Raw genomic sequence first — 144,179 nt, 5'->3', positions numbered from 1 at the left:
GGATGAGCCTATGATATCAAACCCAACTCTGGCCCAGTCAGAAAACTAATGAGATGGAATTGTATTAGAAAACTCAAAGGAAGAGCCACAAAGAGTGAATAATAAATACATGGCTAATCAAATAACTGGTTCGCTGTTGAGAAAACTTCGGCCCTCACACACTTTAAAAGCAGCATGGACATAGTAGAGCAAATCAACGGGCAATCATTTTTAGGAATGATTCTTAATTGCCTGCTAACCCCAAAGCCAAAACTGCTAACCCTACACAGTTCGTTCTCCCACGTTTTCACTAAACGTAGCGGCAAGGAAGCTGCACAGGAATCAGGGCATCTCCTTTCAACAACACATTTCCTACCTTTTTTTGGAATGTGATGCAATACCAGAAGAAGCAGTTGTATTTGTGCGGTGTCGATCAAGGCGGGTGTACACGATTTTTCCTTAACACGAGGTTCACTATGAACGTAACCCCACATTAGAGAACTATCCTCGAAAGAAAATCTAAGCCCACCTTGAGATATAACATTTCCAAAATGTATTTATATTAATGTCCATCTCCCCTGCTAGACTGTGAGCTTGTTGCGGGTAGGGACTGTGACTACCAACTCTGTCACATTGCACTTTCCCAGGCGCTTAGTACAACGCACAGCAAGGACTCAATAATAATAATAATAATAATAATAATGATAATATTTGTTAGGTGCTTACTATGTGCAAAGCACTGTTCTAAGTGCTGGGGTAGATACAGGGTAATCAGGTTGTCCCTCGTGAGGCTCACAGCCTTCATCCCCATTTTCCAGATGAGGTCACTGAGGTCCAGAGAAGTGAAATGACTGGCCCAAAGTCACACAGCTGACAAGTGGCGGAGCCAGGATTAGAACCCACGACCTGACTCCCAAACCCGTGCTCTTTCCACTAAGCCACGCTGCTTCTCTAAGAAATACAAATGATTATACGGTACTCTCCCCAGCGCTCAGCATAGTGCTCGGCACGCAGTAAGCACTCAATAAATTCCACCGATTGATTCCCAAGTTTTGAACACTCTTCTCACCTCTCCTAAATCCTATACTAAATCACTGGATTTTTCCACAACTCATGCTTAACCACATATTCTAGGCATTCAGACATTTAGCTAGTTATTTCTCTAAGCCTATTTGAAAAAAAAAAAAAAACCAGATACACTGTAAGAGACTGAGGCAGAACAAGATGGAGTTTAAAATCCAAACTGTCAAAAGACTTACTCGTTCCAGTGTGTTCTCTTTCTGCGCCGACACTGCCCAGAAGAGTGAAGTAACATGGAATCTGGTGTGAAAGGGTTAATATTCACTTGTGGCGTCTGTCTCATGTCAAATCCTTGCTTCTCTGATCTTCCTGAACTCATAAACAGAGAGCCACCTCGCAGTTTAACAGAGCTGGAATCTAGTCCTCGAGCTTTGGAGAGCAAACTCTAGAAAGTTACAAGAAAATCGTCAGTCACTGCCCAAGATGAGGATTAAAAAAAAAAAACACACAACACAAAACAAAAAACCACCTACAGTTCTAGCCCCATGATTCCTTCTCAGTTTGCCACTTTATAGAGGACGAGCTATTTTCTAACCTAGATCGGCTAGATAGTGGTAATTACAATAATTTCCCAAGTTGGATGTTCATTTATCTTCTGCAGCAAACAGTCAAGGTCCAAGGGGAAGCCTGAATGCGGAATCATTATCCTTTCCCTAACTGAAGGGAGGCTGCCCGCATCAGAAAGAATCCTGACGGCAGAGGGGGGTGGGGAGACAAGGAAAAACTTCTCAACCCACTCAACACCTCCAATCCCAGAAGGTGGGGTCAGGCTGCCAGAGGCCTTCCCTTTTACCCTCCTTCTGTAAATCTCCTCCGAAGAGGGAGGTGGGATGGGCCAAGTCCAGCACTAAATACACAGGAAACGTTTAGCAGCACATGCTACCTGATATTTATGGCTGAAAAACACAGCGCCATAAACTGGTTAGCTGAAAACGGCAGTTAAGAATCTGACATGTTGACTCCACAGATGAATTAGCAAAATTTAACTGTTGGAATATTTGTCCTCCGAGGAACCACACTTTCATTAAACAAACTTCTGCACCGGACTTTCCCCAAACTGCACAGTGGGCAAATCGGAGAAATCTAGGTGGAAAACAATTTCCTTGATTTGTTGGTCAAATCTTGGGGTGTAAGGGGGTTGAAATCCCCCTCGTAATTGCGGATATTAGTACCTTTCCCACCCAGGTGTTTTGCAGTGGAAACGAAATGTAATCCACTCCAGTCCAAATAGAAAAGTGCCATCCGAACAGGACTAACAAAATCGAACATGAAGCCTTTCCTCTGACTTTACGCCTGACAGTTGGGCACCTCAACATAGGGAGTTGGGTTTAGAGCCCGAAGCCCAAAACAACATCTTCAAGTCTTGGTGAAACACTGCCCAGCTGGGATGGAAAACACATGCAACAAAAAAAATGTGGCGCAAACCTACGCCTTCGGTTCAATCCTTCGAAAAGTCAAATTGGGGAGCAGAAAAGGGGGCCTTTTTACAATATCGACCATTGATCCTCCAACCCAAGATCTGTACTAGCTTCTAGGATCAAGGGGGTCCCGGTGGAGGCTTTCCAAACCCCTCAAGGCCTCTCCACTCTGTGGGCTGGGACCCACGGGGCAAACTGGAACGGTCCCATGGGCCACTTGGAAACATGAACAAGTTCCAGGCGAAGCTCATTGTTCAGTTACATAATCTTAACGGCCAATTTGGGGGCAGGGCCCGCTGGGGGCGAGTGCCAAACTGCGTGGTGCTGAGCGCAGGGCAGGGGGGCGTGGAGGCCCTGCAGTTGGGCCTTTCTGCAATCCTACTGGGGGGCTGCTATTGATGCACCCCGTTTATTAAAAGGGTCCCCCCTCTTTTTTCCTCCTCTCTCCTGGGCACGTTTGTGGCCTGGTTTCCCCCCGGATCCGAGGCTTAACAGGAGGGGGTCAGCTTGGATTTGGGGGACGGTAGCAGCCCGGCTTCTTTCCCCTCCGATCGCCCGGCCCCGGACTGACCTCCCGCCCCCTTTAAAGCCCTACTGAAGGCCCATCTCCTCCAAGAAGCCTTCCCAGACTAAGTCCCACTTTTCCTCATCTCCCACTCCCTTCCACATCACCCTGACTTGCTCCCTTTGCTCTCCCCCGTGCCCCACAACATTTATGTATATAACGGTCATTTTATGTATTTATATTGATGTCTATTTGTATCGATGCCTGTCTCCACCACCTCCAGACTGCGACTTTGTTGTGTACAGGCCTGTCACTTTTTATTGCTGCACTGTATTTTCCCAAGCGCTTACTACAATGCTTTGGACATAGTGACTGCTTACGAAATACGACTGAATGAATGCGAGCTCGTTGTGGGTAGGGACTCTACTGTCCTCTCCCAAGCGCTTAGTACAGTGCTTGGTAAATAGAAAGCGCTTAATGCCATTATTATTAATAAATATGACTGAATGTGACTTCGCTGTGGGCAGGGACTATCTCTATTGCTGTATTATACTGTCCCAAGCACTTGGTACACTGCTCTGCACACAATAACCGCTCAATAAATACGAGGGAATGAATGGGAGGTCGTTATTTGCAGGGACTGGGGTGCTCTAGTGTCCTCTCCGGAGGGCTTAGTCCAGTGCTCTGCACATAGTAAGCTTTTACTAAATACGACTGAATGTGAGCTCGTTGTTTGCAGGGACTGTGGCGTTGTAGTGTCCTCTCCCAAGGGTTTAGTCCAGTGTTCTGTACATAGTAAGCGCTTCCTAAATACGACTGAATGAACGTGAGGTCGCCGTCTGCAGGACTGTGATGTTCTAAGTGCCCTCTCCCGAGTGTTTAATCCAGTGTTTTGCACACAGTAAGCTCTTGCTAAGTACGACTGAGTGAATGGGAGCTCGTTGCGTGCAGGGACTGTGATGTTGTGGTGTCCTCTCCCGAGTGTTTAGACCAGTGCTCTGCACACAGTAAGCGCTTCCTAAATACGACTGAGTGAATGTGAGGTCGTCGTGGGCAGGGACTGTGGCGTTGTAGTGTCCTCTCCTGAGTGCGTCGTCCAGTGCAGTGCACACAGTCCGAATGAGTGAGTGTGAGGTCGTCGTGTGCAGGGACTGTGGCGTTGCAGTGTCCTCTCCCGAGTGCAGAGTCCAGTGCTCTGCACATAGTAACCGTTTACTAAATACGACCGAATGAGTGTGAGTTCGTCGTGTGCAGGGGCTGTGGCGTTGCAATGTCCTCTCCGGAGCGCTCAGCCCAGTGCTCTGCACACAGTAAGCGCTTGCCAAATACGACCGAATGAATGTGAGGTCGTCGCGTGCAGGGACTTTGGCGTTGTAGTGTCCTCTCCCGAGTGCGTAGTCCAGTGCTCTGCACACAGTAAGCGCTTGCTTACTCCGACTGAACGTGCACTCGTGGTGGGCAAGGACCGTGGCGTCGCAGTGTCCTCTCCCGAGCGCTCAGCGCAGTGTTGCGCACCCAGCCGGCGGTCAGCAGGCATCAACCGCCCCCCCGAGCGCGGGAGAGGGGAAGAGGGTCTCACCTTGGGGGTGTGCGGGGTGTCGAAGAGCCTCAGCTTTCGGAAGGTCTTGTGCGGCGGGGTCCCGGGGTAGTCGGGCACCGGGGAGGCGGAGGCGTCCGGCGGCGGGCGGGCCCGGGGGGAGGCGTCCCCGCCGAGCGGCGACAGGGAGCTGTTGAGCAGGTAGGAGGCCGAGGGGGACTTGACCGGGGACGAGGAGCCGAAGCCCTCCTCCTCCCACGAGTCTCCCTCGGCGCCGGCCCGCTCCCCGTCGGGCGGCATCTCCTCGTCGGGCGGCGGGGGCGGCGGGGGCGGCGGGCGGGGGCGGCGGCGCTGGGGCCCGGGCCCGGGGGGGCTGGGCGCGGGCGGCAGCGGGGAGTCGGGCTCCTGGAAGGCCGAGTCGTCGCCGGTGCTGTGGCCGCTGCCCTCGTCCTCCTCCTCCTCCTCCTCCTCCTCGCAGTCGCTGCCGGGGGAGAAGATGAGCTTCTGCCGCAGCGCCGCGGCGGCCCCGGCCCGGCGGGACGGGGGCGGCTGCCGCCGGCTGACGAAGCTCATCGCGGGCGGGCGGGCGGGAGGAGCTGCGGGGCCGCCACGTGCGGGCTGCCGGCCGAGGGGACGCCGCTCGTTCGTCCGTCCGTCCGTCCTTCCGTCCTGCGGCCCGTCCGCGCTGAGGCTCCGCACTCCCGCCCGGCCGCGGCCCGCGACCGTTAGTCACGTGACCCGCCCGCCCCACCAATCGCCGCCCGCCTCCCCGTTTGAAAAAAAAGGAGGGCGCCGCCACCCCCCCCGCCCGCCCTGCCCACTACGACATTTTGGCGCCAACCTGCAGGCCCCGCCCCCTCCCCCCGCCCCTTTTTTCCCGCCCCCTCCCCCCCCGGAGGAGCCTGCGGGGGCGCCCCGACCCGTTCCTTCCCTCCTATTTACTGAGCGCCGGCCGTGCTCCTTCTCACCCAATCGGATTTACTGAGCGCCTCTGTGCTTATTCGTTCACTGAACCGTACTTATTGAGCGCTTACTATGTTTGGTCATTCATTCGCTCAGTCGTATTGATTGAGCGCTGGCTAGGCTCCTTCATTCAGTCATTCACTCACTCGTATTGATTGAGCGCTTCTGTGCTTATTCGTTCACTGAACCGTACTTATTGAGCGCTTACTATGTTTGGTCATTCATTCGCTCAATCGTATTGATTGAGCGCTGGCTAGGCTCCTTCATTCAGTCATTCACTCAATCGTATTGATTGAGCGCTGGCTAGGCTCCTTCACTCATTCAATCACTCGTATTGATTGAGCATTTCTGTGCTTATTCATTCACTGAACCGTACTTATTGAGCGCTTACTATGTTTGGTCATTCATTCGCTCAATCGTATTGATTGAGCGCTGGCTAGGCTCCTTCATTCAGTCATTCACTCAATCGTATTGATTGAGCGCTGGCTAGGCTCCTTCATTCAGTCATTCACTCACTCGTATTGATTGAGCGCTTCTGTGCTTATTCGTTCACTGAACCGTACTTATTGAGCGCTTACTATGTTTGGTCATTCATTCGCTCAGTCGTATTGATTGAGCGCTGGCTAGGCTCCTTCATTCAGTCATTCACTCAATCGTATTGATTGAGCGCTGGCTAGGCTCCTTCACTCATTCAATCACTCGTATTGATTGAGCATTTCTGTGCTTATTCATTCACTGAACCGTACTTATTGAGCGCTTACTATGTTTGGTCATTCATTCGCTCAGTCGTATTGATTGAGCGCTGGCTAGGCTCCTTCATTCATTCATTCACTCAATCGTATTTATTAGGCGCTGGCTACACTCCTTCACTCATTCACTCACTCGTATTTATTGAGCGCTTCTGTGCTTATTCATTCACTGAACCGTACTTATTGAGCGCTTACTATGTTTGGTCATTCATTCGCTCAATCGTATTGATTGAGCGCTGGCTAGGCTCCTTCATTCAGTCATTCACTCAATCGTATTGATTGAGCGCTGGCTAGGCTCCTTCACTCATTCAATCACTCGTATTGATTGAGCATTTCTGTGCTTATTCATTCACTGAACCGTACTTATTGAGCGCTTACTATGTTTGGTCATTCATTCGCTCAATCGTATTGATTGAGCGCTGGCTAGGCTCCTTCGTTCAGTCATTCACTCAATCGTATTGATTGAGCGCTGGCTAGGCTCCTTCATTCATTCATTCACTCAATCGTATTTATTAGGCGCTGGCTACACTCCTTCACTCATTCACTCACTCGTATTTATTGAGCGCTTCTGTGCTTATTCATTCACTGAACCGTACTTATTGAGCGCTTACTATGTTTGGTCATTCATTCGCTCAATCGTATTGATTGAGCGCTGGCTAGGCTCCTTCGTTCAGTCATTCACTCAATCGTTTTTATTGAGGGCTGGCTATGCTCATTCATTCACTCATTCATATTTATTGAGCGCTGACTATGCTCCTTCATTCACTCAATCATATTTATTGAGCGCTGACTATGCTCCTTCATTCACTCATTCGATCTTATTTATTGAGCACTGGCTGTGCTCATTTATTCATTAATTCTGTCGTATTTATTGAGCGCTGACTATGCTCATTCATTCAGTCAGTCGTATTTATTGAGCGCTGATTATGCTCATTCATTCATTCAATCATATTAATTGAGCGCTATGCTCCTTCCTTCATTCATTAAGTTGTATTTATTGAGCGCTGACTATGCTCCTTCATTCATTCACTCAATCATATTTATTAAGCGCTTCAGTGCTTATTCATTCATTGAACAGTACTTATTGAGCGCTTCCTATGGTCATTCATTCACTCAATCGTATTGATTGAGCGCTGGCTACGCTCCTTCATTCATTCACTCAATGGTATTTATTGAGCGCTTCTATGCTTATTCATTGAACAGTACCTATTGAGCGCTTACTATGCTCATTCATTCACTCATTCATATTTATTGAGAGCTGACTATGCTCCTTCATTCATTCACTCAATCATATTTATTAAGCGCTGACTATGCTCCTTCATTCACTCATTCGATCTTATTTATTGAGCACTGGCTGTGCTCATTTATTCATTCATTCAATCGTATTTATTTAGTGCTGACTATGCTCTTTCATTCAATAGTATTTATTGAGTACTGACTTTTCATTCATTCAATAATATTTATTGAGCACTTCTATGCTTACCCATTCATTCATTGAACAGCGCTTACGATGTTCATTCATTCATTCAATCATATCTATTGAGCATTGACTATGCTCACTCATTCATTCAATCTTATTTATTGAGCGCTGACTATGCTCATTCATTCATTCAATAGCATTGCCTAATTGTACATTCCAAGTGCTTAGTACAGTGCTCTGCACATAGTAAGTGCTCAATAAATACAATTGAATGAATGAATGAATTTATTGAGCACTTACTATGTTCATTCATTCATTCAATTGTATTTATTGAGCGCTGACTATGCTCATTCATTCATTCAATAGTATTTATTGAGCCCTGACTATGCTCGTTCATTCATTCATTAGTAGAGAAGCAGCATGGCTCAGTGGAAAGAGCATGGGCTTGGGAGTCTGAGGTCATGGGTTCATATCCCACTCAGCTGCTTGTCAGCTGTGTGACTTTGGGCAAATCACTTAACTTCTCTGTGCCTCAGTTTCCTCATCTGGAAAATGGGGATTAAGATGGAGAGCGCCATGTGGGACAACCTGATCACCTTGTATCCTCTCCAGTGCTTGGAACCGTGGTTTGCACATAGTAAGCGCTTACAAATGCCATCATTATTATTACTAAGCACTTGGAATGGACAATTCGGCAACAGATATAGACAATCCCCTTCTCAATGACGGGCTCACAGTCTAAACGGATGAGACAGACAGCAAAGCAAAACAGAGGTGGTGTAGCTCTCAGTAGGGCTATGTGCAGAGCACTGTACAAAACAGAACAGAACAAAACAAAACAAGACCACATCATCACGATAAATAGAATCGAGGAGATCTACACCTCATTAACAAAATTAATAGGGTAATAAATAATATATACAAATGAGCACAGTGCTGAGGGGAGGGGAAGAGGGAAGAGCAGAGGGTGGGAGGAGGGGAGAGGGAGCAGAGGGAAAGGGGGGCTCAGTCTGGGAAGGCCTCCTGGAGGAGGTGAACTCTCAGTAGGGCTTTGAGCTCACAGTAGGACCAATGCCAAATGGCCCGCGGGAGAGAAAGGGAATGAACAGAGGGGGAAGAGGAGGAAAAGCAAAAAAAAAGAAAAAAGGAAGGGGGTAGAAAGGGGTCTCCTGTTGCATTCATTCACCCACATTTATAAATAATAATAATAATAATGTTGGTATTTGTTAAGCGCTTACTTTGGGCAGGGCACTGTTCTAAGTGCTGGGGTAGATACAGGGTAATCAGGTCGTCCCACGTGAGGCTCACAGTTAATCCCATTTTACAGATGAGGTAACTGAGGCACAGAGAAGTTAAGTGACTTGCCCACAGTCACACAGCTGACAAGTGGCAGCGCCAGGAGTCGAACCCATGACCTCTGATTCCGAAGCCCAGGCTCTTTCCACGCATTTGTTCATTCATTCATAATAGTATTTATTGAGTGCTACGTGCAGAGCACTGTACTAAGCGCTTGGAATGTACAATTCGGCAACAGATAGAGACAATTCCTGACCGACAACGGGCTCATAGTCTAAAGGGGGGAGATAGACAACAAAACAAAATTATCATTATTATTTTTAATTTTTATAATTTTGTTAAGTGCTTACTAATAAATAATAATAATGCTGGTATTTGTTAAGGGCTATGTGCCAAGCACTATCCTAAGTGCTGGGGGAAATACAAGGTAAAACAGGTTGCCCCTCGTGGGGCTCACAGTCTTAATCCCCATTTTTCAGATGAGGACACTGAGGCACAGAGAAATGTAGTGATTGGCCCAAAGTCACACAGCTGCCCAGTGGCAGAGTGGGAACTAGAACCCGCGATCTCTGACTCCCAAGCCCGGGTTCTTTCCACTAAGCCACACTGCTTCTCTACTATATGCCAAGCACTGTGCGGTAGATACAAGGTCATCAGGTGGTCCCATGTGAGGCTCACAGTCTCCATCCCCATTTTACAGATAAGGTCACTGAGGCACAGAGAAGTGAAGTGACTGATGTTTAGACCGTGAGCCCCTCGTTTAGACTGTGAGCCTGTTGTTGCTCAGAGATTGTCCCTATCTGTTGCCAAATGGTACATTCCAAGCGCTTAGTACAGTGCTCTGCACATAGTCAGCGCTCAATAAATACGATTGAATGAATGAATGAAAGTGACTTACCCAAAGCCACCCAGCTGACGTGCGGCGGGGTCGGGATTAGAACCCACGATCTGTGACTCCCAAGCCCGGGCTCTTTCCATTGAGCCACGTTTATCGAGCCCTTGCTATGTGCCGAGTACTGTACTAAGCGCTTGGGAAAGTACCATGCCGCGATAAAGACTGACAAGCCTGCTACTACTACTTATTTTGTTTTGCTGTCTGTCTCCCCCCTTCTGTCCCGCCGTCGACCCCTGGCCCACGTCCTACCATTGACCTGGAATGCCCTCCCTCCTCACCTCTGCCAAACTAACTCTCTTCCCCTTTTCAAAGCCCTACCGGAGGGATCACCTCCTCCAGGAGGCCTTCCCGAACTAAGCCCCCTTTTCCTCTGCTCCTCCCCCCCATTCCCCCTGCTCCCTCCCTCTGTTCTACCCCTTTCCCCTCCCCACAGCACTTGTGCTTAGTTACATATATTACTCTATTTATTTTATTAATGATGTGTATATAGCTATGATTCTATTTATCTTGATGGTATTGACACCCGTTTTGTTGTCTGTCTCCCCCCTTTAGATTGTGAGCCCGTTGTAGGGCGGGGATGGTCTCTTATCTATTAATGTTGGTATTTGTTGGTATTTGTTAAGCGCTTACTGTGTGCAGAGCACTGTTCTAAGCGCTGGGGTAGACACAGGGGAATCAGGTTGTCCCACGTGGGGCTCACAGACTTCATCCCCATTTTACAGATCAGGGAACTGAGGCACAGAGAAGTGAAGTGACTTGCCCACAGTCACACAGCTGACAAGTGGCAGAGCCGGGATTTGAACCCAACTGTACATTCCAAGCGCTTAGTCCAGTGCTCTGCATAGAGTAAGCTCTCCATCAATATGACTGAATGAGTGAATGAATTTATTTATCGAGCCCTTGCTATGTGCCGAGCACTGGACTAAGCACTTGGGAAAGTACCATGCAGCAATAAAAAGGGACAAGCCTGCCACTGACTTCTTGTTTTGTTGTCTGTCTCCCCACTTTTAGACTGTGAGCCCATTGTTGGGCAGGGATTGTCTCTATCTGTTGCCGAATTGTACATTCCAAGCGCTTAGTCCAGTGCTCTGCACACAGTAAGCGCTCAATCAATATGATTGAATGAATGAAGCCCTGGCCACAACGAGCTCACGGTCTAGAGGGGTTGCAGAGATCAGGGTTTCCCCCCTCCCACCTCTCCCCTCACCCCCCGAAGTTGGGTGATGCTTCAGGGGTTCAGGGGCAGCGAGTCGGGAGTGTATGCAATACCTCTGGTCCCGGATTTTCTCCATCCACATCACTGGGAAATTGGCAAAGTGGCCCGGCCTGTTTGCAGAGTCTGGCAGGGTCCCTTTCCAGCAAAACGACCTCAGCAAAGTGGACAAGGCGACCGGCTCGGCAGTCTAAGTAACCTCTCCTGTAGCGCTTTTAAAAGCCTCTAGATTGGCATTATTTATCACCCGGCGATTACGTGAACGTAATTATTCTGGCAGCGAGGATGTGGCAGAGGGGAGTGAATTGGTGGAGTGAAGACATTAAAGCCTAGGGTGAGAGCCTTAGGCGTCGGGGCGGTAATATCATCTGGGAAACCTCATTGGATCCATCGTGAGAACCCGCACTGAGTGGCCCTCTGCCTTGTGGAAAGGCAGCCTGGATGTGGCCCATGACTATGGGGGTCACAAGCAGCAGACCTTGAGCCAGGGATGGGCCCCTTCTTTGGGAGTTGGTCTCTGACTAGGCCCAGGACTCATTTTTGAAGCTTACTGTGAGGGCCAGCCAAGTAGATGAAGTGGATGAAATGAATGTTAATGATAATAATAATTTTTAAAATTATGGTATTTAAGTGCTTACTATGTGCTAAGCACTTTTCAGAGCACTGGGGTAGATACAGGGTAATCAGGTTGTCCCACGTGTCCCACTTTTAATTCCCATTTCACAGATGAGATATCTGAGGCCCAGGGAAGTTAAGTGACTTGCCCATGGTCACACAGCAGACAAGTAGCAGAAGCGGGATTAGAACCTGCATCCTCCGACTCCCGAGCCCTTGCCATTAAGCCACGCTGCCTCTCTGTTGTAGAATACTGTTCTGCTTCTACTGTGTTTTGGGGGGGAAAGACTCACAATGCGAGAAGACTGTATGTGCCTGCTTTAAATAAGTGAATTTGGGTTTCTGGATGCTGTGGAAGTTTCAGGTTTCAAACCCCGTAATTCACTGAAGGCAGGTGAACGTTCACGAGAAACAAATTTTAGCGCTGTTCTTTATATGTCCTCGAGTTTAACCTTGAACAATGCAAAATAAATATAACAATCTTGGGAGACCGTGACCAGAGATCACTCCGGCATGGAGTTCGCCTAACCCAGCGAGTCAGGTGTTTTGAAACTGCACACCTGGAGAGTCTGGAAGCGGAGAGCTGAACACCCATCCCCCGTGGAAATGCTTGCCAAATTGCAGCAAACACTGTCGGTCTTGATGGGGCATTATTAATCATAAACAAATATAAGATCGACCCCATGGAAAGAAAAATAATTCTGTCAGAGATTGCTCCTGTAATGATCTCTGAACGAGCTGGCTCAGTGGTGCAGTGGTGTGGAGACATTTAAAAGGCAGGGGGTTCCTTGACATGCAACTTTTAAAAGGATAGTCTCTTTCCCCGCCCCTTGGCTTTGTTCTAAGGCAATCTGTTGGCAGCTCAGAGAGCAGGACAGAGAAGACTGGAGGTTCATAACCACACAGCCTCAGGCTCCTAAAACTCCTAAATTCGGCAGGAAAAGTCCCCGCCCCTGCCTACTGTTGTCCACGTTGCTAGGCAATTTTTGCAAAATCTATACACTTGTGGCAAATGTCGCAATAACTGTAAAAAGCTAAAGTTCCTTGCTGCAAGTAATTGAAGAAGTAGACAATGCGTTTATCACCTTTAGGAATGGAGAGTGTGAACATCTGTTTAATTAAATGCACAAATACCTCTATTTAACAGGGTTGCCCGAGCTCTAAAATTCTGTAGCTCATGTTGGGCCATGTTCTCGGCCGTGTTAACAAAAACTAAATACGTCAGTGTCTTTTTTGCCTGAACGGGCCCCGACATTTTTGGAAGGGGGCCTTGTTGGGAGCTGGGGCTGAACATTTCTATATTTTTTAGTGGGAGTTTATTAGTTGGGGGTAAAGAAGAAGAAGGAAGATCAGGTTATTGCCTGAAATGATACATTTTCTACTTGCAATTGAGATTTTGGAAAAAAAAAACCAATAAATTTTCTCTCAAGAGAAGACTTACTGATCAACCTGCGAACCAGGGACACTACTGATTACATTTCAGTTACTCAATCTTCACACAAAACTGGGTCATTTATCCTTTGACTTCTTCACCTCTTCTGGTTCTTTCCTATCTCTTGAAGGCGCAGAGATAAAAGTAATACTAATTTTATCACACATTCCAGGAAGGTGAGTTTTTTTTTACTTGAGTTTCAGGTCCGGCCTGACTAGTAAATACCCAGTATTTTAGGCCAATGAGCAAGCGGTCTGAAATACTTTAAGGCCAAGAAGGTATAAGCCTGAGAAATAGCATGGCATAGTGGATAATTTATTCATTCATTCAGTCGTATTTATTGAGCATTTACTGTGTGTGGAGAACTGTACTAAGCACTTGGGAGAGTACAATACAATAATAAACAGATCCATTACCTGCCCACCATGAGCTTACAGTCTAGAGGGGGAGAGAAACATTAATAGAGCCTGGGAATCATTGGGTCAGGGGTTCTAATCCCAGTTCTGCCACTTGTCTGCTGTGTGACCGTGGGCAAGTCACTTCACTTATCTAGGCCTCAGTTAACTGATCTGTAAAATGGGGATTGAGACTGTGAGCCCCATGTGGGACAGGGACTGTGCCCAACCTGATAAACTTGTATCTACCCCTGTGCTTAGTACAGTGCCTGGCACATAGTGAGTGCTTAAAATACCACTATTATTATTACTACTAATGATAGTAGTAATAATAATAATAATAAGCCAAAGGTGCTTCTGCTCCCCACTCATCTGAAAAAGAGTAAAAATGACCAAAAAAAGAAAATTTCCATGTGCTCGCTATGGTAATCTCTCTACCCATTCAAAATTGTTACCATATTATACCTAATAATAATAATAATAATAATAATGTTGGTATTTGTTAAGCGCTTACTATGTGCAGAGCACTGTTCTAAGCGCTGGGGTAGATACAGGGTAATCAGGTTGTCGCACGTGAGGCTCACAATTAATCCCCATTTTACAGATGAGGTAACTGAGGCACAGAGAAGTTAATATGTACCTAATACATATCTGAAGATTTTCACTGGCAACCCAGACCTTAATGCTATCAGTGAATTGTGCTATCTAGACAGCACCCTGCTAGACTAGGAAATTTTTAAAAAACAGAATTCAGAAGACAAATGTGGTCTGTGGGAGACAGAGCATGTAACAATCTGGCTTTGAGGGACTGTAGGCCACAAATGAAACCATACTTAATGGGCAGTGTCTTATCACCCAGCGACTGTCATAAGGGGTATCATACTGAAGGGACACTTGTAGATAATGGAGTGGGGTAGGAAAAGTTAAAAATCCCACGCTGCACCACACCAGCCAGAAAACCAGGATAAGGGAAAGCCAGTACCCACATAAGTCCCTTTCTAGGGTGGACCCCTGGAAGAAAACATCCATGCTAAAAGAAATGGCTTACTATTCTTACTACCCCCCTATGCCCAGATCTGGTTGGTACATTATTATTAATATCTAATCTCCCCAGGTTCCATTTCCCCAACTGCCACTTCGGTACTTGTGTCCCACCTAATCACTGGTGTACTCATAATCGTCTGTAGCACTGAGGTACGTATCTTCCATTTCCTAATTTCTTAAATACTGACTCATTTATAGATCCCACTTTCTTTTTCCTGTCTGTCTCTAATAAATTACTTATTTATTTATATTAATGTCTGTCTCCCCCTTTAGACTGGTAAGCTCATTTTGGGCAGGGAATGTGTAACAATAAGTTATACCATACTCTTCAAGTTCTTAGTACAGTGCTCGATTGTTTTTTGTTATTTGTTAAGTGCTTACTATGTGCCAAGCACTGTTCTAAGCACTGGGGTAGATATAGAGTATTCAGCTTGTCCCACGTAGATTTGATTGAGTACTCCCTCTTGGCCTATGCCTCCAGGCTAACATGGAGTAGAATATGAAGATCCATATATTTTCATTTTAGTTATTTCTTTGCCAGTCTTTCACTAGATACACTGGCACTTTTACTCCCATAACCCTTCTAATAGTCAATTTTATCTACATTCGAAGTGAGCCTCACTAATGAATCAATAATATTTTATTAGTGCATGTGTGTGGTCCACTGTACTACTAAAAATAATAATAATTATGCTATTTGCTAAACACTTACTATGTGCCAATCAAATCCAAAATCACTTGGCTCGCTGTTCTTTTGTCCTGGTTTAATGGTATTCATTCACTTATGGTGTACAGAGCACTGTACTAAACGCTAGCGATGGTAGATAAGATCCTTGCCCACAAGAAGCTGGAGGAGCTTCCAGTCTGACTGATCCTGGGTCTAGGCTAAGAGGGGCTTCTCTTTCCTTTTGTGGAGCCAAATCCATCCCAGACCTGGTGAGAACACATTGATAGGTGTGAACACTTCTCCTTAATTGGAAGGTTTGAGATAGGAAAAGCACACATCTCCAAACACCACTTCCCTGCGCTAAACAAGTGAAAGGACATGGAGGCCAAGGAGAAACCCATGTACTTACCCTGCTTCCTGCCCTTCTGCTGCCTGGTGTTGGGTCACCAAACGATTGCAAGATTTCCACCATCAAAATGGACTGATCGAAAGCAGGGAGGGTAAAAGAAGCACTTTGGGGACAAAATGAAGTGCAGCTTCAACTGATGCAGCATGGCCTGACAAGCAGCACCTTGTCGGACAGCAGTTGGGATAGAGATGGCTCTTTTTGAATGGTGGCACTATGGTTAGACCTAGAAGACAAAATTTACATCGTCCTGCAAATAGTAATCGTATTAATTCCAGAAAGTACAGTCTTTACATTTGTCCAGTGTGGAAGGAAGGGCCTGTTGGTGAAACTAGAACTCTAAATAATAATAATAATGTGGCATTTGTTAAGTGCTTACTATGTGCTGAGAACTGTTCTAAGCGCTGGAGTAGATTACAAGGTCATCAGGTTGTCCTACGTGGTGCTCACAGTCTTCACCCCCATTTTACAGATGAGGTAACTGAGGCCCAGCAACGTGAAGTGGATCGCCCAAGGTCACCCAGCTGATCAGTGGTGGGGCCGGGATTAGAACCCATGACCTCTGACTCCCAAGCCCGTGCTCTTTCCACTATGCCACACTGCTTCTAGACTGTATGCTCACTGTGGGCAGGGAATGTGTCTATTTACTGTTATATTGTACTCTTCCAAGCGCTTAGTATAGATGATGATGATGATGATGACGGTATTTGTCTATTTGTTCAGCGCTTAATAAACAAGGTAAAGTTTGGGAAATAAAACAAAGTAGGACAAACTTTCACTAATAACAATAAGAATGTTAATAACAATAATAGTGGTATGGCCTAGTGGCACGGACCTGAGAATCAGAGGACCCAGGTTCTAATCTCAGATCTGTCAATTTTCTTTATGGTATTTGGTAAGTGTTTCGTATGTGCTAGGCATTGTACTAAGCACTGAGGAAGGCACAAGATAATCAGGTTGGACACAGTCCCTGTCCCACATAGGGCTCTCAGTCTTAATCCCCATTTTAAAGGTGAGGTTACTAAGGCTGTGAGATCTTGGACAAATCACAGTTTCTCTGAGCCTCAGTTTCCTCATCAGCAAAATGAGGATTCAGAACCTGTCCTCCCTCCTACTTAAACTGTGAGCCCCTTGTGAGACAGGGACTATGTCCAACTTGATTAGCTTGTATCCACCCCAGCACTTAGAACAGTGCTTGAGCAATGGGTGGGGCTTAACAAAACAGTACTTAACAAAAATGACAATAATAATAACAAGAAGTGAATCACTTCTATGGGTCAAGCACCGGAGAAGAGAAAAGATAAACAGGTTGGACAGAGTCCCTGTCCCTCATGGAGCTTTCCACCTGACTAGGAGGGAGAATTAGCATATTTAATACCTGTTTTACAGATGAGGAAACTGAGTCACAGAGAAGTTAAGTGATCTGTCCAAGGTCACACAGCAGGCAAATGGCAGGGCCAGGATTAGATTACTGCATCAGCCTCCTTGCTGACCTCCCACCTCTCCCCACTCCAGACCATAATTCACTCTGCTGCCTGGATCATCTTTCCGCAAAAACGTTCAGGACACATCAGCCCCCTCCTCAAAAATCTCCAGTGGTGGCCTACCCACTTCCATCTCAAACAAAAACCCCTCACCAAAGGTTTTAAAGCACTTAATCACCGAGGCCCCTCCTACCTCAACTCACTTCTCTCCTTCTAAACCCAGGCCACACACTTCACTCCTCTGGTGCTAACTTTCTCACTGTGCCTTGATCTCTCTTATCTCGCAGGCAGGCCGACCCCGGCCCATGTCTTGCCTCTGGCCTGGAACGCCCTCCCTCCTCAAATCCACCCAACAATTACCTCTCCCCCTTTCAAAGCTTTACTGAAGACACATCTCCACCAAGAGGCCTTCCCTGACTAAGCCTCACTTTTCCTCATCTCCCACTCCCTTTTATCGCCCTGACTTCCTCCCTTTGCTCTCCTCTTTACCCGCAGCCCCACAGCCCTTATGTATATATCTGTAATTTTATTTATTTGTATTGATGTCTGCCTCCCCCCATCTAGACTGTGAGCTCATTGTGGGCAGAGATTGTCACTGTTTATTGTTGTATTGATCCTTCCCAAGTACTTAGTACAGTGACTTGCACACACTAAGTGCTTAATAAATACGACTGAATGAATACAGTACTCTGCACACAGTAAGCACTCAGTAAATACCATTAATTAATTAATTAATTCATCATTCATTCGTATTTACTGAGTGCTTGCTGTATGCATAGCACTTTATTGAGTGCTTGAGAGAATAAAATATAACATCAGACACATTTCTGCCCACAACGAGCTCACAGTCTAGAGGGGGAGACAGACATTAATATAAATAAATAGTGAAATGAATAAATTAGGGATATATACAATAAATTACAGGTGTATATCAATATATACCTCTGATTGATTGAAGTATACAAATTGAGGCTTGTCAGCTGACTCCACTACATCTTAATCACCATTATCATCTTCATCTTCACAGTCTAATAGAGGAGAGAAAAATAAAGGACTTCATAAAGATGCCGAATTGTACATTCCAAGGGCTTAGTACAGTGCTCTGCATATAGTAAGCACTCAATAAATACTATTGAATGAATGAATGAATAAAGACAAACAAGAAACGTGTAGTTGCTGAGTGTGTGTCTGTGTGTTTGGGGGGTGGGGGGAGGGGGTCTTTTGTCCCCTTCCATTGCTCCAGGGTGGTTGTATTCGAGCCAGGGGTCTCAGAGGCAGGAGCTGAGACACAGGGAGGCTCAGCATTTAAAAATCAAATTATTAAACAGAAAGGTCTCTCTTTCTCTCAGTCTTTCAATCAATCATATTTACTGAGCATTTACTATATGCTTTATATTCTGAGAAGCGGCATGGCTTAGGAGAAAGAGCCCAGGCTTGGGAGTCAGAGGTCATGGGTTCTAATCCCCGCTCTGCCACTTGTCAGCTGTGTGACTTTGGGCAAGTCACTTCACTTCTCTGGGACTCAGTTATCTCATCTGTAAAATGGGGATGAAGACTGTGAACACCACGTGGGACAACCTGATTACCTTGAATCTATCCCAGCGCTCAGAACAGTGCTTGGCACATAGTAAGTACTGAACAAATACCATCCTCATCATCATCTATACTAAGTTCTTGGAAGAGAACAATATAATAATAAACAAACACAATTTCCTGCCCATCTCTGTGCCTCAGTTATCTCATCTGTAAAATGGGGATTAAAACTGTGAGTCCCACGTGGGACAACCTGATCACCTTGTATCCTCCCCAACACTTAGAACAGTGCTTTGCACATAGTAAGTGCTTAACAAATGCCATCATTATTATTTAGTCTAAAATCTAGGTGTCTGGTGCCCTATCCATACCAGACAGGGGGCAGACCCACTGATAATCAGACATTTTTAATGGTATTTGTAAAGCACTTACTGTGCCAGGCACTGTTCTGAGCATTGGTAGACTTCAGTATAAACCAAACAAATGGATACCTTATTGAACATATACATTCATTCATTCAATGGTATTTATTGAGTGCTTACTAGATGCAGAGCACTGTACTGCCACGTGGGACAACCTGATTCCCCTGTGTCTACCCCAGCGCTTAGAACAGTGCTCTGCACATAGTAAGTGCTTAACAAATACCAATATTATTATTATTATTATTACTAAGTGCTTGGAGTGTCCAATTAGGCAACAGACAATCTCTGACCAATAACGGGCTCACAGTCTAAACGGGGGAGACAGCAAAGCAAAACAGAACAAAACAAAACAAGCAGTCTAGCGCAGACACCATCAAGATAAATAGAATCATAGAGATATACACATCATTAACAAAACAAATAGGGTAATAAATAATTTACACAAATACTCATAGTGCTGAGGGGAGGGGAAGGGGGAAGAGCAGAGGGTGGGAAACATGAATATAAGCCCCAGAATGCACTAATTCCACTAAGAAAGTTACAAAACCCTTCCAATTTGCTGGATCAGTCACAGGATTCGCTGTGCATTGCCATTTTAAAAATCAGCAAATTCTATCTGGGTAAGAAGGAATGATTACTTTTAGGGCTTTTAGAGGATTTGTGCCACCCTCACAAAACTCAGTTTTTTGGCTCTAGATTACACATTGATTGATCTCTGTAGTATACACTTGGGTAGAGTTCACTCACTGTATCATCTGAACCCTAAGGACTGCAATATACGATGTGGCCATAGACCAAAAGTGGGGCTGTAATAAACATTAATATTGGATTAAGGGAATGGCAAGTTTGGGGCAGGGGACATATTTTCCAGTTAATGGTGCCATTCTTACTGGTTCTCTGCATGTTCAAAGTCCTTCTAAAATCTCACTTACTCCAACAAGCTTTCCCCATTTCATCCCCTGCATTCTAAATCATATCATCTCACCACCCACCTCTAATGCTCAGCATTTGTGTATGTTTATTCAATTGTACATTTAATTACTTATTCTAATTACTATATTTGTAAATATTTTTATCTGTTTCCCTGTAAGAATTTATCCTCCGTATGGACAGGGAATTTATCTCTTCCTGTTGTACTTTCCTAAAGGCTTAGTGAATATTATCGATTGAATCAGTTCAGTGCGTGGATATGCAAAATATTATTATTATTATGATATTTGTTAAGCGCTTACTATGTGCCAAGCACTGTTACTTCAATTACTACCGGTTACATAGCTTGTTTTATCACAACAGGCTTGAAGAATCACTCCAACCTTAATCCCAAAATTTACCCTAGAGAAAATTTCTCTCAACAAGTAACATCTAGATATTTAGATAAGGCAGGAGGAAACTGGTCAAACAAGTTTAAAACTCCAGCCTTCTGAAGCAACTGCCCTGAGGGTCAGGCATCCTATGTGACATTTTGTTGTTTTCAGAAGGGCAATAACAAAAAAGACACGGCTCTTGTCTTGTGGAATGAGCAGACGTGCCTTCTCCGTGTGTTGCTGTCTACCTTCATCTAGAAGATAGGATGTTTTCTCTCTCCCATCTTGTCCTTAAGGCTCTGATAACTCAAAGCTGATCACAGCATAAACGCAGGAGGGGACCCGGGACTGAGCAACGAAAAGTAAATACACGGTTCTCTCGGGCAAGTTTTCAGACTAAAACCTTATCTACTTTTGGTCATCCTCGCCCCGAGCCCAAGAAACGACTCGGATATGCAACCTTTTGATTTGTTTTCTGCGGGCTACGTCGTTGTCCTTTTAAAGTACGCATCTCGGGGTGCTAAAGTTTATCTAAGAGCAACAAAAAAAAGGCCCGATGATTCACTGAGACAGGCAAGAGTCCCTCCCTTCCCCCTGGAGAGGGGGTGGGGAGGGAAGTCAGACATCCCATGCTGATCTTTTGTGTAGCAACAGACTTGTGTTTGGGTATTTCTAAGTTTGGGTGACTCAGGGATGAGTCAATTTAAAAGTCGAGTCCGTTGGTTCAGGCCGGATTGAGGGATGAGCTCACGGGGGGGGGGGGGGGGGGGGGGGGGCGGAGCTCGTTGTGGGCAGGGAATGCGTCCGTTTATTTTCTTATTGTCCTTTCCCAAGCGGTTAGTACAGTGCTCTGCACATTGTATGCGCTCAATAAATACGACTGAACGAATGAAAAAAGAGAAGGCCTGTGGGGGGCCCACATTCAAGGCGCAAATCTCACCTCCCTTGGCTTTTTTTTTTTTGCATAGGAAGGGTGGGGAAAAAAAAGGTAGGAAAGGCTATGCAGCTGACGAGGGTGTGTATGTTTGTGGGAAACTGGTCTTTAAAATCTCCTCTAATTCAATTTCCTTCATCGCCCCAGAGTAGAGGCCGGGTGCCCCGACAAGGAATTGGGGTCGACGACGGCGGTGGCGAACTGAGCTCAATCGGGGCCGGGTTGGGAGGGGGGCCTGCTGAGGTGGCCCCCAAAATAAAGTTCTGGAACTTGTCCAGTGGAAAGAGCCCGGGCTTGGGAGTCAGAGGTCATGGGTTCTAATCCTGGCTCCACCACTTGTCTGCTGTGTGACTTTGGGCAAATCACTTCTCTGTGCCTCAGTGACCTTATCTGTAAAATGGGGATGAAGAATTACAATAATAGTAATGTTGGTATTTGTTAAGCGCTTAGTCTGTACTGAGCACTGTTCTAAGCGCTGGATAGCAGTGTGGGTCAGTGGAAAGAGCAGGGGCTTGGGAGTCAGAGGTTTGAAACCCGGCTCTGCCACTTGTCAGCTGTGTGACTGTGGGCAAGTCACTTCACTTCTCTGTGCCTCAGTTCCCTCATCTGTAAAATGGGGATGAAGACTGTGAGCCTCACGTGGGACAACCTGATTGCCCTGTATCCACCCCAGTGCTTAGAACAGTGGTCTGCACATAGTAAGCACTTAACAAATTCCAACATTATTATTAGATACAAGCAGCGTGGCTCAGTGGAAAGAGCCTCGAGCTTGGGAGTCAGAGGTCATGGGTTCGAATGCCGGCTCCGCCATTTGTCAGCTGTGTGACTGTGGGCAAGTCAACTTCTCTGGGCCTAAATTCCCTCATCTGTAAAATGGGGATTAACTGTGAGCCTCACGTGGGACAACTTGATTACCCTATATTATTATTATTAATAATAATACCCTGTATCTTAACAAATCTTAACAAATACCAACATTATTATTATTATTAGTGTGTCCCCTTCGCTTGGTAACCCTGGCTCCACCACTTGTCTGCTGTGTGACCTTGGGCAATTCACTTAACGTGGGGATTAAAAAATGTGAGCCCCACGTGGGACAATCTGATTACCCTGTCTCTACTCTAGTGCTTAGAACAGTGCTCTGCTCATAGTCAGCGCTTAACAAATACCACTATCAATATTATTATTGGTATGAGCGGCCTCTTCTCATCCTCACAGTGTGGAGAGGGACGGGAGGGCAGGCGCCACCCTGAGGGGGCCTTTTCCTGCCGTTGTGGGTGGGGGCCGCGTGCGCTAAGTCTTGTTCACCTTCACCCCAAGGAAAAGGATTCTGGGAGGCGGCGGGGGAGAGGCCAACCCCAGCCACCTGAGGAGATTTCCTTCAGTCCCGGCCTGCGGGGGAGTCTATTATGTGCCCAGGGAGAGGAGGCCCATTGAGGCCCAAGGGGAAACCATAGCCCCTGAGGGCCAGATGCAGGCCTGTTGATTTTCCCCGGGAAAAATGGCCGCCCTGGTCAGCATCCTTGGGGCCCGCAGAGCTCTCCTTGGCCTTCCTGGTGGCTCTCCCTCACCCTCCTCACTCCGGCTGTTTTTCTCGCCTGACCCTTGGTGAACCGAGAATTCCCCCCTTCCCTAGCGCTTGACCCCCACTAGAGAAGGCTCCTCTCAAGAGATCTCTAGGTATTTACTGACACTCAGCTGATTTAAAAGTCAGCGTCTTGCCTCTTTTCGGCCATCAGTCCTCTCCGGTTGCTCCCCAGAAGCGGAAATCTGACTAAATGCATTGATTTTGGACTGTGAGCCCATTGTTGGGTAGGGATTGTCTCCATCTGTTGCCGAATTGTTCTTTCCAAGTGCTTAGTACAGTGTTCTGCACACAGTAAGCACTCAATCAATATGAACACATGAATGTTTGGACCATGGTTCCTGTCTTACCAGGGCACAGTGGCTTCAGAGGAGAACCTTTGAAAACATTTTTTTTTAAATCGCCTTTTATTTTGCCTTTTTTAAAAAATTTATGGTATTTAAGCATTTACTATGTGTGAGGTATTGGGCATTAGGGTAGATAAAAGCTAGTGAGAGATTTTTTAATGGTATTTGTTAATAAGAATAATGTTGGTATTTGTGAAGCACTTACTCTGTGCCGGGCACTGTTCTAAGTGCTGGGGTAGATACGGGGTAATGAGGTTGCCACATGTGAAGCTCACAGTCTTAATCCCCATTTTAATAATAATAATAACGTTGGTATTTGTTAAGCACTTACTTTGTGCAGGGCACTGTTCTAAGCGCTGGGGTAGATACAGGATAATCAGGTTGTCCCACATGAGGCTCACAGTCTTAATCCCCATTTTACAGATGAGGTAACTGAGGCACAGAGAAGTGACTTGCACACAGTCACACAGCTGCCAAGTGGCAGAGCCAGGATTCGAACACATGACCTCTGACTCCCAAGCCTGTCCTCTTTCCACTGAGCCACGCTGCTTCCGAAGTAACTGAGGCACCAAGAAGTTAAGTGACTTGCCCAAAGTCACACAGCTGACAGGGGGTGGAGCCAGGATTAGAACCCATGACCTCTGACTCCTAAACCCCTGCTCTTTTCACTGAGCCATGCTGCTTCTCATGTATTCTGTGCCAGGCACTGTTCTAAGCGCCGGGGTCAATACAAGCCAATAAGGTTGGACACAGTCTAGGTTCCACATAGGGCTCACGGTCTTAATCCCCATTTTACAGATGAGATAACTGAAGCACAGAGAAGTTGAGTGACTTGCCCGAGGTCACACAGCAGACAAGTGGCAGAGCCATTAGAACCAGATCCTTCTGATTCTAGGCCCATGCTCTATCCACTGGGTTAGATCTAAGAATGCATTTTTAGTCGTATAAAACTCTGGGTGGGCAATGGGTCATTCATTCAATAGTATTTAATAAGCACTTACTGTGTGCACAGCACTGTAAGTGCTTGGGAAAGTACAATACAACAATAAAGAGTGACAGTCCTGCCCACAACGACTTCACAGTCTACATGGGGGGAGACCGACATCGGTACGAATAAACGGACATCAATATAAATACCTAAAATGACAGATACATAAGTGCTGAGGGGTGGGGAGATGGAGGAATAGCAAAAGGAGCAAGTCAAAGAAAAATATGGAACGCAGGGTCGTTAGCTTTGGCTGGTGTGTGGTGTTCCCGCTGGGCTTCTCCCTCCAGACTCCATTCCAGCAGGACAGGCCTTGTCCAGCGAGTGCCAGAGGGACAGAGCAGCTGGCTGGAAGGCAGCGACTGAGAAATCGTGTAGAAGAAGATGCTGACCGTGGGCTGGGGCCTGGCCCATTTTATCCCTTGATTCCTTCCACCAATGCATCGTCACCTTCGCCGGCCAAAGCAACCAGCGAGGAGACTGAAGAAACCCCAGAGAGACCTGGGGATGGCAGGGTCTCTCAACATCAGAGCCAGAGACCCGAGTTGGAGATTGGGAGTCTGAAACTGAAACTGAGAGGGCCGCCTCTGGGCAAGAGCAAACAGAATCTTCCTGTGCCTCTGGTGAGATGTCTGCCTGTGGTTTGGAAAAATGAATTTCAATTGCAGAATCATTTCTGAATTCCCTGTGGTTTTTCGGAGAGTAGAGTTTTTCTGCTACACATTTTTTTCTAGTGATCAACGATGCCTATCTTGATCCCTTCTTTGTGTTCTTCTGTGCATATATCCTTTTACATCTGGTGCTTCCCCTATCTAGGTGTTTTTTGAATGTCTGTCTCCATCCTTAAAAGGGCAAAGATCATGTCTGCTAATCCTACTGAACTCCTTCAAATGCTTTGTACAGTGCTCTGCACACAGTAAGCCCTGAATAAATGCCATTCATTCATTCAATAGTATTTATTGAGCACTTACTATGTGCAGAGCACTGTACTAAGCGCTTGGAATGTACAATTCGGCAACAGGTTGAGACATTGACAGGTTCACGGTCTAATCGGGGGAGAAATACCACTTGTTGATGGCAAATTAAAAAGGAGGACATAGACACAGTTCTATACCACTGAATATATTTTTAGATGTAAAATCATTTTTTTTTTGACAGGCAGATAGAGCTTTCCAAGAAATCAAAATCTGAGTCAATAGCTATCAGCTTTGGGGCAAAATTTAATTCTTTAACGCTGTACCACTCCTACCATATAGAGCTTCAGATAGAAAATCAAAAAAACACAAAAAACACCTTTTAAAGCACCAGGTCTGGTTCCCTACTTGACTGACTGCTAGGAAAAAAGGGCATTTCCCAGGCTTCTTCTGCAGGTCTATAAGCAGGCAAGAGTATTAAGATCTGAGCTACCTGTTGAGTGGATGTGCCTAAAACTATGGAAATAGCCACAAGGCAAGAACAGCAGGATGTATAGGAGAACCCGTGGGAAGGGACTATGCTCAAGCTGCATAAAATGCTATTAATAACAGGTTTGGCTCCAGAACCTCAGCTTCAGTGGTCTCAAAGTTCCTTTGCAGGTGATATCAGAACGCTGATTTCTGCATTTAGAACAGGGTAGACATATTTTGTTCCACAGGCCACATTCCAGTCATTCAATAGTAATAGTAGTAATTGAATATGCTGAGGACAGACCTATGTGGTTCGGAAAGCAGAACAGAAATATGAGACACATAACCTGCCCTCAAGAAGCTGGGGAAGATAGGCATAAAAATATTTACAAATAAAGTAATAGGAATAAGTAATTTGATAGTGTTTATTGCCTGCCTTTTGCTAGCAGAGCACTATATTAAGCCCTTGGGAGAGTTCAGTGCTTAATACAGTGCTCTGTAAACAGTAAACATTCAATAAATGACTGATTGATTCAGATGATGTAAAGGACAGGCTCTGCCCTCAAGGAGTTTACAATGCTTAAGGAGAAACAGGCAAACACAGATTATTTCCAAAAAAAGAATGCAGGAGGAGGGCCAAAAAATGCAATAGCCAGAGTATGGAAAGATAACTAAAAGACTAAATTAGTGACTAAAAATTAGTTCAGACAGGACGTGGGTTCTAATCCCGGATCCACCACTAGTCTGCTGTGTGACCTTTGGCAAACCACTCGATTTATCTGTGCCTCAGTTATCTGTAAAATGGGGATTAAGATTGTGAGCCCCATGTGGGACAAGTTGATTACCATGTATCTCCCCCAGTGCTTAGAACAGTATGTGGCACTTAGTAGGCGCTTAACAAATACCATCATTATATACACAAGTACTTAAGGCTGTTGAGATAACACAAGGAGGAATAATATTTAATTGTGGTAGGCTCTCTGGAGGAAGTGGACAAAGGTATGATCAATCAGTGGTATTTATTGAGCACTTGGGTGCAGAACACTATAGTAAGTGCTTGTGAGAGTACGGTACAACAGAGTTGGTAGATGCATTATCTGCCCTCAGTAAGCATACAGTCTAGAGGGATCTATTGTACAGATCTATGATTTACTTAATAATAATAATGTTATTTGTTAAGCACTTACTATGTGCCAAGCACTGTTCTAAGTACTGGATAGACAAAAGGCAATGGGGTTGTCCTACATGGGACTCACAGTCTTAATCCCCATTTTACAGATGAGGTAACTGAGGGACAGAGAAGTTAAGTGGCTTGCCCAAGGTCACACAGCAGGCAACTGGCGGACCTGGGATTAGAATCTACATTTCTGACTCCTAAACTGGTGCTCTTTCCACAAGCCACGCTGCTTCTCTAGTATATCTATGATCTACTTTATAGGTCTGCCAGCGGTCAGTGAAGAGAGGGGCTTTAAGGTTAAAATGACCAAGAGCAGCTGCTTTCACCTGCAGTGGCTCTCATGGGTCTTTGAGCCTGCCAGTCACAATTAAACAACCTCAGACCTCTCAACCTGAGGTCTGCTGAGTAACTCCACTCCTTAAAAAACGCCAGCTGTTGCCCATTCCCCTCTGCAACAAGCAAAAACTCGTGGCCTTATCCCTCTTATCCACTCTCTTCTTGCACTCCACTGCAGCTTGCACTCTACATTCTTCTTAGGTTACCCCAGTCATTGTACCTCGTTCTCATCTCTCCCAATGTTGACCTCTTGCTCAGCACCTTCCCCTGCTTCCTGAAACGCCCTTCTCCAAATTCTTCTGTCTACAGATTATTTTACTGTATGTTTCTTCTGCTAGATTTAAAAAGCTTGAGGAAAAGGATGTGTCTACTAAATTTATTGTAGTAATAGTATTTATTAAGTGCTTACTTTGTGCAGAACACTGCATTAAGGTTTTGGGAGAGAATGCATAAGTGGGAATACACAGTGCCCTGCACACAGTAAGCACTCAATAAATACGATTGAATGAATGAATTAGATATGGTCCCTGTCCCTCTGGGGATTCATATTCAAAGAATCTTATACCCTCCCAAGAGTTTAGTGCTGAGCTCTGCCCTTAGAAGGCTCAGTGTATGCTTTTGATTAATTGTCAGACCACCGCCCTCCCCACTTACCAAGCCTGTCTCCAATTAATTTTTAAACTCCCATATTTATATTTCCCTGACTCCCTGCTCAGCCTTTCTGTGCAATCAGTACTCACAACCTCATGAAGCACTTTCATACATCTCTTGCATACCATATTAGTAGTAGTATTGTAAATCAGTGATAATAATGGTAGTATTTGATAAGCACTTACTTCGTGCCAAGCACTTTACTAAGCACCTGGGTAGATACAAGATGATCAGGTCCCAGATGGGACTGACAGTCTATGTAGAAGGGAGAACAGGTTTTGAATCCCCATTTGGCTGTTGTGGGAACTGAGGCCCAGAGAAATTGCCTAAGTGACTTGCCCAGGGTCACACAACAGACAAGTGACAGAGCTGGGTTTAGAACCCAGGTCATCTGACTCCCAGACCTCTTTCCACTAGGCCATGCTGTTTCTCACTAACTCATGTCCATATCCCCTTACCCTTCTTCCTCCTATTTATAATTTATTTTAATGTCTGGCTCCCTGGCTAGATTATAAACTCCTTATAGTCAGGGACCATGTCTATTAATTCTGTTGCCTTCTCCCAAGCCCTCTGTACAGTATTCTGTGCACAGTAGGCGCTCCATAAATACTTTCGGTTGATTGACGGCTTGATGTGGCATGTTACTATATGTATCTTGAGCTGACTCAGAGCTAGCAGGAGCCATTGCAGCTAAAGAACTGTACATCTGGAGAGAGAGATTATCAGCATAAACCAGATAAAGTAGATTGGCAAGCCATGTTTTTACTACTCTGAGTTCCTTTCTTCTTGCCCATTCTACCACCGTGGTGCATTACCTTCTCATCCATGACTGCGCTTAGAGAAAAGGACCTTGTTTTCAGATATAGGCCATCACAGACACATCTTAGAAACAAAGCCCTGCTGTAAATTCTGCCAATGGGAGTTTGATCTAGTTTCTGTTTTTCCCTGTTCTAACTTGATGGGAGGCACATTACTGAGCAGGAAAAACCTAAGGACCACAGAACCTAACCACTCAGAAACAGTACAGGGACAAGAACTGAGCATTGCAAAGACTCCTGATCTGCAAACTCTAAGGACAGTGGGCTCCATCCTCAGCTGGAAGGTTTTTGGTAAAGCAGTTTGTGGATCCAGTGTAAACAGTGGGGCGGGGCTATGTTCCCACCTTTTAGAATTGTTACAGGTCCATTTTGGTTTTGAAGCTGGACATAAAGAATGTGCTGTTGATGACAACTGTGAAGGGAAGTGAAATGGCAACGTCGCCCCCACATCCTAAAATTTGTGCAACGTTTGGGTCTGTAACTGTACTTATTATTATTAATAATACTAAGATTTTCCTGTATGCTTACTACGTGCCAAGCACTGTGGTAGACATTAACTTAATTTGTTCAGACACAGTGCCCATCCCAAATGGGGTTTACAGACTAAAGGAAAGGGAGAACAGATATTTCTCTCCCCCCCATTTTACAGATGAGGAAACTGAGGCACAAAAAAATTAAGTGAGTTGCCCAAGGTCACACAGCAGGCAAGTAGCAAAGTCAAGATTAGAACCCAGGTCCTTTGATTCCCTGGCCCATGCTCTTTCCATTAGGCCACATTGCTTCTCCAGCAGCTGTTGTGACTGCTGGATTCTGGAGTCTGAATTCTAGATACTGGATTCTGGATAGCATTGACTGAGTAGTAAAGAGCCTGAAATGGCAATGTACTGGTGTTCTTTTCATAGTCATAACTGCCCTGGTGTTCTTATGTTGTTCTACTTCAATCAGAGAAGCAGCGTGGCTCAGTGGAAAGAGCACGGGCTTTGGAGTCAGAGGTCATATGTTCAAATCCCGGCTCGGCCACTTGTCAGCTGTGTGACTTTGGGCAAGTCGCTTAGCTTCTCAGTGCCTCAGTTACCTCATCTGTAGAATGGGGATTAAGACTGTGAGCCCCACATGGGACAACCTGATTCCCCTGTGTCTACCCCAGCGCTTAGAACAGTGCTCAGCACATAGTAAGCGCTTAACAAATACCAACATCTTATACATTTTTCCTCATGTGCCCATCTCCCAGCATCCCCATTCGCTTTTAATAATTTTAATAGCTCATAATTTTAGATAATAATAATAATGGTATTTGTTAAGCACTTACTATGCACCAAGCACTGTTCTAAGTGCTGGGGTAATTACAAGGTAATCAGGTTGTTCCATGTGGCACCCATAGTCTTAATCTCCATTTAAAAGATGAGGTAACTGAGGCACAGAGAAGTTAAGTGACTTGCCCAAGGTCACACAGCAGACAAGTGGCAAAGGAGGGATTAGTACCCATCTCCTCTAACTCTCATCCCCGTGCAGTTTCCACTAAGCCACGCTGCTTCTCTGATCTTGAGTCCGCGGACAGCCAGGGACCAGGGATAGTGACATTATTATTAGTAGTACTAATAATAAGAACAGAAATATTTGTTAACCATGTACTATGTGTCAAGCACTGTTCTAAGCCCTGGGGAAGACACAACTTAATCAGTTGTGTCCCTGAGCTCATAGGGAGCCCCATATGGGGCTCACAGACTAAATAGACGGGTCAAGAGGTATTAAAACCTCCTTTGATAGTTGAGAACACCGAGGCCCAAAGACATAAAGCAACTTGTCTAAGGTCACGCAGCAGAGTCCTGGTGAAACTGGGATTAGAACCCAGATCCTCTGACTCCCAGACCCATGCTCTTTCCACTAGACCATGCTACTTCTTTATTTATCCTCCATGGTGCTCTTCCCCTGCACTTAGAACAGACAGTGTACAGTAAGGGCTCAGTAAATACCACTGATTGACTGAATAGTGATGAGGATGGGGGAAACGAAAGATTAAAGCAGGAAGGGGCAAAGTAGACTAAAAAAGGAAATGGCAGTGAACCAGAAGTATTTACTGAGTGCTGCGTGCAGAGTGCAAACTGCTTGGGAAAGTAGAAGGGAAGTGGTAGACATGGTTCCTGCCCTAAGAAGTTTGCCATCTAAAGGGGAAGACAGATACTCAAGTCAGTTCAAAATAGAAGGAAGAAGGGAAAGGGAATTTGGTCACGAGTGAGTGCTTAAGGTATAGCATATGGAACTCTCTTCACCATGGCTGAGCAAAAATCTCCTATCTGCAGTTGCATCTCCCTTCGTGCTCTTGATGCCCCCCACTACAGCTGAATGAACTGCCTGCCCCCAGAAATACCCAGTGTGTGCCAGGCCCATATATTATTTATTACCCTGTTTATTTTGTTAATGAGGTGTACATCCCCTTGATTCTATTTATCATGATAATGTTGTCTTGTTTTTATTTTATTCTGCTTTGCTCTGCCATCTGTCTCCCCCGATTAGACGTGAGCCCATCATTGGGCAGGGATTGTCTCTACCTGTTGCCGAATTGTACATTCCAAGCGCTTAGTACAGTGCTTTGCGCATAGTAAGCTCTCAATAAATACTATTGAATGAATGAATGAAAGCCACTGCTGAGCCTTCTCCAGCCCCTCGTCACTAGTGCAGTGGAGCAAAACATCTGATTACTGCAGACTGACCTCCCGTCATGCTCTCGACCCCCACCTCCACAGCTGAGTGACCTGCCTTCCCTCCCCACAACCCAGGGGCTCTGCCCTTGTCCTATTTTATGGGCCAGCATGATACCTCCTCAGGACTGGCACCAGCTTCCATCTGTACCATCGAGGACACCCCAATCCAACCTCCTTTCCACCACTCTGGAGGGAAAGAGAACAGCACCCTCAGCGTGAGGCCTCACATTTAACCAGATAACCTCTGGAAGGCTAGTGGCTGCAGTAATAATAATAATAATAATGATAATGTTGGTATTTGTTAAGCGCTTACTATGTGCCAAGCACTAAGTGCAGAGGTAGATACCAGGTAATCAGGGTGTCCCACGTAGGGCTCACAGTCTTCATCCCCATTTTACAGGTGAGGTAACTGAGACACAGAGAAGTTAAGTGACTTGCCCCAAGGTCAAGGAGTTGTAGCTTTGGCTATAGGTATGCTGTGGTCTCCGAATTGTACTGTCCAAGCACTTAGTACAGTGTTCTGCACACCATAAGCACTCAATAAAGACGATTAAATGAATGAGTGAATCGCAAAAACCCTGAAACCCTGCTCCTCTAACCCTCTCAATTTTTTTTATTTTGTTTATTTTGTATTTGTCCCTGTTTCTTAGACCATTTAAAAATTATTATTAATAGTGATAATTGTGGTATTTGTTAAGTGCTTACTGTGTATCAAGCACTATAGTAAGCACTGGGCTAGATACAAGATAATCAGGTCCCACCTGGGGCTCAAGAAGAAGTAGGAGGGAGAATAAGTGTTGAATCCCCATTTTACAGATGAAACCGAGGCCCAAAGAAGTTAAGTGACTTGCCCAAGGTCACACAGCAGGTACATGGTGGAGCCAAGACTAAAACCCAGGTCTTCTGACTCCCAGGACCATGCTCTTTCCACTAGACCACCCTGCTTCTCTTACTACTGTATAAAATATGTTCAGTAGTGCTATAGGAGCAATCAGAAACAGTCAGCCTGAATAGGACATTTTATTCATAAATCTGCTCTCTGAGAACTCTTTGCAGAAGCACCTGCCTCTATAATTTCCAAGAAACATTAAGAGGCAGGAAACTGCAAAAATCAAGAGATAGTTAAAAGTAACCCGTCAAACAGCCTACTCAGAACTGTACTCAACAGAAATCACTGGAGTTGTGATAAGTCTTTGTGAATCATGATTTTGATTTTGTATTGCTAATCTGGTAAATTATTCTGTGGTCAGAACCCTGGCACAAACATTAGGGTTTCTGATTCACTTTCACTGCCTAGACATCTTTCTGCTAGGAGATTAACCATAGGCATAAGGGTGCATTAGAGACTCTTTTGGGTGAGGAGGTGAAAGAGAATGAGATTCAATTCCTGCAACCCCACGGTTTGTCCTTTTAATACTGATTTTACTTTTTTCCCAACCTCCCTCAACCTTGCAATGCCCGGAATTAAACTTGGTCAGAAGAAATGTAACTCTAATGTTTACATGTCCCGGGGCTTAAATAAGATTGGAAAATTAGAAATATTTTACTAATCAGAATGGTTCCCAGCAACTTCAACGGGACTATTCCAAGAGTATTGCTATCCCAGGCCACAATCAGATTCCTCCCTAGCTCTCTGAGGATACAGCAGCCTTTCCCGGTGAATGTTTGACCGGATAGCAAACACAAAATGAGGATAGATTGGGTTTAGGTTCTGTTTACTTTCTGCTCTTGGCAGTAGCATCTTAGCAAATAAGCAGCTTTGAAAATTTGAGAATTTGCACCAGCTTTTGTCCCTCTCTCGGTTAATGATCTTCCCTAGGAAAAAGTGTCACCGTTCCGTTTTGTCCTTTCATTTGCTAATCAAGGCCTCCTTGATTATCTCATTTGCAGGCCAATACCCAAAATGTTTTCCTGGCCTTGCATGTGACTGCAGAGCTGTTCCTTAGGACCATCTTGGCAGAAAAGCTTTGATAAATCACCACCCCCAAATGAGAGGGAAGGTCAAATTACTCTATCAATCACTCAATCGGCTTACTATGTTCAGAGCACTATACTAAGCATAGTCATTCAGTCAAAATGTTTCTTGAGCACTTAGAGTGTGCACAGCACCATACTAAGTTTTTGAGAGAGTACAATAGAATTAGTAATTCTGATGGCCCCAAACCAAAATTTAACAATAATAATTATGAAATTTGTTAAGCGCTTACTATGTGCCAAGCACTGTTCTAAATGCGGGGATAGATACAGGGTAAGAGGTTGTCCCATATGGAGCTCACACTTTTAATCCCCATTTTGCAGATGAGGTAACTGAGGCACAGGGAAGTTAAGTGCCTTGCCCAAGGTCACACAGTAGACAAGTGGCAGAGTCGGGGTTAGAACCCAAGTCCTCTGACTCCTAAGCCCGGGCTTTTTCTACTAAGCCAAGCTGCTTTGGGTCTAATATGGCCTGAAAGTTAGAAGACCTGAGTTGCAATGCTGACTTGGTCACTTACCTGGTGCTTGACCTTGGGCAAGTCACTTAACTTTGCATGCCCCAGTTTTCTCAGCTGTAAAATGGGATTTAAATACCTCTTATCCTTCCCCCTTAGATTCAGAGCCCCCTAGAGGAAAGGGACTATGTCTGATCTGATTGTATTTCCCCCAGAGCTTAGCACAATGTGTGGCATGAAGCAAATAATAATGTTGGTATTTATTAAGTGCTTACTATTTGCAGAGCACTGTTCTAAGCGCTGGGGCAGATACAGGGTAATCAGGTTGTCCCACATGAGGCTCACAGTCTTAATCCCCACTTTACAGATGAAGGAACTGAGGCACAGAGAAGTTAAGTGACTTGCCCACAGTCACACAGCTGACAAGTGGCAGAGCAAGGATTCGAACCCATGACCTCTGACTCCCAAGCCCGTGCTTTTTCCACTGAGCCACGCTGCTTCACAAATACCAGTTATCATTATAAACGATCCCTAGTCAATATCCCATGATGTTAGTGGTCCTTTCCTATGGAGCTGACAACTGCATCCCCCTTTTACCTGTCCAGATGAAGTAATGTATATGAGTTAGTCTTTAAGTCTGTTTATTGTTGTATGCTCCCAAGTGCTTAGTACAGTGCTTTGCACACAGTAAGCGCTCAGTAAATACAACTGAATGAAAGCAGTAATAAGGTGAATCAAAGTGTGTAGGTAAGTGTTATGGGAGGGAAATGTTATGGAAAGTGAGTAGGAGGGCACAGTTTTGAAGAGTGGGGAATGAATGTGCAGATGAACAGTCAGGACCCTCATCTCCCCTTCCCACCCAATTTTCAGTCTGCGGCTTGCCCTTACAATATAAGAGCAGTAGCAGTGATGGTTTTCCCAGCTGAATTTCCTCTGAAATTATCCACATAAACCTGTAAATTCCCTGAGGGCTGATTGTTTTGGGTTTTTTTAATGTTTTTTGTTAAGCACTCACTATGTGCCAGATGCTGTACTAAATGCTGGGATAGTTACTGAGGCCCCGAGAAGTAAAGTGACTTGCCCAAGGTCACCCAGCTGACGAGTGGCAGAGCTGGGAGTAATAATAATGATGGCATTTGTTAAGTCCTTACTATGTGTCAAGCACTGTTCTAAGCACTGGGGGGATACAAGGTCATCAGGTTGTCCCACAGGGGGCTCACAGGTTTAATCCCCATTTTCCAGATGAGGGAACTGAGGCACAGAGAAGTGACACCCAAAGTCACACAGCTGACAAGTGGCAGATCCGGGATTAGAACCCATGACCTCTGACTGCCAAGCCCGTGCTTCTTTCCACTGAACCACGCTGCTTCTGAATTGTGATGTTTTCCTCCATTGGGTACCTTGAAGCACTTACTACAGTGTTCTGCCACACACAGTAGGCCTCCAATAAATATTATGGTTTAATTGATATATATAATAGAGGGCAGAGATGCTGGCTAAGTGGAAAGAGCCAGGGCTTGGAAGTCAGAGGTCGTGGGCTCGAATCCCAGCTCTGCCACTTGGCAGCTGTGTGACTGTGGGCAAGTCACAACTTCTCTGTGCCTCAGTGACCTCATCTGTAAAATGAGGATTAACTGTGAGCCTCACGTGGGACAGCCTGATTACCCTGTATCTACCCCAGCGCTTAGAACAGTGCTCTGCACATAGTAAGCACTTAACAAATACCAACATTATTCACTTATTAATTCAGTCATATTTATTGAGCGCTTAGTGTGCAGAGCACTTTACTAAGTGCTTGGGAGAGTATATTACCCCAACTGACACTTCTCTGCCCACAACGAGTGTACAGTCTAGAGGGAGTTTACAGTAGATGTCTTGATAGAAATGCCCCTTTAAAAACAATGCACCCACCTAGATGGTTTTATTATCTCCTCAGCTACTTGTTTTGTGGGAATAATAATCATAACATTTTGTTAAGTATTTACTATATGCCAAGCACTGTTCCTAGCACTGGGATAGATACAAAGTAATCAGGTTGTCCCACATGGGGCAGAGAATACAGCACTCTGCACACAGCAGGTGCTTAGTAAATACGATTGAATGAATAACTTTTTGAATTTGAAGAGATATAGCACAAGAACCAGAACGCCATAGGGATCGGATTAATTTGTTTTGGTTATCCCCAGTATGCCCCCGCCCCACCCAGGCTCCTGCCAGCAGGAGAAGGGGCAGCACACGTTTGAAATGTTAGGAAGGTTCAGTCAATCCATGGTATTCATTGAGCACCTACTGGGTGCAACATTATTTCCCCATCCTTATTGACTCTCATGTCCAATGCCCTCACCAGTTGTTTCAGATGTTTAATTCCCTCCTTAAACCCCATCTCCCGACATGTCTTGCCCCTAATGACCTGGCCACGTACTTTATTGAGAAAATTGAATCTATCAGATAGCCTCTCCCTAAAAGCCCACCTGCTCCTCTTCAGTCCCTCATTCCTCCTGCCCTGTCTTTGATTCACCCATCTTTCCCAGTAATATCTTAAGAGATCTCCTGTCTCCCCTCAAAATCTACTCCCTTCACCTGTACCTCCAACCCCACTGCTTCACATCTTATCACAACACTTGCCCCCTTCCTTCTTCCCTCCCTGACTGCCAATTTCAATTGGTCACTTTCTACTGGCTTCTTCCCCACTGCTTTCAAACATGTTCATGAATCCACTGTCCTAAAAATACCCTCCCTCAATCCCATGGCTCCCTCCAGTTATCACCTCATCTCCTCGTTCCATTCCTCTCCAAACTCCTTGAGTTATTAACACCTGTTGCCTCCACTTCCTCTCCTCCAATTCTCTCCTTTACCCCATCCAATCTCATTTCCTCTCCCTTCACTCCACTGAAACTGCCTTCTCAAAGGTCACCAGTGATCTCCTTCTTGCCAAAGCCAGTGGCCTCTACCCCATTCTAATCTTCCTCGATCTCTCGGCTTCCTTCAACACTTTGGACCACCCTCTTCTCCTGGAAATGTTATCCAACCTTGGCTTCGCTGACTCTGTTTCTCCTATTTCTCTATCTACTCATTCTCGATCTCTTTTGCGGGCCCCTCCTCTGCCTCCCACCCCTAACCATAGGAATCCCTCAGTGCTCAGTTCTGGGTCCCCTTCTATTGTCCATCTATACCCACTCCCTTGGAGAACTCATTCACTCTTATGACTTCAACTACCATCCCTGTGTGGAGGATTCCCAAATTTCCATCTTGGGATCTTTCTCCTTCTCTGCAGTCTTGTATTTCATTCTGCCTTCAGGACATCTCTATCAGATATCCCACTGACACCTCTAACTTAAAATGTCCAGAACAGAACTCCTTATCTTCCCACCGAAACTGCATCCTCCCCATCTTTCCTGTCACTGTAGGCATTAACACTGTCCTACCTATTTCACAAGCCCATAATCTTGGCATTATTCTCATCTCATCTTTCTCATTCAACCCACTTCTTCCATCTGTCACCAAATCCTGTTGGATCTGCCTTCCCATCCTCACTAAAATCTGCCCTCTCCTCTCCGTCCAAATTACTACTACCCTGATCCAAGCACTTATCCCATCTTATCATACCTGTCTGCCGCCTCGATGACCTCTTTGCTTCCTGTCTATCCCCACTCTAGTCCATACTTCATTCTGCTGTCCAGATCTTTTTTCCATAAAACTGTTCAATCCATGTTTCCCCACTCCTCCAGTGGTTGCCCATTCACCTCTACATTAAAAAAAAAAAATATCTTTACCACTGGCTTTAAAGCACTCAATCACCTTGCCCCTTCCTACCTTACCGCTTTTTCTACAACCAGCCCACACTTCGCTCCTCTAATGCCAACTTTTTCACTGTACCTCTATCTCACCGCTGACCCCTTGCCCACAACCTGCCTCTGGTCTGGAACACCTTCCGGCTTTATGTCTGACAGGTGATCACTCTTCCTACCTTCAAAGCCTTATTATAAATCACATCTCCAAGAGGCCTTCCCCGACTAAACCCTCATTTCCTCTTCTCCCACTCCCTTCTGTTTCGCCCTTGCACCCTTTATTTACCCAACCCTCAGCCCCACAGTACCTATGAACAGACCCATAATGCACTCATTTATATTGTCTGCCTCCTCCTCTAGAATGTAAACTCCTTGTGGGCAGGGAACGTTTCTTCTTACTCCATTGTATCGTACTCTCCCAAGTGCTCAGTCCTTTGCACCAAGTGCTCAATAAATACAATTGATTGAAGAACACTAAACTAAGTGCCTAGAAGAGAACGATACTAATAGAGGTCCTGTTTCCTGCACACAAGAAGCTTAAGTTTGTGGCTGTTGAACTCTGACCAACCTGCCTGAGAGGGAATAACAGATTGAAAGCTACTTCTCTTAAAGAATAATAATTATATTGTTTGATAAGTACTTACCGTGTGCTCTTTCTACCTGTATGCCGCACTGTATTAATTCAAGAAAATCAATTTGAACCCAAGTTATTAGAACCATAGGTTTTCTACAGACATGACTATATAAAGAGCTACAATTTAAAGACAACAGAATCTAATGAGAAGGAACACAGAGAGTGGAGAAGAGGAGGGAGAAAAGAAAAGGTTAGGAATGGGAAAAGGTGGGGCTTAGCGGGAGGAGGAAGAGGGACCCTTTCCCTCTTATCCTTTTAGCCTCAGCAATTCTGACAGTGTCAGGTGAAAACTATTTCCAGCTGGACATGCCAGAACCAGCCCTTCTGAGCTGTTGATTGTAGTTTCTGGTGCTGCCCAATCTTCCATTTCCAGCCAGGCCAAACACCCAGGGAGGGGTCAGTTGATTCATGGTGAAGATAGTGGCAACCATGGCTGTTTTTGTTGCTAATCATGAGTGGAAAGAGCACAAATCTGGGAATCAGAGGACCTGGGTTCTAATCCCCGCCCTGCCAATTGCTTTCTGTCTGACCTTAACTTCTTCGGGTCTCAGTTTCCTCAGTTGCCAAACAGGGAATACCTGTTGTCCCTCCTACTTAGACTGTGAGCCCCAGGTGGGGACAGGGATTGTGACCAGCCTGATTAACTTGTATCTATCCTAGCGCTTGACACATAAGCAAGCATTTAATACAATACAATAGTAACAACAACAACAATAAGAGCCATCACTAAATGGTGGTATTTGTTAAGCGCTTACTATGTGCAAAGCATTGTTCTAAGCACTGGGGGATACAAGGTGATCAGGTTGTCCCACGTGGGGCTCACAGTTTTAATCCCCATTTTACAGATGAGGTAACTCAGGCACAGGGAAGTTAAGTGACTTGCCCAAAGTCACACAGCTGGCAAGCATCAGAGCCAGAATTCGAACCCGTGACCTCTGACTCCCAAGCCCGTGCTCTTTCCACTGAGCCATGCTGCTTTTACCACTACTATGACATTTTTCTCCTCTTACCCCAGGGCATTATTGCTCCTCCTGTTTAGGCATGTCTGATCATCTTAATATAGAACTAGAAGGAAATTTATAAGACCAGTCACAAATGGTTTCACATACTTGGGATTGGTTCTACATGTGGTTCTATATTGTAGTTATGGTATTCATTAAGTGTTTACTATGTGTAAGGCACTGTACTAAGTGCTGGGGTAGATACAAGTAAATCGGATTGGACACGGTCCTGTCCCACAAGAAGTTTACAGTCTTAATCCCCATTTTACAGATTAGGTATCTGAGGCACAGAGAAGTGAAGTGACTTGCCCAAGGTCACACAAGCAGACCATGGTGGAGGCAAGATTAGAACCCAGTTCCTTCTGACTCTCAGGCTTGTACCCTATCCACTATGTCACACTGCTTCTATTTTAAACCAATGGAATTGGAGGTCATAGAACTGAAACAATATAGGAAGGAGAGGGTCAGAGACAGTTCAGGGAGAACCAAGTGAATTTGGTCTTTCTCTTTCAAGAATGGGAGCAAGTTTGGGCGGGATTAGGATTGTGGGGTCGTGGGCACCCTATTGATTAGACTCTCTTCATTACGGTAGAACGGCCTCTCTCACTGTCACCAAATTACTGGGGATGGATTAAGGTGTAATGTAAGGGTACCAGCACTTTCTCTAATACTTAACTTCCAATACCCTTAAGTGACCTTGGGCAAGTCACTTCACTTCTCTGTGCCTCACTTATCTGTAAAACGGGAATTAAAACTGTGAGCCCGATATGGGACATGGACCGTGTCCAACCTGATTAGCTTAAATCTGCTCCAGCACTTAGTATAGTGCCTGGCACAAAGTAAGCTCATAACAAATACCATAATAAATAAATAAATAAAAATAAGTGATTGAAGATGGAATCCGACCAATGAAGCCCAAAGCACAAATTTAGCTCAAATGAGTGACAGTTGACATTGAAAATATGAGATAAAAACTTATTTATAATCAATAAATAAGGGTTCTTTCATTATCCACCTTGAAATGAAATGTAGCCATAACATATCATAGTGAAACGAATAGTGGAGTAGTACTAAATTAAAAAATAGCCTCATTGATTCAAAATGATTTGCTCAAATCCTATTTTAGTATGTTGGTGGAAAACTTCAAATAATCGTTGTGAAGAGTCATCAATAAATGCTTTCTTATCATGGCTCTTTATATTTCAATTTTATTAGAATGAAAAAAGTTAAGTTAACATTTCTTAAACTACTGCTATAATCAAGAATAAACTATATGGTAAATAAACTTTGGAACAGTGCATAATATATACCGAGCAAGAAATAAATAACTCATAGTAACCTCAATAAGAAGTATTTAACATCACAGTATTTCTGTCTTCTTAGACAATATGCTGTGGACATATTTTACTTTACCATCTTTTGAAAAGAAAAACAACCAAATTATTTTCTTAAAGTGAAATCTTAATGGAAATTGAAGCCTTACATGTAACTTTCTGAATGTTAAACAACCAAAGCTTCTCTCTCTCTCTTGACCATAATCCAATGCAAAGATAATACAGTTAATGCTTCCAGCTTGAACAGTCGTTATTTACACAGTAAGTGGAGGGGTAGGGAGGAAGAACAATAGGTAAGAGAAACTGTAAACTTTTCAAATGGATGAGACAACATGAGACAAATCAAAATTTAAAAGTGTACAACAAAACCGAAAATGTGGAGACTTTGTTATTTAGGAAAATGCTAAAAAGGCTTCATATCCTTGGTTTCCGTGCCCCTTTCTGGAATGATGATTGTTATGACCTTTTTAAACCCTTGAAGTTTTAGGTAAAGCCTTTTATTTTCCACCTTAAGTTAAAAATTAATTCTGGTATTTCTACCGCTGGGTTTGTTTTGTAGGTAGACTCCAGAACTCTGTCAGCTGATAAAAGAATAACGTCCAAATTTTCTATACAATTCTAATTTTGTATTCTGGTATGCACAATGGATCAGGTTGGAAATCTATTCCAAGAGTAATGTACACAAAAGCATCAAGCGTAAAATGTTCTCCACTCTTGCATAAAAATGTGTACTGAGAATCAATGAAAGGGAACTTCAAAGTTTTCAGGTACTGGCATGGACCTCTGCTTTCTGAAGATAAAATAGTTGATGCTCTGTTTTGTCCATTAGTCATCCATTCCTGGAGTTTCCCCCTGCTGTATCCTGGAGGCTATTCTGATGGCTTCTTCTAATGACTGCTGTTCTCCAAGCTGAAACAAGAACATGTGTCCACAACAAATGGCATTTTGATTTGACAGCCCAAAAAAACCCAGTGGAAGTAATTAGTGAATTACAGAAAATATTCACAAAATTTTAATCCTCAAATTTGTTGCATTTTTGAGGTACAGGGAAGCAGTGACCTAGTGGAAAGAGCAGGAGTGTGGAAGTCAGAAGGACTTGGGTTCTAATCCCAGCACCTCCACTTGTCTGGTGTGTGACCTTAGGCAAGTCACTGAACTTTGTGGCTCAGAGGAAAGAGCACGGGCTTGGGAGTCGGAGGTCATTGGTTCGAATCCCAGCTCTGCCACTTGTCAGCTGTGTGACTGTGGGCAAGTCACTTAACTTCTCTGGGCCTCAGTTACCTCATCTGTAAAATGGGGATTAAGACTGTGAGCCTCATGTGGGACAACATGATTTCCCTGTTATCTCCCCCAGTGCAGTGCTCTGCATATAGTAAGTGCTTAACAAATACCAACATTATTATTATTATTCTCTGTGCCTCAGTTACCTCATCTGCATAATGGGGGATAAAGAGCCCCTTATGGGACATGGACTGTATCCAACATGAGCAGTTAGTACAGTGTATGTACATAGTAAGTGCTTAACAAATATTATTTTTAAAAAGTCAGGGGATCTGAGTTCTAATTCGGTCTGTCTCTTGCCTATTATGTAACACTGGGCAAGTCACTTCACTTCCCTGTGCTTCAGGCTCCTCATCCACCAAATGGGAAATAAGTACCTATTTTTCCTCCCCTCTAGACTGAGAGCCCCATGTGGGACAGCAGCTGTATTTTTTTCAATGGTATTTGTTAAGTGCTTAAAATGTGCCAGGCACTGTACTAAGCACTGGGGTAGATACAAGCTAATCAGATTGGACACAGTTCATGTTCCACCTGGGCTCACTGTCTTAGTCCCCATTTTACAGATGAGGTAACTGAAGACCAGAAAAGTTGAGTGATTTGCCCAAGGTCACAGAGCAGAGCGCAGGATTAGAACCTAGTGCTTTCTGACTCCCAGGCCAATACCCTATCCACTAGGCCATGCTGTATTTGACCTAATTATTTGGTATCTACCCCAGTGCTTTAATACAGTGCGTGGCATATAGTAAGTGCTAACAAATGCTGCAATTATTATTGCAAGGAATTAAGATAATCCAATCAATCAATCATATTGGGTGCTTACCTTGTGCGGGGCACTTTTTCTAAGCACTTGAGAGAATATAACATACTATATACACAATGACAACTAAACACTAGAAGAGCACATTTAGCTACTTGATAAAATGTCTTCAAACTCAGCCCCCCCACAAAAGCCCATCATTCTTCATTTTGGTAGTTATTCAAAGATCAAAAAGATGAAGTACTCAAGATGTCAGGTGAGCTTAACCAATGACAAACTCCAACAAGCGAAAATAAATTGCTAAACTTTTTCCTGGGACATATTTGAACCTCGTTTTCTTGAGAGGTGTAAGATGACTTTTGTTTGCATCAGTCTGTGGCTGACACTCCCATTCCCACACCCATTTTCTTGGAGAACTCATTTGCTCCCATGGCTTCAATTACCATCTCTATGAGGATGATTCCCCACATCTACATCTCCAACCCTGATCTCTCTCCTCCTCTGCAGTCTCCCATTTCCTCCTGCCTTCAGGACATCTGTATTTGGATGTTCCCCCTAAACCTCAATCTTAACAAGTCCAGATCAGAACTGCTCATTTCCCCTCCAAATCCTGTTCCCTGCTGAATTTCCCATCACTGTAGGCATCACCACCCTCCTCCCTGTCTTACAAGCCCCTAACCTTAACATTACTCTCCACTAAACCCTCACTTTCTCTACTTCCTCTCCCCTCTGCATTGCCCTTGCACTTGGATTTGAACCCTTTATTCAACCCACCCTCAGCCTCACAGCACTTCTGTACATAACCGTAATGTATTTTAATGTCTATTCCCCCACTGGGGATGCCTGATGGGAATCATCCATATAGAGATGGAAGTTGAAGCCATGGGAGCAAATGGGTTCTCCAAGGGACTGAGTATAGATGGAGAAAAGGAGACCCAGGACTGAACCTTGAGTGACTCCCACAGTTAAGGTGTGGGAGGCAGTCAGTCATATTTATTGAGCGCTTACTGTGTGCAGAGCACTTTACTAAGCACTTGGGAGAGTACCATATAACAGACACATTCCCTGCCCACAGAAGTTTACAGTTTACAGTCTAGTGTGGGGAAACATAAATTAAATAAATGACAGATATGTACATAAGTGCTGTGGGTCCAGGAGGGAGCATGAATGAATGCAGGGAGCAAGTCGAGGCGATGCAGAAGGGAGTGGGAAAAGAGGAGCCACCAGAGAAATAGTAGGAGAATGTGGGACAAGGACTGTCTCCAACCTGATTAGCTTGTATTTACTTTAGCGCTTAGTACACTGCCTGGAACATAGTAAAGCACTTAACAAATACCATAAAAAATAAATACTCTTACTGCTACTCTGAGTTTTGAAGCCAGAGTGCTTGAGGGGTGATGTAGGACCTTGGGGGGGTGAGGGGGCTATGGATTTTCTCAAGTGGGGCCTAGCGTAAGGAACACTGGCCTGGAATCAAGAATTCTTTCAACAGTGTGGACTAACTCCTTCCAGAAAAACTGCCAAACCTTGGCTTTACTAACACTGTCTTCTGATTCTCCTCTCTCTTTTGCCACTCATTCTTATTCTCTTTCACTGGCTCCTCTTCTGCCTCCCACACTCTAATTGGGGGGGGGGGGTGTCCCTCAAGACTCAGTTCTGGGTCTCCATCTAGCCTCCAACTCTACCCACACCCAAGTCACCCAAGTCAAGTTGAGTGACTTGCCCAAGGTTATACAGCAGACAAGTTGGGGAGCCGGGATTAGAGCCAGGTCCTCTGACTCCCAGGCCCATACTCTGTCCACTAGACCAATGTCTTCAAGACATCTCTACTCCTCATCCTATCCAAACTCTGTCCTCTCCCAGACTTTCCCAAAACTGCTGACAATCAATCAATGGTATTTATTCATTCATTTAATCGTATTATTGAGCACTGCGTGCAGCGCATGCAGAGCACTGTACTAAACTCTTGGGAGAGTATAATACAACAGAGTAGGTAGACATGATTCCTGCCCACAAAGGAGATATCATCCCTGTTTCACAAGCCCATAACCTTGGCATTATCCTTGACTCATCTCTCTCCTTCATCCCTCATTTTCAGCCTGTCACCAAATTAGGGCGATTTTGCCCTTGTAACATCTCTATAATCTGCCCTTTTCTCTCTATCCAAACTGCTACTTCACTTATCCAAGCACTTATCATAGCCTACCTTGACTGCTGCAGCAGTCTCCTTGCTGAATTTCCTGCCTCCTGTTGCTCCCCTCTCCATACTTCACTCTGCTGCTCAGATCATTACACATCCTCCCCACTCTTCAAAAACCTTTAATACTAGCTTGCATTTCCCAAGCTCTTAGAACAGTGCTTGGCACATAGCAAGTGCTTAATAAATACCATGATTATGAATTATCATCATTAATAATAGGTGCAGGAACCTACTTGGAACTGACACTCTGGAAACCATACTACAAATTCGGCACTTCTTCCTCTCCCTTCACCGGAGGACATCCCCAAATGAGGAATGAACACCACAAGATACACATTCTTTTCAGGAAATTCAGAGCTGAACGTGTGGCTTTACATTATTAAGGTGATATGTGCTTGTGAGTGTGTGTGTGTGTGTGTGTGTGTGTAAACAAAGTCCAAAGATCTAATTGACTTAGTTGGGAAATTGCTAGTCCCGTTATCTGGAAAGCAGGGGCTCCTTTAGCTGGCTCTCCTTTATATTATGGTTGACTACACGGGGCTGATTAGATGGGTGGAGTGCCACGATTGTTAGTAACTTCGGGGCCCAGAATCCCTCCCATCTGTTCTATCATTGTCCAGAAATTCTAATGTAGCTGAGCTCACCAGAACAGCAGATAATTCTTTTCTAAAGAATGGCTGAGACTTTACGGTGGTAACAGCCTGTTCAAATTTGATATGTTCATGATAACCCACCCCAGGATCTGAGAAGCTTTTGCCTCATGGAGGGACAAATTCTCATTTTCTCTGGCAGTAGGTGCGGGGCAGTCCAGAATCTAGCTCATCCGTATTAGGTTTTGTTCACTTTTTCCAGGGGCAGTATTGTTTACTTAGGGATCTCTCTCCCCAGACCAATTTCTGCAGTCTTATTAGCTGATGGCCATTAACAGCCTTTAGGAGGGACCTGTGGGCACAGCCCTGAACTATGCTCTTGGGAGGCTTAGATCATAGCGTGCCGCAGGAATTTTGAATATATTACACTTACCTGCACAGCAATTTGAGTGCCATTGGACGTTGCTAATAACGTAACAGGTCTGGTTTCTGTTGTCACTAAGTGATGTCCGTGGGGCTGATGGCCCATTTCTGATGAAGCTGTATGGAATGCTGCTAAATCCTGAGCCACTATAGCAACCTTATCAGCAAAAAAAATAAAAAAGAAAAACCATATGTATGTGTGTCCATATACAGATATATATGTAAATATATACATAAATATATAAAGTCTTAAAGCTTTCCCTGTACTTACAGCATTTTTGACAGAAGTTATTAAAAGTGACAAATTTATCTACCGGAATAATATTGGACCCTAATGTCCACTGATTCCCAAATTTGGTTGTAAGAAAACTTCTTTTGTTCCACATCAGACATGGTTTTTCTTTGACCAAGGGAAGGAAAAACTGCAATTAGGCTATGGATGAAAGGGGATGACCACTTCCTAACTAAAGGTAACTGATTTTATCTCTTTTTTTATGCCAGAAGCAGGATTTTCTTATCCATCACATCTAAGCAGAAACAAAATTTCACAAGCATTCATCCTAGTAGTTACATAAAAGAGAACAAAAACAGGGGTATTAGAAAAGAAAATGGGAAAAAAAATCACCCAACCAAGAAAAAAAATTGCCTTCTGCAAGAAGGAAGGAAGGACAGAGGTTTTCTGCAGTGGAAAGTGCTAGAAGAAACTTGAAAGATTTGCTACCCTAATATACAAAGTATTTTTCAAGATCCAAAAGGTAGAATACTGAATTCCACCTGAAATTTGACTAACAACAAACTGAGACCTATTGAAGTGTACTTGTATAAAAGCTTAATAAACAGCTATAATTTGGGCTGTGAGTACACTCTAAAAACAGTATAATTAGAAAATGCTAAGCTCACAGTACTGATCGTAAAAGAAATGTCAAGCACAGTTGGTTTTTCCAAATGCCCGTTAAAGTTACGTTGAGTCCCCAAGGTCAACAGAAATGGTTCCTTAGAGTATCCCTGGAGGTGGGGGTTTTATTTTCATTCGTCTTGGTTCTTTATTTCTGAGTCCTAAATAAAAATATATTCTTGGGCTATTTTAGAAGGGGAATTAGAGTCCTATGAGATCCTGACTGCACCGATGTGGTAGTCACTTTTACTGGTGACTCAGAGGTCAACTGCCTGAGGGGTGAGAGGGGAAGGAGAAACCAGCAGGAGGTATGAGGGATAGGACTCAGATAACCACACATAATCATTCAGACAGAAGAGCTCGGGGAGGATCCAAGTAAGCAGCAGTGTCCTAGTGGAAAGAGCAGAGGCCTGGGTGTCGGAAGGTCATGGGTTCTAATCCTGCTCCGCCACTTGTCTGCTGTGTGAACTCGAGTAAGTCACTTTACTTCTCTGGGCCTCAGATACCTCATCTGTCAAATGGGGATTGAGACTAGGAGCCCCACCTGGGGCAGGGACTGAGTCCAACTCGATTTGCTCGTATCCTCCCCAGCGTTTAGTACAGTGCCTGGCACATGGTAAGTGCTTAACAAATACCATCATCATCATCATCACTATTATTCATTGCAGCAGGAGGTGGTAAGAGAAAAGGTAGCAGCCAAGGCAATTGCTGCTGGCTGCCTGCCCAGAGTCCCTGCTGCGGATGCCCAACCCGGGGTCTGCAGGAAGCCCACCCTGTGGTTGGCGGAGGCTGGTAGTCCTGGGAGCTAATGACGGGACTAGGTTTGGCTGCTGCTGCAGCTCTCTTGTCATCCCTACAGTGGCCTCAAAAGAATCTCTTGCCCTCCCCTCCAGTCTTCTGAGGAGAAGCAGGTCCAGGGGACCCAATTTGTGATGGGTTTTTGGTGATAGGTGTCTTAGAAATAGGTGTAAGTGGCCTGCCTGAGCTAATGCTATGTGCTACATCCCACCTCTGGGCTTATTTGCACTAGTTATATTTATGTATGCAGACTCAACAAATGTTGGTTTAGTTCACCAGTCAAACAAAAATCACCATTGTCTGAAGTTCTCTGCCTTTGCCTGGGTGGGTAGTCTTTGGTTTATCTGTTTGTTTTAGTTTGTTTGATGTCTTATCTTCATACCTCTCTGTCCCCTGATTCTAATTTTACTGCATCTCACACTGGATTGCCTTTGGTCACCCATAATCACCGAGTGAAATGAATGTATTTGTTGAGCCTTGTTTATGCACATTTGGAAAAGACATTTACCTGCTGCCCTTCTGTACCCTCTGCAGTAACCATGGCTACAGAGTGTGTTCCTGCTGAAGAGATGACTGCATCATGAGCAGGCACTGTGATAGTGGTGCCATCCTGTGTTACCATGGTGATAGTATTACCTAGAGCCTGCATGTCAGCCTGAGAGATGTTGACCTGAAATGCAACCCATTTTAAAGATTAGCGTGAGGTTTCCCAAAGACTTTCCCTAAAGACTGTTACTGATTCTTTGGTGGAAAAACTGGGACTAAACCGCTTAGCTTTTGAAGTTGCAAGAATTCTTATTCAGCCGCTAGACAACTGGTCAAGTGCCCTGATGACCTAGAAGTGCTAATGCCCCTCCAGGAAGCATGCCCTACTGAGGAAGAAAGCAATCACAATCTGGTCCTGGTTTTTATAATTTTAAATGCATTAAAGATGCTCACCGGCACTTAGAAACATTTAGGTGTAGAGAGTCTCTGAAGCTGCTTCACAGTTCCACTTGACTAACTCTGACTCCATCGCATCCAGAGTCACCCTCTCTCCATGTGGAGCCCACAAGGCTAAGCAAAGGGCCATGAAAAAAAAATTCTGTTTAAGGAATGTGTTGTTCATTTGAAACCAATTCCAGCAATGGTGGAAAATATTTTAAAAATAAATAAATAAAAAATGAATGTCCTCCAGGAAAGCCGTTAAGTTACCCAAGCCTGGGATTTCACAATTGAACAATCTGTTAGAGCAAAAAACATTAGGAGGGAATGATCCTTTTGGAGTCAGGAGAGCAGAGATGGAAAAAAGAGGACTGACGGTTAGAAGTCAATAGTTCGTTACTTAAGTAGTAAGAAAGGAGTAAGGGGAAAAGCTTGATCCTGAGGAGGTTTGGGGTTCTCCTGGATAGGAATTTGACTGCTACAAGCTTTTCCAACTCCTACTTTACACAAAGTCACTGAGGTATTCAGTGCTTTTATAGATCACTCAAGAAAGAGGGTTTTCAAGGGCTAGAGGAAAGAGCTGTAGCTTGGAGGGAGAAGACTGTGACAGAAGGAGAGGTGCCTGGAGAGGGCTGACCTGGGGTGTCATGGGACTGAAAGAGCAGGAAGGCCGGAGAACCCACCAGCCTTCCGGTCATTCCTTTCCCCACGCTTTTCCAGGTCAGCTCTTGACCCCGCCCTTCAGAAGGCACTTGGTAGTTAGTGGGAACATCTGAAATAGACATCCACAAAGAGACCAACTTTCCACTGCGTGTGTGACGGCCAAAGAGCTATGGGTTTTAGTGGGAGATGGGGACTAGGGAGGGGGAAGGTTTCAGAAAATTAACAGGCCAGAAAGCCGCCATTTTGGGCCTTCTGAACCCCATCTGGAAACTCTCAGGTCTTGTTATCAGAGCTGTGGGCTGAACAAGTCTGGGAGTCCAGTTCTAAGAGCCAACCCATTTCCCATAAGGAGTGGGAGACCTAACATCACTCTTTGACTTCTTTAAGAGAGTATGTGGGGGCATTTCTATGCACACATGGGTATTTTGGCAAACACAACTGGTTGCAGCTCTAGTCTCAGGTGGGCAATATTCTGGAGTGGTGACATCCTAAAATGGTGGCCTCGGATGATGCTTTTTGTGTTCTGAAATAAGAAGAGGACCCAACATTCCCACAGAACTGTAATGTGCAGCTTCCGTTACAGAGCTGAGGGATCAAAGCCATAGCTTCCCTACCCTTAAACCTCTAGGCCGACACAACTAGGACACCTGGAGCATAGTCGTGAGTTTCCTTCTGGTTCCCTTCAGTAATTTCAACCAGGACTCTCGTTGGGCTTTCACACAAGGGCAGGTACTTACATGCTGAGTCCCATCCTGGGAGATGAGTGCCACTTGCTGGCCTAATCCTGACTGAGCCACTGCAGCCACCTGGGCAGAAACCACATCTTCCCCTTCAACCCCTGTAACGTAGGCTATCTGTGGCCCTTTCAGGACGTCTTCACCTTGACCTGTTTAAACAAATACCATTTTAAAGGTAAAAACCCAATACGCCCAGACAAATTAAAAGGCAATCAAAATAAAGCCAGAAAGATGTGCCTTTTTGAGAATGATGCCGTGGGTTCACCTGCACAAAAAAATATTAATGGTAGCATAAAATACAAATCATGGGAAATTGAACAAAAATAGTGACAGGGCCCCCTGTGATTTTTCTCACTAAACATTAACTCCTATATTTGATTGGTCAGTAAATACAATCCAAGTAATTATTCATTAACAAATACATATATAGACCTTTCTTCAAAAATAAAGAATGACACCATTGTGTAAGGGCTGGTGTAATGGTATGTTATCTTTGCTTAGTTTAATCATTTCTTAAAACGGATCCCCCGACCCAGTCTTTATTTAAGTACCATTAAGAACTCTGCAATCTGAAAGCCTTTATTGTGGCTATGTCCCAGAGTCAACATTATTGGGCCATTTGGACTAGATGGATTTTCACCCCCCTTTCCCCATCTACCTTCAGTGAAAGACAGAAATAGCATGACTGAGCTCTTTAAGATGTTAGAAAGATAAATGAATTTGTATTCTCATTTTTAAAAGTGATTCTCTACAGAAAGGGTAGGGGAATCTGTACAGAGTTCAAATAGGAGACAGAAGGTTTGAAATTAGGAAGGTAAACCCATGGATACTTTAGCTCCGCTCCAACAGCCCAAATTTGATGGTTCCAAAGACTAGTGTCAGAAATCTGATTGCCTTGAGGTGGGGAAAAATTTATCAACCCCCTTCCATTCTGCATTGTGTTACAGGCACCATTTCACGGAAGCCTATCCAAGTCCACCTAATAATCACAACAACAATACCTGTGGTTTTTAAGTGCTTACTATGTGCCACACACTGGGCTAAGTGCTGAGGTAGATACTGGTGATCGTCAACTTTTGCACTTAATAACTAGTGAACCACCATGAAATAATTTCAATAATCAATTTCCAGGAGTCTCAAGTAGCAGTAGGGAATGAAAGCGTGTTCAACTAAACAGCACGTTGCAGAGAATTCTTAAATCTGACGGAGGGCTCCCTCCATCTTAGCTATGTTAGCCCAATTTTTTTAATCTCTATTTTTTCATTTTTCTTCTAAATCTTCCACAACTTTTTACAATTTAATAGTCAAAAAATGTGCTTTCGCTTGATTTTCAAATGTATTTTGCCTTTCACTGGGGTCTAAGTGCCTTTCATTTTCAAGGAACTATCTGTCTTCGTTTCCTTTTTCTTTGGAACCGACAACTATGAATTCCAAATTTTATAGAACTACAGACGCTAATGAAATCATACGGACTTTACTGAAGATAACATCATTTGTTAATTAAGATTGTTTCTGAGAATTTGCTCTTAGGGAACAGCTATGATTTGACCTTAGATCTCATCACGAACACCTCTTTTGGAGGTGGGAAGTTACATAGGCTGGTGGACCACTTACCAAACCTCCTACACCTGTGAAGACCACACACAGCTCCTCCATGGGTCACTGGGAAGATTGGGAGAGGGTGGGGTGTTTGAGACCCAGAAGCCCAGTGACAACGAGAAGCAGCATGGTGTAGGGGTCCCGAGAGCCAGAAGATCATGGGTTCTAATTCCAGCTCTGCCACTTGACTGCTGTGTGATCTTGGGCAAGTCACTTAACTTCTCTGAGCCTCAGTTATCTCACATGTAAAATGGGGATTGAGACTGTGAGCCCCACGGGGGATGGGGACTGCTTCCAACCCGATTTGCTTGTAACCACCCCAGCGCTTAGTATGATGCCTGATACATAGTAAGTGCTTAACAAATACCAAAATTATTTATGATTATTATTAATAATAATAACAACTTCAATCTTGTAGGAGGCACAGTTAGCAATATCTGTGCACTGTGGCCAAACTCCCGCTCTGGACCATTCCCCAGACTCTAAGCTCGTTGTGGGCTGGGAATGTATCTGTTTATTGCTCTACTGTACTCCAAACACTAAGTACAGTGTTCTGCACACAGTAGGTGCACAATAAATACAAGTGAATGAATGAATCCCATGAAGGCCCAAAGGCTCAGCAGTTTGGACCCACCATGAGTGAACCTACAGCTGCTTCAACCACCCCCCACTGTGTTATAATCCCTGCACTGCCATGTACTGGCTGTGTGGCCTTGAGAAAGCCACTTTACTTCTCTATGCCTCAGTTTTCTCACTTGTAAAATGGGGATTCAGTACTTGTTTTGCCCCACTGTGAGCCCTACATGGGACGGGGACTGCATCCAGCCTGATTAGTTTGTATCTGCCCCATGCTTAGTACGGTGTTTGGCACATAGTAAGCGCCTAACCTAACCCTCATTATTATTAGTGATCAGCTGCCTCTAGTCTGCGAGGGAGTGTGAATCACTCTATATCTCAGATCCAGTTTTCAGGCCCTATTTTGTCCACTCCTGACTGGTACTAACAGTTAGACATGAGTGCTCGAATGAGAGGCCCAACATTTTATTCACTTACCAAGGCCTTTAAATGACACTTTATTGGATTTATTGAGCACTTACAATGTGCAGAGCACTCTATTAAGCACTTAGGTAAATACTGAAGAGTCGGTCAACATGATTCGTGCCCTCAAGGGGCTACAACCTAGTAACTTTATTTGCAAGGTTGAATTTTCTTGGGATGGGTTTACTCTTTCCCAATCACCTTCCTCTATTACTCTATTATCAGTCTTGAAATACTGCCATGCCCATTTGAAAAGACCACCCATGCTTAAATTAATCTTTAAATAAGATTTCTGAGTGCATTAAAGACTTCAAGAACAAAATATTACCTGCTGCATTATTTTACCTCTGTTTTACCTCTAACTACTGCTGTTTTTAATGAACATTAAGCATGTCGTGTATTGAAAAATATTTGATTCACATCTGCAGGCCCTTAATCTGCCAGGACTCAAAGACAAACTCATTGAACTGAAAACTAACCTGGTGGAGGTTCAAAGAAGGCTTCCTGTTCTTCTTCGATTGGTTCTGTGTCATTGTGTGCCGTCTTTTTGTGCATAGCTAATGTAGAGATCTGCTTATACGTTTTCCCACAGTGATTGCAATTGTAGGGTTTTGAATGAGTGTGAACCACGTGGTGTTTGTACAAACTGGAGTATTCTGTGAAACGTTTGTCACACCCAGGGACTGTACAAACATATGGCTTTTCCCCTATTTGGAAACACAAACAACACAAAAACAGACCACACAAGATTACAAAGCTGAACTGGCCACAGTATTCCTACAGTCCTCCTAGAAAAAAGATAGAGTCATTCAGGGCTTTAGGGGCAAGGAAAAGTTTTTCCTCCCTGGGTCCTTATCCCCTTGTCCTTAAAAAAAACTAGATCTATCTATGCCCCTATATAACTGACATCTCATCTAATTTAAATCCTAGTTTTGGTCTACCTTTCCTATAACTGGACATCTCTGAGACTGTTACTATTCATTTTTTCAAGTAGTAATGAATAATCTCTAAGCCCTAACCATAAAGCATGAAAAAAAAAGCAAGATCAAGAGGAGGAAAATGAGAGTATTAAAAGAAAAAGAAGTTTCAGTAACCCAACTGTGTGAACTCCCCATTTGCCTATCCTGATCATTTGTGCCCAGGACACCAAAAATCAACTGCTGAACCGTGGTGAGTCACCTGTGTGTATCCTCACGTGATTCTTATAATTCGTCGCACTGGCAAATGCTCTTCCACATCCTGGTTCCGTGCAGTAGTAGGGCCTTTCTCCCGTGTGTGTCCTGATATGAACTTTTCTGATATTTGAAGTTGTGAACGACCGACCGCAGCCTTCATAGGGACACTTAAAGGGCCTTTCACCTGAAACGCAGGATGGAAGAAAAGTAAAGAGACCCATACGAGCCAAAAAGATTAGATTTGGTTTCCGTCTAGGATTGTGTCGAAGGATGCAGGTTTCCTTCTGAATGCTAAGCCCCAGGAGTGCTGGTGAATGCCAGGGACCCAGAAATATAATGGAGAGTTTAGACAGAAGCTCTTCTCTAGACTCTCAGCTCGTTATGGGCAGGAAACTTGTCTGCTAATTCTGTTGTACTGTGCTCTCCCAAGTGCTTCATACAGTGCTCTGCACATAGTAAGCGCTCAATAAATACCACTATTTATTGCTTCTTTTCTTTCTGGGAATGGATGCTATTCTCTGGCCTCAACCAGAGAGAACCAAGAGGGATGCTTGGGCATCAGAAGCAAGGAGGAAGGAAACACGGAAAGATCTTCCTCAGAGAAGAGGGCCTCCAAAATGGAGATTGGCTCAATATTACCAAGAAAGAGAAGAGTAGCCTGTCAAGAAGTCAAGGTTACCTAGGGAGGGATAGCTTCAGCAGGAATGGAAGTCAGTCAGTCATACCTACTGAGCACTTACTGTGTGCAGAGCACTGTACTAAGTGCTCGGGAAAGGACAGTGTAACAATAGAACACATCACCTGCCCACAGTGAGCTTGTAGCCCCAAAGTGAAATTTGCTTGTTTTGAGAGGGGAACCAAAAGGAGAAGCCTAAATTTCTGGCCAACTAGGGAAGCTCTACTGCACATGATGAGGTAAGGAGGAAAAGAGAAGGAAAATCCCAAGTCAGTCTGAAATGCTCATGTGCTAATGCAAGAATCCCAGGCAATAGGAGGAGAAGCTTTGATGTAATTATACTGAGCTGTGGTGGGAGAGAGCGCTCAGGATTAGGAGTGTTGGATTAGAAGGTTAGAAGCAAAGGGAAAAAAGAGGTGGGGTTACTTTTTACATCAAAAATTTATCTATGCTCCCAGTAAACAAGAGGAAAGTCAATAGGGGAAAAGAGACCACAAATAGAGTGACATCATTTTAAGAATCTATTAAACCAGAAGGAGAAGACAAATGATGCTGTCCTTAGTTTACCAAGGAAACTTCAAGGTGGAGATAGATTTTGCCCAGATAAGTGCTGTAAAAAAATAGTTCAGTGAGCTCCAGCGTATCCAACAGACTCTCAGATTACCCTGGAGTCTGTTTCTCAGAACAGAAAGTTGAAGGAATAAACACATTGGGCGGCTTTCTTGATTCGATTCTTACTACCAGGGAAAAATAAGTTGAGAATCTGATGGTGGATGGATTTTTTGGAAGAAGCGTTCCTAGCGTGATCATTTTCAAGATCCTAAGGAAAGGGAGAAATAGGCAAGATAAAGCACACCCTAAAAAACTTAAGTCACCAGTAGGGAGGCTTTGATGGAAATAAAGTCTAAGGAACAATGTGATTTTGGCTCTGCCACTTGTCTACTGTGTGACCTGGGGCAAGTCACTTCACTTCTCTGTGCCTCAGTTACCTCATTTGTAAATGGGATTAAGGTTGTGAGCCCCCATGTGGGACATGCACTGTATGCAACCTGATTAGTTTAGTATAGTGCCTTACACAAAGTAAGCTCTTAACTAATACCATTTTTTTAAAAAAAGGAATCCAAGAAGGCTGATTGTTTTTCAATCCAACAGTTCCATGGGCAATGAAACAATGCCCCACAGGGCATCAAGCACACCAGGAGTAATAAACAATTAAGTTTTCCTAACCCAGAATTTACAAGGAAGGGCAAGTGGGAAACTACAAATAGCTTAAGTCAGGCCAGATCACCGAAGAAATAGAGTACAGTTCTCGAGAAGCAGGATTAGAAAAGCTAAAACCAGAAGAGGAAAGCAGCTAGTAAGAGACATAAAAAACTATTCATTTATACAGGGAAAAGAGGAAGCAGAGAGAAAAAGCAGCCATTTTAGAGTCACGAAGGGAAAACTGATACAGCAGACTGTAAGAAGACAGAGACTTAATTTTTCCTTCCCTGTCTCCCTTTCAAAATTATCCACTGTGATTAGTAGGAAGGACCCTTAGAAAATCCCAATATTACAGGACGGAAAGTCAAACTAGAAGAGAGAAAGAAAGAGCTACCACATAACTGAAAAACTAACTGTTTTCAAAACATCAGAGCCAATGACATGCATCCTAGGAAGCTTAAGGACTGAGTGAATGTTGAGACAGAATTAGCATATTGAGAACTCAAAGGGAAGAAAGGGGGAGTTCCTGAGAATCGGGTACCCAACTGGTTGAGGACTCAGAACCTAAGAGCAGTTGTTAATAGTTCAGTAGCTCAGTTCTTACATGGAGCACAGAGAAGCAGTCAATCACATTTATTGAGTGCTTACTACATGCAGAGCACTGTAATAATAATAATGGTATTTATTAATCACTTACTATGTGCTCGGCACTGTACTAACCGCTGGAGTGGGTACAGTTCCTGTCCCATGTAGGGCTCACAGTCTCAATTCACATTTTACAGATGAGGTAACTGAGGCACAGAGATAAAAAGCAACTTGCCCAAGGTCACACTGCAGACTGGTCTGTGCCTCAGTTTCCTCATATGTATAATGGGGAAAGGATACCATTCTCCTTCCCTCTTAGACTGTGAGCCCTATGTGAGACAGTCTCTTTCTGTTCTATCAAGTATCTACCCCAGTGCTTAGTATAGTGCTTGGCTCAGAAATATCTTAAAAAAGAACAATCACCTGCCCTGGATGGTTCAATTATTCACCTTCCTGGAGTGCTAGAGATGGCTGACGGTGAGAGCGAGGGTCAGTGAGAAGATTTCCTTAGAAGCGTAGAGCATGGGCTAGGGAAGGAAAGTGTGAAGAGGACAGAAAAGTAAGAAGGAGAGAGCCTTGAAGGTAATGGCCAGCTTTTACTTAATGTGGAGGGAAATGGGTAGCTATTGGAGGCTTTTTTAAGGGGGAAAGGGAGAGGAGAAAAATATAATTTCAGGAAGGTGTTCTGGGGTACAGAGTGTAGTATATACTGAAGAGGGGAGAGGTTAGAGCAAGGGATGCCAGGGAGGAGGCTGATATAGTAATCTAATCGAGAGATGAGGAGACCTTGAATCAGGGCTGGGAGCTAAAGGATAGAAAGAGAGGGGTGGAGCTGAGAATTATTGTTTCAAAACAACTGGGAAGATTTAGCGACAGACTGACTGAGAGAATTAAAAGATGAGGAGTCAGTGACAAAAGGCTGTGGGCTTCTGGGACGGGGAGGATGGTGGTGGTGGTGGGTAACACAGGGTGAGCGCTCGTTTAGAGTCTGTAAATTCGTTGTGGGCAGGGATCTTGTCTGCCAACTCTGTGGTCATGTACTCTCCCAAGTGCTTAGTACAGTGCTCTGATCATAGTTCAGGCATTCAATAAATACCACTGCTTGATTGAAGATAGGAAGGTTTATTCATTCATTCAATCATATTTGGATTCAAAAGGAAAGGTGAGGAGTTGAGTTTGAGACATGTTCGGTTTAAACTGCCAGCATACTATCTGGGCAGAGATATCTCGGAGGTAAATGGAAAGATGAGGGTGTGAAGCAGGAGAGAGATTGGGTCCGGTGAGGAAGACTTGGGTGCCATCTGTATAGCGGTGGTAGCTGAAGCTGTGTGAGCGGATAAATTCCCCCAAACTCCTTATTCTAAATGCTCATTCCATCTAATATCATCTGCCTCAGGCACAGGGACAATGAATTTCATTTTTCAATTCTAACAATATGGGTTCTAATCCTAGCTCTGCCACTTGACTGCTGTGTGATCATGGGCAAGAAATCTACCTTCTCTGTGCCTCTATTTCCCCATCTGTAAACAGGGATTTCATACCTGTTTCCTCTTCCCCTTAGACTGTGAGCCCAGTGTGGGATAGGGACTTTATCTAATTATACTATTGAATCTCCTGAGAAGCACTGATTCATTCATTTATTTGTATTTACTGAGCGCTTACTGTGTGCAGAGCACTGTATTCAGTGCTTGGAAGAGTACAAGAGTAGAGAAGCAGCGTGGCTTAGTGGAAGATGCATGGGCTTGAGAGTCAGAGGACATGGGTTCTAATTCTGACTCTGCCACTTGTCTGCTGTGTGAATTTGGGCAAGCCACTTCACTTCTCTGTGCCTCAGTTATCTGTAAAATGGAGATTAAGACTGTGAGCTCCATGTGGAACAACTTGATAACCTTCTATCTACCCCAGTGCCTAGAACAGTGCTTGGCACATAGTAAGCGCTTAACAAATGCCATTATTATTATGGAAGCAGTGTGACTTAGTGGAAAGAGCATGGGCTTGGGAGTTGGAGGTCATGGATTCTAATCCCAGCTCTGCCACATGTCAGCTGTGTGACTTTGGACAAGTCACTTAACTTCTCTGGGCCTCAGTTACCTCATCTGTAAAATGGGGATTAAAACTGTGAGCCCCATGTTGGACAACCTGATTACCTTGTATCTATCCCAGCGCTTAGAACAGTGCTTGGCACATAGTAAGCGCTTAACAAATACCATTATTATTATCACAATACAACAATGGACACATTCCCTGCCCACAATGAGCTTACAGTCTGTGGGGATGGTGGAGGGGAGACAGGCATTAATATAAATAAATGACCGATAGGTACATTAGCGCTTTGGGGCTGGGAGTGGGGAAAGAGCAAAGGGGGCAAGTCAGGGCAACGCAGAAGGGAGTGGGAGAAGAGGAAAGGGGGGTTTAGTTTGGGAAGGCCTCTTGGAGGAGAGCGCCTTCAATAAGGCTTTGAAGAAGGGTAGAGTAATTGTTGGATTTGAGGAGAGAGGGCATTCCAGGCCAGAGGCAGGATGTGGGCAAGAGGTCAGTGGCGAGACAGATGAGATCAAGGCACAGTGAGAAGCAGCATGGCCTGGTGGAAGGAGCACGGGCCTGAGAGTCAGACAACCTGGGTTCTGATCCCAGCTCCCCACTTACCTGCTGTATGACCTTGGGCAAGTCATTATTATTATCCATCATCCCAATGTTGCGCATAGTGCTCAGCACATGTAAGCACTTAAAATACCACTCTTATTAATAATAAAAACATCTAGCCCCACATCAAAATCATAATGATACTTAGTATATATTATCTTTAATACTGATGAGTAGCACATAAATACACAATTAGCTAAATTTTCCAATTTTTCAGCAGTGTACTAATAACATCATCTTTTAAGGAGCCACATCCAGGGACTCTGTCTTTTATTTATATTGTAGGTTCCCAGCACCTGGTAGAATGTTGTGCAATCAGTGACATTTATTGAACACATTCTAAGTTCAAAGCACTGTACTAAGCACTCGGCAAAGTACAAGGGAGCTAGTGGATGCCATCCCTGCCTACAAGGAATTCACAGTCTACAGGGGAAGACAGAGAGTAAAATAAATAACAGGTAGGGGAGGTAGTAGAGTATAAGGGTACGTATTTAAGCACTGTGGGGAACTTGGAAGATACTCAGCAGAAGTTGTTGATGCAGTGGAGTACAAAGGATAATGATTACGACGGCATTTCTGGTACCAAAAAAAAAAAAAATGCCCAGTGTAACTCTACAGGTGCCAAAAATGCAACCAGAACCTCATGAAATTTGAAACTCATCTCAGTTCTTCTACTTGGATTTGGTCCCCACCCTCAGCTCCCCAGAACTTTTACGTTAACAGCTATAATCTATTGATTTATATTAATGTCTGTCTCCCCCTCTGTAAACTTGTTATGGACATGGAACGTCTACTTACTCCATTATATTGTTACACTGTACTTTCTCAAATGCTTAATACAATGCTCCACACACAGTAGCACTCAATAAATACGACTGATTGATCGATTCATTAGGTCTTGGGAACACCACTGGAAAAAAAAAATAGCTTTGCACTCAGTGGATGGAGGGGAAGCAGTCAACTCTAATTCATCCTCCATCCAAGACTCCTGGGGTTATGATTTCCCTGATCCAGCAGAAGGGGGAAATCACCGCTGCCTTTGGCTAAGATAACACACTGTATTTAAAACATCTGAATGTGCAAAAGAGAGAGTGTTAAAGAGTGTCCTACAGAATCTTATCTTTCATCAGCAATTTCTGAAATTCCTTGAGCAGGGAAATGAGGCAGTTGCCTTATGTCATGGTTAACAAAGTGATAATGAGCAAATGAAAAAAAAAACCTCAGGAAGATAAGGGAGGGGACGCCTCAGGGAAAAGGTACCACACTTGAAAGAGGTGGGGAGGAGAGGGGTGTGGTGATGAAAAAATAAGCCAACCTTTTTGTCTGCAGGGCTCTAAGGGCTCAGCCTTATCCACCTGTCTGGATTGTTACAAGTACCTGTGTGAGTTCTGATATGTTTCTGTAGATCTCCTGATGTTTTGAAAGATTTAGTACAATTGTCTTCTGAACACCGATATGGCTTTTCTCCCGTGTGAGTCCGGACGTGGCTTTTTAATCCATAACCTTAAAGAAGAGTTTAAGAAAAATGTAAACATAAAGCACTTTTCTTCAAAATACGTAACATAATCATGGGGCTTTATAATATCTGCAGTAGCCGGATACAGTGGAAGCCCATCTCCTCGAAGAGGCCTTCCCAGACTAAGCTGGGAAGCAGCTGGGAAGCAGCAAGAGAAGCAGCGTGGCGCAGTGGAAAGAGCACGGGCTTTGGAGTCAGGGCTCGTGAGTTCGAATCCCAGCTCTGCCACTTGTCAGCTGTGTGACTGTGGGCAAGTCACTTAACTTCTCTGTGCCTCAGTTCCCTCATCTGTAAAATGGGGATGAAGACTGTGAGCCCCATGTGGGACAACCTCATTCCCCTGCGTCTACCCCAGCGCTTAGAACAGTGCTCTGCACAGAGTAAGCGCTTAACAAATACCAACATTATTATTAAGCTCCACTTTTCCTCAACTCCTACTCTATTTTGCTTCACACTGACTTGCTCCCTTAGCTCTTCCCCGCTCCCACAGCATTTATGTACCTATCTGTAATTGTATTTATTTGTATTGACGTCTGTCTCTCCCGCCCCTGGCTAGACTGAAGGCTAGTTGTGGGGCGGGAATGTCATTGTTTACTGTTGTGTTGCACTTTCCCAAGCGCTTAGTACAGTACTCTGTACACAGTAAGCGCTCAAATATGACTGAATGAGTGAATGGAAAAGAACGGGTCCTCAGTGTGTTAGATGGCATTCTCAACATTCAGAAGGAAGGAGCACTTCTTCAAAGAATTTATATTCTCCAAGAGAAGAAGATGCCATACATGAGGAGATGAAGCCACATTTTTTTTTTCTTTTGGGGGAGGAGAGGAAATGCCAACTAGAGAAGGGGCTGAAGAGTGCATTAAAAGAAGTGGGAAATAAGGGAAGGACACAAATTAGAGTATGGCAGAATGATATTCTCTGAGAGTCAATATTTTAAATCCCAATGCAAGAGAGGCAAGTTACCCATCAACCCCAGCCTGTCATAGTTGCCCCCAAAACGTTGAAGCACAAAATCTTACCTGTTGCAAATGCTTTCCCACAACCAGGATGTTCACATTGATAAGGTCTATCTCCTGTGTGGGACCTTTCATGTACCTGTTAAAAACACTGTTGTGAATGTCTCCCATTTGCATTTTTCAGTTTAAAAGGAAATCCGGTCTCAGAATCATTTTTACTCTTTTCCTCTTTCCATGAAAGTGTTCCCCTTTACATTTTAAAATAACAATAATTGAGACTTGAAGGAGTTCTGTTGTATTCTGTCATAGTCGACTGTTACGTTGTACTCTCCCACGAGCTTAGGACAGTGCTCTGCACATAGTAAGCACTCAATAAATATGATCGACTGATAAATGATTGACGGATTAAGTAAAAGAAATTGAAAACACCAATTTTGAAGCCCCTCTTTTCACAAAAGCACAAATGCTGAACCCCGACAATTCTCAACCCAAATCTACGAATGAGTAGCCACATTTATACTAGAAATTCAACGTTTTTCCTAAGTGCCTGGTAAGTAGTACCTGGCAGCAAGTCTTCTTTCATCCTGTATTAACAAATGGGAAGCAGCATGACCTAGTGGAAAAGCACAGGCCTGAGAGTCAGAGGACCTAGGTTCTAATTCCAGCTCCATCCCTTACCTGCTGAATAACCTTGGGCAAGTCGTTTGACTTCTCTGGGCCTCAGTTTCCTCATCTGTAAAATGGGGACTAAATACCTATTCTCCCTCCTACTTATTCTGCAAAGCCCTACGTGGGACAGGAACTGTGCCTGGCTCGATTATCCTGTATTTACCCCAGCGCTTAGGACAGTGCTTGGAGCTAAACAAATATCACTTCCACAATTATTGATCGTGGGGACCTTTTTACTGATGCTCTTTTCAATTGTTTTGCTGGTTTGGCACTGAACTGCAATGTATAAATAAGAAAGACTACACTGTTCTGCCGAAAGTCATCACTATGTCAACCAGATAAAGTTTCTTAGGCTACCAAAAGTACACAGTTAGATGCAACATTTTAAGGGCTGATATTTTCAAATGATAGCAATGCCTTATCATGAGCCCCTAAATAGAGTGTAATTGAAGAATGACCCCTCCAAAGCCTTCATATTAAAGCTAACAATGTAGATTCTAAAATGGTTTAAGAATGTAATTGCATAAATACTGAATTTCCTGGATAGTTCTATCAGCTTGACATTTCTTTTCCCGCTAAATTGTAAACTCGCTGTGGGCAGGGACTGTGTCTACCAACTCTGTTATACTGTACTCTCCCAAGTGCTTAGCACAGTGCTCTGCACATAGAAAGCACTCAATAAATACGATTGTTTGATGGATTGATTGAATAATCACCTTGAGGTGATGGGCTGTTGTATACAGTTTTCCACACCCATCATAATCACAGCGAAAAGCCTTCTCTCCACTCTGCTGGGATTTGGCAGGGACTCGGGTTCCGTGTCCTTGTAAAACAATCTGGGACGAAACAAACAGCATCATTTGAAAATCTTCCGTTTAAAAAGATAACCAGATAAATCAAGTTCGGTGATACGGGATTCCTCCGTCACACCCTCTGCTGCTCTGGGTAGTTGGGGAAAGGCAGAGAGGAGAAAAAGAAGCAAGTCTGATTTGCTGAGGTTAGAGGTCAGGGCAAACTCCAACAGCAGAAGTGTGTGTGGGGTGGGGAGAGTGAGAACTCTGAAGAGTCAGGAAACCCAAGAAAGGGGCCCTGAAGGGTTGAAAAAGGAGGGTCTAGGAAGGATGGCAGTTAGTAAGGGGAAAAAGGTAGAAAGAGGAGAGAAAGCTGACATTTAAAGTTCCTTGCAAATCCTTTGAGAACTTCAACTAGGTTTTAAAGTGAAGAGGAATGTGCTACTCTCAATTTAACTCATTCTACCACCTCATTTGATTTTAAGATTGTACCATTTATCAACCCCCTCTAATCTAAAGGAAAAGGAAGGCATCAAAAGTGTAAAAGGCGTTTGTTTAAAATTTATGAAGGACAGCTATAAATCCTAATGTGAGACAAGCAAATTTACATGGGAAATGAATGCCAGAATCAGGGGTAGAGAGCCTGCTAAATTGTCAGTAGGTCTTCCTGAACACTGGTGACTCATGAAAAGTCAGTGAACTCATGCAGTTCCTTCCTTAGAGTTTTATAAATTAAGTCAGGCAGATCAAAGTTAGCTAAACTGTTCCCTGCCTCCCTCTCTCTTCTTTGATCTGAAAGAGCCAGCTGGCAAAAAACTTCAATTGATTTGGCTACAATAGATTGGACATTCACTTATTAGTCGATCAATATTAATAAAACTCCTTATGTAATGTTTAGAAAATTAAAATACAGTGTGGTCGAGCTGATTGTTCTTGAAATTAGGTGATCCTTACTTCCACTCTTTAAAAAAAAAGGCCTTAATTAAAACATCCACTCTATGCCAAAGCATTGTGCTGAATGCTGTGATAGGCACAGGATTTGCACACAGATTGGGCACCACTGGTATTTTGCCTATGACCACCACTGAGCTTTTATCCAGCTTTTTACCTTTACCAATCAATCAATAGTATTTACCAATCAATCAATAGTATTTACTAAGCACCCACTATGTGCAGAACATGGTACTTAAGTATTTGGAAGAGTACACTAAAGTCAGTAGAGATGATCCCTGCCCTGAAAGAATCTTAAGTGACCATGAAGTGCTGGAGTGGCAGGAAAGGGGGAAATAGGGTGGTGAGATGAGAAATTAACTAGGAAAGCCCACCAGGAGAAGATGTGACTTCAAAGTCGCCTTGAATTGGGAAGATTAGTGGTCTGTGAAATTATAAATCTACTAGCAGAGAGAAACCTTTGCTTTGTCCCAAGTTCTGCCCTAGGCTCTCTGTTGCCAGTTCTAAAGGAAATGAATGAGTCAGAGGACCTGGGTTTTACTCCCGACTTTTACTCACTTCACTTCTCTGGGCCTCAGTTACTTCATCTGTAAAATGGGGATTAAGACTGTGTCCCCCTTGTGGGACAGGGACTGTGTCCAACCTGATAAGCTTGTATCTATCCCTCTGCTTAACACAGTGTCTGGCATGTAATAAGTGCTTAACAAATACCTTTTTTTTAAAAAAAAAAAAGATGTGAACTTCTACAATGAAGCTGTGATACACTCCCATTCCCCATATCTGTAATTTATTTTAATGTCTGCCTCCCTCTCTAGACTGTATGCTCCTTGTGGGCACTTCTCCCCTTCAAAGCTCTATTGAAGGCTTACCTGCTCCAGGAGGCATTCCCAGAATAAGTTCCCCATTTCCTCAGCTCCCCTCCTTCCCCCACCTCATCCTGACTCCCTTCCTTTGCTCTACCCCCCTCCCCACCCCACAGCACTTGTGAATATATGTACATATCGATAATTCTATTTATATTAATGTCTTTTTTATTTGTTCTGATGTGTATATATATCTCTAATTCTATTTATTTATATTGATGCCTGTTTACTTGTTTTGCTGTCTGTCTCCTCCCTTCTAGACTGTGAGCCCATTGTGGGCAGGGACTGTCTCTTTTTGTTGCTGAATTGTACTTTCCAAATGCTTAGTACAGTGCTCTGCACACAGTAAGTGCTCAATAAATATGTCTGAATGAATGAATGTAAGGATCGTGTCTACCAACTCTATCATATTATACTCTCCCAAGAGGGTAGTACAGTGCTCTGCACACAGTAAGCACTCAATAAATACAACTGTACAATTGATGGATTGTTTGGGATTCCAATCCTCTAGCTTCTCCCAGACCTTTACCCCTGGCAGGTGGACAGGTGGCAGGTGAGGGAAATTTCTAAATCTCTAAAGAGATTTGAGACTAAGTACGAAAGTCAGATCACCTTTAATTGTGAAGTCCATGAAAACACAAAATAACCAAATGAAAGACATAATCAGGTTATCCAAAGATTAAAATCTGCTGGCATTTTTACCTGATAGTCTTTATTAAAAGGTACTTAAGGACAAGACCACTGAAATCAGATCCATTAGAGTGTAAGCTCCTCATAGGTAGAATATATGTCTCCAGCTTCTGTTGTACTTTCCCAAACACTTAGCATAATGTACTGCCCAGAGTGGGCTCTCATTAAATGCCATTACTTCCACAGACAAAGCAGTGAATATCAGAATACTGTTTCCAAATACTTGGGAGCTACGTAACAGATAGGTTTTTTCCCCCACTCCTTACATGCCTTAACTGCTGCACCAACATTCTAGTTGGACCACATGAATCACGGAAATGTCCCTACAGCAAACATCACCCCAAAGGGAGGACGAATGAAATCTCAGTCAGATTCAAATGTCCCAAACGTATAAAGAATGTAACCGGAGAAAGAATCTCTTCAGATAATCGCTCTTCAAAAGACAGGAACTGGAAAAGCATGGAAAATAAGGCTAATATTTTGTCATAAAACAAAATATTTAGAAATGAGCTATTTTTTTTCTGAACATATATCCAGATAAAAATATAACGGGTTGAAGGGGAAATCAAATCCGAATGAACAAGGCACAAGGCCTTGGCTTCAAGCTCAACAGTGCAGTACAATGGAACACGCAATATTTGAACTCAATATTCTTTTTTCCCCTAGATTAAGTCCTCATAACCACAAGCATATGGACCTGCTCAAATATATTACTTTAGATCTGCTTGCACCTATCTCCTTCATTGTTCCCATGCGTCCAATAATTCACGTTAACACTTAGAAGAAAGCTTTGTGCCTTTCTGTTGGTGTGAAACCTAATCTCATTCTAGAGATCAACTCAGCAATACCACATCTGTTGTTTTCTTAGGTTACAGACCAGAGGAAAGGCTGCAAACTGTAAAAAACCCAGCAAATTAAAAGCAGAAGAAAAATGGTTTTAAAAGACTGAAATGCAGAGGACGTTACAACATAGGGCAAAAAAATCCACATCAACAACGGATCTCTAGGTTTCTAAAGGTGTTTGGCACTTGTTTTGGGGAAAATTTTATTTCTCTGAAGGAATGCTACTATACCAAAATATGGTAAGGAGCAGTAAAAGAAACCTTCATTTCCACTAATGGGGAGAAGGAAACTATTTCGGAAATTATAGGTTTTAGACATCTGTTCATGGGAAATGATCACTAATGCTAATTGCTATACATAATCCATTTTTCTAAGATACTGAGAAATCTGAACACCACTTTGGCATAACCTAAAATATAGAGGGATCAGATGACTAAAATCATCAGCTTTTAAACTTCTTCAAGGCAAGCAAGTTACTATTATAAAATTATATTATAAAAGTATATTCAAATTTAATATATATCTTTTCTGGAAGGCTAACATGATAGAAGGGTTGCCTGAAGTTAGACTTGGAAAATCTTTAGTTGATAAAACTAAAATCAAGTCTGCTATTCTGTTGGCCTACATAATGCACCATTTACTCTGTCCACTTTCTACTGTTGAATCATGAATTATTGAGAAGCAATGTTGCCTAGCGGATAAAGCACAGGCCTGGGAACCAGAGGCCCTGGGTACTAATTCTGGACCTGCCACTTGCCGGCTGTATGACCTTGGGCAAGTCACTTGATTTCTCTGTACTTCAGTTTCCTCAACTGGAAAATGGGAATTCAGGACCTATTCTCCCATCTACTTAGACTGTGAGCCCCATGTGGGGCAAGGACTGTATCTGACCATATCTATCCCAATACTTAGAAGAGTGCTTGACACATAACAAATACCATTAAAAAAAATCACAATTAGTACTCTTAATTGATTGAACGAAAGCAATGTTAAGCAAAAGAGTACTAAATGAAGTTAGTTTTCCATGGGAAAAAATGTTGAGCACATTAATGTGTTCCCAAGATAAAAAAAATTGACTTAAGACAATAAAACCAATTCGAGCAATTAAATGCTGGTATATTTAGACGTTAAAATGTCTATAATTATTTTTGCTCTTGTCATGAAAGTCCCCAAAGGAGCATGTTTTAAGAAAGATGGCTAACATTCTTTAGTTAAAAGGATACCGAGATCTCTGTCTGCTGAGTTGTCTCAGCTGGCCCAGACCATCTAACATCGCCCGGGACACAGAGCTGTCCAAGGACACAGAGAGCCCTCTCTACCTCTAGACTATAAACTCCTCTAGACTGTAAGCTCACTGTGGGCAGGGAGCATGTCTACCAACTCTATATAGTGTTCTCTCCCAAGTGCTTAGTACAGTTCTCTGCACACAGAAAGCGCTCAATAAATTCGAATGACTGATTCCCGAGCTGTCTCAGCTAGCCCAGGACATCCAACATCGATAAGGATAGAGAACTGCCTGAAGGCAATGAGATCTCTCTCTGCCCAGCTGCTTCGGCCGATGCAGGACATCGAACACTGGACCCACTGCCTACCATCTGCCTGTGGAGCGACCTGGAGCGGCTGAGAAGTGGCTATTTCTTCATCGTCCCTCTCCCTGGGAAGATGTCTGATACCTTGGTGACAAAGGACCTGAATTTTTTATCTATCAACAGCTGTCTGCATTCGCATCATCCCAGCCTTCTATTTACTCCTAGACATTTATTTCTTCACTTTCAAGGACCCAAGGACCCCATTCGAGTCAACCACTAGAACCACTAGTTAAACTGGAACCACTAGATTAAGCTGTTATTGCTGTTGACAACCTCACTTATAACCCTTAAACTTCTCTGACATCACCATGTCCCTCCAATCAGCCCAGCTCTGTCCTCCCTTCCCAGCACCCCCGCCCAATGCTCCTCAATCCAACCCTTTCCCATCCTTGATGCCACCTCCCCCTCCTCATCCCTTTGATCCTGTGCTGGCCCATCAGTTTACTTCCCTCCAACCCCTCCCCACCCCAAATTGGCCCTTCCCTCTTCCCTCCTACACAACCAAGTGGCTCCTGTGGAACTCTTGCTCCATTATGGGAAAGCTTCCCTTCATCCTTGACCTGTTTCGGACCCAGTCACTGCTTCTCCTCACTATTACTGAAACCTGGCTCTCCCTAGACGACATTGTCTCCCTGCCACTGTCCCTAGAGAAGGACTCATCTTCTCCCATTTCCCTGGGAGAAGCAGGAGTCCTTCTTGCTCTCCAATGCCACTTTGTCACCATCCCACCTCCCCCAACCCTCTCTTTCCTTTCTTTTGAATCCTATATCATACACCTCTACCACTCTCTCCACTTAATAGTCACGGTCACCTACCACCCCCCAGAACCCACCTCCAATTTTCTGAACCATTTTGATTTCCCTCTTTCTCCATCCCGACATTGATCCTTGGGGACTTCAATATCCATGTGGTGGTTCCTAATGGCCCTTCTGCTGCCCACTTTCTATCACTCCTAAACTCCACTAATCTCCCCACCTCACCCACTCACCAACTTGGACACACACTCGATCTCAACATCTTTCATCTCTAATTATACAATCTCTACCCTCACGAGCTCTGAAATTCCTCAATCCAACTACAATCTTCTCACCTGATTTCTCTCCCCCACACTCCCTCCCCACAAATCTGTCCAGTTCCCCCGCAGAGAACTCCAATCTTTTGACCTGCACCAATTTTCCTCAAGTCATCATGCTCCATTTGGTCTCCATGCCCAAACTACCTTCCCTTCATGACCAAATTGATGCCCTCAACATCACCTTCAACTCGACTCACTCAGTACAACTCCCTCGCTCCCTTATTCTTTTGCCGATCTCATATCAGTGACCCACAGCCCTGGATCACCTCCACAATCCACTTCCTTCACTCCTGTGTGTGAGCCACAGAGCGCTGCTGATGGAAATCCAGATATCAAGCCAACCTTATCCACCTCATCATCTTTTGTGCCTGCTTTAACTTTGCCCTCTCCTCTGCCCGGCAACATTATCTCTCCACCCTTATTGACTGCTATGCCCACTGCCCTCATTGTTTGTTTCAGACATTTAGCTCCCTTTTCAAACCCCCTGCCTCCCCTATCTCTTGCCTCTAATGAACTGGCCATGTTCTTTATTGAGAAAATTGAAATCATGTCAGGTGTGATCTCCCTAAAATCTCCCCTGCTCCTCTCCAGTCCCTTCCTTTTCCTGCTCCTTCTTCAATTCTCCCAATTTTCCCAGCAGTATCTCAGGAAAAGATCTCCGCCTCCACTCAAAATCCACCCCCTCCACCAGCGTCTCCAACCCCATCCTTATCAAACACTTACCACTCCGATCTTCCTCCCTGACCACCCTCTTCTATTGTTCACCCCCCATTGGCTTCTACCCCACTGCTTTCAAATGTACTTGTGTCTCCCCTATATTAAAAAACCTCTCCCTTGATCCCATGGCTCCCTCCAGTTATCATCCCATCTCCTTCCTATCATTCCTCTCCAAACTCCTTGAGTGAGTTGTCTACACCCACTGTTTTTAGTTCCTCTTCTCCAGTTCTCTCCTTGAAACCTCCCATCTGGAGATGGGAGTGAAGCAATGCGGCCTAATGGAGAGAGCATGGGTCTGGGAGTCAGAAGGACCCGGGTTCTAATATTGGCTCTGGCACTTGTCTGCTGTGTGAACTGAGCAAGTCACTTCTCTGTGCCTCATCTGTAAAATAGGGGACGAAGACTGTGAGCCCCAGGTGGGACAAAACTGCGTCCAACCCGATATGCCTGTATCCACCCCAGTGCTTAGTACAGTGCCTGGCACCTAGTAAAAGCTTAACAAATACCACAAAATACCATTATTATTATTTTGGCTTTGTACAGCATGCTTTTCCCCTGATCCCTGCAATAACGTATGATAATCACACTAACAACTTGAACACCGGCAGACAGCCCTGCAGCATTTTTGTCCATAGCCGTATTTTAATTATTTATATTAATGTCTCTCTCCCCCTCTAGACTGTAAGCTCAGTGCAGGCAAGGAAGATGTCTACCAACTCTTTTGTATTGTACTCTCCCGAGGGCTTGGCACAGTGCTCTGCACACAGTAAGCGTTCAATACATACAACTGATTTACTGATTGATAGAAGAGATCAGGTCAGATGGACTGAAACCATGTGTGCCGTAGTTAGTCCATACCTGCATTTTCTTCTCTTGTTCGTTTTCCCCCATCATTCCTGTTCCTACACTTTCGCTTCCATCAATAGATACCTGTAATCCAGAAAAGAATAAAATGTTTAAATGAAATGGATCAGGCACTGTTTTAAGAAAGAACTTTATGGTCAGCCCAGTGAATAAATACAGCAGTAATAGGGCTTTATTTCTATAAATCTCAATGGAGAATTCACCCCACTGACCTTTCGCTCCAAGTTTCTCCTCCCTTTGCATTTTTTAGAATGGTCCATGCATAATTTCTTTCTTCTAGAACATATCTGCGAAATACTATATTGTTCATGTTACTATAGCTAAAAGGGGTCCCTCTAAACCGTAAGCTCATTGTGGGCAGGGAATATGTCTGTTATATTGTTACAGTGTACTCTTCCAAGCACTTAGTACAGTCAAGGGAAGCAGGATGGCCTAGTGGCTAGAGCATGGGTCTGGGAGTCAGAAGGACCTGGGTCTAATCCCCGCTCTGCCACTTGTCTGTTGTGTGACCTTGGGCAACTGACATCACTTCTCTGGGCCTCAGTTACCTCACCTGTAAAATGGGGATAAAAGACCGAGCCCCATGTGGGACAGGGACTGGGTCCACCCTGATTGGCTTGTATCTACCCTAGTGCTTAGAACAGTGCTTGATCCATAGTAAGTGCAAACTCTCACATCCAACAATTACTCTCTCCCTTTATTGAAGGCCCATCTCCTCCAAGAGGCCTTCCCTGACTAAGCCCCACTTTTCCTCATCTCCCACACCCTTCTGCATCACCCTATCTTGCCCCCTTTACTCTCCTTCCCTCCCCCAGCCCCATAGCGCTTATGTATACAACTGTAATTTTATTTATTTGTATTGATGTGTGTCTCCCCCGCTGTAAACTGTGAGCTCGTTGTGGGCAGGGATTGTCATTCTTTCTTGTTGTATTGTACTTTCTCAAGTGCTTAATAAATACGATTGAATGAATGAAGTGCTTACCAAATACCATCATTATCATTATCAGTACAATGCTCTGCGCACAATAAGCGCTCAATAATTACCACCGATTGACTGATTGTACCTTTGCGGCATACTGTTCCAAAGCACTGATGGTGTCAGGGTCAATAGTGCCATCCCCTGTGTGAAGCCCAGCCACCGTGCCATCAGCTTGGATAGCCAAGATGGTATCCGACTGTGGCACCTGCACCGAATGGTGAATGTAGGCCGTGGTGCCATCTTCCAGTTGGACTGCCTGCAGTGCGCTCTGGTCATAACTGTCTGAGATACAATGGTGAGATGAAATTAAATAAAAAAAAATCACTACAGCTGTATGGAAATAAAGGTAAGATGCTGAGGAACAAATCTGTATTTCAAAGACTGACACCTGAAAAGTGGGGAAGCAGTAATAATAATAATAACCCTGGCATTTGTTAAAGGTTTACTATGTGCCAGGCACTGTACTAAGTGCTGGGTGCATACAAGCAAATTGGGATGGATACAGTCCCTGTCCCATGTGAGGCTCACAGTCTCAATCCCCATTTTACAGATGAAGGAACTGAGGCACAGAGAAATTTAAGTGACTTACCCGAGGTCACACAGCAGACAAGTGGTGGAGCTGGGATTAGAAACCATGACCCAGTACAGCCTAGTTACAGAGGGCAGGGCCATTGAAGCCCCATCTCTGTAAAATGGGGATGAAGACTGTGAGTCCCAGGGGGACAGGGACTGGGTCCAACCCAATTTGCTTGTATCCACCACTGCACTTACTACAGTGCCAGGCACATAGTAAGCGCTTAACAAATACCACAGTTACTACTGTTGATTTGAATCTTGGATTTACAAATATCTATTAAAGCTACTTAGTTTTCACTGATAATAGAAAACATGCCCATATTTTTGGAATTGCTTTCTATCAGCATGGCCTAGTAGAAGGAGCCCGGGCCTGGGATTCAGAAGGACCTGCATTCTAGTCCCAACTCTACCACTTGTCTGCTCTGTGACCTTAGGCAAGTCACTTCACTGGACCTCAGTTGCCTCATCTGTCAAATGGGGATTAAGACTGTGAGCCCCATATGGGACATGAATCAAATCCATCTTGATTAGCTTGTATCTACCCCAATGCTTAGTACAGTGCCTGGCACATAGTAAGTGCTTAACAAATACCATTAAAAAATAAGACAAAACCAAAACCCAAAAAAAACCCTACAACTTTGAGGGTGATATGCAAAAAGATAAATCATGTAGACTTATATGCCAGCTGTCCTCTTCTTCATAAACAGTAGCCCTATATTAAGACAAGACCCAGATTCTCCTCTCTGAGGACTTCTTAGCCCTCTGGGGTCAAACAAGGAAGAGCTACTCAGGAGGTTTTGGGCCTTAATGAGAACTATACTCGATTTTTTCCGGCCTCAATTTTCTCCCCTTGACTCAAATTCCCTTTCCCAAGTGATCTCTAGGCATGGGATAGAAAACTAGCAGATCAAGTTGGGGTAGGTATTTTTTTTTTTTTTGAATAGTAATACTGGAAAAAGGAGGTGGATGACACTGTCTGGAGAGCCCCTCCACAGCTAGAATTGTCATAGTTCCGGTCTAACAGCAAAACACAATAGTTGTGGCCTAATGGATCGTGGATCTGGAAGTCGGAAGGACCTAGTTTCTAATCCCTGCTCTGCCGCGAGTCTGCTGTGTGACCTTGAGCAAATCACTTCCCTTCTCTGGACCTTAGCTCATCTGTAAAATGAGGATTAAGACTGTGAGACCCATGCGGGATAGGGTCCGTGTCCAACCTGATTAACTTGTATCTAGCCCAGTGCTTAGTACAGTGAATGGCACACAGTAATTGCTTAACACATGCCATTAAAAAGACCTCGTGGAACTGTACGGAGAAACCACCTCCGGCTTGCAAGCACTTTAATGAAATTACACACATACTTCACATTCTATTTTACCTTTGGAAGTGTGGTGAATAAAAGCTGTAGTGCCATCTTCCAGTTGAACAGCCTGTCCATCTTCTAAGCGCAAACTGTCTCCTGCTCGGTAAGAAAGTTTACATTTAGTCCTGTAGACTCTAAGTTCCCTGTGGGCAGAGGATCACATCTATCCAAGTCCTTAATACACTATTCTGCACCCAACAAACACTCATTAAATGCCATCGATCGACAGGTTTAGGCCTCAAATGCTTTAAATGCCCATTGTGACTGATTTCTTCAGCCTGGAGAAACACTTGGTCACTAAAAAAAAACGAACCTAAAATGATAACAGATTAGTTACCTTAGTCAGATGTGCTGTGGATTTTAACATCGAAAGACCTAATTTATTTCAGTAAACATTAGCCTAGGTGCTTGACACCAGCTGACGTCAGGAAATCATTAGCATCTTTAAATACTTACTACTTTTAGGCATAGGAACATGTTGGACATAAGCAGCAGAACCATCCTCAAGTTGAATCACTTGGCCGTCCATTAGTTTTCCATCTGGAATAATATTATTACTGCATTACATTATTATTATCATCTACCAGCTAGTTCAGTCAGTAGAGCATGAGAATCTTCATTCTAGGATGGGGGGAGGGCGGTTCAAGCCCAACACTAGACTGAATTTTTTTCTTTCACATTTTTTCCCCACCCACTATTAGTGCCTTCCAGGCACATCTTTTCCAAGAGGCCTTCCCTGACTAAGCCCTCTTTTCCTTTTCTTCCAATCCCTTCTGCGTCGCCCTGACTTGCTCCTTTTATTCCGCCCCCCTCCGCCCTCCCAGCTGCAGCCCCACTGCACTTATGTACACATTCATAATTTATTTACATTAATGTCTGTCTGTCTCCCCATTAATGTCAGCTGTGTGACTTTGGGCAGGTCACTTAACTTCTCTGGGCCTCAGTTACCTCATCTGTAAAATGGGGATTAAGACTGTGAGCCCGATGTGGGACAACCTGACAATCTCCCCAAGCGCTTAGAACAGTGCTTTGCACATAGTAAGTGCTTAACAAATACCATCATCATTATTTACTTATTAATAACCTCATTGTGGGCAGGAAACATATCTGTTATATTGTTACATACTGCACTCTCCCAAGCACTTTGTACAGTGATCTGCACATGGTAAGTGCTCAAAAAATATTATGATGTTACTGTGTTATTCTATTATTTATTTCATAAGTATTTACTGTATCTTTAGACTGTAAGGCCATTGTCAGCAGGACACACTGTACTCTCTCAAGTTCTTAGTACAGTACTCTGCACACAATAAGTGCTTAGTAAATACCATGTTTGATTAATAATATTATCATTAATAATGAAGTACTTGTAGTTCTGTTAGGCAGGTAATCTGGGGGAGTCTCCAGGCAGATAATTTTTTCTGCATGTGTAAAGTCAAGGAATGCAAAACTTTACTTTCTTGTCACACAGCAGACAAGCACACAGCCTGGCGTAGCAGGCCTGAGAGTCAGAAAGTCATGGCTTCTAATCCTGGTTCTGCCACTTGTCTGCTGTGTGTCCTTGGGCAAGTCACTTCACTTCTCTGTGCCTCAGTTACTTCATCTGTAAAATGGGGATGGAGACCGTGAGCCCCATGTGGGACAGAGACTGTCCAATCTGATTTGCTTGTATCCATCCCAGTGCTTAATACAGTGCCTGGCACATAGTAAGCATGTAATAAAATACAATTTATTGTCATTCTTATCATTCATTCATTTAATCATCTTTATTGAGCGTTTACCGTATGCAGAGCACTATACTAAGTGCTTGGAAAGTACAATGCAACAATAAAGAGAGACAATCCATTATTATGGGTCAGAGATGGGGTTAGAACCCAGGACCTTCTGACTCCCGGGTCAGTGCTCTTCCTGCTCGGCTATGTTGCTTCTCTGAGCGCTTAACAAATAGCACCATTCTTATACGAACTGGCCAGCAATTGTCGAAGGTGATCATGGCCCCATGATGTCCATACCTTTAGAATTATGCTGAATGTAAGCTGTGGAACCATCTGCAAGGGTAACTGCCTGCAAGCTGACGCCTTCCATGTTTTCCAAATTGTCTCCATCTGGGGAGAAAGCCCGTCATTGTTGGATTTTCATTAATGGTGGAGAATGATGCTGGTTAGTCATCAAAATGTGCAGCACAGATCCAGTGAGAACAAAAGGAGAACATTCATACAGCTGATCTTGGGCAAGTCACTGCACTACTCTGTGCCTCAGTTACCTCATGTGTATGATGGGGATTGAGACAGGGACTGTGTCCAACCCGATTTGCTTGTATCCACTCCAGCGCTTAGAACACTGCCTGGCACAAAGTGAGTGCTTAACTAATACCAGAATTATTATTCATTCAATCGTATTTATTGAGCACTTACTGGGTGCAGAGCACTGTACTCAGCACTAGGAAAGTACATTTTGGCAACAAATAGAGTTTTCGAGTCAAACTCTGCTGAGCTTTCTTATTCTAGGCAGAACTTGAAACCTACCCACCCTCTCCCAGATGAGCAAAACTGGCCCTAAAACCCCACACCAATTGGATAGAGTGACGTCGAAGGAAATTAGTCGCTTTAAGTCAAATGAGTTCCCATGGAATTACCTAACTGCCCCGCCAAAGAGATAACTTCTCACCAACTCGTGGAAATAACTGTGAGAGCCAAAGGAAGGGTGCTTGTGAGGATCTGACTTCCTCAATGATTTCCTTTGATTCTCTCCCTTGTCACTTAATACAATGGTACAAAGTGGGAGGTTTCTCGGCTGGTTGGAATGAAATAAATCATTTAAACATCCACCGCAAGGGAGAGAAACTTGCGTTGTAGGAACTCTGAAATCGAATCTCGTGTTTGATTCAAACACCTGTCTGAAATAGGTACGCAGCACAGCAGAGTCGCCTCTTGAAAATATCTCCATAGTTGAGCTGTTCTTCAGGTCGGTGTACAGTCACTTCATCCTGTACAAATGTGACCTTGGGCAAGTCACTTCACTTCTCTCCACCTCAGTGAACTCTTGTGTAAAGTGGAGATTGAGACAGGGACCATGTCCAACCTGATTTGCTTGTGTCCACCCCAGCGCTTAGAACACTGCCTGATACAGAGGAAGTGCTTAAATCCCGGAATTATTATTATTAATAAACCACACTGCTTACCTGCCACAGCCACTGCTTCCGTCAGACACAGAGTGACGTGTTGAGCCTCCATCCCTCCTCCGGGAAACTCAGTCATGCCCTGAGAATCTCGATTTATCTGTGCTAACAACATCATTTACCTTGAAAGAAAAACAGGACCAGCTGAGAACCAAATAGTACCACGAGTAAGAATAACTGTGCAAATCAGTCTCACTTGCAAAAATATTCATGGCAATCCACGTATTTAGCTACACTTACACTTAACATTGCATAACTGCCAATCTCTTCATGTCTATGGAGAGTTTTGCCTGCCCCTCTCAGGAGTGCAAGAGTGGCGTGGCAGTGAAAGCAGAAGCCTGAAGCAGTAGTGAGAAGCAGTGTGGCTTAGTGGAAAGAGGCTGGGCTTGGGAGCCACAGGTTGTGGGTTCTAATCCTGGTTCCGCCATTTCTCAGCTGTGTGACTTTGGGCAAATCGCTTCACTTCTCTGTGCCTCAGTTACCTCACCTGTAAAATGGGGATTAAGACTGTGAGCCCCACGTGGGACAACCTGATAACCTTGTATCTACCCCAGCACTTAGAACAGTGCTTGGCACATAGTAAGCGCTTAAAAAATACCATCATCACCATCAGTAACCAAAGGCAGGGATCCATTTTTATTAAAAGTCTTATCCTCGGCGGGGTAAATGCCAACTTTTCATTTTGAGCACAGGTGCCAGTTTGGGGTTGGAGCCTATCGATGGGAGGGGAGGGGCGGGGAGGAGTGCAGACCACCCTTTGACTGGGGGGAATGGGGTCCCAATCAATCACTCAAATTTACTGAGCACTTACTGTGTGCAGAGCACCATACTAAGTGTTCTGGAGGGCACAGTATAATAGAGTTGATAGATCCGTTCCCTGCCCACAATGACTTCAAGGTCCAGAGATCAATCAACCAGTCATATGTGAATGCTCACTGTGTGCAGAGCACTGTACTAAGCACTCGGGAGTTGGGACACAGTCCTTGTCTCACGGGAGCCTCACAGTTTTAATGCCCATTTTACCAATGAGGTAACCGAGGCCCAGAGAAGTGAAGTGACTGTGTCTGTGTCTCAGTTACCTCATCTGTAAAATGGCAATTAATCAATCACATTTATTGAGCACTTCCTGTTTGCAGAACACTGTGCTAAGCCCTCGGAAGGGTGCAATACAACAATATGACAGACATATTCCCTGCCCACAACGAGATTACAGTCTAGAGGGGGAGGGGCAGCCAGGGAAGCAGCGTGGCTCAGTGGAAAGAGCTAGGGCTTTGGAGTCAGAGGTCATGGGTTCGACTCCCGGCTCTGCCACTTGTCAGCTGTGTGACTGCGGGCAAGTCACTTAACTTCTCTGTGCCTCAGTTCCCTCATCTGTAAAATGGGGATTAACTGTGAGCCTCACGTGGGACAACCTGATTACCCTGTATCTACCCCAGCGCTTAGAACAGTGCTCTGCACATAGTAAGCGCTTAGCAAATACCAACATTATTAATAAGACTGTGAGGCCCAAGTGGGACATGGACTGTGTCCGACCTGATTAACTTGTATTTACCCCAGCGCTTACTAGAATGCCTAGCACAGAGCAAGCACTTAAATACCATTTTAAAAAACAAAAGAAAAAAAAACAATCTTGGGATCCATTGGCCGGGGAGTGGATCGTTTCATTCTTAAGGCTACAGAAATAAAGTGGAGTTGATGGAAATAATAATAATAATAATAATGATGGTATTTGTTAAGCGCTTTCTATATGTCAAGACTGTTCTAAGCGCAGGAGTAGTTATAAGGTAATCAGGTTGTCCCACGTGGGGCTCACAGTCTTAATCCGCATTTCACAGATGAGATACCTGAGGCACTGAGAAGTTGTGAGGACCACAGTCACACAGCTGACAAGTGGCAGAGCTGAGATTAGAACCCACAACCTGTAACTCCCAAGCTCTTTCCACTTAACCTTGCTGCTTCTCAATGAGCTGGGGCTAAGGAAACATTTTGTGTTATTGCAGTCAAGGTATGTCAACCTTTCCCACCCGCCCCCAAGCAGCCCGCTGCAAGGTTGGACATGGCCCACTCACAATTTTGGGCCAGCAGCAGGAAAATGGGATTCAATACCTGGTCTCCCACCTACTTAGACTGCGAGTGAGACTGTAAGCTCCTTGTGGGCAGGAAACGGGTCTACGACTCTGTCACATTCTACTCTCCCAAGCCCTTAATGATGGTATTTGTTAAGTGCTTACTATGTGCCAGGCACTGTACTAAGCGCGGGGGTGGATACAAGCAAATCAGGTTGGACACAGTCCCTGTCCCCCTTGGAGCTCACATGCTTCATCCTCATTTTACAGATGAGGTAATTGAGGCCAAGAGAAGTGAAGTGACTTGTTCTAACCTGGGTCCTTCTAATTCCCAGGCCTGTGCTCTATTCACTATGCCAGGCCACTTCTCTTAGTTAAGTGCAGTACACACAGTAAGTGCTCAATAAATACAATTAACTGATTGATTGATTAGTGAGCATCATGTGAGATGGAGGCTGTGTCGACCTGATTATCTTGTACCCACTCCAGCGCTTAGCACAGTGCTGGGCCTAGTAATCGCTTAACAAATACCACAGTGATTATTAGTTGTCGTAATCAGCCTCAAGCCTGCAGACTGGAATCGGTGTTCTATCACAGAGTTGGTTTGCTTGGGACCTGATTTAAGCACAACTAAGGTCAAGCATATTGAAAGTGTTCTGGACCACTTGAAGTCTTTGGGGTGTTCCTGGCTTTAAGAGCAGACAGCCAAATAAAACTTAAAGGGCTTTGGCATTATCAGCTTACTCTTAAATTTTGTCTAATTACTTGCCCATTCATTACTTGCGGCATTTCTTCTGACACACTATAAAGCCAACATGACACCAATAACAACTCCGGCACAATGGACTACAGATCCAGAAAATAGAGAAAAGAACGGAGAGGCTTTTAGAAGGCAAAGTGAAGCAGATCGAAAAGCAGTGTAGCCTAGTGGAAAGAGCACAGGCAATTGTGCCAATTACTTGCTGTGTGACCTTGGGCAAATCTTGCTTCTCTGTGCCTCGGGTTGCCTCACTTGTAAATGGGGATAAAATATCTGTTCTCCTTCCTATTTAGACTGAGAGCCCCACGTGAGGCAGGGACTGTGCCCGATCTTATTAACTTGTACCTACTCCAGTGCCTAGAACAGTGTTTGACACAGAAAAAGTGCTTAAATACCATAAGAAACAAAATCTTGCCCAACCTCTGCTTCTGGCCAGGTTTCACCTGAAGCTTCAATGCGGATGGGAAACTATACTGTCCTAATACATTCCCAGAAAAGGAGAAGCCAGAACCCTCCTTAATAATCCAGGTCAGTGTTTAGCAAACTTGACTGCCAGGAAGCACTCAGCGCTAAGCTAAATTATTCTGGTGGCAATTTAAGTTCATTTCTTCAAGACTGAAATCAAATTGAGTTGAGGATGCCACAGCTGTGTGGTGCCTGAAGAGAGGGTAATGCTGAAACCAGGCCTGAGCCCCAACAACATTTGGAAAAATGATTGAGGCCTGATAACTCCAGAAAACTGTCTGGATTAATATTTGTGGAAAACAAAACAAAACAAAAAACTGAGCAACTCAAGAGGAGAGGAAATGCAATTCGGGAATCCAATTACTGGCAAAAAAAAAAAAGGGAACTTTCCATAGACTTCACTGGACAGTGAGGGGAAAGGAGTGTGGCAAACCTGTTCTTATAATAATAATAATTATAGTATAGTATCGTTATGGTAGTTAAGCACTTAATATGTGCCAAGCACTGTACTAAACGCTGGGGGAGATACAAGTTAATCAGGTTGAACACAGTACTTGTCCCACAAGGGGCTCACACTCTGAATTCCCATTTTATAGATTAGGTAACTGAGTCCCGGAGAAGTGAAGTGATTTGCCCAAGGTCACAAAGCAGACATGTAGCAGAACCAGAATTAGAACCCAGGTCTTTCTGATGCCCAGACCCATGCTCTATCCATTATTCAACAAGTTTATTTTATTTATTTTTTAAAGGCCATGCAACTTAAAATGCTAAAAAGAAGGCTGGAAACTCATAATAGTAATAATTATGGTATTTGTTAAGTGCTGTCTATGTGCCAAGCACTGTTCTAAGCACTGGGGTAGATACAAGGTTATCAGGTTGTCCCACGTCAGGCTCATACTCTTAATCCCCATTTTACAGTTGAGGTAACTGAGGCCCAGAGAAATGAAGTGATTTGCCCAAGGTCACACAGCAGACAAGTGGCAGAGCTGGGATTAGAACCCACGACCTGTGATTCCCAAGCCCAGGCTCTTGCCACTAGGCCTTGCTCATCCTCTAGACTGTAAGCTTGTTGTGGGCAGGCAATGTGCCTACCAACTCTTTTGTATTGTACTCTCCCAAGCATTTAGTACAGTGCTTTGCTCACATTAAGTGCTCAATAAATAGGATTGATTGATTCATGAAAGGCTTTGAGAAGTTCTGGGACAATCTGGGGACTGGATATTTGAGACTGGCAGTTAGGAAGAGGAAATAGAACCTGGAAACTTGGAATGACAGTTGGGGTTAGGACTGCTAGGAATATCCTAGGGATAGTCTGGAGGACAGAGGGGGACAGCTGATATAAACAGTTGGAACCAAATATCTACATCTGGACAGCTGGGAATGACATATGGAAATGTGAGTTTGAAATGAACTCCTAGGTGGGAGAAAAGGGCTCGGAAATGTCAGTCCCAAACCTCAGTGAAGCCGGTCAGTCAGTCAGTCAATCGAATTTACTGAGCGCTTACTGTGTGCAGAGCACTGTACTAAGCGCGGAGGGGAGTACAATATAACAATATAGCCACAGAAGTTGTACATGGAATAATGAGGGCATATTTATAAAAAGCCGGATGAAGTCAGCAACAGTAGAGGAGAGGATGAGAGGGAAAAGTTACCAGCAAGCTACAGGGGGAAATGAGAGTAAGAGACTGCAGGTAAGTGTCATTTCTGGTTGGTCTCTCTTTGGGCTGGGGAGACTATCAAATCTGAAATCTTTTGTTTTCGATCAAGACTATAATTCCTGAAGTAGAAAATGACAGAATGAAGAGCTTTCTCAGAGGACTAAGAAAATAAAGAAGGATGACATTATAGACAGATTCATAGACCAATGCAAAGCACGGTAGAGCTCATTAAGTCCCAAGTTACCAAAAAAGAGATTATCGACCTAACTTCGGTTATATCCCAATCGCTTAGTACAGGGCTGTACACGCAGACACCGCTCAGATTGATAAATATCAGGGTATTTCAAAGAGGAAAATGATTAGTAAGTGCCAATATGCTTTTGGGCCATTTATCGCTCATACTACAAGTGAACCACGGTTCATCCAAAGTTTCCTATTACCTAAGTATGGGAACAAAAAGGAGTCTGAGTGAAAATCTAGTTGATTTCTGAACCTGTTTCTTTAGACTGGAGCACCTATTAGTACCATTTTTAAGGAAAATGGTGGTACCAAAGGTAAACAGTCTTAAACCCAATTCCCAACCTGTGCTTATGTGTCTTAGTGGTTAGAGCACAGGTCTGGGAGTCAGAAGGACCTGGGTTCTAATCCCGGCTCCGCCACACGTCTGCGGTGTGTCCTTGGGCAATTCGCTTCACTTCTCTGTGTCTCAGTTACCTCATCTGTTAAAATGGGGATAAGAATGTGAGCCCCATGTGGGACAGGGACGATGTCTTACCTAATTAACTTGTATCTACCCCAGCACTTAGAACAGGACTTGGCCCCTAGTAAGCACCTAACAAGGACCGTAATCATTAAATCATCTGAGAGTCTCCCGTAGTTATTTTACTTCGGAGGGGAAGGAGGGCATTTCCCCAAGCCTCATGCTTCGAAGAGAGGGTTCAACCAGTCAATCATTGGTATTTAAGAATGCTCAAATCTTCAAGTTGGAGAAGGGAGGGAAAGGGATGGCCCATCCAAGGGGAATGGATTCTTTGGCTCCTTCTCTCCTGCAGTGCAGTGCTCTTGCTTCAACTCCCGCTGCCAGGCTGCCCTGGCTTCTACCTTATCCATGTGACCTTGGGCAGGTCACTTAACTTGCCACTCCTGACACCCTACAATGCAGTTTTCAAAGTCTTATTGAAGGCCCGTCTCCTCCTCAAGGCCTTCCCTGACTAAACTTTCATTTCCTCTTCTTCCACGCCCTTCTGCATTGCCCTGTTTTACTCCTTTTATTCACCCTTTGCTCAGGCCCACAGCATTTTTGTACATATCCATGAAGTATTTATATTAAAATCTTTCTCCCCCTCTCGACTTTAAGCTCTTTGTGGGGAGGGAATGTGCCTACCAATGTGTCTATGATACGTCTGCTCTCCCAACTGCTTAGTATAGGGCTCTGTACAGAGTAAGCACTCAATAAATGATTATTGTTGAGAAGCAGCGTGGATCAGTGGAAGGAACCCGGGCTTGGGAGTCAGAGGTCGTGGGTTCTAATCCCGGCTCTGCCACTTGTCAGCTGTGTGACCTTGGGCAAGTCACTTCACTTCTCTGGGCCTCAGTGACCTCATCTGTAAAATGGGGATGAAGACTGTGAGCCCCATGTGGACAACCTGATTACTTTGTATCTACCCCGGCGCTTAGAACAGTGCTCTGCACATAGTAAGCGCTTAACAAATACCAACATTATTATTACTCTCCCAAGCACTTAGTACGGTGCTCTGCACACAGTAAATGCTCAATAGATACCATTGATTGACTGATTTACCTCTCTGCCTCAGTTCCCTCATCTGTAAAATGGGGATTCAATATCTGTTCTCCCTCCTACTTGGATTGTGAGCACAATGTGGGACCTGATTATGTTGTATCTGCCCCAGCACTTAGTAGAATGCTTGGCATATGGTATGTGCTTAATAAATCCCATTATTATTATTATTATTATTCCATTCTGGTGACATCCAAAGCACAGAGGCAGGGTTACCCAAGAACTGCAGGGCGGCCAATAATGTTCTCAAGCAGTGCCACGAAATCCAGGCTGCCCCCCATCCTTAAACATTACAATGATATCTGTAAAAACCTTATCAGAGACCTTGAATTCTTGACTACCAGGAAAATAACGGCTGCGTAGCAACTCCCCGTGTGGGTGTCCAGAAATCCAAATTAGAAGGTCATTGCTTTTTTTTTTAAAAAATGGTATTTGTTAAGCGTTTACCATGTGCCAGGCATTGTACTAAGCACTGGGACAGATAGAAGTTAATCAGGTGGGACGCAGTCCCTGTCCCACATGGGGCTCACAGTCTTAATCCCCATTTTACAGATGAGGGAACGGAAGCATGGAGAAGTGAAGTGATTTGCCCTAGGCCAAAGAGGAGACAAGTGGCAGAGGCGGAATTAGAACCCAGGTCCTGCGGACTCCCAGGCCCGTGCTCTATCCACTAGGCCACGCGGCTACTCTAGGTAACCATAAACCTCTGCACAAAAGTGCTCGTGGTGAAATGGTCACGAGATCCTAGCGAATACCAGACAAGTGGGGCATGAGGTAACACACGTGTAATGTCAGGCCCGGAGCAAAACCAGATGATGTCAATGTCACAAGAGCCACGTTGTAGAAGTACATCAATTTCAGGCAGTGCTAGAGCGTTTTTCCAGTGAACCCGTGAATGTCCCTGTACCTCCTCCCCCCGACAACCTACTCTAGAGTCTTTACAATTCCCCCCCCCTCCCCCCCCACCAATTCCCTGGTCCGAATGAACTCATTTTCCGTGACTGAGCCAGGGAACTCTGTGGCAGGAGCTGAGGAGGAGGGGATCTGGGCACCCAAAACAAAAATTGCCAAAGAGGCATCCGTTTCCATATCGGTCTCAGACAGGGACCAGATGGCCACTCCAGCTCAGGCTGAAGTTGACTCCCAACAACTTTTATTTCAGTCTGAACAGAGAGAAGACCACTTGAGATGCACTCACTTTACTCATGTGTGAATGGTTTCTGCCAGAAATGGGTTGCCCAGTGAAATGACAAGCAGTAGCGTGGCCTCGTGCTAGCGCAGACCTAGGAGTCGGGGGACCTGGGAAGCAGCGTGGCTCAGTGGAAACAGCTTGGGCTCTGGAGTCAGAGGTCAAGGGTTCGACTCCCGGCTCTGCCACTTGTCAGCTGTGTGACTGTGGGCAAGTCACTTCACTTTTCTGTGCCTCAGTTACCTCATCTGTAAAATGGGGATTAACTGTGAGCCTCACGTGGGACAACCTGATGACTCTGTATCTCCCCCAGCGCTTAGAACAGTGCTCTGCATATAGTAAGCGCTTAACAAATACCAACATTATCTAATCTCATTTCTGCTACTTGTCTGCTGTGTGACCTTAGATCAATCACAAATTCCCTGTGATCTCACCTGTAAAACGGGGATTAAGACCATGAGTCCCATGTGGGGACATGGACTGTGTCCACCTAATTGGCTGGTAACTACCCAGCACTTGGTAAAATGCCTTGCACATAGTAAGTGCCTAACAAATACCAGAAAGAAAAAGTGACTGATATTTTGTAACACATCCTATGATAGCCTATTGCAGTCATCCAAACTAGATGTTTCGAATTTCATTTTGTACGCAGGGGAGTTCTACAATAACATAAATCTTCTCCAGGGCCATAAACTCATGGTGATCTTGGCTTAACTGTAAAACTGTACCGCAAAAAATTATTTTTATTCCTCACTTTCATTGGCTTTGGTTCCACTGAAGTCAAGGCACGAATCTGAAGTTTCATTTCAATCTCTAAAGATGTTCCCATGCACTATGTGATATTATTACTACTACTATTAATAATAATAATAATAATGGTGGTATTTGTCAAGGACTCAGTACATACCAAGCAGTGTTCTAAGCTCTGGGGTAGGTACAGGATAATCAGGGGCTTTCAGTCCAAATAGGAGAGAAAATAGGCATTGAATCCCCATTTTAGAGATGGGAAAATTTGGGCCCAGAAATGAAGTGACTTGACCAAGGTCACACAGCAGGCAAGTGGCAGAGCCAGGATAAGAACCCAGGCACTCCGACTCCTAGACCCAGGCTCTTTCCCCTAGGCCACAGTGCTTCTCGTTCTTTGAAGATTTTTCCTTCAATCACATTTACAGGACTCCGATAACCTGCCTGGCATATTTTACTTTCTGCACTTCCCATTCTAAAACTGTTTTGGTCATTCCTTACGTTCAAATAAAATTTTGTATAAATGCTTCAGACTCGCAGCAGCCTTTCCCCAAAATAAATATGAATGAATGGACAAATCCAAGTGGTGTGGGGCACGCCCAGTGAGGAATCTAAAAATGTGACAGTAACCCTACACGAAAATATTGCTTTAGATCATTATATTGCACATTTACTGGACATACCCTCCAAGAGTTGGAGCGGTGCAAATATGTTGTCTAATCTCTCTCGTCATGCCACGCGAGCTCAGCATACCATTCCGATGTTACCAAGACTATCGCGTTTTCTTGTGTGACCTCAAAACCGATGCCATACAGCTTAAGCCACGTGACATGAAAATAGCTTGGTAACATACGGAAATTTGGCAGGCAGGCCAAAGACAGAGGGCAGGAGATGAGGTTGATGCCAGGAATAAACCCAATGCTTAGTACAGTGCCTGGCGCATAGTAATCACCTAACAAAGACCATAATTTTTATTATTATCTGTTGTGGGACCATGGGCAGGCCACTGAACCATTCTGTATTCACAAATTTCCTCATCTATAAAATGGAGATTAGACAGTTGATCTTAAATGGTGAACCCCATGTGAGTGGTCCAATCCAATCATCAGACCTTGGCATCTAGTAAGCATCTAAACTGTTGGAGTCCCTTTGGGTAGGGAATGGGTCTACCATCTCTTTTGCATTATATTCTCCCAAGCGCTTAGTATAGTGTTCTGCACCCAATAAGTGCTTGAGAAATTTGACAAAGCACTTATCAGTTAATCAGTTGAATTGAGTGCGGAGTGAGTGAACAGTAATAATAATAACCGTGCGGAGTGAGTGAACAGTAATAATAATAACCGTGGTTTTCATTAAACGCTTACTACGTGTCAAGCATTTTCTTGGTTTCTAATCTCAGCTCTACCCCTTCTCTGCTGCTGTGTGACCATGGGCAAGTCACTTAAGTTATCTGCGCCTCAGTTACCTCATCTGTAAAAATGGGGATTAAGACTGTGGGGCCCATGTGGGACTAGGACTGTGTCCAACTTGTATCTACCTCAGAGCTTAAAACAGTGCTCTGGCACATTGTAAGCACTTAAAATTAAAAAAAAAAATCAGTACTATTAATCAATAGTACAAACTGATGTACATAAGCACTAGGGGAGGTAGTGAGTACTTAAGTGGCAGGGAAGGGCTGAAGTGACAGTGGGGGAGAAATAAACTGAAGATCCTCTTGGCCTTTTCCTATTCCTATTTTAGTGTCCACCTACTCCATTTTTATGCTGGGATTTTTCTGGAAACTGCCATGAAGGCCAACAATCATTTCTTCAACTTTTGGTTCTCAGGGTTTATTGGGATATGGAGTCAGAGAAGGACTCCCACTGTGGATGTAAATTACCAAGTTGAAATAGGACCTCCCATTCTTGGATTTGAAGTGTTTTTAAAGTGGGATCAGCTTCCTAAAAAAAAAAAAAAAAAAAATCACATTTTTCCTACTAGGCATTATTACTAGTATATTAACTACCACAAGACCTGGAATTATTATTTTTTTAAATCATTCAGCCCTGAAAAAATTAGTTAAAGAAATTTAAAGCTAAAATGAAAGTCACTGCAATTAATGCTCTAGGCTTCAGCCTCGTTAACAATTTAGAATATTGCACTTCGGATGCCCTCAGGCATCCCCAAAACATGTTATAAATAATAATTACAAATTCAGCAGCCACAAATCATGGCAGCATAACTGTAATGTCACTTTGATGAAAGATCTCTGTGGGTGGGAAATGTGTCTAACAACTGCTATACTGTACTTTCCCAAGCGCCTAGTACAATACTCTGCACACAGTACGCACTCCATAGATGATTAATCTTGAGGTTTGGCATACTCGTTAACGCAATTCCAATATTTTGTTCTTTGGATCACATTATTAGTTGCATCCTAAGGCAACATCTGGCCCAAGTGTGGATCCCTACGGGTGTCTGTACATCAGCAAGGACTTTTATACTTTTTACATTCAAATCCATGCACTCAGGGGAAAGTGTCACTTTTAGACGATAAAACCATAAACTTAATATTCTCAGTCTTGAATGAAGATTGGGAGTTTCATGTCAACCTCTAAAGATTATCCCAAGCACTATGTGATATTGTTATTATTACTACTACTATTAAGAATAATAATAATAATATTATCTGGAATAAAGATTGGGATTCGAGACAGATTGGGAAAGTTTATTCATTCAATCATATTTGTTGAGTGCTTACTCTGTGCAGAGAGCTGTACTAAGCCCTTGAGCTGTACTGTACTAAGCGCTTAAGAGTCCTAGCTATAGATTTTGGCCCTTCCTTTATAGATACAGAGTGAGTTCCTGGTTTATTGACGAAAGATGATGCTTCCCACAGAGTGCATGGATTTAATTGAATTTAAGCCTGATAAAAGTTCCCCCTGATTTTACCGCATCTCCTCCGTGAGTCTCATCCTTATCCCAAATCGGGTCCCAAATGAGATTCCCACTTTTCCCCCAAGCTATCCCTACCCACATTTGGAAAAAAAACAACCCAAAAACCCAAGTTGTTTCAGCAGCGCCTCAGTGAGTAAATCCTGCGCTCCCTCGTCTTAATAAGCGGCCGAAAAACAAGGCCAGGACGAATAAAATCCGCAGTTATTGATCAGAACCATGAAATCGAACCGGTTCCCAAGTGAGAATTCCCCCTTTTCCCACCCGCATTTGGAAAAAACAACCCCAAAATCCAAGTTGTTCCAGCAGCGCCTCAGTGAGTAGATCCTGCGCTCCCTCGTCTTGTAAGTGGCCGAAAAACAAGGCCAGGGTGAATAAAATCCGCAATTGTTGATCAGAACCATGAAATCGAACCGGTTCCCAACTGAGAATTTCCCCTTTTCCCACCCGCATTTGGAAAAAACAATCCCCAAATCCAAGTTGTTCCAGCAGCGCCTCTGTGAGTAGGTCCTGCGCTCCCTCGTCTTATAAGTGGCCAAAAAACAAGGCCAGGACGAATACAATCCGCAATTGTTGATCAGAACCATGAAATCGAACCGGTTCCCAACTGAGAGTTTCCCCTTTTCCCACCCGCATTTGGAAAAAACAACCCCAAAAATCCAAGTTGTTTCAGCAGCGCCTCTGTGAGTAGATCCTGCGCTCCCTCGTCTCATAAGCGGCCAAAAAACAAGGCCAGGATGAATAAAATCCGCAATTGTTGATCAGAACCACGAAATCGAACCGGTCCCCAACTGAGAATTCCCTCTTTTCCCACCCGCATTTGGGAAAAACCCCCGCAAACTCGTCCCTAAGCGCCTCCACTCCACGAATCAACCCTCAACCCCGCGCCCCCTCGTCGTCTCTGCGGCCGGAAAACAACGCCAGAACGAAGAAAATCCACCAGGGGCCGATCCCCACGGAGAAATCGAATTTATTTGAATTTCCTTTTCTCCCCCCTCGGCTGGATTGAAGGCCCTTTTCCCCCAGGTGTGTCGGTGAGGGAGGAGACCGAATTCCGGCGCCTTTTCTGAGGACAATCTGCGCGCCTCGGCAAAAACGGGCCGAAACGTGAGGTAAAAAAATCTTCCTGAGGCGCCGCTAGGCCTCGTTTAGAGTCGCTGCCGGTTTGGGGGAGTCCCCTCTTCCCCCCCCCCCCCCCCGACCACCGCCATTCCCCTCACCCTCTTTTTTTTTTTTTTTCCCCTCATGTGTGGCGGGGCTGGGGTCGCCCCCCCAAAACCGCCCCCCGTTTGGGGGGTCGAGAGGCGATGTCCTGAGGGGGTGTGTGGGGGGAAGGGACGGGCTTCGCGGCCCTACAAAGCGGGTTATTAATAAACTGTTTTTTTTTTTTCTGTCAGGCCTCTTCCTTCTGCCACCGCCCCCCCTCAGCTCCCGCCTGCAGCCCGCCCCGGGGTGTCCCGGCCCGGCTGTGGGCGCCGGCGCCGCTGCGGCGAGGGCGGCGGCCGGGTGCGGAATAATGCACACTGGGTAAAAACACATTTATATACGAACCTCCGAGAAAATTTTCCAACAATTCCTCCGTCCGACCACCATGCACCAGGACAGGAAACAGCCGCCCCGGCCCCGGGGCCCTGCAACCCGCATAGCCCAGCGGAGAACCGCCTCTCCGCCCCCATTGGGCCGCCGGCCGCCACTCACGGGGCGCCACCGGCTGGTCATTGGTCAGGGTGCCCCGGGGGGGCGGGGGCTTGGCGCCGCCCGGCCCGTGACGTCATCGGCTCCACGCGCCTCCGATTGGACGAAGCGGAGCGCGGGACGGAGATGCGGAGGGACGATTGGTGGATCCGTCCGTCCGTCCCTCCAAGGCCCGCCCCCCCGCGCGCCTCGCCGCCGTGTGACTTATGCCGGTTCCGGGGCCTCAGCGGGGGTGGCCATTTTGTGGCGAGGGAGGGAGGCCGGCGCCGCTGCTTAGGGCGACGAGGCCGCGGGGGAGCGGCCGCCGCCATTTTCCGCCCTGAGGAGGGACGGCCTGGGCCTCCGGGGTTGGGCTGGGCTGGCTGAAAAGGGTCGGGGGAGGGCTCTTTTCCGCTTCGTCAGGACCGCGAGGTGGGTCTCCTCAGCGGGGAGGAGGCAACGGGCCACCCCGGGCCTTAACGGCCTCGGGCAGTCCCTTGGGCCGCTCCACCCGCCGGCCTGAGGGACCAACAATAATAACCATGGCAGTAATAATAATAACCATGGTAATAATAATAATAACCGAGGTATCTATTAAGCCCCTACCGTGAGCCGGGCACTGGACTAAGCACCAACCGAGGCCTGAGCTTGGGAAGCGGGGGAAAATGGAGGCCTTGGAGCCCGCTGAGGAGGCCGATAAAAAGCCGATTGAAAGAGAGGTGGGAGTGAAAAGGTGGTGTTAGATCGGTAGCTTTTGAGGGTGTGGAGGGTAAGTCTGTATTTTCCTCTTCTTCCCCCCACCCCCCGGGCAGTCGAGGGGCCGATAGTCATTCGACCTCATTTTAGTCATCATCATAATAACAATGTCGGTATTAAGCGCTTATTATGTGCAGAGCACTGTTCTAAGCGCTGGGGGAGATACAGGGTCATCAGGTGGGCCCACGTGAGGCTCCCAGTCTTCATCCCCATTTGACAGTTGGGGGAACTGAGGCACAGTGAAGTGACTTGCCTACAGTAATAGTAATAATAATGTTGGTATTTATGAAGCGCTTACGATGTGCAGAGCACTGTTTTAAGCGCTGGGGGAGATACAAGGTAAAAAGGTGGTCCCTCGTGAGGCTCCCAGTCTTCATCCCCATTTTACAGATGAGGTCACTGAGGCCCAGAGAAATTGAAGTGACTTGCCCACAGTAATAATAATAATGTTGGTATTTGTTAAGCGCTTACGATGTGCAGAGCACTGTTCTAAGCGCTGGGGGAGATACAGGGTAATCGGGTTGTCCCACATGAGGCTCAGTTAATCCCTATTTTCCAGATGAGGGAACTGAGGCCCAGAGAAGTGAAGTGACTTGTCCACAGTCACACAGCTGATAAGTGGAGTAGCCGGGATTAGAACCCATGACCTCTGACTCCCAGGCCTGGATTTTATCCAAAAAAACACGCTGCTTCTCATAGTGAGCACTCAACAAATACCATCACTATTATTATTATTTGAACCCATGACCTGTGACTCCCAAGTCCATGCTCTTTACACTGAGCCTCGCTGCTGGGTAAGTGGGAGCTGGGACCTGATAGCCCCTGGTATTGTGGCTACTTGGAATTGAAAAGGGCACCACCCCTCCAACCTGGGTAGACAGTAAGAGTACTTTCAACCCACGGTTTACCCAGGAGGAAAATAGGCGTTAAATCCATCATTTAGATTACAACTTTTGCACCTCCATAATCTGTTATCAGGGGTGATAAGGAGGCCCTGGTGAGAAAGAGGGAGGATTAGTTGGATGGCTTTGTAACGGTCCTGTTGGATGGATTTGTAACGGTCCTGCAAAATGGTACTAAGGTTTTAAACGTGTGTAGGGCAGAGAAAACCAAAAACCACGATAGTGGGGTACCTTTTCAGGCCTCTCGGGAATAGACGAAATACCCAATAGAGGTAAATAGGGCAAAGAAGGGCAGTTTGGTAATAGGCCCAGTTGTTCTCCTACCATCAGCAACATGAGCGTTTGATTTTATTTTTCCAGGAAGGGGAGAGTTTATCGAGAGTCATTTAGTGTCATGGAATAGAAAATCCCCACATCATTATCACTTACTGTGACGTTCTGTTTCATAAACCATCATAGAGTGAAGCGTTCAGGTTTCCTGGAAGTTTGTATGGAAAAGCTAGCATCGTTTCGTCTAGGAAAAAATTGGGCAGTGTTGACAAGTAGTGTGGCGTAGTGGAAGAGCACAGGCCTGGGTTCTAGTCCTAGCTCTGCCACTTACCTGTTGTGTGACCTTGGACAAGTCTTTTTCCAGTGACTTGGTTCCTTTATCCGCAAAATGGGGATTCACAACCTGTCTTTCCTCCTTCTTGGATTCTGAGCCCCATGTGGGACCTGATTATCTTCCATCTAGCACAGTAGCGTGGCATAGTAAGCACAAAATACAATTATTATTATCTTCTGTCACTCCCAGTGCTTGTACAGTGCCTGGGACATAGTAAGTACTTCACAAATACCTTTTAAAAAATAAAAATAATGGGAGATGCCTATCAAACTATAAGCTTCAAGATGAGGAAGGTGGATTGCTAGTGGCTTATACTGCCCCATATCCCCCCTCTTACCTGCCAAGTTTGTTCCCAGGGATGCATGGCTGCAAATGCATTTTTAGATTCAGGACCCATTGACAGCAGAAGCGACCGTGGCATACACTTTAAATACTGTGCCATATAAGAGCCTTGATCCAGCAGCCGGTTGACCTGGTCCCCACTGCAAACTTGGGTGAACACTAGCCAGCAATTTTTCCATGGTTTCCTCTGGGCCTGACGCCTCTGTGGAACACCTTGGATGGTTCTAGGCCCTGCCACAGGCCTGGGTCACATTATGGTTAAACTTACGGAATCAGCCTCCTTGCAGGTCTCCCTGCTAGCCACTTGCCAGTCGTGTGACTGTGGGCAAGGCACTTCTACGTTTTCAATTCCCTCACTGGTAAAATGGGAATTCAAAACCTGCTCTCCTTCAGACTGTGAGCCCCATGTGGGAACTGAGGATCTTGTATCCTACCCCAGTGCTTAGTGTACTGTTTGACACATAGTAAGCGCTTAACAAATACCACAATCACCATTATTACTGTTTTTGACCCCCTCCAATCACAACCACTCTGCCGCACGGGTAACTGAAACACTGCTTGACGCACATCTCATAACCCTCACAGTTGGCCTCCACGCTTCCCACCAATTCTCCCCATTTTACATTTATTCCCCTTCCACCCACTACTCCCCACTTTCCTCTGCTTTTCCCAAGTTAACCTTGAAACTCTACCCAATTCTCAATGGTGTTTCCCAGCCTGGAATACCCTGGCTCCCCAAATTGGGGAGATTACAACTTTGGCCCTATCTCTAGCTTCTTGAAATCCTACCAACTCAATCAACCAAACATTGAACACTTAATGTGTGCAGAGCATTGTACTAAGCACTTGGGAGAGGAAAGTATAATAGAGTTAGTAGACATGTTCCTTAACCACAGTCCTCTAGACTGTGAGCTCATTTTGGTCAGGAATATTATAGTGTACTCTCCCAAGCTCTTAGTACAGTGCTTTGCACACAGTAAGCTCTGAATAAATAGGATTAAAAACCCACAAGAAGCTTACTCTAGTCAAGTTAATGGCCTTCCTGCCATGAACACCCCAAGGTATACAACCCACCAACCATTACTCTATTTTATTAATGATGTGTATATATCTATGATTCTATTTATCTTGATGGCACTGATGCCTACTTGTTTTGTTATCCATCTCCCCCGTTTAGAGCGTGAGCCTATTGTTGGGCAGGGATTGTTTCTATCTGTTGCTGAATTGTGCAGTCCAAGTGCATAGTACAGTGCTCTGCTCACAGTAAGCACTCAGTAAATACGATTGAATGAATTTCCGCTGAAGGCAGGGAGCAGTCTCCTATACATTGGTCAGCACAGAAGCCCTCAATAGAAGTAATTGATGTACTCCCCAGCCTACCCTTAACGTCCCTGCAACACCAACTCTTTAATTCTGCATTTCCATCCCTTCTAAGCAGTTGAGTGCTCATGGCTGCTGCACTACACCACACTACCACACTGCAGGCACTTGACAGACTAGGACTGAAAACGCAAACGAGGCAGGTATAGCCTGCTGTTGTACATTCAAGCCGGGGACTGGGTTGTTTATGCCAAAACATTTAGTGTGGTAAATCAACCCCCCTTATTGGGCTTTAAGCCACTCTTCCTCCTACTTATCCACTCTCTTTACTCACTACACCCCAGCTCACACTCTTTGTGCCTAGTTATTATTAAGTGCTCACTGCATGCCGAGCACCATACTAAGCTCTTGGGAGAGTAGGGTACAGAGTTGGTAGACTCGTTCTCAACCCACAAGAAGCTTAGTCTAGAGGAGGGAGATAGACATTAAATTACTGTTATGCACAAAAGTGCTGGGGCCAGGTGACTATTGGATGCTTAAAGGACACCGAATTAAGTGCGTGGACGATGCAGGAGTTAGAGGGACGATGCAGGAGTTAGAAAAACGATGAGGCTTAGTGGAAAGACCAAGTAGGAACTCCTGTTCAGCTGTGTCCTCTCCTAAAAAGGAAACATGTCTTCTGGGAGATGGTCAGTGTCAGGTTTCAGCCCAAACTGAGGTCTCTCGTCCCCGGCGATGTGCCAAGCCAGAGAGCGTGGCGTATTAGAAAAAGCACAGGCTTGGGAGTTGAGAAGAAGCTGGGTTCTAATGCCAGCTCCACCACTTGTCTGCTGTGTGACCCTGGGAAAGTCACTTCACTTCCCCGTGCCTCAGTTCCCTCACGTGTAAAGTGGGGATTAAAACTTTGAGCCCCACGTGGGACATGGACTCTGTGCAACTTGATTAGCTTGCATCTAATAGTAAGTACTTACATAACAAATACCATTTAAAAAACAAATAAGGGAGTAGGGAAAATGAGAGCTCATTCTCCAGATAGACATCTTGGTCCTGTTTCCCCTCTAGAATGTAAGCTTGAGGTGGGCAGGTAATTTGACTGCTATACAGTTATACTGTCCTCTTCCAAGCACTTAGGATAGTGCTCTTTACACAGTCAGCACTCAATAAATAAGATTGATTGATGGCTCCTGCTTGACACTCCCTTCACATCTGACAGGCCACTGTTCTCCGTCTCTTAAAACTGCATCTGAAATCATGTCTCCAGGACGTTTTCTCCCATGCATGTTGTCAGTGACCTAGTGGAAAGAGCACAGGCTTTTGACTCGGGGTGCAGCATAGCCTAGTGGATAGAGCCTGGGCCTGGGAGTCAGGTCATGGGTTCTAATCCCGGATCCACCACTTGCCTGCTGAGACCCTGGGCAAATCATTTCACTTCTCTGTGCCTCAGTTCCCTCACCTGGAAAATGGAGATTAAGTTTGTGAGCCCTGTGTGCGACAAGGACTGTGTCCAACCTGATTATCTTGTATCTATCCCAGTGCTTAGAAGAGTGCCTGGTGCATAGTAAGCGCTTATCAAATACCATTGTTATTATTCCCCGCTCTGCCTCTTGCCGGCTATGTGATCTTTCCCTGTGCTTGTTTCCTCATCTGTAAAATGGGGATTAAATACCTGTTCTCCATCAGTTTAGACTGTGAGCTTTGTGTGGGACTATGTCCATTCTGATTATTGTCTGTCTACCCTAAGAGTTAGTACAGTGTTAGACATAAGGCAGCCTTAAATGGCTTTTGAATTGGCTGAGTATTTCCAGGGAATCTGCTTTTAGATGACTTTTCCAACTGGTTCTCATGGCTCAGTGGAAAGAGCAGTGGCTTAGGAGCCAGAGGTTGTAATCCCTACTCCACCACTAGTCAGCTGTGTGACTTTGGGGAAGTCACTTAACTTTTCAGTGCCTCTGTTACCTCATCTGTAAAATGGGGATTAAGACTGTGAGCCTCACGTGGGACAATCTGATTACCCTGTATCTACCCCAGTAATTAGAACAGCGCTCGGCACATAGTGCTTAATACCAACATTATGAGAAGAAGCGTGGCGTAGTGGATAGAACACGGACCTGGGAGTCAGAAGGTCATGGGTTCTAATCCCAGCTTGGCCAATTGTCTACTGTGTGACCTTGGGCAAGTCACTTCATTTCTCTGGGCCTCAGTTACCTCATCTGTAAAATGGGGATTGAGACTGTGAGCCCCACCTGGGACAGGGACTGTGTCCAACCCGATTTGCTTGTATCAACCCCAGCGCTCAGTACAGTGCCTGGCACATAGGTAAGCGCTTAACAAATACTATCATTATTATTATTACAATGCATCTGAACTCTCTAAGTACACCATTTTCCTTCTAAATAGTGGTGCTCCAAACTGGAGAACTGTGGGCTCCTTGTGAACAGGGAACAAAAATATCGTCCAAGTAAGCACGTGTGGGCAGGGATTGTGACTACTTATTGTTACACCGTACTCCCAACTGCTTAGTACAGTGCTTGTGCACCCAGTAAGCACTCAATAAATACGATTGAATGAATGGAGCACAACTGTGTGCAGAACACTTTACTAAGTACTTGGAAGAGTACAGTACAGCTGTGTTGGTAGACCTATTCCCTGCCCATGAGTTTACATTTCTTGTGCTTCCACTGTACTTCTCAAGTGCTTAGTACAGTGTGTTGTACCCTGTAGGTTCTCAAATTCCATTATTCCCAAATATTTTCCAAATCATTGGCCATTTCATGATCTCATACTGGATAAAGAGAGCACATTAAAAGTAAAAAACCTACCAGAGCTTAGTTGAAAACATTTGGCTTCTCACTGCTCTAAATTACTAACCCACATCTCACAGCCACACAATTGTTTCTCTTTACCATCTATCCACAAATTGTGCTTCTGGGGACAAATAATGGAATTTGACCCAGAAGATGCGTGAAGATTTCCTCATATTTAACAGATAACATACCCAGGGGATGCATTAAGATTTCTCCATATTTAACAGATACCATTTAGCATGATGACCACGAGTGAATGTTCCTAGACAGAGTAAATCATGATTCTTCACTGTTTAAGTCTGTCACAATGAGAAAGAACCTTTAAATGACGTAGTGCTTTTTCAATAGGCATTTTGGTTAGGGTGGAATTAGGCAACCGTTGACGGGACGAACCGACTTAGGAAGCTGTGTTGTAAAAGGCCCTGCTCCATGCACACAGGTGACACTGAAACTTCAGTCTCCAGAGTGCCTTTTCCTTCAAAAAACAACCCTCACGCCGTAAAACTGGATGTTCTATGTGTATTACAAAGAGGAATCGGTTCCATTCAAGGTTGTTACTTTGACCTATGGTACAGAGACACGAGACTACATTTGACAGCTCAGCAACCAAAAGATAAACACTGTGCACTGTGGAAAGGAATTTCATACCATTACTCTTAAGCTGCAGAAGATGAGCGATGCTGTCTTTTAAATACATGTAATCCCACAACACTTCCACCATACTTTTGCTAAAGCCATAGTGCCTGTCAGTGCCGTATGGCCTGATGGAAAGAGCCCGGGCTTGGGTTCTAATCCCAGCTCCACCACATGTCTGCTGTGTGGACCTTGGGCAAGTTACTTAACTTCTCTGCACCTCAAACTGTTAAATGGGGATCAAGACGGGGGAGGCCCAGGTGTTACAACCTGATTATTTTATATCTGCTTTCTTCAGTGCCTGCCTGGCACACCGCATTTAACAGATGCCATTTACAAAAAAGAATGGATTGCCAGTCAATCATATTTATTGAGTGCTTTCTGTGCACTGTACGAAGCACTTGTGAGGGTCCCTTTGTGTCCCAGTTACACTGTAAGCACCCTGAAGGCAGGGGACTACTGCCTTTTATGTTAAAAGGAACAAAAGGAAGTGGGTAAAGTTGCTAAATTGTAAAAAGTTGCACAAATAACTATTAAGTGTAGCCTAAAAATAAACTTAACCATGACAAGCTTCTCCACGGGTTTATAGATTGACAATTGATCTTGGTTAGTTAAACACTTTATTAAATTTCAATTGCTTGTCAAAAGATTGTTTCACAAGTTAGGGTGAACTCTCAATTCATCCTTTATAATGACTGTTTCAAGGAAAGCAAAATAGGAGTGGCTTAAATTCTAATTGCTTTTTTGCCGGCAATCGTGTTCTCTATATATAAGTTTTTACAATGTTAGAGTAAAACCCAAAAGTTGCGGCAAAATTCAAAGGTCCATTTCAACTTTGCCAAGCTTGACATCCAAAGTTGATCCTGATATGGAGAGAAGGTAATTAGGATTGAATAAGTCGCCAATTTTCTTAGACAACTGTTAAATCCTGGGTGTACAATTTATAGTTAACAAGGTATCAATGTTCGGAGTCAACCGAGAGCAGCAGTTAAACAGAAGCAGTCACACGTCCAGCCTTCTCACTGATCTAAATGAGTGAGGATAAATTCATTCCACGGTATTTGAGCATCTAGAGAGCTAGAATGTGGGAGGGGGTAACAGGAATGAGACACATATCCCCTGCCCTCGAGGATTTTACATTTTAACTAGGGTCCGAGGGAGAAGGTGTCGGAAACCCTGAAAAGGGAAAGGGCGAGGTGGTGGGGGAGCATCCCAGGGAAGGGGGAGCCAGGTACATAGGCCCCTTGGCTCTCCCGCAAGCAGCATGGCTCAGTGAAAGGTGCCCAGGCTTAGGAGTCAGAGGTCGTGGGTTCTAAACCTAGCTCCGCCACTTGTCAGCTCTGTGACTTGGGGCAAGTTAATTTCCCGGTGCCTCAGTGCCCTCATCTGTAAAATGGGGATTAAGTCTGAGCCCCAACTGGGATAACGTGATTACCCTGAATCTTCCCCTAGAACAGTAGTGCTTGGCACATAGTAAGTGCTTAACCAATACCGTCATTATCGTTATTATTCCCTGATACCGTTATTTTCACCACAGGCCCTGGTCAACACTTTGCAACTAGTGCAGTAGTGGATGCCCCTCAGAAGGAATAATTTCCTTCATTTCCCCAAGTATATTCATGTTAATAATTATAACAATGATAATAATAATCACTGTGGCATGTTAGTGCTTACTATGTGCCCAAGCACTGTGCTAAGTGTTGGTGTAGATACAAGTTGATCCAGTTAACAGTCCCTACCCGACATGGGGCTCGCAGTCCCATCTCACAGATGAAGGAACTGAGTCCCAGTGAAGCGACTTGCCCAAGGCCACACAGCAGACATGGAGCAGAGCCAGGATTAGAACCCAGGACCCTCTGGCTCCCAGGCCTGTGCTCAATCCACTAAGCCATGCTGCTGCTTCATTTTGAAAATGTCCCTGTGAGAAATGGGGGCCACATCTGTACTTTTACAGATGAGCAAACAGGTGGAGAAACTGACTGGTCACACAGCAGTCAGGAGGAGAACTGGAGTTGCAACACAGGGCTCCCAACTCCAGTCCCGGTCTTCTTTCCTCAGAAAATGCTCCTGAGAATAGAGACAGGAGATAGAATGGAGATAGAGAATGTGATCTCCCGAAAGCCCCACTCCCCCAAAATTGCATAACTGTTATGCTCAATCATCAGAAAGCAGATTAAAACGTAGGAATTTGGGCAACTGTTCACTCGGGCAAAAACGGTCAAGTACTCATAAAACAGGAGCGGTAATACATCCAATATCAACATGTAGACACACCAAAATATATAAATCATGGGATAGTTCATTTAAATATTGTCAAGATTTTCCATTCTTTGGGGGCACATCCATTCCATAAAACTTGTTGGATGTTGTTTCCCCTACTTCAAGACAATTCACTAAATGCAATCTGGTTATCAGAGAAGTTTATTTTCCCACGACAAGCTTCTTAACACGTACCACCATTTTTGAGCAGTCTTTGAGCTGGGATTTCAAATTGCAGTGCAAAAGCGGGAGACTGTAACCAGTAATAATAACGATGGTATTTGTTAAGCGCTTACTAGGTGCCAAGCACTGTAGATACAAGGTAATCAGGTTGTCCCACATGGGGCTCACAGTCTTAACCCCCATTTTACAGATGAGGTAACAGGCACAGAGAAGTTAAGCGACTTGCCCAAAGTCACACAGCTGACAAGTGGCAGAGCTAAGATTAGAACCCACGGCCTCTGACTCCCAAGTCCGTGCTCTTTCCACTAAGCCACACTTCTTTGAGTAATACAAGATAAATTTCCTTTAAATAAATCTCAGAGGAAATTTTTCAGCTATAGGAAAAATACATATTATTTATACAAACATGAATAAAATTTAACCCGCAGCTCAACAAGAAAAGAATATTTGGAAATTAATTGAGGGTGCAGAGAATCAAGGCACGAGGTTCTCTTCGAAGATCTTCAACATTTTTTTCTCACAGACCGTAAAAATGATGCAACCCCATGCCTTAATGCGGTTGTATGGATGCATGGCCTGCAGGCTGGCCAGCCGCACGTGGACATCAGAAATCTCAATAAGCAGTTTATGGCATAGATCATACTAGTTCGGAGATCTGCTCAGCAAATCTCACTTTCTAGAGACAGTTTGTCACTTTGGGGACATACAAGAAAAACACAGAACACAAAACCGGTTTTCTCAAGGTTTTTTTTTTTTTTGCATTTTTGAATATCAATATGAATATGTGCATTTTGTTTCATTTTTACAGTCGTAATCTCAGTCCATTTCAATTTATCAAGCCTGTACGTGACTTAACAGCATTTAAATTAAAATAGCTTAGTATCCGATATAACGACACGTGACACTTTCAATTTGAAATATATATATAAATATATATATATAAAAAACAGCCCAAATCAATACTGGTTTGACTAACTTAATTGATGTTAAAAGATCAATGATCGATGCAAGACCAAGAAAACTATTTAGATTTTTCCGGGGGTTGCAGATGGGAGGAGAGGTGACTGAGGCAGCCTCTCTTTTTGCAACATCTCGCTACTGGCTTACTTTTGGAGTGGTCCCAGGGGGAGATGTGCCTTGCCCATCTAGCTCAACGGGATGGGTACGGTGTTAGGCACACAGACACGAGGGCATATGCAGATGTAGGAGTCCAAATGCAGAAAGTAAAAGGAAATTGAGCACTTAAAAAAAATAATAAGCCAATGGGAACATACGTTCTAAAAAGTTGGGGGGGACGGGACTGCAATCAGATCAAGCCATGTGACCCGAATTCTGTTCTTTTAATAGATTGCATATATAAGTGTTTCATCCACACACTTCAATCAATTCTAATTTCCATGCTTCAGAAGAAAACTTCTCATTTATTTACCGCTAAAGTTGTATCCAAATTTCCACTTGAACAGAGACAGCTTTAAGAAAAACCAAAGGACACAAAGAGGGTGTTGCCATTTTTTTTAGCAGCAGCAATGAATATCACTAACCCCTTTTTACATAACCGAATTCAAGTCGCTATCAGGTGACTGCACCACAAAGTCACCAGGTACAAAACTGCTAGTTTATTTTTAAATAACTTGAAGTTCACCGCCCCCCCCATCCCATTACATCCCTTCTTTTTATAAACAGCAAACATTTTGCTATTTTGTACATAGGCTAGCAGGCTTGTTTCAATATGAAAGTGCTAATTCATTTACAGATTTTATCAGTTATGTAGTGCTACAATAAGTGTCCAATATTCTACATATCAACAATCTTTGATAAATGGAAATGATGACGCTTAAGTAAGGCTATTGGATTACCTTATTTACATTAAAAGAATAGACACCCAATGGAGAGGAGGGAGGAGGGAATCGGGCAAATATTAATACCGCCACAGGTGTAAAAATCACATAGCCACTTTTGAGCTTGTACTGTAAATGAGACATTTTAAATAGTCCTGCAGCCCATGCCTATTTTTCCTCAGAAAAAGAAAAGCTGCCTTCATGACATCCCCTCTAGATTTCAGGTTTCCACAGTGTGTCATTTGAAGCTTCCAAGTTAGGTTCTTACTTTCTTCCAAAAACCAAAAACAAAAAAACCAAAAACAAAAAGAAAAAACCCTTCTGTTGCTTTCCAGTGCCAGGTTGCATATGATCAGGTCCCACTTCCTGGGTTTTTTGTCCAATCTATTGATCAATTAGTTTAGCGTGAGCTGTAGATAACATGAACCAGTTCTGGAACCACTACTGGGAGGAACACAAGCTCTTCACTACAATCACACAGTAGCAGGAAAGGAAGTGATCATTCAATTCATTCCTGGGGCAGGGCCTCCAAAATTAAATGAACTTGGCACCACCGGAGCGTTGAATTTGTAGCCTCCATGCTTCTCAATCATTTTTGATTCTAAAAGACAAATATTTATTTCAGTAGAATTCGGACGCTACGAATGTTACTTAAGCATGCAAATTACCTCACTGCACCATCACCCGTGTCAAGTTGAGCCAGAGAATGCATCCGCTGGCGTTTTCTGGCAGGTCCCGACATCCAGCCTTATCCCCCTTTCCTCTGCTCCTCCGCCCCTCCCCATCGACCCTACTCCCTCCCTCTGCTCTCCCTCCTTTCCTGCCCCACAGCAGTTGTGTATATTTGTACATATTTATTACTCTATTTTATATTAATGATGTGTATAAATCTATAATTATTTATCTATTTTGATGCTATTGATGCCCGCTACTTGTTTTGTCTGTCTCCCTCCCCCTTCTAGACCGTGAGCCCGTTGTTGGGTTGGGATTGCCTCTATCTGTTGCCGAATTGTACTTTCCAAGCGCTTAGTACAGTGCTCTGCACACAGTAAGCGCTCAATACATGCGATTGACTGAAGGAATGAATCCTTAGGCCTTCCCTGACTGGGTGGGCTCGGTTTTGTGGGCCTCCTTCAAACCCGGGCAAAATTCTATATTCCATCCAATCACTAAATTTTGGATGCCTATAACAGGATCCTGGTGCTCTCTGTCTTGCAGCAGGTTCTTCCTCCAATGCACTCCCTTGTCGCTAAAATTCACCCATTTTATTTCTACCCCCTCGTGTGAAGAAATATAAAATATAAAATATTTTTATTTTAACCCTCAACATCAGTCCCCATCCTGCTCTTCCCACTGTAGCAAGGTAAGAACAAGTAGCAGCGAGAGACCTTCGCAAGACAATGGAGCTAGAATGTCTGTGGCTGTTGTGTCTACTGGACTCTGACCAGCCTTGCCTGAGCAGGGAGGAGCTTGAGCTCAATCAGTGGTATTTTCTGAGTGCTTTCTGTGTGCAGAGCACTATACAGGTGCCTGGGAGAGTACAACATAGAGTCGCAAGACACGTTCCCTGCCCACGAGCTTACAGTCTAGAGGGGGAGAAACTGTAGCCCCCCCTGCTACTTTAGTCCTTGTATAGTCTGTTTTTCACTGTTTCATTTTTCTTTAGCATTCATTGCCAAGCTTTCTCCCAACTCACTGGGAAATCCCTGAGGGCCAGAGACCATGCCCGATTTTCATCCATATGGTTAAAAACTGCTTTGCGTTCAGTATGCAACTTGGTAAATGCTATGACTACATAAATTCACATACACTGTGAGCCCCATGTGGGAACGGGACTGTGTCCAACCTGAATTTTTTTTTTATGGTATGTTAAGTACTTACTATGTGTGGGGCGCTGTTCTAAACACTGGAGTAGATACAAGCTAATTCATTCAATAGTATTTATTGAGCGCTTACTATGTGCAAAGCACTGTACTAAGCCCTTGGAATGAACAAGTCGGCAACAGATAGAGACAGTCCCTGCCGTTTGACGGGCTTACAGTCTAATTGGGGGAGACGGACAGACAAGAACAATGGCAATAAATAGAGTCAAGGGGAAGAACATCTCGTAAAAACAATGGCAACTAAATAGAATCAAGGCGATGTACATTTCATTAAAATAAATAGGGTAATCAGGTTGGACACAGCCCTTGACCCACATGGGGTTCACAGGCTTACTCCCCATTTTACAGATGAGGCAACTGAGGCCCGGAGAAGTGAAGTGACTTACTCAAGGTGACCCAACAGGCGTGGGGCAGAACCAGGATTAGAATCCAGGTCCATCTGACTCCCAGGCCCATACTCTAGCCACTAAGCTATGCTGCTTCTGTTAGATGCTTAGTAGCCCAGCGCCTGGGACATAAGCACTAACAAGTACCACTGAAAGAGGGAAAAAAAACTGGCCATCAACTGAATTTTGTCAGTGTGGGTTTCCTGCCCCCAAGACCAAAAAGTCAAATGACCAAGTGGCTCATTTTCTGTAACCAAGAGGTTGCTAAGAAAATGAAGCTTCTTTTGACCATCATGGCCTCTGAAGGGAATCATATGATGTGGACATCGTGTGGATTCACAACATCCAAAGTTTAGGGTCTTTTATAATCCTGACAAAACTAAACAGTAACAGGCAAAGCGAATAGACCTACCTTGGGCTGCTCGTCTCTGATCTGCTAGAGTTGCTATATCTTGTAACTGTTTTCTTTGCTCTTCATTAAGACCGTGAGTCAGAGCTTGGTACCACACAGGATTACGACTCTGAATAGCTACAGAAAAAGGAGGAGAAAAAAACCCATGGATGATTAAAACCAGCTTTCCAAGTAATTCTGGACAAGAACGGTACAGCCATAAGGCCATACTTCATTCAGTCACCATCACAGGTATTTACTGAGCCCTCCTCAACATCCCAATAGTTGAGTGGCAACTTTTTAGAAAAATAATAATGTTATTTGTTAAGTGTTTTCTATGTGCCAAGCACTGGAACTATGGTGGGGTTTGTCCGGAACAAATTCACATTTTGAAGGGAGAAAGATGGAAGATAAGATGAAACAACTTAACACTTTTCTTGGACTGAACTGAAGAGCTCCAGGAAATAATGCAGAGATCCTTATATATCTATACAGCTGCTCTGGACAGCAATGAGAAGAGCCTATGATTTTCCCAAAACATTTTTCCCCATTAGCTACCCTTAATAGGAATTTTAAATTTATCTTCTCCAAAGAGGTGGATTTTTTTCAAGCCCAGATACTTTCACTTCATCAACAGCCACATTCAAAATAATGAATCATTTAAAATAATGAAGTTATCCTCACTCTGAAAAATAGCTTTAAATATCTGATACTCATCAACAGGATTATCTTCATCATCAATAATTGTGGAATAGCCTTCTAAGGCAGTTTCTTCAGCATCATCCTCCTCCCAGTCTTCATCGTCTCCATCTTCTCCTGCCTGTTTGGCCAAAATCTCAAGGTATTCTTGCCCGTCTTCATCAATATCGTCTTCGTCACTTCCCAGCTCCTCTGCAAATATGGTATTACAGGGTTGTTTTTACCAGAGCAAAGATCACCCAGACCCAAGAAACAACATGGATTCTCTGGGAGAAGTTATACACAAGTTTTGCTCACTAACTACAAAAAAAAGCACGTGGTCATATAGTCCTTTTGAATTCTGGACTTGTTCTTGATGTCTTAGGGGCCACTGGCATTATTAAAAATATTCTAAAGAAAAATTATAATCCTGAGGCAGATTTAGGATTTGGGAGGCAGAGAAACGGAGGATGATTAATAATAATAATAATAATAATGTTGGTATTTGTTAAGCGCTTACTGTGTGCCGAGCACTGTTCTAAGCATTGGAGTAGACATAGGGGAATCAGGTTGTCCCACGTGGGGCTCACAGTCTTAATCCCCATTTTACAGATGAGGGAACTGAGGCACAGAGAAGTTAAGTGACTTGCCCACAGTCACACAGCCGACAAGTGGCAGAGCTGGGATTTGAACTCATGAGCCCTGACTCCAAAGCCCGTGCTCTTTCCACTGAGCCACGCAGCCACGCTGCTTTCTAATTTCATGCTGCATATGATTTATGATACCGAGACTGCACCTGACAGTTTGTTCGCAGGACCAGACACTTTTAAGTGATATTTAAGAGCTGTGGTAAGGGGATGCACTTTACATGCGAGATCTTCTGCGGCCCTCTTTCTCAAATGGTTCATCTCAAACTACTCCCTTTTAACTCCCACGGCAATATAGGTATGTATTCCTGGGCCTCCAAAAATCAGTTGACTGTTAATAAAACCACACTTTTGGGTTTTCAGGACATAAGCCAATGTCCTAGGAAAACATGCAGGACCAAACTTGAGCTTGCAGCATTCCGAATCTCTTACCGGTTTCGTCATCATCGTCGGCTTCGTCATCATCATCACTGTCATTTTCATGCTCTGCATGGCAAGCGTACGCTCTTTTCAGTCCATTAAATAAAAGGATAAAAGCTGGCAAAATCTGTCCTGAAACCTGATTTAAAACTTGTGGTATTTGTTCCAGATCAATAAGAGCACACAGGCCCAGGACACACATCTTTCTGTCATGAAGCCTAAGAAACGAGAGTTAAGCTTAGTTCCAAAGTTTTCCTTAACAGGGTTAACACTACGAGGGTCCAAAGGAAATCACTTACCCCAAGAAACAATCCACATCGTTAAGCCATTGGGTAATAAAGTGATTTGTGACAGGTTCCACGTTGTTGGGAAAACGCAGGTTTTCCAAGGTATTGAGTAACAGGTGAGGGTTGTAGTACAGAGCTGCGATAGCAACTTGCAGGCACATTGTTCGAAGCTCACTGGTTTTAACCTCTCTGGTCAGCCTCTCTAAAGCAGCTTCCACAAAGAGCGGTATACACTGTAAAATATTAAGCAGGGGGATCTCTTACACCTGCAGCAAGGGGAATATACGTCATAAAGCCACAATTACTGATTCTCTAACTTGCTGCCTTTCCCCTCTCTCATCCTATTTTCAGAAAAAGGCGGCTTCTCCTTTCACATCCCCTTCCCCAGAAAATGGTCCGAATTCTAGCAAATATGCCACATCCGAACATTAAATTTGCTTACAGCTGGATCAACTCCTGGCAGATAGGCCCCAAAGAGGGAAAGAAATTGCTAATCCTCCATTTTACACAAAGCAATGAAAGGCCAAGGCAGCAAGCACTGATATAAATCTTCCCATTTAGGACATCCATGGTGTATTTCCACAAAATAGCATCTCTACGGAAAGAACATGGCAGACGTACTCAAAAAAATCAATTACTGACCTGATCGATACCACGCCCTTTGCACTGTAAAATGATGACCTCCAACAACTTTGCCGCGTGACACTCTGCATCTTCTCCTGCAACTCCTGTAAGAACCTGAGCGCAAATGAATGGTAAAACAAGGATGAGGCAATTCATTCACATTACTAAAGGTCCCTACTTTCCCTCAGTCAGCAGCTCACCAGCCTCCACTTTCTCTCCCTAAGAAGATCCTTCCCAGACTTAGGGAAGTGGTGTGACCTAGTGGAAACAGCATGGGATTTTTTTTGGGGGGGTAGGGTGGGGAAGAGTTCAGAGGACCTGGGTTCTAATCCCAGCCCCACCACATCTGTTGGGTGACCGTGGGCAAGTCACTTCACTTCTCTGTGCCTCAGTTACCTCGTCTATAAAAATGGCATTAAGACTGTGAGACCCTTGTGGGACATGGCCTGTGCCCAACCTAATTAGTTTGGATTTACTCCAGCACTGGGTGTATTACCAGACACATAGTAAATTCTTACCCCAGCACTTAGTACAATGCCTGGCATATAGCAAGCACTTGACAAATATCACAAATTATCACATACCAGGAAAAAAAACTTATGCCCATGGCCACAATTCAGGCTTACATCTTCTGTCATTGGGGATCCTTATGGGACACAGTTCAAATTACGGAAATGGGCTAAGGGAGAGAGGGACAAGCTGTATTGCAACTCACTCGTCTAGTTCTTAAGAGTTGCTCCCTGGTGCTAAACTAAGTAATTTAGGGCAGCACTAATACTTCTTAACCTTAGGGGAGTTTCTTGCATTGTATACTTTGGGCTCCCACTGAAACAGTAGAAATGATCCTCTAGTAAGAGAGGTTATCCTTCCCAAAGCGCCTCAGTTTCTAACAGACAACCGTAAGCAGCTTTTACATGGAAACAAGAAAGCCCGGGCCTGGGAGTCAAAAGGACCTGGGTTCTAATCCCAGTTCCGCCCTGCCTGCTGTGTGACCTGGGGCAAATCACTTGATTTCTCTGGGCCTGTTACCTCATCTGCAAAATGGGGATTGAGATTGTGAGCACCACAAGGGACAGGGACTGTGTCCAACCTGATTTGCCTGTATCTACCCCAGCGCTCAGTACAGTGTCTGGCACATAGGAAGCACTTAAATACCAAAATTAGTATTAGTATTTAGTGTGTTTTAAAGATCCTGTGCCTCCTTAAAACCATCACCTTTCTTGAAGACAATCGTTCCCTGTCCTTCAAAAGATAAATTATTTCTCCTTTTAAAGTTTCTTACATACATTTGAGGTTTGATGATTACAACAGGTCACTAAATAAATCCCAACTTTTATTTCCATCTCACAAGAAGCACATATCTGCCCCAAACTTAAAGATCTTGGTTGGAAGGACACCTACCTTTTTACACATACTGTATATCATTTCAAGATATTTAGTATCGGACAGAAGCGTGTCTGTGTCAACCGTTACATAATTATGAAGAAGCGGCATCATGTCTGCATTAAATAAAAACAAGTTAACATGTTTGTTTGCATTAGGTTGGCCACACAACTCTAAATCAGCATGATTTTGATTTTGGAAGCGGCTTTTGGATGGGGCTGACATAAACTATATAAACAATAGTAGTAGAAAAAACACCTAGGATAAGGATCCTACTGACTTGGATGTACGAAGAACTGCAATGCAAGAATCCCATCCTTGGCTCTGCATTACAGAAACTCATGTTCTAACTCACATGACACCCTGTCCATACTCACACCTGGTGTCAGAAGCACATTCCCTTAAGACCAACAAAACTCTCTAACCAAAATGAAGAGTGAAAACTTGTGTTACGGCAGAGATGACTATACCATGAAGTCCTCCCAACCTTTTTATTTGAGGTATTGAGAAAACACACGGGAAATCATTCCACATCATCTGCTTCCTTTCCTACCCTGCCTTCTCTGTGTGGTGTGCTTCTCTGTGTGAGAAGCAGCGTGGCTCAGTGGAAAGAGCACGGGCTTTGGAGTCAGAGATCATGGGTTCGAATCCCGGCTCGGCCACTTGTCAGCTGTGGGCAAGTCACTTAACTTCTCGGTGCCTCAGTTACCTCATCTGTAAAATGAGGATTAAGACTGTGAGCCCCATTTGGGACAACCTGATTCCCCTGTGTCTACCCCAGCGCTTAGAACAGTGCTCGGCACACAGTAAGTGCTTAACAAATACCAACATTAATTAATTGGTAAGATATGAGAGAGAACACTGACACTTAAAATTTCACAGGAGCACAGTACTAAACTAGGGCCGCGTCCACTCTGGGCTCTCATTAGGATCCAGATAGTTGCATGATATGCAAGAATCAAATGCTGGAACCAACACGCTTCATGGCATTTCTCACCTGTAAAATAATCAAAGCCATCCTGCTGAAAGACTTCAAACACAAGAGGCAGAAGCTGCCACATCTGTGGAGAGACCTGCTGACAGGTCAAACTGTGAGCCAAAGAAAAGATCTCCTCGTAGAATTCTAAAATGCAAGTAGCCAGAGTTTAGGATACTCATTATCTGTGTAAAACTGAACGTACTGAAAGCCACAAGTGGAGAGACACATACCTAAAACATGCTGCTGTAACACGGTACCAATGACTTGCAAGCAGATTCCTTCCAGTTGCTGGGTGATCTGAGATGGAGAAGAGATAAGGAGGGAATTGAAGTTGGCTGGATTTCCAAGTGTTAATTCCAATAGGTAGCAAATGAATCACAGGTGGAAAACAGATATGAACGGAATTTTACAACTTAGTCCCTTTAAATGTAATAAGATGAAGAAATTCGATCCAATTTCTTAACTTCTCTGTGACTCAATTCCCTCATCTGTAAGATGGGGTTGAAGACTGACTGTGAGCCCCATATGGGACAGGAACCGTGTCGAAGATGATTAACTTCTATCTGCCCCAGTGCTTAGTAGAGGCCTGGCACATAATAAGCGCTTAACAAATGCCATCTAAAGGGGGGCTGGGGAAAGAGAGGAATGGGGGGATGGGAAACCAGCTGGAGAATGCACAGTACACCGACAACAGTGTGGCACTGTTTCTTCAGTCACAGTAACATACGGTTTGGTATTTCCACCGGCTGCCAGGAAAACAGCAGTTAGGATGCCAACCACATGAGAGGATTGGACCTCAACATCCTCCTAATGATCAGGGTTTTCTAGAGCTATCTGCCTCTTGTTATTTCTTAGCACTGAAGTGCCACCACTTCTTCCGTTCATCATATTTGGTTTTAGTACTTGGAATTCACCCCACCCTTGGCCTTTTAGTACTTGGAATTCACCCCACCCTCGGCCCCACAGCCCTTTTTGCATGTATCCATAATTGATTTATTTGTATTAATATCTGTCCCCCCGTCTAAACCGTAAGCTCATTGTAGGCAGGGAACATGTTTGCTAACTCTGCTGTACAGCACTCGCCCAATCGCTTAGTAGGCTGTTCAGCACATAGTAAGTCCTCAATAAATACCATTGATTGATTGATTAGCTAACACCTGATAGGTAGGTCTCCGCCCCTGTTCCACTTCATGATTCATTCAATCTGATCGCATTTATTGAGCGCTTACTGTATGCAGAGCACTGTATTAAGGGCTTATTCCGCCTCTTGATTCAAATACCCAGGACCTTCCACGAAAGTCTTGGCCTAAGTAGTCATGGCTCTCCATCAAGAAAGCCTCCAGTGAACCACACAGCAGGGAGAGCTGGCAAAGCAGCGACTACCACACTAAATACAAAATTAACCTGTGCTTTTTAAAAAGCTGGATCACCCAAAAGTCTTTGGTTTGACAGTTTGGGAGTTTTATACAATGAAAAATGAATTCCAAATTCCAAGAGAAATTACTTTCTATTATCCACACCATTGCACCCCAGCCTCCTGTCCCCAACGGCCTACTGTGTGCAGAGCACTTTACTAAGCATGTGGGGAGTGACATGGAATTAGCAGACAAGATCCCAGCCCTCAAGGAGCTTACAATCTAGCTGGGGAGACAGATGATAGAGTGCTTAGGTGGTGCTGAAGTCGCACTTGGGGGAATCTAGGGTGGGAAGATGGAACATAAAATTAGGGAAAGTTTTCCTGAAGATTTAATTACAGGAGGGTAATGTAACCATTACTACAGCTCAACATCTAGTTGTCTTCTTTGCTAAATGCTTATTTACCAGTGTGGATTCATACTTAAATGAGAGAAGCATGAAATATCTAAAAGGGGGCTTCTAATTTTAGGGAAGGTAACTGGAGGTATCTGAAGGCAAGCACTTTGCACTAAATAAGCGCTCAATAAAAATGAATGAATGGATAAAAATACAGTAGAGGTCCCAGAGGGAGAAGTAAAGCCAGACTTCTCACTTGGAACAAGAGGCCAGGGAACTTCTACTTTTTACCATCCGGTCTTAAAGCAGGGGCTTCCTAATTCCAAGGTATTTACTGAGCACTTATTGTGTTCAGAGTAGCGTACTAAGTGCTTCGAAGCGTACTATACAGAGCTGATAGACATTCCCTGTCCACAACGAGCTTACAGCCCAGAGGATGAACTTCCAACCAATATCCAGATATCTGCCCACTTTTGCCAAAACATAGCCTGAGAAACATGCAGCCCCCATGACCCCTGCCTATTTCCCTCTCCTGTGAATACGTACATTTCACCCATCCTATATAACCATAATATTTTCCGCCATCCCAAATGAGTGAAGAGTTCCAGAAAAATGTTCCAGCAGTATTAACTAAAGAATAGGCTATTGATTGTTCATGAAAAATTTTGTTTTTACCTCTTTGTGATCTTCAACTACACTAAGAAGTGTATCGATTGTATTCAAGATTCCCATGGCTGTTACTGCTTTATCATCACCGCCTTCTTCATCTGGCCCAGTCTGGATCACTTGGTTAAATGTCATTGCCTGAAACAGGCAAAAAGAGGTTTGGCATATAATTCATTTACAATGTGACATTTTCCAGCAATCTACACAAAGGGATCCTTTAACTCCGGCACTGGAAGCTCCAAGTGACTTACCAAGTGCTGCGTCATTTCTACAGCAATAGGAGTAACTTCTTCACTATATTCGCAGATCATTTTCTGAATCACATTTGTCAAATCATCATTTTCTGTTTCTCTTATAATATGAAGAAGAGCCTGCATTACAGGCCTAATGAATGGGGTAATGTACTCCTTAGCTGCAAGATGAAGAGAAGAAACTAAATACCTCCCATTATCACATATTTTACTGTTAAAAAAAAATTGCTCCAGATTTAAAACAAGCCCATGATCGAACAGTTTGTTCAGAAAAATCCCCCACAGCGTGGTTATATCACCACTAATGTTATTTGTGTCTTTCTGAACACAGCAGTCTTTTGGGTCATGGCTATGTTTTTACTCAACGGAAAAGAAAAGGCAAGAGAAATGGACACTATCTTTTATAGTCCGAGGCTGGTATTCTATTACATAAGCTCTAAGGCTGTGGTACCTTTCTCTTGATTGCTAATCAGAACCTGAAGGGCAATGGCAGCTTCCACTTTCACGGGCATCTCCCTGTCATCAATCAGACATCGCCGCGTCAGTTCTAGGGCCGTCTGCAAATTCTGATCACTCTTGAATTTCACTTCACAGAAATAATGAAGGACCCAACAAGCCTATAAAATAAAGATTTCACTGCAAACAGATGTCTACTCAAATAAGACAACTTGCCCAGAGTAAGCTTTACAAAAAAGGCCACGAAACCAAGCATAGAGTTGTAACTTATTATATTTTCAGTTACTTCCCCCTCCAACCACATGAATGTCTGGGAGTTTGGAGGCTGGCCAGTGCAAGATTTGTCCCAAAGACTTCACTAGACCAGTACTATGATCCCAGGTTCATCTTTGGCCGCAGGGTACGTGTGGATAGCAAAGTCTGGATGCAAAACGCAAACAGACTAGCTACCAGACACAGATGACAACTATGCACACATTGCTGCAGCCATTTCAACCTCCGTGGTACAATATAAACCAATGTCTCTTGATGAACATTTCAAACCTTCTGCGTCAGATAGAATCATAAAAATCTAAGTCAAATTCAAGTTCTTAAAAAATGCTTACCCTTGCTCTCATGTAGCCTAGCTCACTGCTGAAGAGGGGGAATACATGATTTTGCAACATGTATTCCATCTGGTCTTTGTAGATCTTTTTCTGTTAAAAATATGAAGTTGATTTATGCCTTAGGTTTTGATTCAAATGCATTCATCACACATCAAAATTTACCGCCTTCATCTAAAACCACTAGCCATTCTAGAAAGCCCTGGCATAATGAAATAAACGCTTTGGACCTTTCTAGAGACTGTGCTGTTTTTCCAAAACAGAGTCTCTCTTTAAGAACAAAGATTTCAACACGTAAAAATAGTTTTGCATTCCACCCCCATACTAAGGCTTGCTTCGGTTTCTATAGCTTACCAACTCTTAAGCTGTAAGCCACAGTATTTCAAAAACATGTGATTTGAATGTACTCATGTTCCTGGAAAACCTTTCCGATAGGTAAATAACCTAGCATCAAAGTTTTCTGGGGGGCTTTTTTTGTTTGTTTTTATGTTATTCATAATGTACTTACTAAGTGCAACTCATTGTGGGCAAGGAATGTGTGCTCGTTATATTGTATTCTCCCAAGCGTTTAGTACAGTGCTCTGTACACAGTAAGCATTCAGTAAATGATTGAATGAGTAAATACAATCTAATCAAGTTGGACATAGTCCCTGGCCCACATAGGCCCCCATTTCACAGAAGAGGTTACAGGCAAAGAAGTGAATTGACTTGCCCATAGTCAGAGAGTCAACAAGTGATGGTGGAGCTGGGATTAAAACTCAAGTCCCTGCTCTAAGCCCTAGGCAACACTGCCTCTCAAGTTGCAAGAAAAGCCCCCAGCCTTCTTTTTAATTCTTACCTTCAGAAGGATTTCAGCTAAAGAACCAATCATATGTAAAGCACCATCCTTTTTGCGAGGATCAGCATTGGGTTCAGTAAGAATTTGATAGCAGAAGCCCATTGTTTTTTGTAAAACCTAGAAGAAAAAAGGTCCATTCTATTTTTAAAATTTTTATACTAAAAAGCAACTCAATGTCTCAAAAGGATTAACGTTTAACTGTGTTATTCTCAAATTCAGGGTTCAATATATCACAGAGGCTAAAGTTCCAAAGAGACTTTAAGACAGTGAATGTAACACTGGTACATATTTTAGCCCTCCCCACAGAGACAGTTTATGAAAATAGCCTTGTCCACCACCCCCAGGGACCCATTGACTGCCTAATTCTGTGATGCCCCTGGCCTTGCTGTCTAAAGGATCAAAGTTAGGATCCCCCACAGCTGACAGCCAGGTGAGTTGAAATAGATGACAAAGTCCACACCAGGCTATGTGACTTCTGCCACAAGAGAGGAGTTCAAAGCCCCCCTTAAAGCCTCAGGCCATGATGAAATCTAAAAGCAAGCCCCGTGGGACCTTTACCAACCATGGCTTTTATGATGTCTATGAAAAAATTCAACGAGAAATGTAGGCAGTGATCGCCCTCTGCTAAGAAAAGACTATACCAAAGCATGAACTTTGAGAAGTGCATTTTAAAATCACCTCCAAATTTTGGTTCTGAGTCTCAAATTTTCAGTCACTGGATGACTTCAAACAGAAATCACTAAACTTACCTCTTTCCTTTTACTACAGGCTGTAAACAAGAGGGTCTGGGCAGCGGTGGTCGGTGATATGAAGTCTTCAAAAACATCTATAAGATATATGGCAATTTTATATATTAAGGCCCATAAATAAAGAGATTTATGTTATCCATCAGACTGAGTGGCAGGGTGGCTTTGTGCAAGCTAAGTCTTTATCACTATGGTTTACCTCATAGCTCCTCTCCTCCAAGATGGGGGAAGAAGGGAGATTACCAATAATAGGACACCTCTGGTATTCATAATCAGATATGTCATAGTCCCTGACCCCAAGAGGCTCACCATCTAAGAAGTAAGGAGATGGGGCATTTTCTCACCATTTGTAAGATAAAGGAATTGAGGTACTGAGAGGTGAGGTGGCTTACTCAGGATAACACAGCAGACTGGTGGCAGAGCTGAGACTAGAACCCAGGTCTCCAGACTCTCAGGCCCAGACTATCTCACCCATATCTGTTTGTAAGCCCCTCGACGACAGGGATCATGTCTTTGATACTGATGTACTCTCTACAGTGCTTAGAAGCAGCAGGGTGTAGTGGACAGAGCACGTGCCTGGGAGCCAGAAGGTCATGGGTTCTAATCCAGACTTCTCTTATCTGCTACATGACCTTGGGCAACTCACTTCACTTTTCTGTGCCTCATCTGTAAAATGGGGATTGAGATGTGAGCCCCATGTAGGAGAGGGACTGTGTCCAACCCGTTTTGTGTGGCTCAGTGGAAAGAGCCTGGGCTTGGGAGCCAGAGGTCATGGGTTCGAATCCTGTCTCTGCCACTCCTCAGCTGTGTGACTGTGGGCAAGTCACTTAACTTCTCTGTGCCTCAGTTACCTCATCTGTAAAATGGGGATTAACTGTGAGCCTCAAGTGGGACGACCTGATTACCCTGTATCTACCCCAGCGCTTAGAACTGTGCTCTACACATAGTAAGCGCTTAACAAATACCAACATTATTATCTACCCCAGAGCACAGAACGGTGCCCGGCTCATAATAAGCGCTTAACAAATACCATAATTATTATTATTATATAGCGCTATATACAACAGATCTGCATTTACAAAGTCTTCAATGAAGAATATGTGTTTTTATCCTTATCTAACTCAGACAGGTATAAAACAGTCTAATTGGTCTGTTGCTCCTAATTTAAGTATATACTTAAAACCCTCACCAAATTTCATGCGTATATACTCATAAGGATCTTCCTGCCACAGCTCCTCATCAGCATCCGTATAGCACATCAATGGAAAAATAACATCTTGGATAATGCCCTGTGATTTGGAGAGATGGGGTGTGATTGGGGCGGGGGGGTTAATGTTTAATGAACAATTTCAATTTCTGAAATAAATCTAAACTATACATGTAAACATACAAAGAGCATCACCACTTTAAGCACTTGATATTCACTCCTCCCTCCACCTCACAGCATGTACGTACAGACCTAGAAGGTATTTACTCATATTGATGTCTGTCTGACTGCCCCCTACACTCCTTGTGAGCAGGGAACACATCTACCAAGTCTGCTAGACTGCACAGTGCTCTGCACAGAGTAAGCACTCAATGAATACCACTGACTGATCGTAGGATCAATGGTGTTTGTGGGAGAGGGGAAAGGAAAGCTGAGCATTTCAGCAGCAAGAGAAGTGGTCAAAGCAAAGCCAGTCATGAGGGGGAGGGAGCAGGAGGACACAGGACAGGGATAGTGTGGATGTGCAATCAGTCTCCAGATCCGTTACCAATAGTCTCCCATCATCCTCTTCCTATCCACAGTTCCCCATCATTCCTCACCAAACTTTTCCAGGTATTTCCATGTTCCTTCAAACCTATTAGTTCCCAGATCTTTAAAAGTGAAGGCTCTGCTATCATACAAACACTGGCTAATTAAGGAGTTCTCCCAAAAGTAAATTTTAATTGGAATTTTATGGGCAAGTTTTCACTTCCTTATACAATAAAAATACAACCTTTTCTTTATTGTGATCTCTCTCTCTCTCTCTCTCTATATATATATTTATATGAGAAGCGACATGGCTCAGTGGAAAGAGCAAGGGCTTGGGAGTCAGAGGTCTTGGGTTCTAATCCTGGCTCCATCACTTATCAGCTGTGTGACTTTGGGAAAGTCACTTAACTCCTCTGAGCCTCAGTTACCTCATCTGGAAAATGGGGATTAAGACTGTGAGCCCCACGTGGGACAACCTGATTACCTTGTATCTATCCAGTGCTTGGCACATAGCGCTTAACAAATACCAAAATTATTATTATTATTATGGATAGGGAGAGAGATATCACAATAAACAAAAGGTTGTATTTTATAGTAAGACAGGCATCCAAGGAATTATTCTTTGAGAATTTTATTTATTATGATAGACAATATCAGCTATCTATTGTGAGCCATGGCATTAAGCACACTCAACTCTAATACTGGCACCACCCACAAATACAACTCAAGCCTGCATTATAATCTGATCTTTGTCAATCCCTAAATATACACGTTTTCTAGGGAAATGGTAGACTTCAAGAGAAACTTTACTTGGATATGAGGCTTCAGATTCTTCCAGGTGACCGCATGTGACACTCCTTGATTGATATAGTTTAGCGTTTGCTGGAGAACTCGGGGTGCCATATACTGCTTTTCCTTATACTGGTATAGCACCTTCAGTAGTACCTACACAGATCAGATGTCATCATTCAGTATCCGATAACCACTACACATGTATATAAAAAATAAAAGCAGTAATCCCAAACACTCCCACCATCAGCCCCAAGTTTTGAACTCTTTAGGACAGTGTTCTGATAATACCCATATAAGTTCACTACAGAAAATGAAGGAAAAGAACGATAAGATCAAGTTAGAATTTGTACAATACCAAATCACAAAAAATTTCAAACCTGGAATTAAATGTTTCCTACCTGCTGGACACCAACAGCAAATGCCTTTAGGAACACTTCTGCAAATTCATTATATTCCTTCGAAACATTGCCAGGACTTCCATATCTAAAGCAAAAGGGGATGTGCAACATGATAGAATCTTTAGCGCACTCTGCAACAGTGGCTAGATTGTTATTGTAAATTATTAATAACGCAGGAGAGCTCACCTCTCAAAAAGTCTGGCCAAGATATGCAGAGCCCACTTCTTGCATTTCCACCATGGTAACTCAGGCCTATCATCTTCTTCAACCTGAAGGGTTTCCTATAGGAAGACAATTATTGTATCGTTATTTGAAATCTTAACATTTAAGCCAGGACACCCGCTGAGGTTTGACTTGAAAAGTCAAGGCAACCATCGCCATTTATAATTTTAAGTTGACATTGGAAGATTACTCCACGTTCATTAATTTTCATTAACATGTCCTGAATTTCAACTAAAATAATTACTCTCCCTTGAACCCCAAAAGGCCCAAGTGGATCAATCTACAGTTTTTTGGAGTAACAAAAAACAAAAGAAGTACTTACAGCTGGCACATCCCTGTTCACAACTGTCTTTAAAATTTCTATCCACTCCGTCAGGTTCTGTTGGTTTATTAGCTCCAGGGGTAGCGTATACTATTTTAAAAGAGTGATTCAGCATTAAAAACCCAAAGCAAACTTTTGCACACCCAAAGTAATTTTCACTTTCAATTCCCTCTCCAATAGCTTCCTGTACTCAACACAATAATATATCCCCAAATATAAACGAGTTATGCTAAAGGTGAGACTTTCTTGAACTTTCTTCTGATTATACACAAATGCTTTTCAAGTACCCCCACTGTTTGCTTTGCCTACTCATGAAGCCAAGATGTTCTAAAGATACACTTTCAAAGAAACTAACCCCTGCTGTTTTGTAATATTTTGGGAAAGGGTTCAATACATTGGGCAGTCTAGCTCTCTATAACAGCTTTAAAAATAACTACCTGAACAAGAGCATAGAAGATTTTGAAGATTTGTTTCTGAATGAGGACAGATTGATCAGATTGATCAGAAAGAAGTTGAATGAAACGATCCTTCAGTAGTGGCAGGAAGTGCTGCATGGCTGCTATCAATGGACTCCGTTCCTCTGGTTTCTTGTACCTTTGGGTAGAAATACAAACTGAGGCTGTAAGAATTTACAAGCCAAATTTCGCAAAACCATTATGTGCGTAATGCTCATACATATGTGTGCACTCACAGACATACACATTCTTCAGAGCCCAACAAATGCAACTAAATTCCTCAAAAGGGACAACCACCTGTGCCTGCTTAGTTCAAATATCTACATGACTTCCTGCACGAGAGGTTAGTAGGAATCAAGAACTCAGTTCTTCCAGAGCATGTATTTTTCACTCCACGTTTTAGAGAGAATGAGGCAGCAGAATTAGAGAACCCCCTTCCGACAACATGCAGCTCTCTGGAGACAGTGCTATGTAACGTCAGAAAAGATCGGGTGCTGCAGCAGATATTCGTTCATATTTATTGAGCGCTTACTATATGCAGGGCACTGTACTAAGCGCTTGGAATGCATGCAACGAGTGCAACAACCCAAGCTTTTCTCTAGATTGTAAGCCCGTTGTGGGCAGAGAAAGTATCTACTAACTCTATTACATTGTACTCTCCCTGACACTCAGTACAGTGCTCTGTACACAGTAAGCATGACTGAATGAGAGTCCTTAATGCTGGGTTCTGGCAATCCCTTCTTATATGTGAATTGGGTAGAGTAGTTTTAAAATCCCTTAACTGGTATTCAAATGGAGAAACCTTCGAACTAACTTCCTAGAGATTTGATTTGATAGCATTTGGAGATTCCTGGGGAGAGAGAGAGAGAGAGACCTGGCACACTCTCAGATCATTCTCCTTATATTGCGTAAAGCCCTTTTGAACTCCTTCCCACATTCTGATTCTTGGAATAAAAGTTCTTCTCAATGGTGGGGATGTGAGGCCCTCAAAACCAGGACTGGTCCAGATAGTCTGACTGACCTTTGTCAGGAAGCCCCGTATAAACCCAATCCTTTTGCAGGCCCTGGGAAATGTGGAGTCTGGTTTAGTTTCTGCACTGGCTGGTCCACAACTCAACCTTTCTCTAAAAAGATGACTTTATTTAGTGATACATATATACCTACATCTATAGATATAAACACACACAAAACTCCAAGGCACTAACATGAAACTGCCTCACAATGTATATTTCCCTTCTTGGTACTAAAATATCCTGTAGATCTAATCCGTTGGGTGGGTGGGGGGGAGGCGGGCTAGGTGGGTATGGACTAAAACAAGCATCCCAGAAAGAAGAAACATCATTCTCTGAAATAAAGCTTGTATTCAAATAGGTTTCAAATAGGGTTGACATCGTATAAGTTTACCACAAAGACTTCTGAATTCTGAAAGTGTTTCCCGAGGCAATTATCAAACCTACCATATAACAATTCCCCAAGGAAATCAGCTGCTGCACACTTTAAAATTCCTCAAGACTTTTAAAAAGAAAAATGGGATGGGGTAATCATGATTATGTGAAGATGGACAAATCACAAGTTGTACCAGTCAGATGAGCCCAGAAGCAAATTGTCATCTACATCCCCAAAACACCCAAGTGCAAGCTGGCACCAGGACCATTCCCAGAATCTATCACTTCAAATATTGTTACATATGCCATTCTCATCGCGACCTGCAAGCTGAAGAACCTCACCCCATGATTTGCTAATCACCTTTTCCTCATTCTGGAAGAGAAATTATTTTCACCCAAAACTGGTGAAGGAATAGGTCCGCTACTACTTCGTGAATTTGTTTCCAACTGGACCAAATATGAAAAACACCCAGAAGTCAACATTTCAACACTGTGACCAAATTTCTGCCTCACCACATATATACCAATTTTCACATCTATTCTACGTACACATCTCAGTTACTTATAGTGTTTCTAATTCTAGGCTTTTCAAAAACCTAATTATTAACATTACCCCAACAAACCTTTGCTGGTGCTAGTAAACACTCTTCCCTGGGCCCAGAGTTTGTTCTGTTAAGGTGGAGAAGATTACTTTCTCCTATTCTAAGGCTAGACTGCTCTAGGACCAAGATTATAAAAGATGAGTATCCCAAAGACAATTATCAAAGAGAGAGACCAGTCTTACATTGCCCTCCAATTAATCTCTTTCCCTACCTCATCAATGTTTTCTGGACTTAAGTTCAGCATCCCTTTCGGATCAACTCAATATACTCCAAGACATTCTGTCCGTGTCAGTCTCACTCTCTGTCCTTCTCCCCAACAAGAAACACCTCTACATAAAAGCCACGAAAACGCTTAAAGTTTCTTTATTAAAATGTCATCCTAGTGTGTGAATATATGTGTGTGTCTGTATTCGTATATACACAGACACACAACACAAATATACATACACACATCTACTTACTCAAGCTTAAGATAAGAAATAAGTTCTGAAAGAAGCAATTGTATATAACCACATCAAATATGGAATGTATTTTCAACTTTTACATGCAACTTTTTTGATAATTCTATTTATGGGCCTGTGAGAAGGTCTTTAAAAAAAAAAAACAAAAACAAAAAAACACCGGCCTGCATCATATATACCAAAGTTAAACTCTCTACCTTAGTTCCAGCTTGCAATGGGAACTGTTCTTCCTCCTCTCTGTCCTCCTCTTCCCTTCCCAGAGCTGCATCATGCTAGGTAAGGGGGAGGAGCCCAGCAGCAAGGATCACCTGAGGGCCTCAGGAAAGAAACCGCAAAGAAACAATCTACAAGTGGCACAGGAGTTGGCTCGTGTCTACAGTGTGTCGTTGGTCTCTGCTTCGCTCTTCATTTAGGAAAAACAAAAAAAGCCTCACCAACTTCCTTCAATCCTACCTTACTACTGTCCCTTCTTCCCCTCAATCACAACTAATCTTTGATCACCACCCATATTGTCCTTCTGTCTCTTCTTCCTTCCTCCTTTATCCAACTCTCTCATCCCTCTTTTCACTGGTTAACATGGAGTGAGGTCTCTGGACTAGAAGGTCAAGGGTCTAGAACAGTGCTCTGCACGCATTAGACGCAGTACATACTGATGATGATGATGACAAGACATTTCTGAAATAGATTTAGAAGAAAATTAACTGATGCACTTCTTTCTCCTTGTTTTAGAGAAAAATGAGTGGTTAACTTTTTCTAAAGTTTTCATTGCAACTTAGGTTTGTTCTATGAGTTTATAAATAAGCAGACAAAAACAGCCACATTAAATCCCCCAAATGGAAGGCCATTTAAAATCTTTTTTGGAAATGAATGGATTTCCAAGTTGTAACAGAAAAATTATACCTGAACCAAAGCCTAAACAGAGTTCTAGCCATCAATGTTCTCTGTCTGCTTTCTGAAATGACATGTGTAGAATGCCTCCCAACTTTTCATTAATCTTTAACAATGATTATTTGGCCTTTCTGTGGGCAGACAGTGAACATTTTCAGACACCCTTGACTTAAGAGGAATTCAAAGAGAAAATAAATCAACATGGAACAAATGACTCAGTTCAATGCTCTAGAAAAAGGGGGAGGGAAAAAGAGAAATGCTCATAACAATGAATTGCTAGTTGTGAGTAATAGGGTCTTAAAAAATAGCATATTGAATCCAACAGATAATTCGATAGTTCAAAGAGATTATAGCTACTGAAATACTTTATGACAAACAGCTTTGTTCTTTCCCTTCCCCTCCTCACACCCTTCCCAACAACTCCACAAACTCCAGGGAGAGCAAGATACTTACTCATAGTTTTTCACAAGCTGATAAAGGCAAAGGAGGATTCCAAGCCAGCAAGCGCTGTTATCAGACTGAAGATAAAAACCAATTTTGTCCACAACTGCAGTCCAGCGGCTGGGGTAATCATGTTTAATTATATGATGAATACACGTAGTAAGCTGGACCCTGGAAGCCAAGATGAATGCATTAATAAAAGTATTATTAGATACAAGGCAGCCCAGTCTGGTGGAGATACTACTAGAACTTGATATCCAGAGATCCCTCTATTGACTTGTGGGGACACTCCAGACAAGACAGGTAAACTTTCGGGTTTCCTCATCTCTAAGAGGGAAATTTTACTGAAAATATACTTTCCTTACCCCTCGTAATGGTCCGAGGGCAAATTAGATAACTGATGCAAATGCATCGAAACTGATGGAAAATGAAAGCTCCACATAAAGTCCAAGTAGCACTATTATTACAAAAATCAATGGAATGAATGACAAAATAGACTGCTTTCCAACCTTCTCTGATGATGGGCATACATAAGCCACGAGAAAACAAACGTTCAGGGTCACCTTCCCTGCAAGTGCCCATGGCAGTAAAATAAATTCTGTCTGACTCTTCTGTTTCTCATTTTTGGGGAGACCCTCAGTTTCACCTTCAATCATTTTTAATTGTGAAGGGGGAGAAAGGGTGGTAATGTTTGTTCCCAAGATCGCAACACTCCACGATGCGCAGAGCAGAGCGGCTTCCACGTCACACATCAATCTGATATTTGGTAGTAGAAAACTCTTAAGTTCAGGTTTTAACTTTCTGCTCAAGGACTGTTCTCCCTGCATATGGAGTGCTTCGTGCACGACTTTCTCTAAAAGGAAAAATCTTCCTGATTTGGAAGAAAAGCATCAACCTTGACTGTCTGCTGCAAGTGTGTACACAGATATATAAGAAATGCATAAGACTATTAAGTTAACTTGGACTGTTTGGGGATGGAAGAAATTAAATGCAGACTAGCAAGGGAATTGATCAGTGGCACTGAGAGCTTACTGTGTAGAAGACCACTGTACCAAATACTTGGGAGAATATAACAGAGTAGGTGGACATGATACCTGGGTTCTGGTCCTGGCTCCACCACTTGTCTGCTGTGTGACCTTGGGCAAGTCACTAAACTTCTCTGGGCCTCAGTTACCTCATCTGTAAAATGGTGACTACGACTGTGAGCCCCATGTGGAACAGGAACGGTGTCCAACCTGATTTCCTTGTAACTACTCCAGTGCTTAGAAAAGTGCCTGGCACACAGTAGATGCTTAACAAATACCATTACAAAAAATCAATCCCTTCCATCAAGAAGCTAGCAAGGGAGATGGATACTGAAATACATTACAGTTAGGGGAAGTAACATAGTATAGGGACATGTACATAAGTGCCTAGGGGTAGAGACTGAAGTGAAATGGAGAAGAGAGGGAAAATAGGATGGTTAGATGAGAGCTTAGTCAGTCCCCCAGACTCTAAATTCCTTATGGGCATGGACTGTGTCTACCAATTCTGTAGAATTTTACTCTCCCAAGCAACTAGTACAGTGCTCTGCACACAGTAAGTACTCAATAAATACCATTAATTGATTGATGGCTTCCTGGAGATGTGACTGTAGAAGGGCTATGAAGAAGGGGAAGAGTGGTGATCAGTCAGATAGGAAAAGAGAGAGTCCACTGTGAACAATGCTTTCTTCTCCCACTCCATTTTTACTTGAAACTTAAGATAAGGTTAAGAATAAAATCCCCAAGCAGAGTGCAGTAAGGACTGAAGTGGGGGTAGAGAGAGGAGGCAGAAGAGTCGCAGGAAAGCTGATGAGGTAGTCATGGTGGGCTATGAACAGAACTTGGATCAGCACAGCAGCAGTTTAGTTGGAGGAGAGGGCCTATTATAGAGTCGTTGTGACAGAATTTGGTGACATTAGATATGTGGGTAGTATGAGAGAGATGAGTCGAAGATAATTGTGGCATTTGTTAAGTGCTTACTAGGTGCCAAACACTGTATTAACCACTGGGGGAGATACAAGATAATCAGGTCCCATATGAGGCTCGCAGTCTAAGGAGGAGGGGGAACAGGAATCGAACCCCCATATTGCAGATGAGGGAACTGAGGCAAAGACAAGTTATATGGCTTGCTCAACATCACACACCGGACAGGGAGTTGTTCTGGCTGTTAAATTTGTCCTGTTAGTTTATCTTTATCTTCCTCAGCACTCAGCATATAGCAAGTACTCAATACCATAATTATTATTTCACTTTATCAGACAGAAGCGAGACCTGCCGACCTTCCCAGTGAAGCAAATCATCTCACTTTGGGAAACCCTACAGGTAGTGGTCATAGAGGAAGCCAGTGTGAAAGGGTCCAAAAAGTTAGCTTAAAAAGTGTTAGCAAGCAAAGTCCCAAGTACTGTATACCCTTTTCTAAGCCTATCCCCTATCCCAAGTTCTTTAATGCAGCAGTCACTATCAAAGTTTGCTTTTATGCTTCTCCAAGGGAAAAGCGAACAAATAAAAACCTGACCAATTTATAAGAATCAAAACAGAGTGAATACCTAATGAGTTCAGGGGAGTGGATAATGGCTTCTACAATATTTTCCCGAATGCAGTGTCGATCCTCCTCTGGAATTGTGTAGGGGGGCATTTCCCCTGGGGTCGTTTCTCGATCGGGCCAATACTGGGTTATCATATTTTTCAAGTAAATAACTCCTGAAAGAGAAGAGCAGAACATTTTAATGTTAACATTCATCATTTTAACCTGGACTCTAATTATTGTAAACAATTTGCTAGCTCCCACAAGCTTGCAAATTAGTTTTACAGGGGTAACCTCTGACCTTTGAAGTGCAAAACATGTACCACTTCCTCCCCAAAACTGTTCCTCCTGCATCCCAGGTTAATTTGAGGGAAGTAACTAGTTGAAAGATTCATCTTAATTGATCATTTTTATCTGATTTTTAAAATTAGTTTCTGACTCCTTAATAAAGTTTTAAAATTTCCTAAAGCTGTCACAGAAGTTATCTTAAATTCAAATGCATTTTAAAAAGGAAGTTACTTTGTTCAATGGATTATAGATTACCAGTGTTTGTCAGCACTCAGACTGCTGCAGCTGCACAACTCTTCTTTTTTTTGGCAAACTTAATTCAAACTGCTTATGTGGCAGAGTACAAACTGCTAACGATGCTTTACGTGGGCAAAAGAGAAATCCTTAAGTATAAATGTATAACTAGACTATCCAATAATGATCCGAATTAAAATTATGAAATTACTGGGTCGGATGTGATAGGTTTAGCATTAGTCTGAGGAATACTGCTCCAGTTTTAGAAGAGATTGCAAATTTGGTTTGTTTTCCCCGTTTTACTCAGAGTGATGTATTATTTTGGTCACTTTTTAAAAATCTAATGTAGTATACATCACTAAAAGAATACAGGGATCTCTAAAATTAAGATCAATTGATTTTGCTAATGAACACTCTCCTCCAGTTTTGGATTTCAGGGCTGTGGGCAAGACCGATAATCTAGGGCCCTTTCCGATTCGGCATTAAATGATAGGGTTCCCTGGACCCCACCCTCATTTCAGAATTAGGACCGGGGCAACTGCTTCCTTTCCCTGGAGCACTGATTCCTGTAGGAAATGAAATATACTTTGGTCACCTCCATTCTCATAGTAACAAGTTGCAAGGAGATTTGCTCAATTAAAGAATAAGATAAATGAGTCCCCCAAAATGTAAGACTTTCCAATGTCTCAATGTTCATACACCCTGAAGACAATTGTACATCCAAATTGTACATTCCAAGGACTTAGTACAGTGCTCTGCACAGAGTAAGCGCTCAATAAATACTACTGAATGAATGAGCAATTGGATAAACTGACTGGAATCATGCTCCCATTTCTATAGTCTGTCTTCTCGTTTCCTTTTTTCCAAACTTCATGCTGCAATTGAAGTCTCGATTTTTCTCTCAAAAAAAGCCATTGGTTTCTAAAATTCTTTATTGTAACCATAACTATAAACTTTTCTGGTTGAAACCCTGAATCAGACCACATCATTGGTCAGCAAAGCTTTCTTTACTTATGGAAATTACTTTGGCATAGCTCAATTCACTGGGAGAACCACTAACCAGGCCTCCCAATACACCTCAGCTTGCCAGTTATGAACCTTTTGCCCCAACAAACTTGCCTGCCTGTCTCACTGGTAAATCCAGTTGCTCCGACATGGTGATCTGAAGCAGAGTTGAAACAAAGTTCACAGATTTGTGAGCCTACAAAGCAAAGAGTAAAGAGTATTAGGAAAACATTTTAAACTTCTACAAAAAAAATTCAAGAGTATTTATGGAGGTTATGCCAAGTACACAAGACCCATGGGATTACGTAAAGAACATATTAAAAACCTCGGTCTCTTAAATTTTTCTTTCCTAACACTGGTTTTTGTATTTAAAACAGACTGGGACATGAGATGGTCATTAGAGCAAGGTGGAAGATTGAGGGGGCCCTGCCAAACTCAGCAACCTAAAATGATGCTAGGCCAATATGAGGAGGCTGCAAGGTAAAGAAAGGGCAAAACATTTACTATCTATCAGTCAATGAATGATATTTATGGAGCACCTGCTACTCCTGCCTCTGGCCCTCTCACTCAAGAGTTTTCGAGTTCTGTCCGCCAATTCGGAGAGCTGAAAGTCAACTTAGAAAGCCCATTCATAAAGCCTGGAAATTCAAATGTTATCCTAGTCCTCTTGTGATTTTTAATAAAACTTAATTAACAGGAGTGGTGTTTTATGGCAAATCAAATTTCTGTGTTTATTTCCCAGAAAGAGTCTAGTTAGCCTGGAGCAGGTATGTTGTAATATTCATTGCCATGTCACTTTGAAAACATGACTAAGTATGGGGTAGTCATACCTGCTTTATTGTTGGAAGAGCTCCAACTTTATTCAACTCATAACATTATTGCATGCCAAATTTTCTTAAATGGAGTGTGATTGAGATAGTTATGGCATTTATTAAGTGCTTATTAGGTGCCAAGAGCTGGAGCAGATGTTTGATTATAAGACTTTCACAGTCCTTTCCACAAAACCAGCCTGTCTTTCCAACCAGATAGTCTAAATTTCTGGAGTAATTCACAAGAAAACATAAGAACCATATTTATGAAGTCTAGGGCAACAAACATGTTTTTGTAAACCTCAAGTGTCAAACTGCCTAGGCTCCAGCGAGGTTCATGCACCTCACATGCTCACAGCTGGAACACAAGGAATATGATGTTATTCATTCATGCAAATTACCAAACTGGACAGGAAAAATGAAAATGTGAAACTTGAAATTACTTTAACATTACATCCTGTACCAGAACATCAAGATATAATGGTCACATGATCAATTGTATTTTTTGAGCACTTACTGTGTGCAGAGCACTCTACCAAGCGCTTGACATGACTAATGAACAATTTCATTTGTGTTGGGAGGATGTGCAAGAAAGTACTGGTGAAATCAATTCTGTACCAACTCTACCATGAACGTAGTCATAATCACCTACAACACAAATTCATATTGACATGCATAACCTACTATAAGCACATGTAAGAATCCTCTTCCCCTTCCACATCTGTGAGTTCTCTCTGCCATTTGTCTGCTGTGTGGCCATAGGCAAGTCACTTCACTTCACTGTGCCTCAGTTACCTCATCTGTTAAATGGGGATTGAGACTATAAGCCCCATGTGGGACAGCGACTGTGTCCAACCTGATTACCCTGTATTTACTCCAGTGCTTGGCACATGGGTGCTTAATAAATATCATTATTATTATCATTGTTATTAAATTTTAAACTCCTTGAAGGCAGGGACCAAACCTAATAACTCTTGTACTCACACAAGCACTTACTACAGTGCTCTGCAATCAATAGGTGCTATATAAATACTATTGATCCATTTTTAATAATGAATAAGATTAAGCGTAGACTAAGTGTACCCAGCCTTTTAAATTCATAATGTCCTAAAAATTAGAGGTATCAGGATCTTATTACCTTTAAATGGAGATAGCGGGTCTGTAGTGATATAAAAACTTCACTGAAGCAATTTCTTAATGTTATAGGTTTAGTATATTTTTCAGCCTTGTATGTTGTCTTATCTTCTTATCTCATCTTCCCTCCCAAACCCTGTCCTCTCCCTGACTTTCCCTGGACGGCACTACCATCCTTCCCATCTCACAAGCCCATAACCTTGGTGTCATCCTTGACTCCGCTCTCTCATTCACCCCACACATCCAATCTGTCACCAAAACCTGCCAGTCTCACCTTCACAACATCAACAAGATCCGCCCTTTCCTCTCCATCCAAACTGCTACCTTGCTGGTTCAATCTCTCATCATATCCCAACTGGATTATTGCATCAGCCTCCTCTCTGATCTCCCAGCCTCCTGTCTCTCACCACTTCAATCTATACTTCACTCTGCTGTCTGCTGTAGAAATATCTTTCTAAAGAAATGCTCTAGGCATGTCACTCCTCTCCTCAAAAATTTCCAATGGTTGCCTATCAACCTCGGTTTCAAACAAAAACTCCTCACTCTTGGCTTCAAAGCTCCCCATCACCTTGCGCCCTCCTACCTCACCTCCCTTCTCTCCTCCAGCCTGCACACTCAGCTCCTTTATAATAATGTTGGTATTTGTTAAGCGCTTACTATGTGCCGAGCACTGTTCTAAGCGCTGGGGTAGACACAGGGGAATCAGGTTGTCCCACGTGAGGCTCACAGTCTTAATCCCCATTTTACAGATGAGGTAACTGAGGCACTGAGAAGTTAAGTGACTTGCCCAAAGTCACACAGCTGACAAGTGGCCGAGCCGGGATTCAAACCCATGACCTCTGACTCCAAAGCCCGTGCTCTTTCCACTGAGCCATGCTCCTTTACTGCTGATAACCTCCTCACTAGACCTCATTCTCGCCTGTCCCACTGTTGACCCCTGCCCCACGTCCTACCTCTGACCTGGAATGCCCTCCCTCCTCACATCTGCCAAACTAACTCTCTTCCCCTCTTCAAAGCCCAACTGAGAGCTCCCCTCCTCCAGGAGGCCTTCCCAGACTGAGCCCTCCCTTTCCCTCTGCCCCTCCTCCCCTCCCCATTGCCACTATTCCCTCCCTCTGCTCTACCCCTTCCCCTCCCCGCAGCACTTGTGTCTATTTGTACATATTTATTACTCTTTTATTAATGTGTATATATCTATGATTCTATTTATCTATTTTGATGATATTGACGCCTGTCTACTTGGTTTGTTGTCTGTCTACCCCTTCTAGACTGTGAGCCCGTTGTTGGGGAGGGACTGTCTCTATCTGTTGCCGAACTGTACTTTCCCAGTGCTTAGTCCGGTGCTCTGCACACAATAAGCGCTCAATAAATACGACTGAATGAAGAGCCAAATTTGGTCCTTAGCACGGAACCTCATGTACAGAATATCTGGGAGGACAGAGTAGCTAGTCAAGCTGACTTCCAAACTTGCTACCCTTGCAAATATCAGATGATTGGCAAACCAGCCAATTAATTAGTCAAATGTTACATGAAATTATCCTGCATTTAATGCACTAACTCACTTAACTCACAATGAAATGTTAATGCTGAGAAAAACTTCATTTAAAAGAAAGAGGAAATGTCTTTTCACTTTATTGGAAGATGATGACATTTGAATATCAATTTCTCACTAAACTGGAAAACGCTGTAATCTGGGTGGCCACGAATGTTGAAAGCACATCTCCAGCTGTATGTAACTGACCAATGGGCTGGTGAGATATCAAGTAACTCTGGCATGTGGATTTTCCATCAGTCACCAATTTAGCCATTATAAAGTGTTTACAATAAGATCCAAACCTCCTAAACAGACAATAAACCAGCAGATAAGGCATGCCCCATTTTGCCCCTCTTCATCCCCTTTCTTTGGAGGACCCATCCTTTTGAATTGCTTTAACAACCAATACTCCTGCCACTGAGATGTTAATGACTGTAAAAAAAAAAATCACGTTTTATCAAAAATTCATTCAATCGCATTCAATGGCCGCTTACTGTGTGCAGAGTACTGAACTAAGTGCATGGAAAGTACAATTAGGCAACAGAGACAGCCCCTACCCAACAAAGGGCTCACAGCCTAGAAAGGGGAGACAGACAACAAAACAAAACAAGTAGACAGGAATCAAAATGTTTCTAGCACAGTACAGTCTGGGAAAGAGACTGGCAGCAGTAGGAGCTGGACCCCCTTACACTGGGTCACTGGGTTCTGGCAAGGCAAGAGAGAAGCCACCCCCAGCCACCCACACAAAAGAAGTTCGCATTGGCTCCTCTTCCACACCGGGAATACCAGTAGCAGCAGGTAGCCTGTCGGGAAAGCCATGATTGTGGTTGTGGAACTGCTGGAATGAACCATGGGTTGCCTGAGAATCTGCTCCTCTTCCCTTAGTGCACTATTCCGCCTAATCATAGTCCTCGTCTCCTAGATTTTTGTTTTCCTCTTTCCTGATAAGTCTAACTCCATTCTCCTGCCCCTTACTCTTCGACTGTGAGCCCTTTGGAAGCTAAGGACGGTGTCAAATTCTCAACCATTTTTGCTTCCTACCATTTAGTTCGGTGCTCTGCATACAATAGGTGTGTGTTATTACAACCACTATAGGGCTGAGTCAAATTTTTCTCAACATGATCTGACTTTCTGACTGTTAGAGACCCTAAATTACTTGATGAACACATGTCATTCACAAATGTAGGTTAGCCTTGAGTATCCCAGTAAACAAATCATGATACACAGTAAACACAGAGACCCATAAAAAAACTGTCCCTCTTGAGGGCCAGGGACTGTGGTCAATCCTCACCTGTCAAGTTAACCTTCCTGGCACTTTTACTACTAACTACCACTTCTCTCCCTGCCTAGATCACCACTGAGAGAAGCAGCAAAGGTACTGGGAGAGAAGCACTGGTCCCTGAAACCATATATCTTTGCTTCAGACATCCTTTCACTACCTGTTTTTAAAAGAACACTTTGGGAATTAGGGAATGTTCATCCAAAGCGCAAGTCTAGCTGGATAAAACATCGATGTGGTTAACAGAAGAAAACTATTATACACAAGTGTGGGATATGGGTCAAGGTGTTTGTACTAGAATGTAAGTTTCCTTTACTGTGGAGTTTGGCAAAAATGCAAACTTGTATTACATCAATACAATGTCTAAAGGTTAACTATTATTTATACAGAAACCAGGTAGGAGACTTGAAAGAAATCAAAAGCTCCGCCTCAGACGATAACTGGAATGAATGGGGAGGGGAAGAGGGAAACACTGTGGAGATTCACGTATCCTAATTCTTGCTATGGTATCTCTACATGGAGATGACATAGCCCTAAGGAAGTGGTTGGGGTAAAGAAATCAAAAGTACTGGGAGAAAAATAAAAATTCTTACAGATTCCAAAATCTGCAGTCCTTCTGCCATATTGATTTAAATTTCTTTTTCGTTATACCTGCAAGTGTCAAATGAGCTACTACATGAATTTGGCATTAGTTTTAAAAGATATTGAACTGAAACAATATACAAAGCAAATTGAGGGATGGGAACACAGGCTAAAGCAACGTTTCTACGTTTTTGGTTACTAACACTCCTTCGTTGCACTTTTGAACATATTTTTATACTCTACTGCTCCCTCCTACCCGTTAACTGATTTTAGTGTCTCCATCTTCCACTAGCTTGTAAGGTCTTCCACGGTAGGGATTATGCTTGCTAACTCTACTGCATTCTCATAAATGTTCAGTACAATGCTCTGCACATAGGTATGTTTTAACCAGAATGCTGAAAGGGAATTTTCTATCAGCAACACGAGTCCATCTGGGCTTGGGGTGTCAAGACATTGGAAGATACTGCTTCAGCAAAAGTGTGAAATGACCCAACCAGTGACTACTGCACTATGACACCCTTAACATGGGGTTTCCCATTATAAGAGAAGTGGGTGTACCATTGTTATCAAAAATACGCCCCGAAAAATTGAGTACGTATGGTATGGCTCTGTGGGTTTAAAAGAAAAGTCGACAGACTGTAAGCAATTTGAAATTTTGATAAACGGGATTGCTTAAAACAGCTTGCACGTTTATAACACCTCTTGAGTTGCATGTGAAGTAGCGGTGTATCGGGACCCAGTTATGCTGTTGGAGAAGATTTTAGGAAGGTGAGTTTTGAGTGCTTTATTTAGAGGACCAAAGAGGTATAATTTCCTGAATGGGAAAACGATGGTGAGAGGAGACTAGAGGTTTGACTATCTGGAGTGGAGCCGCAATCAAGAGAGTAGAAGATGAGAGCTACTAGGCAGAGCGGAATCAAACTGCAGTGCTTTGATACCTATCAATCAGTGTACTCTTGGGAGACATGCTTCCTGCCCTTAAAAGGCTTTGTCAATTTATACGTGGTAAATGCAAACCCTGTCCTCCCGAGTTTCCCATCACTGTAGACAGCACCATCCTTCCTGTCTACAAGCCCATAACGTTGGGGTTATCCGACTCATCTCTTGCATTCAATCCACACATTCGATCTGTCACCAAATCCTTTCGGGTTCAAGCTTCACAACATTGCTAAAATCCACCTTTCCTCTTCATCCCAATGGCTGCCATGCTAATCCAAGCATTTATCCAATCCTACTTTGACTACTGAATCGACCTTTTCCCTGACCTCCCTGCCTCCTGTCTCTCCCCACTCCACAATCTACTCGGCTAGAGAAGTAGTGTGGCTTAATGAATGGAGTAGGGGTCTGGGAGTCAGAAGAACCTGGGTTCTAATCCTGACTCCACCACGTGTGCTGTGTGACCTTGGGCAAATCATTCAACTACTCTGGGTCTGTTTCCTCACCTATAAAATGGGGATTAAAAGTGTGAGCCCCATGTGGGACAAGGACTGTGTCCAACCTGATTAACATGTATCAACCCCATGTTAGAAGAGCACCAAAATAAGCACTTGATACATATCATAATTATTATCATTCAAACCATTTTCCACACTCCTCAGTAACTTCGAGTGGTTGCACAACCACCTCCACATCAAACACAAACTCCTTACCACTGACTTTAGAGAAGCTGCATGGCTTTGTGGAACGAGTACTGGCCTAGGAACCAGAGGACCTGGGGTCTAATCCTGGCTCTGCTACTAGTCTGCTGGGTGACCCTGGGCAAGTCCCTTAATTGTGCCTCTATTCCTTCACCTGCAAAATGGGATTCAATACCTATTCTCCCTCCCACTTAAGACTGTGAGCCCCATGTGGGTCCTATCTTTGATCTACTCCAGGACTTAGAACAGAGCTTGGCACATACTAAGTGCTTAACAAGTACTTTTTTTTAAAAGCACTCAGTCACCTTGCCTCCTCCTATTTACTGGACCCCAATCTTTCGCCGCTAACCTCCTGTCTGTCCTGCCTCTGGCACTGACTCCCTCCCATCTCATATCTGACAGATGTCCATTTTCTCCATCTTCAAGGCCTTATGAAAACACATCTCCGCCTGAAGGCTTTCCCTGACTAAGCCCTCATTTCCTTGCCTCCCTCTCCCTCTGCGTCACCCTTGCTTTGGATTTGTACCCTTTATTCACTGATTCTGTTGTCTTATACTCCCCAGGCACTTAATTCAGTGCTCTGCAAACGGTAAGCGCTCAGATATGATTATTGGTGACACTATGACTAGCAGATGAATTGGGCACAAACTGAATTTTCAAATCAAGAAAGACTGATATCAAAAAGTGTTATTCAAAAAGCTTCCTGGGAACCCATGTCATTTTCAAATGTTTTAAGACAGTTCACCTTCATATTCCCATTAATTTGAAGGCCGAATCCAGGATTTACCGAAATGCATACACATCAATATGTATGCAGGTGAATGCTCTTATACTTTTTTATTTCCAGACAATTTACTTTATTTATTTATTACTCATTTGTTCCAACTGAAAGAACTTTAGTATTTGGCATTTGCTTAATTGCAATTACCTATGGGGAAAACACCTTAAGAAATCCAAAATGAACTGCAGGACATTAGCACAAACATTTAAGGACAAAATCTTTTTTTGGCTGGTTGCTTTCGTGGTTTACTTTAATAACCCAAACACGCATCTTGTATTCATAAGGCATACAGATGTTCTTCATACACACATTCATATCAAAATATGAACCCAAATCAAACACCACAGTCTATTCATACCATTATTTTACTGCAATTAATTCTGCCATGATTATTTTTCAATGATTATCATAATGACATTTAACTTTATAAAAATTAGGGAAACTCCCAAGTGGCAAGAATCTGCTTTCATTCCAAAATTTCGGCAGCACAACCCATATTGAATTATGCAGAATGAAACAGAAAGATTTGCTGGTTACAAAAGGCTTTGGCGCTAATGCAAATGAAACTGATCTTGAAACTGCAATATATTGTGGCACATCAAAATATGGCAAATTAATTTCTAATGCTACTCAATGATGGTAACAACTGTATGGAACAGAACTGCTTTTTCTGTAACTTGCAATCTGGCATGAGCTACGAAGATTTTCTCTTAGCTCTTGTCGTGAGCTCTCTTGTCTGCGTGTTAGACTATCTTGGGACATTCCCAATGACCGAAATCCAGAGTAATTATTACTTTTATTATTATATTTGTTAAGCACTTACTATGTGCCAAGCACTGTACTAATAAAAATAATAATGTTGGTATTTGTTAAGCGCTTACTATGTGCAGAGCACTGTTCTAAGCGCTGGGGTAGACACAAAGGAATCAGGTGGGGCTCACAGTCTTAATCCCCATTTTACAGATGAGGTAACTGAGGCAGAGAGAAGTTAAGTGATTTGCCCACAGTCACACAGCTGACAAGTGGCAGAGCCAGGATTTGAACCCATGACCTCTGACTCCAAAGCCCATGCTCTTTCCACTGAGCCACGCTGCTTCAAGCACTGCGGTAGACACTAGATAATTACATTGAACCCAGTCCCTGTCCTACCCAGGGCTCATATCAGATGAAGTAAAATGAGGCCCAGATGTGAAGTGACTTGCTCAGGGCCACCCAGCTGACAGATGGTAGAGCCTGGATTAGAACCCAGATCCTCCCAGGCCCTCCTCTCTGAAGCAGCGTGGCTCAGTGGAAAGAGCCTGGACTTCGGAGTCAGAGGTCATGGGTTCGAATCCCAGCTCTGCCACTTGTCAGCTGTGTGACTGTGGGCAAGTCACTTCACTTCTCTGGGCCTCAGTTACCTCATCTGTAAAATGAGGATTAAGATTGTGAGCCTCACATGGGACAACCTGATGACCCTGTATTTACCTCAGTGCTTAGAACAGTGCTCTGCACATAGTAAGCGCTTAAATACCAACATTATTAATAACATTATCAAAGACAAAATTATACCAGTGTGGTGTCTGGAGCATAGTCTCCATGAGCATTTCACTATTTCTGGTCATGAAGATTTTTCTCTATAGGTAAGGATGCCTTTCCATAAATGTTAATACAGGAAACACTCCATTATCACTAAGGCTTCACACTTCAAAAGAGTGCACACAGAATGCATTAGCACATACTTTGGACTATGGCGGTAATATTTGCATTAAATACAGCTATGGAGGTAAAGTTTCCATTCCATACATTTCCTACTTTAATAAAGTCAAAAATGGCACAACACACATTTTTACCAATGGTGTTCATTGAAGACTGTACAAAGTACTTGGGAGAGTACAACACAGTTGACCGACGCAATCCCTGCCCACAAGGAGTTTACAATCTAATGAGGTTTATAGTAAAATTCTAAGTAAACTCAGAGCTGGCCCTCTGTTATAGGAGTTTCAATGTCTACTGTCTTCTGAAATCTCTCTCCCACCCCTCAAATCTTCCTAAAAGTAGATTTCCAGGTGATGGCTTCTCTTGTGCCAGAAAGAAAGGGCACCAAAGCTCAAGTTCTGGGAAATTTGACTTTCTTTACCCAGTTAAAACAATGCTTTTGGAAAGAACTTGAATTAAAAAAAAAAGAAGCAATTTTATATACAGGCACTCTGCAAGACCACAGAATATCTAATATTGGATAAATATATCTGGGGGTTACCCATTTCATAGATTACCAGATTTGGAGAGGAAGTTCTAGAAATGAAGATCTCTAGTCTTCATTAAGTTAATTTTTCAAGTAACTGCTAAGCAGAACACGAACAAATTTTCAAATCAAAAGAAAATATGAAAACATTGAACACTTTCAAGAAGTAAAGTCAGATTGTATAAGATTTTAACACTGATTCTAATTTTTTTCTCCTTTTATCAATATCAATGGCATTTATTGAGCACCTACTGTATGCAGAGCACTGTACTAGGAATTTGGGACAGAGTTTGTAGACACATTCCCTTCCCACAGTGAACCTGCAGTCTAGAGGGGAAGACGGGACATTGCAACATCAAAATACTAAATTTACCATACATGGGAACCAGCATGGCGTAGTGGATAGAGCCTGAGCCTGAGAATCAGAAGGTCAAGGGGTCTAATCCCGGCCCCACCACTTGTGTGCTGTGTGACCTTGAGCAAGTCACTTCACTTCTCTGTGCCTCAGTTACCTCACCTGTAAAAATGGGGATTGAGACTTTGAACCCCACGTGGAACAGGGACTGTGTCTAACCTGAGTTGCTTGTTGTATCCACCACAGCAATCAGTACAGTGCTTGCACAAAGTAAGCACTTTACAAATACCACAGTTATCAATTAATATTATAAATGGGGAAGCACTAGACCAGAAACAGAATTAAGCACATTAAATGCCCACAGGTTTCAGAACAGTTGTGCGTATAACATACACCAGCATACTGCTGGATGTTCAAATTTGCTACATTAATCTTGTGGAGGGAATAATGAGGGTTTTCTGACTTCACTTTTCCAAATTTTTCTTTCAATCCTCATTTTTTCCTGCTGCAAAATGACTAGGACAAAACATTTCAGGAGATGCAAAAATAAAGCAACAATGGCAGGACCAATTTTTGAGACATGATGCTTTTTGTCTCCCTCATGCTATTATACTAGAATTACTACGGCATCAGAATAGATTATACTTTCCCAAGCAAGTCAATGCAGAATTCTAAATCATCAATGTTCAGTGTATCCATTTTAAAGACTTCAAGTGGCCCTGTCAGTCTAATGGGATTTTTTTAAAGTGTTGATTCTGTCATTTTACTGAGTACAAAGGCCTATGAAAATCAACCTTCTAAATCTTCAATTCCCAGTTAACTCTCCAGAGGGTACAAATTACATATAAAGGAGATGAGGGAGAAGCAGCATGGTCTAGTGGGAAAGGGCACAGGACTGGGAGTCAGGAGACCTGGGTTCAAATCGCAAGTCTACCCTTTCCCTGGTCTGTGACTTTTGGCATGTCACTTAACATCATTGTGCCTCGGTTCTTCATTTGTGAAATGGGGGTTAAATACCTCTTCTCCCTCCTCCTAGTACAGTGACCCCCATATGATATAGGGCCAATATCCAATCTGATTATCTTCTATCTACCTCGCACAGTGCTTGGCACATAGTAGACCCAAGTATTATTAACCATGATAGGCAAAAAATCAAGCCCTAAAAGTACCAGTTTTTAAAAAGAAGGGCAACCTCTTCTAATTAAATAGGCTCATTCTACCTGGCAATGTCATCAAGCTCCTCTAATGCTATTCACTGTCTTGTTTGCTCTCCGCCTCCTCGCCCAAGCCATCTCTGCTACCCCCCATTTTCCTACCCTTGTGTCCATACCTCCCCTCCAAGCATCTTTCTCACCTTTCCCCCTCCCTTGCAACACTCAGGTACAGATTCTTTATACTATTCTTGCTGCCCTACAGTCCTTAAGAACATGGGGTAATTTATTTTAGTGTCCAATTTATGTTAGTGTTTGTCTCCCCCTATAGACTGTAAACTCCTTGAGGGCAGAGGAGGTCGCTACCAACTCTTGTACTGCATTCCCCCAACCCCTGACTCCAGTCCCCAACATATAGTAAGTATTCAATAAATATCAATGGCTGATTGACAAAATTGTCACCTCCTTGAAGACAGGGATCTTATCTTCCAACTCCATTGTATGCTCCCAAGTTCTTGATACAGTGCTCTGCACACAGTAAGCATTGAATTCATACCACTGATAGTTTTGAACTCTCCCCACTACATTCATTCAATTGGTTGAGTGCTTACTGTGTGCTGAGCACTGTACTAAGCGCTTAATATATCTATATATCCACCATATCCACTATATGACCAGCAGAACACTACTCTCCCCCATTTTCAAGGTTCTACTATAATTGCTTCTCCTGGAGGCCTTCCTTGACTAATCCCTCATTCCCCCATCTTAGTTCCACTCTTTACTGTATCACCTATGCCATGCATTAGGTATTCTCCTACCCCCACGCCACAGCATTTATGTATACCTCTTTACACTCTATTACTTCCCCCCTAACTGTCATTTATTTTAGTGACTGTCTCCCCCCTTTGGATCCTTGGGGCAGAGACTGTGTCTATTAACTCTGTTGTATTCTCTTAAATGCTTAACCTAGTACTCCACACAGAATAAGGGCTCAATACTACTGATTGATAACGAAATTAGGCTCATAATTTCATTTATATCTTTGACCCCCAGCCTCTCTTTAAAGTCCCAAAATATGAGGTTACAGAAGCAAGATTTTTTTTTGTACTCAAGCTGAAGGGATGCTCTGGAGGTCAAATACCACTTTTTAAATTAAACACACATAATACTACTCAATCACTGTACTTACAGAGCACTTACTGTGTGTAGAGCACTGTACTAAGTGCTTGGGAGAGTACAATAGATTAGGAAGGCAGGAGTCCACAAGGAGTTTCAAGAGACACTACACTGAATTGCTTTCACTTCCTCAAAGCACAATTTGGCAAGGCCAAAATTCTTTGCTTCCCCATTTCTAGCACACCAAAGACTTTTCTGAAGGTCAGTATTTCCAAAAGTATCAAAGACTCCCTCATCATTTCCTTTCCCCATTCCTTAAATTTTTATGTTTCCACATCGGCTGCTCCATCCCCACATTTATCTCTCTCTCAACAAAGATGATAAGAGGAAGGAGTGCAACAAGATCTAAGAGACCACAGTTGTGGGGTTCCTTGCAGCGCTCCTAAACTTCTCCCAGGGCCTCTGATTTGAGAACACTATTTTAAAGAATAGAACTGTCTGTCCATGCAACATTAAAAAAAGGAAAAGGGGAAATTCACCTCCAAACAATTTGAATCGTTCCTCCCAGGTATTGATCAGTAAATGTCAATGGAAGGGAAGACTGGGTAGAACCCAGGTTTCAGCAGAAAATCTCATCATTCTTTTAAAATAGCAGTTATATATACTAAAATTGGTTTTGCAAAGTAGTTAAACCAAAGGAGTGCGATTCATCGCCCATGTCAAAATAGGTAAGATCTCATCCCAACTGTCATTTCTGGAAAACCTAACTTTATGGCACTCGGTTTTGCAGGATAAAATAGAAATCCTTTCTACCTTAAAAATGAGTTGGCAAAATCATTTCTTGCCTTTAGGTAGCCAAAGATAAAAATAGACAGTGAAGCCCAAGTTCAATGTAGAATGTCATTTCTTTTAAAGACACAGGAATCTTTGTGAATACAGGTATATTCGATTTTATTTATTCACATTCCACTACTCATGAATAGTTTTATGTCCTATTTCCCCATTAGAGTGTAATCCCTCGGCTTCTGTTGTTCTCTCCAAGCTTAATACAATGCCTTGTTTAGCAGTTCAACATACAACATTACTATCTCCCAAGGTGACTTTGAAGCATTTGAATCTTTAAAAATCTTTTATCCTTTGTATGTGGGACTGATAATATGTTGTCTTATTCAAAATGACCCTTACAAATTAAAAAGAGTGGCCCACTAATATCAGCAAATACTAATCTAATGACAGAAAGCCATCCTCCACTTCTTGCTTTTTGAGCTGTAATGAACCTTGCCACAAGTATTCTTAGACTGAAAAATCCTTGAGGGCAGAGTCCACATTGTGTATGTTCCTCCTAACCCTATCACATTTTGACTGCTCAGTTCAGTATTAACCAATGCTGCTGCCAATGAGTCAATATAAGATGTGATGATTCACCTAGCTAAAGGAAGTCGGAAAAATATTACAAGCATTTATCACTTCTTTTATTTCAAAGATTCATTTGAATGAAGAACTGATTAGAAGAAATAACTTCTTCTAGGAGACACATTTAATAATCACCCCAACATTTTACATGGGTATGATTCCTCTAACTCTAAGAGACCTAAGAGGTTTGTAATCCTTGAAATTACTGAACTATACTCCAGAAGTTAAAGAATTGAGCGATATTAAGCTTAAAGAACCTAGGGTCATAGACAGTTTCATTGATACATTTTTATATTCAAGTGAAATCTGAAGTGACATACACAAAAAAACGGACGTCTGGATTTTCAACTTGAGCACAGGTTAACAATGGTGATGCTTAAAATTAGAACGCTTCCAAATTTACCAAAAGACTCAAGCCAGTGGAATTTCATTTGGTTTTTTTAGTAGGCCCGTAAGAGGAATGAGAAATTCAACCCTGGATGAATGAGACAACTACCAAAAACTCCTGCTGAACAACACAGTGGGTTAGAAGGGGAAAAAAAAAAAAACACTTCATGCCCTACACCTGTACAGCACAAACTAGAATGTCAAACCACTTCTAGACGCAAATTCAATCCTCACCCCACATCCTGACCTAGAATAGAAGGGGGTGCCTTATCTGCCTTCGCAAGATCGAGCTGGGTTTTTTTTTCCCCCTGGGACAACCATCTGATCCAACAGTATTATTATCCATCAAGCAATCAGTGTCGTGGTGTTTGTTAAGCGTTTAATGTGTATCAAGTCCTGTTCTACGCACTGAGGTAGGTGCAAGTTCATCAGGTCGGAGAGTAGAGTCCCACAGTCTAACATTACAAAATCAAAGTTTCTCAAACTAGCTAATTGGGGGGTGGGGAGGGGTTGAAGGGGCGTTGACCCAAGTGATCTCCCACCCGGAGGGGCTGGATAGGCATGGAGTCCCCTCTAAACTGTGAGTTTACTGTGGGCAGGGATTGTCGCTCTTTATTGCTGTACTGTACTGTCCCAAGCGTTTAGTACAGTACTCTGCACACAGTAAGGGCTTAATAAATACGACCGAATGAATGACTACCTCATGGCATCCTTCTGAGCCTAAAACCAAGTTGCCCCCCCCACCGTTGGGGTAGCTAGGCCTGGAGACACGTGATAGGGACCACCAGAGGAGCCAAGTCATCCAACAGGGCTGTGGATCCCTTCCTCCCTTCACACCTGCCTTATACTCTACTCTAGGGAAGCGGCATGGCATAGTGGATAGACCATGGGCCCGGGGGGTCAAAAGGTCATGAGTTCTAATCCTGGCTCAAGCACTGTCTGCTGCATGGCCTCAAGCAAATTACTTCTCTGTGCCTCAGTTCCCTCATCCGTAAAATGGGATTAAGACTGTGAGGCCTCTGCAAGACAGGGACTATGTCCAACCAGATTTGCTTGTAGCCACCCCAGTGCTTAGTACAGTGCCTGGCACATAGTAAGAGCTCAACAAATACCCCTATTATCCTCCTCTATGCTTCAGTTCCCTCATCTGTAAAATGGGGATTAACACTGTGAGCCCTCTGAGGGACAGGGACTGGGTCCAACCTGGTTTGCTTGTAGCCACCTCAGTGCTTAGTACAGTGCCTGGCACATAGCAAGAGCTTAGTGAATACTATTATTATAATTATTGTCTGTGCCTCAGGTACCTCATCTATAAAATATGGATTAAGACCCTCTGCAGGCAAGGGACTGTGTCCAACCCAATCTACTTGTAGCCACCCCAGTGCTTAGTACAGTTCCTGGCACCCAGTTAGCGTTTAACAAACACCATTATCATCATTCTTTGTGCCTCGGTTCCCTCGTCTGTAAAATGGGGATTGAGACCCTCTGAGGGACAGACACTGCGTCCAACCTGATCTGTTTGTAGTCACCCCTGGCACACAGTGAGTGCTTAGGAAAGAGTATTATTATTATAGTTATTATTATTATTATAGAGATAAGCCGTGTGGCTCAGTGGAAAGAGCCCGAGCTTGGGAGTCAGAGCTCATGGGTTCAAATCCCAGCTCTGCCACTTGTCAGCTGTGTGACTTTGGGCAAGTCACTTCTCTGTGCCTCAGCTCCCTCATCTGTAAAATGGGGACTAAGACTGTGAGCCCTCCGGGCACAACCTGATGACCTTGTATCCTCCCCGGCGCTTAGAGCAGCACTTGGCACAAAGTAAGCGCTTAACAAATACCAACATTACGGTCAGCTGTGTGACTCTGGGCAAGTCACTTCGCTGTGCCTCAGCTCCCTCATCTGTAAAGCGAGGATGAAGACTGTGAGCCCCACGTGGGCCATCCTGATGACCTTGTATCCTCCCCAGCGCTTAGAAGAGCGCTTTGCACATAGGAAACGCTTGACAAATATCAACTTTATGATTGTCAGCTGTGTGACTTTGGGCAAGTCACTTCTCTGTGCTCCCTCATCTGTAAAATGGGGACTAAGACTGTGAGCCCCACGTGGGATGACCGGATGACCTTGTATCCTCCCCAGCGCTTAGAACAGCGCTCTGCACAGAGTCAGCGCTTCACCAATACCCACGTGATTCTTATTGTCAGCTGTGTGACTCTGGGCGGGTCACTTCTCTGTGCTCCCTCATCTGTGAAATGGGGCCGAAGCCTGTGAGCCCCACGTGGGACACTCTGGTTAGCTTGGTGGATCTACCCCAGCGCTGGGCACAAAGTGAGCGCTTGGCAAACGCTCTTATTATTCTTATTATTGCAGTGATTATTCTTGCCTCTCCCAGGCCCGGGCGGGTTTGGGGGGTCCGGTCCTGGGGGTCGGGTCAGCGGGCCGGGCCGGGGGTTCCCTTCGGCCCTGTGTCCGTCCTCTCCCGGTCCGGTCCTGTCCTGTCCGGCCCGATGGGGTCCGGCCGCCCTTGTCTCCTCAGCCGGCCATTGGGGGCCTCCTCCGCCCATCCTCAGATCCCCCCTAGATCCCCCCTTAGATTCCCTTCAGATCCTCCCTAGATCCGCCTCAAATCCCTCCACATATCCCTAGATTCCCCCCCCCCCCCAAATCCCTGCTCGGATGCCCCCAAGATCCCCCTCAAATCCCTCCTCGATTCTCCCTCAAATCCCTGCTAGATTTCTCCTCAGATCGTCCCCTAGATCCCCCTCAAATGCCCCCCAAAATCCCCTTCAGATCCCCCTCAAATCCCCCCTCAGATGCCCCCCAGATCCCCCTCAAATCCCCCCTAGATCCCCTTCAGATCCCCCTCAAATCCCTCCTCAGGTCCCCCCTAGATCCCCCCGAGATTCCTCGGCAGATTCCGCCCCCCGCCCCCGGCCCGTGGGCCCGGTCCCCCGCAGGCCCCGGCGTCCTCCCGCCCGCCCGCCGGCCCGTCCCTCTACCTCATTGAGCTGCCGCTCGGCGGCCTCCCGCAGGGCCGGGTCCATGGTGCCCCGCAGGGCCTCGATGATGGTGTTGGGGTCCATGGCGGGCCGGCGGGAGCGGTCGGGGTGGGGCTGGGCGGCCAGAAGCGCCGTTCGCTGCGCACATGGACCCGCCGCGCTCAGCAGCGGCAACCGGCGCGAAAGGAAAGAGGAGCGCCGAGGCCCCGGATAGAGCCTCTTCTCCTCGGCGGGGAGGCGGGCCGCGCGACGGCCACTTCCGCTCCGGCGCCCGCGCCGCCCGATGGGAATTGTAGTCCTCCCCCCTCCCCTCCCCGCCGCTCCCGCGCGGCCCTCTGGGAATCGTAGTCCCCCGCCGCCCCCGCGCGGCCCTCTGGGACTTGGAGGCCCCGCAAGGCCCTATGGGAACTGTAGTCCTCGCTCCCTTCCCCGCCACGTGACCCGGTGAGCGACAGCCGCCCTGGGCGGCCTCGGACGCCCGAAGGGTGGCTGTGGCCTGTGGCATTTGGGACCTTATAATTCATTCATTTAATAGTATTTATTGAGCGCTTACTATGTGCAGAGCACTGTACTGAGCGCTTGGAATGGACAAGTCGGCAACAGATAGAGACAGTCCCTGCCCTTGGACGGGCTTACGGTCTAATCAGGGGAGACAGGCAGACATGAACAATGGCTATAATAATAATGTCAGTATTTGTTAAGCGCTTACTATGTGCCGAGCACTGTTATATTTTTATTACCCTATTTATTTTGTTAATGAGATGTACATCCCCTTGATTCTATTTACTGCTAGAAAGAGCCTGGGCTTCGGAGTCAGAGGTCA

General features: G+C 43.8%; 3 protein-coding genes and 1 non-coding gene across 10 annotated transcripts in view; all 4 read right to left on the bottom strand.

Moving 5' to 3' along the window:
• Positions 1–5,102, bottom strand: part of WEE1 (WEE1 G2 checkpoint kinase) — a 20,572-nt gene extending 15,470 nt beyond the window's left edge. Inside the window, exons 1-2 of the mRNA XM_007658326.2 lie at positions 4,562–5,102; positions 1,239–1,444 (exon numbers count right to left, since the gene is read on the bottom strand). Of these exons, the coding sequence (XP_007656516.2) occupies positions 1,239–1,444; positions 4,562–5,092 (737 nt within the window). The 5' untranslated portion in view covers positions 5,093–5,102. The remainder of the gene's footprint in view (positions 1–1,238; positions 1,445–4,561) is intronic.
• A 35,219-nt stretch (positions 5,103–40,321) lies between these two features.
• On the bottom strand, positions 40,322–89,531 carry ZNF143 (zinc finger protein 143). Of its 7 annotated transcripts, XM_029060719.2 has the most exons (17): positions 89,434–89,530; positions 86,828–86,888; positions 76,272–76,390; positions 75,103–75,195; positions 73,547–73,630; positions 73,106–73,189; positions 71,239–71,435; positions 70,169–70,240; positions 62,508–62,627; positions 61,186–61,261; positions 60,028–60,153; positions 53,548–53,727; positions 52,848–53,075; positions 49,732–49,880; positions 47,916–48,077; positions 45,725–45,871; positions 40,322–41,372 (listed from the first exon to the last, which is right to left on the bottom strand). In XM_029060719.2, exons 3-17 carry the CDS (start codon positions 76,384–76,386, stop codon positions 41,289–41,291), a joined length of 1,917 nt encoding a protein of 638 aa, XP_028916552.1. In that variant the 5' UTR covers positions 76,387–76,390; positions 86,828–86,888; positions 89,434–89,530; the 3' UTR covers positions 40,322–41,288. The 7 variants fall into 7 exon arrangements, 6 of the variants coding, with proteins under 6 accessions (XP_028916552.1, XP_028916551.1, XP_028916554.1 ...); XM_029060718.2 differs by lacking the exon at positions 86,828–86,888 and having other exon boundaries at positions 89,434–89,531; XM_029060721.2 differs by lacking the exon at positions 86,828–86,888 and having other exon boundaries at positions 73,106–73,186; positions 89,434–89,531.
• Positions 89,532–100,092: 10,561 nt separating this feature from the next.
• Positions 100,093–143,548, bottom strand: IPO7 (importin 7). Its single transcript, XM_001507888.4, has 25 exons — positions 143,357–143,548; positions 126,076–126,157; positions 124,457–124,610; positions 121,900–122,058; positions 118,093–118,249; positions 117,656–117,745; positions 117,298–117,392; positions 117,112–117,196; positions 116,732–116,866; positions 115,376–115,475; positions 114,190–114,266; positions 113,441–113,557; positions 112,606–112,695; positions 111,996–112,161; positions 111,545–111,705; positions 111,303–111,431; positions 109,106–109,172; positions 108,894–109,019; positions 107,915–108,012; positions 106,532–106,627; positions 105,902–106,122; positions 105,615–105,820; positions 104,542–104,748; positions 103,879–103,995; positions 100,093–101,798 (listed from the first exon to the last, which is right to left on the bottom strand). The coding sequence occupies exons 1-25, from the start codon at positions 143,438–143,440 to the stop codon at positions 101,701–101,703; spliced, it is 3,117 nt and encodes a 1,038-aa protein (XP_001507938.1). The 5' UTR covers positions 143,441–143,548; the 3' UTR covers positions 100,093–101,700.
• Positions 112,305–112,484, bottom strand: LOC114810539. The gene has a single exon (XR_003758235.1). It is a non-coding gene; the product is annotated as a small nucleolar RNA SNORA23 (small nucleolar RNA).
• Positions 143,549–144,179: the final 631 nt, after the last annotated feature.

The sequence above is a fragment of the Ornithorhynchus anatinus genome, chromosome 3 (assembly GCF_004115215.2).
Source record: "Ornithorhynchus anatinus isolate Pmale09 chromosome 3, mOrnAna1.pri.v4, whole genome shotgun sequence".
Taxonomy (NCBI): domain Eukaryota; kingdom Metazoa; phylum Chordata; class Mammalia; order Monotremata; family Ornithorhynchidae; genus Ornithorhynchus; species Ornithorhynchus anatinus.
The sequence above is the reverse complement of the archived record's forward strand: the minus strand, read 5'-3'. Positions and strand labels throughout refer to the sequence as shown.

What these genes read in the sequence shown, in the direction of transcription:
- ZNF143 (XM_029060718.2), bottom strand. Translation starts at nt 76,386, where the DNA reads ATGATGTTGTTAGCACAGATAAATCGAGATTCTCAGGGCATGACTGAG. An exon ending in AACAAGAGAAGAAAATGCAG is followed by an intron (nt 62,628 to 70,168) that starts GTATGGACTAAC and finishes GTTTCGTCCCAG; the next exon opens with ATTGTTTTACAAGGACACGG. An exon ending in TGGGAAAGCATTTGCAACAG is followed by an intron (nt 60,154 to 61,185) that starts GTAAGATTTTGT and finishes CTCTTCTTTAAG; the next exon opens with GTTATGGATTAAAAAGCCAC.
- IPO7 (XM_001507888.4), bottom strand. Translation starts at nt 143,440, where the DNA reads ATGGACCCCAACACCATCATCGAGGCCCTGCGGGGCACCATGGACCCG. An exon ending in TAGCTGAAATCCTTCTGAAG is followed by an intron (nt 112,696 to 113,440) that starts GTAAGAATTAAA and finishes TATTTTTAACAG; the next exon opens with AAAAAGATCTACAAAGACCA. An exon ending in TAGGCTACATGAGAGCAAGG is followed by an intron (nt 112,162 to 112,605) that starts GTAAGCATTTTT and finishes TTTATTTTATAG; the next exon opens with GCTTGTTGGGTCCTTCATTA.